Source organism: Doryrhamphus excisus, chromosome 11 (genome assembly GCF_030265055.1).
Source record: "Doryrhamphus excisus isolate RoL2022-K1 chromosome 11, RoL_Dexc_1.0, whole genome shotgun sequence".
NCBI lineage: Eukaryota > Metazoa > Chordata > Actinopteri > Syngnathiformes > Syngnathidae > Doryrhamphus > Doryrhamphus excisus.
This window is the reverse complement of record NC_080476.1, coordinates 4402869-4536979: the sequence shown is the minus strand read 5'-3', so window position 1 is coordinate 4536979 and position 134111 is coordinate 4402869. Positions and strand designations below refer to the sequence as shown.

The 134111-nt window shown below is 45.1% G+C and overlaps 10 protein-coding genes, 1 long non-coding RNA gene and 3 other non-coding genes across 27 annotated transcripts; 8 read left to right on the top strand and 6 right to left on the bottom strand.

The window, feature by feature from the left end:
• The first annotated feature begins 20953 nt into the window (after window positions 1–20953).
• Window positions 20954–45706, top strand: LOC131138209 (calcium-binding protein 8-like). Of its 2 annotated transcripts, XM_058086937.1 has the most exons (7): window positions 20954–21133; window positions 21218–21408; window positions 27924–28048; window positions 33055–33198; window positions 37069–37181; window positions 41765–41918; window positions 43422–45706. In XM_058086937.1, exons 3-7 carry the CDS (start codon window positions 27931–27933, stop codon window positions 43547–43549), a joined length of 657 nt encoding a protein of 218 aa, XP_057942920.1. In that variant the 5' UTR covers window positions 20954–21133; window positions 21218–21408; window positions 27924–27930; the 3' UTR covers window positions 43550–45706. The 2 variants fall into 2 exon arrangements, with proteins under 2 accessions (XP_057942920.1, XP_057942921.1); XM_058086938.1 differs by having other exon boundaries at window positions 20954–21408; window positions 42307–45706.
• Window positions 45707–45769: 63 nt separating this feature from the next.
• Window positions 45770–47931, bottom strand: sdf2 (stromal cell-derived factor 2). The gene is made up of 3 exons (XM_058086936.1): window positions 47279–47931; window positions 46608–46804; window positions 45770–46528 (listed from the first exon to the last, which is right to left on the bottom strand). The coding sequence occupies exons 1-3, from the start codon at window positions 47460–47462 to the stop codon at window positions 46232–46234; spliced, it is 678 nt and encodes a 225-aa protein (XP_057942919.1). The 5' UTR covers window positions 47463–47931; the 3' UTR covers window positions 45770–46231.
• supt6h (SPT6 homolog, histone chaperone and transcription elongation factor) lies at window positions 47680–58817 on the top strand. Of its 4 annotated transcripts, none has more exons than XM_058086931.1 (37): window positions 47680–47803; window positions 48645–48755; window positions 48835–49005; window positions 49075–49148; window positions 49225–49405; window positions 49484–49565; window positions 49636–49891; window positions 50540–50641; window positions 50717–50830; window positions 50915–51004; window positions 51178–51320; window positions 51405–51550; window positions 51624–51731; window positions 51811–52091; window positions 52175–52329; window positions 52418–52613; window positions 52929–53068; window positions 53332–53449; window positions 53521–53597; window positions 53729–53864; window positions 53952–54089; window positions 54348–54515; window positions 54592–54719; window positions 54808–55015; window positions 55086–55233; window positions 55312–55454; window positions 55530–55670; window positions 55736–55931; window positions 56007–56152; window positions 56232–56324; window positions 56394–56507; window positions 56590–56714; window positions 56898–57010; window positions 57240–57323; window positions 57409–57587; window positions 57676–57926; window positions 58016–58817. In XM_058086931.1, exons 2-37 carry the CDS (start codon window positions 48656–48658, stop codon window positions 58209–58211), a joined length of 5241 nt encoding a protein of 1746 aa, XP_057942914.1. In that variant the 5' UTR covers window positions 47680–47803; window positions 48645–48655; the 3' UTR covers window positions 58212–58817. The 4 variants fall into 4 exon arrangements, with proteins under 4 accessions (XP_057942914.1, XP_057942912.1, XP_057942913.1 ...); XM_058086929.1 differs by having other exon boundaries at window positions 47730–47884; XM_058086930.1 differs by having other exon boundaries at window positions 47734–47875.
• On the bottom strand, window positions 58667–66178 carry rab34b (RAB34, member RAS oncogene family b). Of its 3 annotated transcripts, none has more exons than XM_058086934.1 (13): window positions 66111–66178; window positions 65600–65688; window positions 65298–65409; window positions 65140–65231; window positions 63957–64022; window positions 61624–61725; window positions 61421–61485; window positions 61293–61344; window positions 60430–60511; window positions 59655–59745; window positions 59472–59579; window positions 59109–59232; window positions 58667–59036 (listed from the first exon to the last, which is right to left on the bottom strand). In XM_058086934.1, the coding sequence occupies exons 3-12, from the start codon at window positions 65343–65345 to the stop codon at window positions 59171–59173; spliced, it is 768 nt and encodes a 255-aa protein (XP_057942917.1). In that variant the 5' UTR covers window positions 65346–65409; window positions 65600–65688; window positions 66111–66178; the 3' UTR covers window positions 58667–59036; window positions 59109–59170. The 3 variants fall into 3 exon arrangements, with proteins under 3 accessions (XP_057942917.1, XP_057942918.1, XP_057942916.1); XM_058086935.1 differs by lacking the exon at window positions 66111–66178 and adding an exon at window positions 66077–66098; XM_058086933.1 differs by having other exon boundaries at window positions 65600–66142.
• A 53-nt stretch (window positions 66179–66231) lies between these two features.
• On the top strand, window positions 66232–67183 carry LOC131138926 (uncharacterized). The gene is made up of 4 exons (XR_009132168.1): window positions 66232–66470; window positions 66609–66650; window positions 66833–66895; window positions 67072–67183. It is a non-coding gene; the product is annotated as an uncharacterized LOC131138926 (long non-coding RNA).
• Window positions 66685–66759, top strand: LOC131138947 (small nucleolar RNA SNORD49). The gene has a single exon (XR_009132178.1). It is a non-coding gene; the product is annotated as a small nucleolar RNA SNORD49 (small nucleolar RNA).
• Window positions 66932–67005, top strand: LOC131138950 (small nucleolar RNA SNORD65). Its single transcript, XR_009132181.1, has one exon. It is a non-coding gene; the product is annotated as a small nucleolar RNA SNORD65 (small nucleolar RNA).
• A 31-nt stretch (window positions 67184–67214) lies between the features above and the next one.
• Window positions 67215–67288, top strand: LOC131138949 (small nucleolar RNA SNORD65). Its single transcript, XR_009132180.1, has one exon. It is a non-coding gene; the product is annotated as a small nucleolar RNA SNORD65 (small nucleolar RNA).
• Window positions 67289–68226: 938 nt separating this feature from the next.
• Window positions 68227–72003, bottom strand: nsrp1 (nuclear speckle splicing regulatory protein 1). Of its 2 annotated transcripts, none has more exons than XM_058088313.1 (7): window positions 70976–72003; window positions 70425–70515; window positions 70282–70338; window positions 70057–70185; window positions 69777–69984; window positions 69555–69657; window positions 68227–69485 (listed from the first exon to the last, which is right to left on the bottom strand). In XM_058088313.1, exons 1-7 carry the CDS (start codon window positions 70993–70995, stop codon window positions 68759–68761), a joined length of 1335 nt encoding a protein of 444 aa, XP_057944296.1. In that variant the 5' UTR covers window positions 70996–72003; the 3' UTR covers window positions 68227–68758. The 2 variants fall into 2 exon arrangements, with proteins under 2 accessions (XP_057944296.1, XP_057944297.1); XM_058088314.1 differs by lacking the exon at window positions 70976–72003 and adding an exon at window positions 70616–70940.
• ssh2b (slingshot protein phosphatase 2b) lies at window positions 70572–82621 on the top strand. 2 transcript variants are annotated; one of them, XM_058088303.1, is made up of 16 exons: window positions 70572–70916; window positions 71636–71949; window positions 74046–74089; window positions 77244–77359; window positions 77578–77642; window positions 77710–77831; window positions 77907–77972; window positions 78040–78105; window positions 78187–78381; window positions 78467–78560; window positions 78645–78773; window positions 79075–79121; window positions 79204–79350; window positions 79425–79625; window positions 79708–80566; window positions 80810–82621. In XM_058088303.1, exons 2-16 carry the CDS (start codon window positions 71887–71889, stop codon window positions 81953–81955), a joined length of 3360 nt encoding a protein of 1119 aa, XP_057944286.1. In that variant the 5' UTR covers window positions 70572–70916; window positions 71636–71886; the 3' UTR covers window positions 81956–82621. The 2 variants fall into 2 exon arrangements, with proteins under 2 accessions (XP_057944286.1, XP_057944287.1); XM_058088304.1 differs by lacking the exon at window positions 70572–70916 and having other exon boundaries at window positions 70973–71949.
• A 546-nt stretch (window positions 82622–83167) lies between these two features.
• Window positions 83168–92082, top strand: coro6 (coronin 6). 2 transcript variants are annotated; one of them, XM_058088312.1, is made up of 12 exons: window positions 83197–83214; window positions 83753–83864; window positions 85002–85248; window positions 85770–85892; window positions 87229–87358; window positions 87427–87605; window positions 87688–87807; window positions 87883–87987; window positions 88062–88207; window positions 89240–89297; window positions 89377–89604; window positions 89794–92082. In XM_058088312.1, the coding sequence occupies exons 3-12, from the start codon at window positions 85051–85053 to the stop codon at window positions 89914–89916; spliced, it is 1410 nt and encodes a 469-aa protein (XP_057944295.1). In that variant the 5' UTR covers window positions 83197–83214; window positions 83753–83864; window positions 85002–85050; the 3' UTR covers window positions 89917–92082. The 2 variants fall into 2 exon arrangements, with proteins under 2 accessions (XP_057944294.1, XP_057944295.1); XM_058088311.1 differs by having other exon boundaries at window positions 83168–83864.
• On the bottom strand, window positions 90311–102750 carry LOC131138923 (von Willebrand factor A domain-containing protein 7-like). 3 transcript variants are annotated; one of them, XM_058088308.1, is made up of 18 exons: window positions 102655–102750; window positions 101171–101236; window positions 98327–98593; window positions 98065–98259; window positions 97703–97975; window positions 97521–97614; window positions 97292–97423; window positions 96963–97149; window positions 96703–96878; window positions 96525–96637; window positions 96330–96446; window positions 96049–96249; window positions 95848–95974; window positions 95566–95703; window positions 95420–95509; window positions 91365–91636; window positions 90997–91293; window positions 90311–90935 (listed from the first exon to the last, which is right to left on the bottom strand). In XM_058088308.1, the coding sequence occupies exons 4-18, from the start codon at window positions 98242–98244 to the stop codon at window positions 90555–90557; spliced, it is 2778 nt and encodes a 925-aa protein (XP_057944291.1). In that variant the 5' UTR covers window positions 98245–98259; window positions 98327–98593; window positions 101171–101236; window positions 102655–102750; the 3' UTR covers window positions 90311–90554. The 3 variants fall into 3 exon arrangements, with proteins under 3 accessions (XP_057944291.1, XP_057944292.1, XP_057944293.1); XM_058088309.1 differs by lacking the exon at window positions 102655–102750 and adding an exon at window positions 102423–102583; XM_058088310.1 differs by lacking the exon at window positions 102655–102750 and adding an exon at window positions 100415–100478 and having other exon boundaries at window positions 101171–101202.
• A 195-nt stretch (window positions 102751–102945) lies between these two features.
• Window positions 102946–116644, bottom strand: LOC131138922 (serine/threonine-protein kinase TAO1-like). Of its 3 annotated transcripts, XM_058088307.1 has the most exons (21): window positions 116019–116643; window positions 111639–111897; window positions 111468–111539; window positions 111290–111391; window positions 110409–110454; window positions 110236–110332; window positions 110040–110153; window positions 109880–109971; window positions 109715–109808; window positions 109380–109461; window positions 109102–109269; window positions 108697–108903; window positions 108383–108517; window positions 107578–107814; window positions 107357–107485; window positions 106029–106112; window positions 105674–105793; window positions 105210–105449; window positions 104933–105145; window positions 104670–104852; window positions 102946–104591 (listed from the first exon to the last, which is right to left on the bottom strand). In XM_058088307.1, the coding sequence occupies exons 2-21, from the start codon at window positions 111768–111770 to the stop codon at window positions 104097–104099; spliced, it is 3042 nt and encodes a 1013-aa protein (XP_057944290.1). In that variant the 5' UTR covers window positions 111771–111897; window positions 116019–116643; the 3' UTR covers window positions 102946–104096. The 3 variants fall into 3 exon arrangements, with proteins under 3 accessions (XP_057944290.1, XP_057944288.1, XP_057944289.1); XM_058088305.1 differs by having other exon boundaries at window positions 108697–109269; window positions 116019–116644; XM_058088306.1 differs by lacking the exon at window positions 116019–116643 and adding an exon at window positions 115590–115780 and having other exon boundaries at window positions 108697–109269.
• Window positions 116645–117748: 1104 nt separating this feature from the next.
• smg6 (SMG6 nonsense mediated mRNA decay factor) lies at window positions 117749–128094 on the bottom strand. The gene is made up of 18 exons (XM_058088302.1): window positions 127945–128094; window positions 125172–127440; window positions 124902–125094; window positions 124709–124819; window positions 124525–124631; window positions 124049–124127; window positions 123641–123970; window positions 122268–122329; window positions 122053–122198; window positions 121870–121983; window positions 121628–121802; window positions 121327–121546; window positions 121080–121256; window positions 120803–120970; window positions 120585–120729; window positions 120241–120494; window positions 119042–119123; window positions 117749–118954 (listed from the first exon to the last, which is right to left on the bottom strand). Exons 1-18 carry the CDS (start codon window positions 128036–128038, stop codon window positions 118824–118826), a joined length of 4857 nt encoding a protein of 1618 aa, XP_057944285.1. The 5' UTR covers window positions 128039–128094; the 3' UTR covers window positions 117749–118823.
• Between the last annotated feature and the right edge of the window lie 6017 nt (window positions 128095–134111).

Below are 134111 nucleotides of genomic sequence, written 5' to 3'. Positions count from 1 at the left end.
TCCACGAGAGGCAGCTGAAGCAAATTGCACTTTTTTCAACTGCCTTATTTTCAACACATCCACCAGAAGGCAGTGGTTTTTAGTACCCAGCTTTTGGGGAGAGCTTTGGAAGTAGGCCTTGATGGCTGCAGGTCAGTGAACACAGCGCCCCCAGCATGTGCTGGAGTTCAAACAGAAATGCAGAGAAACAGGTGGACCTTCTTGGAGAAGATAGAGGCCTGGCATATCTGAATCAATGCAAGTACTATACCTAAAAAAAAGTGTGTATTGGAGCGTAATTGCAGGACATCCTTGGAGAGTGGACGGATAAAGCTGGAGAGTAATGCATCACCTGCACAAAGACGTCACAGGTAATTGGAATTGTCATGTAGGCTTTTAAGAAAGATATGATGGTATCTAATCCGGCTGTGACGTCAGCAGACGGTGAAATCACACTTTGAGCTCCGGGTCTTTGTTGGCAGCGGGCCGATCAGGAGCTCTCAGGTACAATGGGAACGTTCACGGCCAGAATGTCGATCATTTGTGGGGCCTTCTGAATGAATAAATGAATGAATGGACGAGGCTGAGCCGCTGCCACCGCCTTTTTCCTACAACAATCACACTACGCTTGGAGGAATAATGGCACACTCATCCTCATTCGTCCTCATTCAGATGAGGATAATTGGATGAGGCTGTGTTATTGAAGCAGTCCATCCTTGCAGACATGGAACTTGATGCTTTGTTATAACATTATATTCGCTTCTTGCCCTCAAAGAAGACCACAAAAGTCTGAATAATTCATTCCATTTTCCAAATGCTGTCATTCCGTTGATTTGATCTACTGAATGAAAGATATCAATATATTGCATTTTAGCTCTGTGAATGATATTTCAATGAGATGAGAAGTGCCAGAATGTTTTGACTGCGTCCATTCAAGTCTTGCCTTTTGGTCATATGGTCAGAAACACAACACACTGGTTTCATTGTAGCCTTGCATCTGTCTGATAAAATCATGCTTTTACTAATGTTTCATGAATCAGCTGACATGTATCAATAGAGTTAGCATAAGGCAGATCTAGATTTGACAGCAGAGGGACACTCATGAATAGATTTTAGCATAACTTCATTTGAGAGTGATTTATTATTAATTGTAGTGTGTCAGGGTTTCAACATAGTATGTGATATAATGGTGTTTCGTAGAAGTGTTAAAGGGGATCTATTATTTTTCCACTTTTCTGACCTATAAATATAGAGTGTTTGTATTCTCATGTTGCCAAAGTTACAGATAAGGACGTTTGTGCATTTGGAAGTGAGCCCGTGCTAACGTTTTTTTTGCTCGTTTCAGGCGACTGCGTGTCCATAAAGTGAAGAGGCTGCAGCGTGCTTAGAAGGTAACAGTAATGTTTGTTCTCGCCAGGTCAGTTCGTGAGTCAATCAAGTAGCATTACGTGCACCGGCACCAATATCGTAAAGACATCAGACAGGAAGAATACATAGTGACAGCGAACTTTATTCTCAGAATAACACATTTGTGACTAAATAACGCTAACTTGCAAGCAAACAATAATCCTAAACGTGTACAAACACATGACTGTAGCAAGCGTTACACGCCTACTGTTACACAATGAATGAATGAATGTTGCACAGCCACCTAGTGGCTTTCCGCCCCCTCTTGGCCCCAATGCAAGTGGACTAAATAGAAAATAATCTGCACCTTTTTTTGGATCTGCACCAAAATGTGTTGATGTCCTCCAGAATGTAAATGATCCTGATCGTTAGTGGAAATAACCCAATGAAGCATACCCGTCCTTTCATGTCACTCATGCTTATCTCTGCTGGACGCCTCTGACCTGCTGAAGGTGGTGTCAGATTCCATATTGATTGCGTGGGTGGATGTGTGCATGAGCTCTCATGCACTTGCTTCTGCAGACCTATGATCAATGTATTTGTGGTCGTCCTGTTTGGACGCCTGCGCGTCTCATATGTGATGAGCACATTGTTTATTGTCTTATTCCAATAGAAAGTTAATTTCTATGTATGTAAAACATGAAGTGTCAACGCCCCGTATGTGCACCCATCCATTCATTTTGTAAGCCACTAGTCCTCACTAGGGTTGCAGGCCCCTGTATGTCATAATCATTTACTCAATTCAATAATAATAATAATTCTGTATTAAATATAAATTCTCCCCGTGCATGCGTGGGTTTTCTCCGGGTACTCCGGTTTCCTCCCAGATTCCAAAAACATGCTAGGTTAATTGGCGACTCCAAATTGTCCATAGGTATGAATGTGAGTGTGAATGGTTGTTTGTCTATATGTGCCCTGTGATTGGCTGATTGACCAGTCCAGGGTGTACCCCACCTGTCGCCCGAAGACAGCTGGGATAGGCTCCAGCACCCCCGTGACCCTTAATAAGCGGTAGAAAATGAATGAATGAATGAACTGAGTTTATTTAAATAGAACCAGATTAACATTATTTCTAACGCATATTTAAAATGTCAGTGCTTGAATAGAAATAATTCTTTGTTCTTTTGTCCCCTGAGGACACAAATGCTGTCTATGAGAAACATCCACTCATGAAATTTTATGGTTTCAGGGCATTTCATACTGCACAATCGCTAGTTGTTCTCATGTTTGGTTGCACCGCCATAGCATGTCAACAGACGTGTGCGTTTATGTCAACACCTCATCAACTTGACAAAAATCTATTTATTGTTATCAGCGTCATATAACGACATGGCCGATGAGGTTAAGGTGCTTATAAATTGTGTTTTATGACAGACTGATATGCCACGTTTAATGAACTTTAATTAGCTCCCCACATTGAGGCGTGACAAGATGTTAATGTCATCATTAGGATGACAGTATAGCACAGACGTGTCCAGACTTTACAAAGACTTCCAGTGGTGGCAGCAAGGACAGAAAAATGTCCTCCTATAGCCTCTTTATGTCCTTCTTTAACCCTCCCCCCCCCCAAATATAAACTCGATGCAGCAGGTATGACTGCAGTGAGTTGAAGTAACTATTTTGTACTCGTAGTGAGGTTATAGCTGTGCAGGATTTACTGTATGTCATAAATAATGCAGTACAGGGGTGCAAGTCTGGCCTGGGGGCCATTTGCAGCCCAAAGCACATTTTTGTTGGCTCGGTGTGTTTAAAAAAAATGAATGAATAAAATTAAGCACGGCCTGCATCAGAATATTTTAGGGGCATACTTAAAAAAAAGAAAAAGCTGTGAGGAAAAAACGTGTTGCTATGTAAAAAAAATAGTATTAAAAACAGTATTGGTATTGGTAAATTAGTATTGGCGTCAGTTTGGATATTTCAAAATAATTCAATTACAATTATACAACTTTTACAACATAGGCTAGTAGTCTGCCATCTACAATTATCATTTAAAAACCATCACTTTGGCCAGGAATTGTTTGTGAATTAAAAAAACTAGGGCTGTCAAAAATAACACGTTAACGGCGGTGAGTAATTTATTTCATTAATTACAGTGCATCCGGAAAGTATTCACAGCGCTTCACTTTTTCTACATTTTGTCATGTTACAGCCTCATTCCAAACTGTATTAAATTAATCTCTTACCTCAAAATTCTACACAAAATACTCCATTATGACAATGTGAAAAACGGTTTTTTTTTACATGTTTTGAATTTATTAAAAATAGAAAACAAAAAAATCACATTTACATAAGTATTCACAGCCTTTGCTTAATACTTTGTTGATCCACCTTTGGCAGCAATTACAGCCTCAAGTCTTTTTGAATATGATCCCACAAGTTTAGCACACCTATCTTTAGGCAGTTTTGCCTATTCTTCTTTGCAATAAGTCTCAAGCTCCATCAGGTTGGATGGGAGACGTTTGTGCACAGCCATTTTCAGATCTCTCCAGAGATGTTCGATCGGATTCAAGTCTGGACTCTGGCTGGGCCACTCCAGGACATTCACGGAGTGGTTCTGAAGCCAATCTTTTGAGATCTTGGCTGTGTGCTTCGGGTCGTTGACCTCAGGCTGGGGCGAAGGTTCATTTTTCAGCAGGACAAGAGCGCTCTGGAGCAGGTTTTCATCCAGGATTTCTCTATATATTGCTGCATTCATGTTTCCTTCTATCCTGACTAGTCTGCCAGTTCCTGCTGCTGAAAAACATCCCCACAGCATGATGCTGCCACCACCATGCTTCACTGTAGGGATGGTATTGGCCTGGTTTCCTCCAAACATGGCGCCTGGCATTCACACCAAAGAGTTCAATCTTTGTCTCATCAGACCAGAGAATTTTGTTTCTCATGGTCTGAGAGTCATTCAGGTGCTTTTTGGCAAATTCCAGACGGGCTGCCATGTTCCTTTTACTAAGGAGTGGCTTTCGTCTGGCCACTCTACCATACAGGCCTGATTGGTGGATTGCTGCAGAGATGGTTGTCCTTCTGGAAGGCTCTCCTCTCTCCACAGAGGAACGCTGGAGCTCTGACAGAGTGACCATCGGGGCCTTGGTCACCTCCCTGACTAAGGCCCTTCTACCCCGATCGCTCAGTTTAGAAGGCCGGCCAGCTCTAGGAAGAGTCCTGGTGGTTCCAAACGTCTTCCATTTACGAATAATGGAGACCACTGTGCTCATTGGGACCTTCAAAGCAGCAGAAATTTTTCTGTATCCTTCCCCAGATTTGTTCCTCAAGACAATCCTGTCTTGCAGGTCTACAGACAGTTCTTTTGACTTCATGCTTGGTTTGTGCTCTGACATACACAGTCAACTGTGGGACCTTATATAGACAGGTGTGTGCCTTTCCAAATCATGTCCAATCAACTGAATTTACTGCAGGTGGACTCCAATTAAGCTGTAGAAAGATCTCAAGGATGATCAGTGGAAAAAAGATGCACCTGAGCTCAATTTTGAGCTTCATGGCAAAGGCTGTGAATACTTATGTAAATGTGATGTCTTAGTTTTCTATTTTTAATAAATTCAAAAAAAGTAAAAAAAAAAAACTTTTTCACATTGTCATAATGGAGTATTTTGTGTAGAATTTTGAGGTAAGAGATTAAATTAATACAGTTTGGAATGAGGCTGTAACATGACAAAATGTGGAAAAAGTGAAGCGCTGTGAATACTTTCCGGATGCACTGTACGTTACGGTTTTTTGCGTAATTAAGGCATGCGCATCATGGCAAACCAGAGTCACACAGAGTATCTTGCCTCTTTATAACGTTATTCTGAACTCATCAACAGCAGTGCAATTCAAACACCATTAATGTATCTCAACTCAACAAATACGTGTCTCGGCCGTTCGTCATCGCAACACTTCCTCACTAGACGGATCGCCAGATGCCTTCACTGACACCCCGAACATCACAACAACCTACGAGCTGCATCTCATTTTTTTTCGTTGTTGTTCTTGTTTAAATCACAATTACATGTAAACTGGAAAGGACAATATATGTTAAAATACTTTAAACATTCCTACAAAAGACTAGTTTACTTTAAAAGATTAGTTTACTAGTGTCCATTCTCTTTTGCTGCTTTAAGTGAACATGATAAAATGCAACTCCCATTTACGACACTTAATGGGCATCTGAATGCACCAGGGCAGCCGCGCAGGTTTCAGAGTTGTCGTAACATTTGATGTTCAACGAACAGTGTGGGTTTATAAACGTGAGTACCCAGGTTATTTCTCATTCCTTCAATGCGAGACGCTGTTTGCACCGTCATATTGGAGTGTGTTGGGATTCAGCCGCTAGCTGGTCGCTAACTGCTGAGCTAAGTTAGCCATTGCGACTAATGGATATTGTTAGCATGCCAGCATCAGTGTCCTAGCTGTTTTTATTTTGTGCAAGTCATGGAGCAAAAGTGCTTGTCTGTGAGTGTGTATAGGGAGCAGGGTGGCTAATAGTCATTTCCCACCACAATCAGTGGGTCTACCCAGGTTTTTTAAACACTGGTAGTATCGCAAAAAACGTGTAATAACCACATTACATGATAACCAATGCTAAAGCTACTTACCATTGAGAGATATCTTGAAGTAACCTAATTTCTTGAGAAACGTTGGACTGTCCGGTCTCTTCCAGATCGGATTCCGGATCAGCACATTCGTGATCAGCACATATGGCTGTATGTTAAAAGTGGACAACTCCTATACCATTTATCAACTCCTATAAAGTTGAGTTCAGGAACTATCGGCACAACACCAGACGTCCTTCTGGGCACTTGGGAGTGTGGCAACCAAAACAGACTTGAAATCCAAAGAATTACAGCTGGAATAAGTGCAGATTCTGGAAGATCTAGAAAGCTTTCTTTGCTGGTTATTGTGTGTAGCTGCTCTATAGGAGTCCACAACTCAATACAAAGGAGGCCAGGGCACAGACAACTAATGGGGGAGGGCGGTTGAGAGGCTTTCATCGTATTCAACATGATATTTGACTCCTGAATATGCTTGAATGCTCTCCATTTTGTTGCATTTTCCTGGTTTCGGTTTCAAGTTCAGTGTTTATACTACAGATAAATACTAATGAATCTCTAGGATTTCCAGAGTAAATGTTCTGTCCATTTGGGGGGGGCATGACCGAAATGCCATATATGAATATGAATATCAACATATCGGTTATCTGCAGAATTGGACATTCCTGCTTAATATTGTATTGTAGTTCATTTTAAAACTTTCATTCATTCATTTTCTACCGCTTTTTCCTCACGAGGGTCGTGGGGGGTGCTGGAGCCTATCCCAGCTGTCTTCGGGCGAGAGGCGGGGTACACCCTGGACTGGTCGCCAGCCAATCACAGGGCACATATAGACAAACAACCATTCACACTCACATTCATACCCATGGACAATTTGGAGTCACCAATTAACCTAGCATGTTTTTGGAATGTGGAAGGAAACCGGAGTACCCGGAGAAAACCCACGCATGCACGGGGAGACTCCACACATGCAAACTCCACACAGAGATGGCTGAGGGTGGAATCGAACCCTGGTCTCGTAGCTGTGAGGTCTGCGCGCTAACCACTCGTCCGCCGTGCCGCCATTTTAAAACTTGAAAATGGTCATTTTTAAAGAAAGACTAATTAAAATGTACTTAAATATGCACATATTTTAAACTAATAGACCTTATTCAACCATGAAACAGCATCATGAATTTATTAATTCACATATTTTTTAAAAGCCAAAACAGAGTGAAGTGGCAATATTTGAACCGCGATGTGGCGAGGGACAAGTGTTTTGACCTCTATCTTGTATGTAGGCAACTATATTTAACTGATGATATCCATTCTGGGTTGGTTTTTGTGTGTTTAATAAAGAAAAGTGGCCCCCACCTTCATTAATTGTTCTGTTTGCAGCCCTTCGGTAGGTTTAAGACCCCTGCACTACAGCTACTAATACCACTATATACAATAATGTGGTCATAAATGTGTGTACTACTCCAGTACAATAACACATTTCTTGTTGATCATGTGATAAATAGGAACAGTGAATGGACAGCTGACCTTTTTGTCCTTCAAGAGAGTAGTGTAGTGCTAAATCACATTAGACACACACACACACACACACACACACACACACACACATTCAGCATGACTTCATTTCATCTCCTAATGGAGAGAAATTCAACAAGCAGAGCAACATTTAATGGCATTGCTCCTCTTCCTCATACACTCTATTAGCCGCCCGTGTCTCTTCTTCATCGCTTCATCCTCATCTTAATTGTCATGAGCATGAGAAGGTTAGGAAGAGGAGGCTAGAATCTTCATTGTTCTGTGAGAATCCTTCCGCCCACTTCTGTGATCCCCAACAATCGATACGCTGGCAACACGCTCATGAATACACACAAACATGCATGAGCAGGAAATTGATTGAAGCCATTTCCTGTTCCTACGAGTTCTTCTGGACTTTTAAACACGTGTGTTCTTTAGGTGTGTGTTGGTGACGTGACACATCATGAGATCACATTTCATCTTATTTCTCTCCCCAGCTCAGTAGGACGGCTGCGGGTCTTTTTATAGAGCCACCATGGACCGTGGACGTGCTGGCCTTCTGATTGGCTGTATAGCCTCAAGGTGAGAACGTGCCTCTACGCCCCCCCCTCCCCCCAATTTATCAGTCGCCCCTTGCCACCACAGCTGCAGGACATGAACTTAGAGCTTTTTGAATGTCTTCATATCTCATATAGACTTCATATAGACTCTTTAATGTCCTCAATGAAGGACACATGCTTGTCTGCGTCTGCATCAGCATGCGTGTGTGTGTGTTTGTGATCCTCATTAGCATGTGTGCATGTTAGCATATAGCGTGTGGCCAGATGGAGACGTGCAGCTGGTGTCAGAGTTGAATGTTACACTGTAATAATATTTGCAGAGTGTGTTATTGCTGTTGTGGACATGTCACACAAGCAGTAACAGATGGACACCGCTGCCTGCTGGCCCACTTCACACAAGACAAATATTACATTAGTACACTCTTGTTTGTGCTAGCAGCCTGCTCCTTTTATTCCCCTCTTTGTGTGTGTGTGTGTGTTCATGTTCTGTTCATTCATGGGCACAAATGAGTGGCAGTCTTGCATCTCTTTCATCATCTCCTTGAAGTCTTTTTTAGTCATGCTGATGTTAGCGAGCACAATGACACACAACAGGAAATACACGTGGGCTACAGACAAGAAATCACAGACATGAATGGTGGCCGCTGAATGAGAGACGATGTTGTCTCAGGTGTCTTTTCATTTCTTATTTGAAAACATGTCATACTTAAGGCTAAAAAGCCCACACGGAACAAAGCAAAATTTGTTCTGGACTAAAAATCACTCCATACTCTTTACTCTTTTCTTGTGTTGCCGTATCTAAGTTATTGTTTTTTTTCTTTTCATAAAAAAAAAATCAGTTCTCAAATTGTCCGGTTAGCGCACAGGCCTCACACCTAGGAGACCCTAGCTGTGAGACCCTCAGCCATCTCTGTGGAGTTTGCATATTCTCCCTGTTTGTGCATGGGTTTTCTCCGGGTACTCCGGCTTCCTCCCGCATTCCAAAAACATGCTAGGTTAATTGGCGACTCCAAATTGTCCATAGGTATGAATGTGAGTGTGAATGGTTGTTTGTGTAAAAGTTCCCTGTGATTGGCTGGCGACTTGTCCAGGGTGTACCCCGCCTCGCTCCCGAAGTCATAGGCTCCAGCATGCCTGCGACCCTCGTGAGGATAAGCGGTATAGAAAATGAATGGATGGGTAACAATAAAGCTTTACAGTATATAGTATTTAAAATTTTTAATTTTATAAATGGATGTAATGTGAAAACTGCATTTTGGGGGGGAGTCTTGGCCATCAGCCACAATCCTTGAACATGAACACATATTTCTTTCCCTTTTCTGTACATTATAATGAGAGAAAACAAGTTAATATGAACTAGCTAACAATGCACATTATTGGGAACTACCTATTTCGATTTACAAAGCTCTTCTTCCACTGCTTGTCCGAGGTCGGGTTGCAATGGCAGCAGGCAAAGGAATGGGGTGTAGGCTAACACAACATGCTAACACTATGCTAACTCATTTCATTGCGGACAAAGAGCTAGCAGGTACATTTCCATGACACACAGACAGACAGTCTTTTCTCTTTCCTTTTTTCAGTCCCAGACATTATTTTACTAGGCACTGATGACATAGTTTCACTCTGCTCTTCTTTCGGCTCTGGGTTTCTCTTTTGGCTTTTCCCTTCAGCGGTCGCCACAGCAAATCAATCTCCTCCATCCAACCCTGTCTTCTGCATCTGTCTCTCTCACACCAACTACCCTCATGTCCTCCTTGACTGCATCTATAAACCTCCTCCCAACCATCTCAGTCTGGCCTCTCTGACTTTATCTCCAGGGCCTCTAAACATGTAATGTCCCTCTGATGTACTTGTTCTTGATCGTATCCATCCTGGTCACTCCCAAAGAGAACCTCAGCATCCTCATCTCTGCTACCTCCAGTTCTGCTTCCTGTCATTTCCTCAGTGGCACTGTCTCTAGACCAAACAACATGGCTGGTCTCACCACAGTTTTGTATACCTTTCCTTTCATTTTAGCTGAAACTCTTCTATCACACCTGACACTTTTCTCCACTTGTGGACTTAAAATTCTCCACCTTGTCTCAATGTCATCTGCAAACATCATAGTTTCACTCTGCTCAGCCGCAAAAAATGTTTTACCAGTCATGGGCCCTTGGAATTGTGGGAACCTTCCCCCCTTTACGGCGCCTCTGGGTATGATGGACTTTTCTACAACCGGTAACCTGCCCATGCCAGCACACAATGACTTCAAATTGTCGGTGGCTTTCTTTAGAGAGCGCTTTTGTGTATGAGCACGCTTCATGGATATGTATGTGTATGTATACCAGATGGCAGTGTGTGTGAAAGCCGTGCAGCTACATTTTTACAAAATGTAACTTTGGATTGTGATTATTTGTTCAATGGAGCCTAAGAGGGATAGCACCTATAACATGTTTATTATCTTTACATTTGGCTTCGCGAAGCCAGGTTACAATTACAACAGGGACGTGCACCACCCCCCAAGCATCCATTGCAGACGCTGGCTGCTGCGGTAATGAAAAGTGAACCTGCGCTGTGACGAGGCTGACCTCCTTTCTGACGTCTCGGGGGGGATGCAGGTGAGGAGATCCGGGGGAAATTGGGTTGGTGATGGGGAGGGAGGGGGCGAGATGAAGATGGCGGCAGATGAAGAAGAGGAGAAGGAGTCAGCAAAGAGGCTAAATGTAGGTATGACTTGACAGCTGACCCTGGTGGAGGTGCGCCCCCACTGTCACTCTGAACTTTGACCTTGTCCTTCTTCCAGATAACTTTTATTCCGCTTTCTCTGACACTAGCTCCACATCTGATCATGTTGGAAGTGAACGCTCTGATCCAATCTGCTGCAATGACTCAGAAAGCTAATATGTCACCATGGCAACTCTTCCCGTGGCAGCTCACATTAATATTCCTGTCACTTAGCTGGGAGGAGCTGGACCAAGTGTTTGGAGGAAGAGGTGAGCCAAGGTGAGTTTGGGACACACACACACTCACATGCTCGGCCTTTCTCGATACAACCTTCGTAAATCAACATCAAACTTTCCCTCTGTGCGGTCGTTGTGTTCCCGCGTGATGCTTCATTTACTTTCATCTTATTTCAGGACTTGTCATGGCTCTGCAGGGATTCAGCTATGTGCGTGTTGGTGTGTTTGTGCATATGTGTGTGTACATCCGTGCCCTACAGCGCTGCAGAGCTGTTTGATTTTGCTGCCTAGACTTAAAGAAACTTACTAGCAAGATGCCAAGACACTCTTCACCTATTTTAAGAGACGAGAGATGGGAAGTGGGAGCTTACTTGGGAGGCAGGAGGAACATTGGGAGATGACAGGGACACTTCAGAGCAGTGGTTCTCAACAGGTGCGTATTGGGGACCTCTCCATCCTTGTACTATACAGACAAAGTTTTTTTTTCTCACAGCATTAAGCAAAATTGAATATATTTTTTTGCTTTAATGGTCACATCTTTGTGATGAAAAGCATCACTCTCAGCTGCATCGTCCATGGCTGTCTACAGCAGGGGTGGGCAAACTACGGCCCGGGGGCCACATGCGGCCCACCAATGGCTTGAATCCGGCCCCCAGGTTTTCAACTTTTCAAGAATTTCAACTTTTAACATACAAACTGGCAACATGACTTGCATGTTGGATGTCTTATTTAGTAAAAAAAAAAACAACAAAAAAACAACAAAACTGTAAAATTAAATGACATAGTTTGATGTGGTCTGATGAGAAAAGGGACATGACAACATACAGCTGATAGTATAACTTTTACAGATAAAATTTGACAAATAATTAATAAATAAGCATAAAATAGTGTGTGTGTGTTAAATATATGTTCTGGCCCCCCGGACAATTTTGTTAACTCAATGCGGCCCATGAGTCAAAATATTTGCCCACCCCTGGTCTACAGTGTCTGGCTCTTGCTGTCATCATGTGTTTACGTTTCTTGTGAAGGGGACCCATTATGCTTTTTCCACTTTTCTGACCATTCTAACTAATGTAGTTAGAATGTTGTATTCTCGTGTTAAACAATGCCAAAGTTTCAGATAATAAGGTTAACGCCTTTGGAAGTGAGGCCTGGAAGAAGTTTGGGATGGCTCAAAACACTCAGTTTCAAAAGGCGTGGTAAAAACTGTGAAATATTCTCTTCTTTTTCTTGTTATCCTCTTAATGAGCCACCTGTATTAACACACACACATACACTGCTCCCTATGATTACCATAATGAACTGCATATCATTGGAAATCACAGAGAAACCATGAAAATTATTTCCATAGTTCTTACATAGACATACAGTAATTTAAAAATCATAAAAACATATTATCGGCTGTAACTTTGACCTTAAAGATTTAAAATGATAATTTGGAAACCTCAGATGCGTCAAATTGAAAGCCTAACAGGCTATGCATAGCCCATGGCCGGTAGTTCGCCCACGTCTGCACCAAGTATACCAAAAGGATGACAACTCCTTTCATCTATTTTCTATGCCGCTTATCCTCACCAGGGTCGCGGGTATGCTGGAGCCTAGCCCAGCTGTCTTCGGAGGCGGGACACCCTGGACTGGTCGCCAGCCAAACACAGGGTGACATACCACCTCAAAAATATGGAATTTAATTTAATTTTTGAATTTAATTTATGTTTTTACTGAATAATATTCATTCATTCATTTTCTACCGCTTTTCCTCACGAGGGTCGCGGGGGTGCTGGAGCCTATCCCAGCTTTCTTCGGGCGTAAGGCGGGGTACACCCTAGACTGGTGGCCAGCCAATCACAGGGCACATATAGACAAACAACCATTCACACTCACATTCATACCTATGGACAATTTGGAGTGGCCAATTAACCTAGCATGTTTTTGGAATGTGGGAGGAAACCGGAGTACCCGGAGAAAACCCACGCATGCACGGGGAGAACATGCAAACTCCACACAGAGATGCCCGAGGGTGGGATTGAACCCTGGTCTCCTAGCTGTGAGGTCTGCGCGCTAACCCCTAGACCACCGTGCCGCCACTGAATAATATAATTAATTTAATTAATCGATAAAAAACACTAAAAGTGAAGCCACTAAATTCGAACTGCAATGTGAAGGATAAAGTCGTTTCGCCGTGGTTTGATTGCAAACATGCCGAGCACGTTGATACACAGTCATGTCAAGGTAGCCTCTCCGTATATCACACAGGCCTCGGTGACATTCAAACCCCCACTCTGCTTTGTAGCAAAGTCTCTTCTTCTCGGAGTTGGTGTGCTGCAGCCCCTATGATTATCGTAATTATTTTGATTACGCAAATGGCTCAAGACGAATGGTAGTTTAAAAATAGCATTGCAAATGCAAATAACATTGAGGTAGGACCCAAGATGGGAAGGAGGTGGGAATGAGCCGTGGAAGGATGATGTTGTTCATATAGCTAAGAAAAAGTGATGAGAAATAAATAAGTGATAGTCGTAGGTGACCCGGAGGTGCTAAATAAAGATGGACATATTGTGATTGGCAGCATCCATTATTAAAAAGAGAGCTGATCATCTTCTCGTCCTATCATCTCCAGTCTTTTCCTTGTTGCCATGGAGACCTGAGCATATAGCTTATGAAGCTGTGGCCCGATCCTGAAGGGTCCGACATTGGGTCAAATGTTACTTCAGTGGATGATGAAATCAGACGTACACAAGCAAATATTACTACAATGAAATAATAATCACAGTCGCCAGAGGGAGAAAGAAAAGTAGTGCACAGAAACTCTTGAATATTAATGAAGCTGCTTGATTCTGTTCTCACAATTGTTTACTTTGTGAACTTTTAAACTCAGATTTAGAAGCAATAATCCTGTTAGTTTTATCCCTCACTGATTGCCAGTGATAAGGCAATCAGTGTCTTATCACTGGCAAAAAAAAAAGGTCTGATCATCAACTTTTAATTAAACCTCATTGGCTCGCTGCCTATGTGTGTTGCTAAAACAGCCCTTTTATCTCAGATCATTTAGATTCAATTACTTTATTGTGGGTTTTTTTTTTAGCTTCTCTATTGTGTCTACTATACGTTCTTCAGATCAGATGAACATAAGGCAAAGTAATGATGTTGTAGTGTGCATGCCAGGCCACAAGTTGGTGCACATCGAGCTCTATTTGTTCATTAACTGTGTTAGGAACACAATAACTGATTTATTTTATGTGGCTGCATTATTTATGAGCAATTGCAGTCAAAATTTTAGTGTCCAAAAAATCCCTTTCACACAGTATCGCTCTAAAGAACATGTTCCTGCATATCCCTCTTCAATTCGTTGTGGATGTTCATTATTTCATTCATTCATTCATTCATTATCTACCGCTTATCCTCACGAGGGTCGTGGGGGTGCTGGAACCAGGTACACCCTGGACTGGTGGCCAGCCAATCACAGGACAATACCTATGGACAATTTGGAGTTGGCAATTAACCTAGCATGTTTTTGGAATGTGGGGAGAACATGCAAACTCCACACAGAGGGTGGAATATAACTCGGGTCTCCTAGCTGTGTGGCCTGCGTGCTATCCACTCTGGCGCCGTGCAGCCGGATGTTCATCTCACTCAATTTATTTGGGTCTTGAACCTGTGACCTGTTGCGATGCCAAGTCATTCCGGACAAAGTTATGCTTTGGCCGCCAATAAAAAAAAAAAAAGTTTAGTGTCCTCTACCAAGCTTGCATTGTTTGTGTAGTTTCTTTTTTTTGTTGGCACGTTACACAAAAACTTGTGCACTTATGCATTATTGGTGAAGTCTGTGTTGGGCAGAGGGGGGCAAAGTTTGTCAACAGATCTGTTTAGGAGAGAAAGAAATGACATAGATTTTTAAATATTGACCTTGGTGGATGTCTGTCTCGCCGAGAGCAGACAACAGCTGGAGGAGGATGAAGATGATGTGAGGAACTACATAAGCGTGTGCGTGTGTTAGTAAGACGCAAAAAAAATCAAAGCTTGTAGGTTCGATCACGTTCATGCACGCTCATGTTTCTTTCATGCGGCAGCAGCGGTGCGACAGCAAGTCATTTGCTCAAAGTTGGCCCCAAGTCCATAAAAAATGCAAAAGTAGTGCCACGGAATGCTGAGGATTAAATGGAGCTTTTTAAATGTGCCAAAATATCCTTCAATAATGAAGCAGCCATCTCCAATTTAGGGGGAACCTGGCTAATGGATGTCATTCTTCTTTTCCAAGAATGTCAAGCGTGTGTGTGTGTTGTGTGTGTAAGACTTTTCCAGTTGCTAACATACTAAAACAACTTGCTTAGCACTCTTCCTGAAAATGACACACGTTTTCCATTTATTTCAAAACAATACATACGTATACCACCCGGTCAAATACTTCAATGCTTATATGTTAGCACTTAAATCAGGAAGTAAGAACAATGAAAAGACCACAGGGGAGCTCTTTTGGCCATAGCATCGGAAGGTATATGCCTAGTATATTACTGTGCGTGAGTGTGTGTGTACCCACACCATGTCCATCATGGACGGGTGTCTCCAATAAGTCATTAGCACTTCCTTCCTTTTCCTGGGGTTTCCGTGGGGACGTTGCAGTAATTCCTCATTTTCTGCCGTTTGGACGCCGGCGGGGACAAAATGTGTCCAAGTTAGCGTGGCTAACGTCATTACAGGCTGTCACACACACTTTACATCAGCTCACTCTTTAAAGACGGTCTCTGTACGAGGTGCTCGCTGGAAAATGTGAAGAGATGGAACGCTCTTTGAAGTTGATTTGACCAAAACGTCTTAACTTTATGCTTGGGTGGGATGCTGAAGAGAGAAAAGACGGATCTGTATTTTTACTCTCCGTTAAACTCCTTGACATGGCAGTGTCCGTATTGCTGCCATAAAGGATGTGGCAGCCATTTTGATATCTTTTATGTTGTAAAGAAGCGAAACCAACCAGGTAGATATGCAAAGATGTTATATAAATGCGATAAAAAATCACTTGTTTATCGTGGTTAATTGGGTCCCGACCAGACCATGCTCAGTAAATAGAATAGAATAGAAGTTAGAGCATAGAAAAACAGCTTATAAATACATTTTTAACGTGATTAGAGCCTCTGGACATGAAATAACACCCCCATAGTCACCTTTACACTCATCTTTTTATTTTGACAACACAGTCAGGAGATCTGGAAGAGCTGGGTTATCCGTTTGTGTGGAGTTTGCATGTTCTCCCTGTGCATGCACGAATTTTCTCTGGGGACTCCGGGTTCCTCCCACATTCCAAAAACATGCTAGGTTAATTGGTGACTCCAAATTGTCCATAGGTATGAATGTGAGTGTGAATGGTTGTTTGTCTATATGTGTCCTGTGATTGGCTGGCCACCAGTCCAGGGGGTACCCCGCCTCTCGCCCAAAGTCAACTGGCATAGGCTCCAGCATACCCGCGTGACCCTAACAGAGAACAAGCAGCATAGAAAGTGTTTCATTGTATTTTTAGAATATGCCACAGCCCAACAAAAAACGAGCTCCGGGCTGAACATGGCCCCTGGACTGGACGTCGGACACACCTTGAACTAACACGTTGATATCGAACAATGTGGATTGTCATGGCCCAACTATAAACGCTACATTTGGGTTATTGGGTAGCCAGCACTGTCCAGTGTTCTACACTGCCACCTACAGGACCGCAGTGAACATCATCTATTATGATGCAAATGACAGAAGTTTGGCCTTTGTTTGGCCTTGGTGGAGGTCTCCTCTGTCTCCTTTACTGGCGGTGCTTACACATGCACCAGCAGCTGGCCGCACACACACACACACACACACACAAAGACACACACACTTTCCTTCCCAAAATGTGGAAATGAATCTAGTGGCTGTTGCATTATTCATGTGGTGCTGCAGACACAAACCTCTGAGGACAACTGCAACTTTTACCTCCATCTTGGCAGCATGCTGGATGTTTTACAAGGCAATTCTTTATTTGCATGCCACTGTATGTGTGTGGGTGTGTGTGTATTTGTTATACATTATACAATATTATAGCAACCACTACATTAGGTACACCATCTATGGCCGGTATCAGAGTGTTTGTGGAGAGTATGGCTGTACGATACTGCACTCCATCATCCTGACAACTGATCCTAATATTTTGACCCTCATATCTCTGTAATAAAGTAGTCAATATGTAGTCAACTCTCGGCTGACGCTGCTGACGCTGCAGTTGACAGAATGCGAATGGTGGCAACATAGCTTGGTTGAGTGATGATGTTGCGTATTGTGAGAATTTTGTTTTAATTGTCTGAAATTAACTTTTATCTTCTCAAATGTGACCTCCTTTCAAGATTGTTCTTTCCGTCATTTTACAAGTTCAACAATGTAGTTTTTTTACTAGTGTCTCATGTATTGTGGCAGAACAAATAACAGATGTCAGCGTTATGTTGTGGTAGAAAATGCTACCCAGCTAGAGAAAAATTACAGAAAAATTAAATGTGTACAGCACTTTGTACATTAAAAATCCATCCATTTTTTATGACGCTTATCCTCACGAGGGTCAAAGGTATGCTGGAGCCTATCCCACCTGTCTTCAGGTGAGAGCTGGGGTACACCCTGGACTGGTTGCCAGCCAATCACAGGGCACATATAGACAAACAACCATTCACACTCACATTCATACCTATGGACAATTTGGAGTCGGCAATTAACCTAGCATGTTTTTGGAATGTGGGAGGAAACCGGAGAACAAACACCACACAGTCTTCCTGATCTCCTGACTGTGTGGCCAACATGCTAACCGCTGGCCCGTAATTAAAGATGCTATGCCAAAAGCAACACAATGCATATTTTTACAAAAGGCGAGGGCCAATACAAAACTAACATTCAAGCCACTAATGTCCCTTGGCCCACACTTTGAACATCCCTGTACCACGCAGTGCTTTTTTGCTTACAGACCTTTTCCTTTCATTGATTGATTGATTGATTATAACAGCGTGTTGATGTCAGTGGCTGTGACACATCCTCCTTTTCATCAGCATCTTCATTTTTGTCAGTTTTGACTTTCCAATCAGTTAGCATGTAGGCCACACACTGCTTGGGCATCTCTGTGTGGAGTTTGCATGTTCTCCCCGTGCATGCGTGGGTTTTCTCTGGGTACTCCGTTTTCCTCCCACATTCCAAAAACATGCTAGGTTAATTGGCCACTCCAAATTGTCCATAGGTATGAATGTGAGTGTGAATGGTTGTTTGTCTATATGTGCCCTGTGATTGGCTGGCCACCAGTCCAGGGTGTACCCCGCCTCTCACCTGAAGACAGCTGGGATAGGCTCCAGCATACCCATGTGACCTTAGTGAGGATAAGCGGCATAGAAGATGGATGGATGACAAGAACCAAAGCACTTTTTCCCCATAGTGAGTAATGTAAATCCAATAGGTCAGTTCCAGTCACCCAAACATATTACCAAAAAAATAGATTTTATAGAGGATAATTATATTTTTTCATGCAGAAAAAGTTAAATGAAATGATAAGGTACTTTGCCATGAGTTCTTTCTTGATTTCTTTCTTGAATTCAATTGTGTATCTCACCTCCTTTATGAAACTGCTGGCACTTGCAATTTTATTTGGCCCCAAGGCAGGTTATTTAGCAGTCACACTCAATAAAGAATGCATGGACAGTGAGTCACCGAGACATAAGGTGCTTTGTTTGGGGACTTCATTCAACAGAATGATACTTTACAGAGAAAAATTACTTTTTATGCACACTGGTGCTGTATGTTAACTGAGAATATTTTAGGCAAAAACCGAATCATACAAAATCTGTGGCGTTCAAATACCTAGGTTCCTATATATCATATCTTTTGTAGCCTTTGTCATTATTAAGGGTGCCGTCCAGTGTCGCTGTGCAGAAGTACGTTGGTAAACCTCACTCTCAGACATCTTGAAGGGCACCTTTTATGCTCATGACCCTTTGAATTGAGTCGTCGTCCCTATAGAGTAGATAAACACAATAACCAGCACAGAAAATGTTTTAGATTTTCCAGAATCTGCACCTATTAAAGCTCTATTTCCTTTGAATTGTGCTTCCTGCCAAAATGGTATGTTTTAACTAATTCCACCCACAGCCCGGCTCCAGGCATGCCCACGCCACTGTGATTGGTGACATGCCCAAAGTCCTTAGAATGAACCATATAAGGAAGTCCGCCCCTCTGTGACATCACAAAGGGGCAGTTTTACCACGTCTTTTGAAAGCGACCGTTTTGAGCCATCCCAAACTTCTTTTCAAACGTGCAACCCTCATTATCTGAAACTTTGGCATCATTTAACACGACAATACAACATTTTAACTACATTTATAGGTCAGAAAAGTGGTCTTTTAGCTAGATGGCTAGCGCTCTCCACTATAATTCTGTGTAACTCTTCTGGTTGGACCAGGTGGGTTACATCAGTATTAACTAGGGTTGGGGGATATTTTGCATCATTTTACGCATATTTTACGCATTTGTAGGCTGCATGATGTCATCATGCTGCGCGAAGGCTATCCGAATTAGAAAGTCGGTCAAGGCTCCTTCAAATGTGGCCGACAAATGTGTCCTCCGATGTGTCTGCATTCAAAACAACCTTTGTGGCCCCTCATATCCCAACATTCTTTGCACGCTTCAATCCAGCCCTTAAAAAAAAAATCAACATTACGATGCAAAGCTCACAGAATTAAGCGTGAGTATTGATTAATTAATAAGTATTGATTTGTTTGTGTAAGCAGAGGTTGGTGTGCGCAGCTTTTGAATGTAAAGTCATACATTTTTCTACAATGTGGAAAGACTTGACTTTGATGTTACTACCGTTATGTAAAGAAATAACACTTCACATTATGAACATAAATAGAACAAGATAGTCATTACTTGTGTACAACCAAATTCTGTATGTTAATTTTTATGAATGTGCTTGTGTTCATGTGATCTTGTGTTTACATTTCTCTTGCTGTCACTGTCCTGTGAACTGGTGCATGTCTCCACTGTCATCATCATCCATCCAGTGGGTGTGCAAGGATGATCTCCACTGCCACGTCACTAACCCTTTTCAAAGAACATACTCTTTCCCAATTATTCCAACACAAAAAGTGTTTTAAAGAACACAAATATTATAGTTTTAATATACTAAAGCTAAACGTGACCGGGATGGAGCTGCAGGACTGCCACTCGTACATATGTGGTACCACCGTGAAACATCACTGATGGCTTCCAAACCTTCTCCTCCTTTGGCTTCTAGCACCTCATTATTATTTCACGTGCCCTCCAGCCTCACATCATACTATATGGCATCAAATAATACAAACATATACATATATTTAGCTGTGAGCTGGAGATGAATCTGCAAATTGAGAGCCTTTCTTCTCTCTCTTGTAAAACCTACATTGAAAAAAATAATAACTGGATGCAGCTGGACTACCCAGAATGCCATGGGGCATTTGAAAATAACTGTTTTAAGTTACGTGTTACGTTTACTTCACCCATGAAGTAGTAGTGGTTGATTTATGGGATGCGTTAACCTGCTGTGGATTTGTTGGGGTTTTTAACCCAGTGTGGCACCCAAGTCAAAAAGTTTGGCCACCCCTGTTCTATACTAAAAGTGCGTGAACATACGCTATGTGCATACATGTTATATGTAGTACATGCACGCATGCATTATGTATGAACACACATACATGATGTATGTACATGCATCCATACATGATGTATGAACACATGTATGTGATGTATGAGATGTCACAATGAACCTGGGGCCAATTAAAGACACAATAAGTAATGTTTGTAATTGCCATGAGGAAACACTTTCAAGTGGTCCATATATCATAATCAGTGCGTGCGTGGAGGAGTGTGTGTGGGGGTTGCATCAAACAGTTATATATGATACCCTCCACTTCCATCCACCCACGCGCGCGCACACACACAGCAGATGTCATGTAGTGAAGTGACAGCATCAATCTCGCTCTCTCTTTCTCACATACACACATAACTATTTCTCACCTCCAGATCCCACTTTCCTCCTCGCAGGACAGGAGACATATAAATGGGTTAAGTGTAAGGGCGGGAAAGACCTCCCTCTCTCTCGCTTTTCTCTCTCTCTCTTTGCTGGTTCTCCGTAGCAGCCTGGACTCGAACCAACGGCGCGTGTGGATGTGTCCACACGGTACGGAACATTTCAAGATTCAAAGATTTAACGCTGCCATGAGTGACACGTGAACCACTTGATTGATTGCTGTCACGTGGTCAGGTGACAGGCGGGTGAGTCCCGCGGACAGGGCGAGTGGAACCGAACTCAACCGGAGCGGACCGATGCAGACGGACTGAAAGCACCTCCATCATCCGCGACGCGCCCTCAAGCCTTCCCGCCAGCCGGCGCAGAGCACACCGAGCCGGGGGCGACTCTCTCGGACGGGGGGGGCCCGGTGACTCCACACGCAGGTAGGGTGCGACACCCCCGGAATTATGACCTCCCCCAGCCCACGCTGCATGTGGATGCACCTGTTGTCATCAAAATACATTTTGGGGGCGTGAGTGTGCGCGAGTTAGCGCATTTTAACAGTAATTGATTATGATATTAAAATAATAATAATAACACATTTGTAATGGTAATAGTAGGCTATCAATTGATGGTGATAATAATTGATGATCATGTAAACTGTGAATGTAGGCCCAGAGATGAATGACAGCATTATGTCGTCATGCACCCTGCATGTGTGGGCTTGATTGCTGTCATAGGACACGTGCACACTGGCGGTAATTATTCTTATACTTAATTATACTACTTCATTGTATCCTCATTCATCTCCTTGTGCATACTCCCATTGACACGTATGATGCTCACTGCTGTCACATCATCATGTCCTGCTGTTGCGTCCTTCCTCGTTAAAGGCCAAGGTCAAGAATGTCTCGCCCTCGGGTCACGTGTTGAAGTATGATGCGGTGACCCCACTTGACCCAAGACTGCAGAACACCTTGTCCAGTCTTGAATGACACTCACACCAAAGTGGAGCAGTTTGGATCCAGTTGTTGTTTGGCACAGAGTTGAATAGAAAGAATCTGTTCCGGGGTCAAACTGTGGCGTTATTCAGTACAGTACTGGTAATGTTTTAAGTTTTTAACATTTGTGTTAGGGCTGGGCGATATCAAAAACAAGCAAATCATTCATATCGTTATAGAGTAGATTTGATGCGGCGCATGTTTCAAGATGGCGCCACTTGGGTGCAAGCTAGTTATGGCAGCTCTGTGTTTTCTGTGGCGTTTTTTTTGTATGTGTGTGTTTAATAGTGCTTTATTTCGTGAATTTATTTATTCACTATTGTTTTTTGGTGCCGTACAGACCCCTTAAGCAGCTATGGATGTTCATTTTGTTATGTTCGTAACCTGCCGCTTGCTTCATTGTTTACACACAGAAGCAGCTGTTAGCTTTGAGCACCCCTTTGCTACGCCGAGATCCCCTCTGAGATATGAAGGAGGAGAGGCTGCGCAGCGGGAGTGAACAGCCCAAAATACGGTATAAAGGTTGCTGTATGAAGACGGTATCAACCATGTTTAGCGTCTGTTGTCATGGGGAACATGAGATGGAAGCGCTAACGGTGCTAACCCAGCTGCCGAGACTACTGTGACTGCAGCATGATTGCACTGAAGGTTGAATTCTATTGAAGTGAATATAACATTTTACTTCAGCTGCTATTTTTCTGTAAGATTCTTTACATTTTAATAAAACTTTGCGATATGAGTTTTGGTTCATATCGCCCAGCCCTAATTTGTGCCATAGAAGTCTAAAAAGGAGTAAACCATCGTTAGTGGTATAGCATGTTAACATTGCTAACAAGTTAGCATCAGGTGACGCTGGCATCGTACTGCTTTAAATGAGTCAACTTACTTCACTCAACTTCCTCCTCTTCTCTTAACCCCTTCTTTTGGAACAAGCGGTGCCAAAGAAAAAGTGAATTCTTGTTGAGGGTCGCTTGCATCGTGCATGATGATGGTATGAACTCTGACGTCCTTTAGAGATTTAGTGGTTTGCGCGCAGACCTCACAGCTAGGAGACTCAAGTTCAATTCCACCCTCGGCCATCTCTGTGTGGAGTTTGCATGTTCTCCCCGTGCATGCGTGGGTTTTCTCCGGGTACTCCGGTTTCCTCCCACATTCCAAAAACATGCTAGGTTAATTGGCGACTCCAAATTGTCCATGGGTATGAATGTGAGTGTGAATGGTTGTTTGTCTATATGTGCCCTGTGATTGGCTGGCCACCAGTCCAGAGTGTACCCCGCCTCTCACCCGAAGACAGCTGGGATAGGCTCCAGCACCCCCGCAACTCTCGTGAGGAAAAGCGGTAGAAAATTAATGAATGAATGGTTAGCGCGCAGGCCTCACAGCTAGGAGACCCGAGTTCAATTCCACCCTCGGCCATCTCTGTGTGGAGTTTGCATGTTCTCCCCGTGCATGCGTGGGTTTTCTCCGGGGTACTCCGGTTTCCTCCCACATTCCAAAAACATGCTAGGTTAATTGGCGACTCCAAATTGTCCATAGGTATGAATGTGAGTGTGAATGGTTGTTTGTCTATATGTGCCCTGTGATTGGCTGGCCACCAGTCCAGGGTGTACCCCGCCTCTCACCCGAAGACAGCTGGGATAGGCTCCAGCACCCCTGCGACCCTCGTGAGGATAAGCGGTAGAAAATGAATGAATGATGATTTGGCCACATGGTGTGTCTCTGAACAAGCGACAGTCCAGCTGTGGGTAAAAAAGAGGTTTGTTGCTCAAAAAGAGTATGAAGCGGTGGAATGGTGGGCGAAGGTGACCTGAGCGGGAATCAAACAGTGACCTTGGAGCACAGATGGCTGAGGTAATTGGATGATTTTTGTAATTGGTTTACTCAGAAATGCAATAAAAAGCCTTTGTAGGGAATGTTTGCTGCATCAGCTCAGGACCGATGGAAGCCTTTATCTAAGACATATTTCATGTTGATCTGCAATTGTCTCCGATGCTGTCTTGTCATGAGGCTCAGTGCCTGGAATGGGAGTGAGGAGGTTGTTGCTGTAGTCACCCCACAGCAGCTTTTTCTCCCCATGGGGAGGTTCAGCCAAGTCAGGAAGAAACACCATTTTCCACTTTTGGCTCAATCTGTGCCACTCTGTCATCACTCCCCCGCCCCCCACCTACCCAGCTGCCCACCCACCTCCCATGCAACTACACCCAGCACTCCCCCCTTCACTTCTCAGTCTCCCGCATCTTTCCTCTTTCAAGCACTCCCGACCCCCACATCCCCCTCATGTGCACCTTTCATCCCTTGCGCCCCCCCAATACACTCCCATGCTTTAAATGTCACAGAACCCACGCTGTAAGATGTCTGATGTGCTGTTTCAGCATGGATGTGTGTGCTGCGAGGGATTAGGAGCTACATGATATGTTTAATTAATTTCTGCACTCGTTAAAGAAGTGTGTTTACTTGAGAGGCAGCCTACTGCATCTTATGAGCATAACTTTAATGTTCTTTATGGCCCGCTCTCAATGGATACTTCATTAGGCATCACTTCTAACCACAGCCAATACTTTTGATTGACTTGTGGTGGCGATGAGGAAGGTCGGACACAGTCCTCAGGTCACGTGTGGAGAACCAGACCAGATGGGAAGCGCTCGCAAGGTGGAGGCAGGGTCAAAGAGGGCGGAGAAAAACATATGAAAGAGTTTGCATCTTAGCAGGGACTCGTGTTGCCATGGTGACCTGCATGGGAATCTTTAATGTCCAGGTGGGACGATGGGAGCCGAACCAGGAACAGATGGACTAAAGAATACATTTACACACACAACACTCAGCCGTGCACAGACTTTGTTGGCCAGACGGTCTTGTTCACACCTGGCCACATGACCAAAGAAGAACAATCCCGAGGTGCTCGACCTTTGTGCCGTTTTTGTCTCTCTCCTCCTTGTCCTGCTTCCAGCATTCCTCCACTGGATCTATGTCCAACATGATAGAAGCAGACAGGAAGAGGATGGAAGGACGAGGAGAAAGAAAAAGATGTAAAGAATGGGGGAGAAACAGATTGATACAATGAATTTCTATGTACCGGGAAAAGCTCAGTGCAGACTGACATCTTAGTAAAAGTACACTTGTCAAGTTGAACATGCCTTGACATCACTTTGTTTGATGATCTGAAGCACAGTGACAAAAAATAAGAAATCAGGGAGGGGAGAATACATTTTCACACCATGTATATGTTTACCCATGCCACAAATAAGTACTGTTTCCAAGTCAGAATCCTCATACTTTTATGTGAAAACAAAATTCAAGCCAATTGTTAAAGATTGTTTTGGGATTTTTCCCACCATTCAAAATCCTTATGTGAAACATGAACACATTTCTTTCCCGTTTCTGTGCTTTCTAGCACGAGAAAACAAGTTACCATTATGGGAAAATAAATATTTCCATTATGGGAAATATGCATTTTGACAGCAAAGCCCACACAAGAAAAACCCAACAGTGTTCCATTTACATAATGGACTTCTAGTATATCACCCAAGCTACAGTGATATTGTTATTGTTGCAGCTAACACGCCGCTTCGCTAGCCGTTCATGTCAGCATCACCCGCAGACAGAGGGGTGGATACATAGCTCTCAATTTAGCTACAAAGACTCAACAAGATGCTCATTTGCATTTCTTACCTGAGGTCTGGAGCGCACATCTCGTGCTGGAAGACACAGCCATCACAAGGAGAGCGAACATCATAAGCATTGTCGCTGTATCTATACTTTTGTTATTGACGGAAGGGCGTTTTGGTAATGTTTTAAATCATCAAAATACGACAAGATACTGCAACTATTGCATCTTATCATCAGTGTACTTGTTCTGCATGATCACAGTATGTACATAAACCGATAAAATGTTTTTCTTTTGAGGAAATCATGGTCAAAATAGGTGTGTCCCAATGACGTGCATTGTAAGCTAGCTCATATTAACTTGTTTTCTGGCGTTATAATGCATAGAAAAAGGAAATAAATATATGTTAATGTTTCACATAAGGATTGTGAATGACGTGCAAAATTCCCCCCTTTAAGCCTCAGCTTAATGATTGATTAGATAGATACTATAGATAAAGAGATGCTTGAATGTTTCACAAAAACCCAACAATCATGATTGTGATTAATCACGATTATCATAATTATAATCACAGAGTAGACATGTAATTAACTTGATTACATGTTTTAATCGATTGGCAGCACTAAAAAGAATGTAAAGAAGAAGAAAAGAGAAAGAGGGTGTAAGGGAGTACAGGAAGAGGAGGGAGAAGACGTAAAGAAATTGAAGTAAAGCCGGGAGAAAAGGGTGTAAAGAAAAGGAGAAAACGTCACTTTTTGATCCTTTCATGTAGGCTCTTCCTATCATTGTGAAGCAGAATTCACCCAGCCTTGGATGGTTCAGCCACTAATAGGGAACGTGAGACTGGCTCGTTTCACCCTACTGATGATGTGCTGTTGCAATAGCCATAAGTCAAGAGGAGAGAAGAAGAGAGAGAAAACATGTAAACAAGGAGAGGAAGAAGGGGGACTAAAGGGATATGAAGAAGCGAGGAAAAGAGAAGGTGAAAGAAGAAGAGGAGAAAAACACAGATCTTGGCCTCAAAGGTCCCATGGGAGTGACTTAAAACCACCAAGAGGTCCAAGTCCAGAGGAAGGTATGGTAGTGTGCGTCTTTCCTTCTCCCACTCAGGAAGTAGCCACTATCCAGTGAGCTCATTGCATAGTGCCCAGCGCTACCTCTTTACTCATACCTTTGCCATGCAGCATTTAGGGCGTCACAAGGTCATTCGTGCCGTGCTGGACTTGAGTATGATTCCCCTATCCCTTTCCTGGTCCCCACTGGTCTACACTAACTCATACCTTGGCCCGTTTGCTTGTTCCATCACTTTTTTTCTGCTGTTTTACTGCAATTTCCCTGATTTTGTGGATTAATTTAATTCTTTTTTGAGCAAGTCGTTCTGATTATTTTGTGCAAGGTGGCGGCTGTCATTAATTACTCACGAGAATTAAATCACACCTTTTTATTACGTTCACAAATGTAGTCTCGGAAGAACAAATATGCTGTGGATTTGGCTTTTGGATCATTTTGAGTCCTATTTTATTTCTATGATGAAATGTGTCAGCTGCACGGTGTTCGAGTGGTTAGCATGCAGGCCACACAATCAGGAGATTGGTTTCCTCCCAAATTCCAAAAACGTGCATGTTAGGTTGATTGGTGACTCTAAATTATCCATAGGTATGAATGTGGGGTCTTTTGTGACCTTTTGGATGAATGAATGAGTGAGTGTGAATGGTTGTTTGTGCCCTGTGATTGGCTGGCGACCAGTCCAGGGTGTACGCCGCCTCTCACACAAAGACAGCTGGGATAGGCTCTGTGACCCTACCATAAAAATGGATGGATGAATTGATGAAATGTGTCATATCATTTACAACCTGCAATCAGGCCGGGCCCTGTCCCACCAGAAGAGGGGGAGCGTGTTGTGCCTGGGTACGGGTCAGTATGCTCAAGGGCACTTCCATTAGAATTCGTTGAATTTGACCTTCACTTTTTTGTCCACTCATGATGGCTACGGTCCCATCTTAATTGAATCCCAAATTGAAGTGTAACAATCATGATAAAGTAGTATCCCAAGTAGAAAAATACACTGTGGTGATTGATATATTGGAACCAATATAAATGAAATCTTCAAGATGAAATATTTATCGTCTTTCTCGTCTGAGCGGTGGAGCTTAGACTGCAGCATGTAGGACTTGGGTGCAGTGTTTGCCACAGCATCTTTTTGGGTCTCCACTGAATTCTGATGTGCTTATTTGTCATTAGCATGTCAGCACTAATGGCTTCATGAGTTGGCAAGGAACAATGTTGTCCTCTGTTGTCATGGTCTGCTCTCTAACATCAGTGTGTGTGTGTGTGTGTGTGTGTGTGTGTGCAGGAGGAAGATGCCATTCCATCATGTGCGTGCGGGTCTTCTCTATCCAGACAACTACCTGACCAGCTCGTTAACAGAAGGTTCTGAAGCCTTCCAGCTCACCAGCATCTCCACGGAGGAGCTCGGAGGTCGGTTCTTCTTGTTTCACGCCTCCTTTCCATTCATCCTATTTAGCTCAGTGCCTGACTTGTGGTCACCAGTAAACGTTATTGATGGTATTGATTGTGGCATCACCAAGTCAGCCATTCTGCCTGCTGGGAAATGTACCAAAGCGTAATGAGTCCACTGATGACGGCGAGATTGTCACCACGCTGACAAATGAAGCATGCACTTCAAACAGGAACGACATCATGTCGTTAGCTGTCAGCACAGGCGATTAACTCCATTACTTTCACTTTCATCTCTGAGATAGAAATGTCAGTGTCTGAATACTGACAGATGATGTCACCGAACAAAGACTATTGCTGTGACTTAATTGGCGCACTTCTTTAAAGAGGAACCTATTGTGTTTTTTCACTTTTCTGACCTATAAATGTAGTTAGAATGTTGTATTCTCGTGTTAAACCATGCCAAAGTTTCAGATAATGACGTTTGGGCATTTGGAAGTGAGCCCTGAAAGAAGTTTGGGATGGCTCAAATCACTCAGTTTCAAAAGGCGTGGTAAAACTGCCCCTTTGTGATGTCACAGAGGGACAGACTTCCTTATATGGTTCATAGTTAGGAAGCACTTTGGGTCTGTGACCAATCACAATGAAGGGGGTGGAATAAATTAAAACAGACCGTTTTGGAAGGAAGCACAAATCAAAGGAAATACAGCCGGAATAGGTGCAGATTCTGGAAAATCTAAAAGATCTAAAAATTCGAATTGGGTGCGTTCACACTGAGATATATGACAAAACCTGGTTCACTGTCAGTACCTGAATGTTGCACTCAATTCAAAATGGTGAGTGCACTGTGCTGGACACTGGCTATTAATATTAACGACACTAAATGAATGGAACAGAGTATAGTACGGCATGGAGCAGAAAGTCCGCCATGATGGTAAGCAAGAGAGCAAGGCGGACAACAGCATACAATGCATCAGCTAAACATGGATATTATAAAATAAAGTTATATGATGTGTGTAGAGACTTCATGGTGGACGAGTGGTTAGTGTGCAGACCATACAGCTAGTGTTCGATTCCTGTGTGTAGTGTGTGTGGGTTGTACAGGTATACACTGTATTCAAATGTGCAAAAATCCATTGTACTCTAGAAATATGACCTACATGGACACTATCGGTCAAAAGTTTTCGAACACTGCAATGTCTCCGGAGGAATAACCTACATTTTGAAAAGTTAAGATGGTCCGTCTCTCTTCCATTGTTAATATCACTTTGTCTTTCCATTTTTGTAACAACAAATGACTTTCTCTTGTACTGTATAATGCTGCTCAGCTGATGTTCACAAGGCTATAGTACCAAAGTGTTTTCCAAATGCTGTTTTTATGCAGATAGAGGAAGGAGATAGTAAGTACTCCAAAATTTGGAAATGTGGCCTGCCAACCTCAATTTCTGGACTGCTTTAAACTGCTTTAAATTGTGGACCCATTTCGTAGTACCTGAAACAGTCCTTTGGTATAATTCTAAGATACACATACACAACCTCTGGCAAAAACAAGAGCAGCAGTATGACAGAAATGTTTTTTTTTTAATTTGACTTTTTTCTTCTTTACAGTGTTTCTTACCAAAACGTACCAATTAAGATGTATGGCGTGAATTATCATCACCAATTTGACACAAATTCACACAGAGAAACAAAGTAGCTTAAAGGTAAATTGTGTGAGTCTTGTCCAATGTCCTGTTTATTTACAACAACCAGTGTTATAAAGCTATAAAGAATATATATATATATATATAATATATATATATATAAAGAATATTTTTATGACACGTACCTATCTTTGTTTATGAGGAACTTGGAAAATGACAAATCTAATCTGAGCATTGTGCCCTGGACATGTTTACAATGCAATGTTTCTGGATTCTGCTCACCATCATGGCGGCCAACTACTATGGCATACTATGGAAGTGGATGCAGTCCTCTTCATTTCTAGTGTCCTTGCTTGCCATCCTCAATAGTCGCCATATTGGCTACGTAGCAGAAGGGTAGGGATTAACTGGGACAAAATATTGGCAATAATGTGACGTGTGAATACAATTAAAAAAGAACAAAAGAAAGAGGGAAATACAAAGAAGAAATAAGGAAGAAGAATGTCAATATTTTCGGATATTTTATTGGTCGATTCAAATGTCGGTGATGACGCTCCATCGAATGGTTGCAGTTTAGAGAAGAAAAAGAACCAGGTAAATATTGTGATCATCATTTCCAGTAATGGATTTGGGACAGCACACTCAGGACCTAAGTACACAGTATACAGTGTACTTATTAAGTGCACTGGTGGAAATATCATATATCATAGCATACCAAGAAATGTACCCCTTATTGCTGTGAGCAGTGCAGTGATGCAGTCACAACACATCAGACGCTGGATCTTATGCTGATGTCCATTATTTTTTTGCAAAACAATATTATACCACCAATTAGGTTTGCGGTTGTGATTAAAAAACAATAAGGTATATATATAATATATATATAATATACACAATAGTGCGTGTCTCTCAGCATTCACACTAGTAAGCGTTGGTCGCTGCAGCATGACAGCAAACGTCATTATCTTTCTTACATAAGCTTCCTTTTCTCCACACAGACAAACAAAGCCTATTCCCGCTACAGGAAGCACACGTGTCTCCAGTATGAAGCAGCTAATCCGGCGTTTGTTTGTCTTTACACTTGTGACCAAGCCACTGTTATCAAGCATCACTTTGTCGTTTAATCCTCCTCCCTAGCGCACGTTGCAACTTTTCACACCGGTGTGGGTCAAGGTCGACGTGAAGGGCTTTGTAGTGTATCGTCAGACAGACCGAAGCAATGCGCGGCCACACGGTGATGGGGGAGATTTAAACTGTCAGCGTGTGAACCCTCCAAATCCCACTTCACTGAGGTTGTGAAGGTTCTTCAAGGATCATCTCAACTTCTTAATCATTCCATGTACGAGCGCCGCTCTCCTCTTTAAGGCATTTCATCAATCACAGCGTGTGCGTTCCCTCATAACACACACACACACACACAGAGTTACTTTAGGGAGCGTTCAACGTGCACTCCTCACTCACTGCTGCATACAAATAAATCTTACTTTGTTTGGAGAGACCGCACACTCACCCGCCTTCCACATCCTCACTTTATCGTACAAGAAACGGACAAAGGATTAGAGGGAAGGAGGAGGTAGGAGCCATTCAAGGATCTTTTTTAGGGAGGCTCATCTGTCAGTCAACAATGTACCTTGCAGTTAGTACATCAATTAAACAACAATAACTAGTGAAACACTTTTATTCACCACAAAATGTTTGTAATGTGCTAATTTGATGAATGGAGGTTCACTTTGCAATGTTGATAGAATTATTATTAAACAGCATGAAGCCAGTCAGTCAAAGTGTCTGTGAGCATTACTCAATGTAACATACATAACGCAGTCTGGGCATGTAATGGTTTGGAAAAGCTTTGGGACTCCAGCCAACCACAGTGAGAGTCATTATCCACAAACGACGAAAACGTGGAACAGTGGTGAACCTTCCCAGGTGTGGACAGCCATCCAAAATGATCCCAAGAGCACAGCGACCACTCATCCAAGAGGTCACAAAAGACCCCGCAACAGCATCCAAAGAATTGCTTCAGTTAAGGTCAGTGTTCATGACTCCACCATAAGAAAGACACTGGACAAAAACGGCGTGCATGGCAGACTTCCAAGACCAAAACACATTAAGGCTCATCTTAATTTTGCCAGTTAACAGCTGGATGATCCCCAAGACCTTTGGGAAAATACTTTGCGTTCTGACGACACAAAAGTTGAACTTTTTGGAAGGTGTGTGTCCAATTGGTGTAAAAGTAACACTGCATTTCAGAAAAAGAAGATCATATCAAGAGTAAAATATGGTGGCGGTAGTGTGATGGTTTGGGGTTGTTTTGCACCCAGTTGGTGACCTGAAGCTGAAACCAACTTGGGTTCTGCAGCAGGACACTGATCCAAAACACACCAGCAAGTCCACCTCTGAATGGCTGAAGGAAAAACCAAATGAAGACTTTGGAGTGGCCTAGTCAAAGTCCTGACCTGAATCCTATTGAGATGCTGTGGCATGACCTTAAAAAGGTGCTTCAATGTGGCTGAATGACAACAATTCTGCAAAGATGAGTGGGACAAAATTCCTCCACAGCGCTGGAAGAGACTCATTGCAAGTTATCGCAAACGCTTGATTGCAGTTGTTGCTGCTAAGGGTGGCCCAACCAGTTATTTTGTCATTTGAAGCCTTTACTGTTTTTTATATATACATGTAAATGTTGAATAATAAATGATTTTTGCCTGTGTCCAGACTTCCTGACATCTTTGGTATTTTTATGTGTGCTTGCTGTAAGAATATGAATGGACTGAGGGATGGAGGTGGGCCGTGAGAGCCCAGGCGATGTCAGGAGCGCAGAGGCACGTCACCTCTCAGGCAGCTGACAGGGCAAAGACGCTCCTCAGGGAATGAACTTTTCCTCATAGAAAGGAGCAGCCAGTCGGGATGAGAATGTTAATCACATCCAACCTGTGAGAGATCAACATGAATTTTATGGAAAATGCATTGTTCCATTTCGGGCAAGGATTTGGCTCAGGGAAACGAACTGTTGCTCCTCCATGGAAGGAGTGCTGGAATTATTCCTTCTCTCCTTACTGCAGGGGTGTCCAAAGTGCAGGTTTGGGACTATTTCCTGCTGTTTTGTTTATTGGCCTTAATTACATTTGATCAAAGTGGATGCCCCACGTCCCTCAATTTTTCTTTCTGATGGCCCTTGGAAAAAGTTTGGACACCCCTACCTTACTGTGAGCATCAATTCTATCTCCTTTCTGTCTCAGAGCAGAGTGATTGACAGGTATTCAGTGTGGAAAATGACAGCTATTTCTGGAGAGATTGGGCGCATCATAATTGGTGTTTTTTTTGGGGGGGGGGGGGGTACCTGTGTGTTTGTGACATTATTGTGTGTCTGTGTGTGTCTGGCAGAGATCCGTGAGGCGTTCCGTGTTTTGGACCGTGACGGGAATGGCTTCATCTCTAAGCAGGAGCTAGGAATGGCCATGCGCTCGCTGGGTTACATGCCCAGTGAGGTGGAGTTGGCCATCATCATGCAGAGGCTGGACATGGATGGTGAGGCTGCACCTACACACACAAACACACACACACACACAGACAAAAATTGACAGTCTGTGAATGACGCACAAACACATTTGTTTGTGGCCAGCCTGCTTTAAGAGCTAACCATGGCTGTGTCGCAAATGTAATACTTCCGATAAGTGTACTGAGTACACTCAGAGGTGACACAGGCGTGCCCCGTCTTTTAGGGCGGCCCCTTATAGGCCGGATGCCCCAAGTGCTAATGGATGTACTGTGCAGAAAAAACAACAATGGGCATTTACAATGTAATTATGAAACAACAATGTAGCAAACCCCCTTGGGGGGGCGCCCCCGCACGGCCCTATCTGCCTTCAGCGCTGTCCACGTCAATCAGCGCCAGCCGCAATGTTTGTTTGTTTGTCGGCCACGGGGGGCCTCATGAATTTTTTGCTTTGAGCCCCCAAGGACCTTTGCCCCGCCACTCAGTACACTGTGTACTTGGTACATGTGTGCACACATTTTCACAGCGTAGTTCTCTCCCAAATGTATACCTTGTGATGTAATGGGACACGCTTCACTGCAAAAACTACATTTCAAAAAAGTAAAGAAAAAAACTCATTTTAAGCAATAGTTATAAATATCACTTGAAAAAATAATATTATATCAAGGAAGTATACTTAACCAATTCCTATTAGATATATAAGATATTTTTGGCATGAAATTCTTATTTTTTTGTAATAAAAATGTAACTTTGATTATTCTAAGAGTAGAATTGGTTACATAACTCACGTTCAGGAAGTATGTCCAAAGATTTGTTGATTTCAGACCAATGTGAAGGCTAATTTCCAAGAGCGTACTAAGATTAATCCCAAAAAATACATGCCAATCAAGCCCCAAATAGATACTATTTTAGATAAAATCAAGTTTTTTTTTAAATAAGAAAAGTCCCGTCCCTTTGATTTTAATTCCCTGTTGAGCAGCTCAGAAGTTCAAAACTGGTGAACTAAGCAGAATGTGAGCATGTGTCCATTCTGTATATGGTAACACGCCCAAAACAAAGACTTCTCAGTTGCATGGTGGTTGAGTGGTTAGCATGTTGGCCTTACAATCAGGTAAGGTGTGTTCAAAGCTCTTCTGGAACATCAGTGCGTGGAGTTTGTATGTACACCATATTCAGGGTACACTAGTGGGTTCATTGGAAATGACAACTGCTTATAGGTATGAGAGGTTGTTTGTCAATAGGAAAACCTCCATTTTTCACAATAAAATTCCTAATTGTAGAAAATGTCAAAATATTTTGCCTAAATTTAGCAAATTTGGCTTATCAACAATTTGGCTCAGGCTGCTTGGTAGGCTAGTAGTTAGCATGTTCGCCACATCGTCGGGAGAGCTGGAATGTCTGGGTTTGAATTTTCGGTGTGTGGCTTTTCTCCGGGTACTCCGGTTTCCTCCCACATTCCAAAAACATGCTAGGTTAATTGGCGACTCCAAATTGTCCATAGGTATGAATGTGAGTGTGAATGGTTGTTTGTCTATATGTGCCCTGTGATTGGCTGGCCACCAGTCCAGGGTGTACCCCGCCTCTCACCCGAAGTCAGCTGGGATAGGCTCCAGCACCCCCGCCACCCTCGTGAGGATAAGCGGTAGAAAATGAATGAATGACAAAAGTTGCCTCTTTTCACGATCATTTGGACTTGATTCAAGACTGTTTTTGCAGTGTTTTGCCTCTCATGGCAGAGGGCATGGGTTCAATTCCCGGCCAGGTTTGCGTCATCTGTCTCAAAACGAAGTCAAAACCATTCATGCAATTGACTCGCTGTGGCAACCCCTGACAGGGAAAAGCTGAAAGTGCGAGAAAAAATTACAAAGTGCTGTCCTAAATCCATTACTGTTATTATGCACATACGGGAAATGAACGTCGGAATCTTAACCCGATGCTTTACACACAACAGAGATTAAAAATACATTTCTTATGACTTGTTCTCATTTGCATGTACCCCCTGCTTCAAATGGTGGGGAGATGACTCCATTACTTTTTCTTTGATAGTCCCTCCCCTTCTGCTGTGTTGCCAAGCTGGCGACTATTGAGGGTGGATGTGCCCAGTGCTGCACTCAGTAATTCAGCACAGAATCAAAACATCTTAATAATAATAACAATAATACATTTTATTTGTATAGCGCTTTTCAAGATACTCAAAGACACTTTACAAAAGAATGAAGTTGAATAGAGCAAGTAAACAGAATAAAAGACACACCAAAATACAACATTGATTGGTTAATACACAGTTAAAACATGAGTAAAAGCGGGGCAGGGCACAGCAGTCAGATATAAAAGGTTAGACATTAAAAACAGATTTAAAATCTTGCATTTGACTTGTTGCTCTTTGGCTGTCAAAAAGAACACTTTTTTTTCTATGGAAGGACGGCAGTGACAAGCACCTTCCAGCTCACACATAACCCCACTTCTTTAGGATGAAGCGAGGATAGCTTTGTTTTTTATTGTTCAATTTACAAGAATAATGATGTCACTCTTACATTACACAGGATGTCGGAAGTCATAGTGTATAATAAAGGTTTTTGCAACATATTATTGTTGACATGCTGACAAACAGAAACTGGCAGGATCCAATTCAGCGTACTAACTGAGGGCTTGCACACAAAGAAGAGAAGAGACGCTCATCTTAGATTTCCACCTTGTATTTGATCAGGAAATGTGCAAAACTCTGCTATTTTTACTTAAGAAAATATTGGCAATCATACAGAAAATACATTTATTTAAATACAGTTCAATGGACAGATATTAATATTATGTATCATTATTCATTTATTTAATTGACCGCACGTCACTATAGCACATAAAAAAAAGATTACACATCACGTCACAAGGTTTTAGTACGTGCGTTGCCCCGCCCACACTTACATTTAAAGCTGATGTTAAACCTTGACATCTCAAAGTGTCGGCTGTGCACTTAACTTCATCTATTCATGAATGGAACGCGAGCCTCTGTTTATGCCAGACTGCATTTTGCAAATGTCACAGTCAAGATAAAGCGTTGCCTTTTAAGAGTGGAGAGTACTAACATTAGCATACAATCCAACAACAACCTCCTGATTCCTTCATGCTTGCTGCCGTACGATGACATATTGTGCGTCTGTGGTTTCAACTGAACTTTAGAGATGTATTTTTAACAAAAATGATGTTGGGGTTCAAAATTGTTTGACCTGATGAGCGTCCAATTATAATGACTTTTCTCTTCACAGGATGATAGCAGCTAGTGACCACATTTGACTACATTAAGTTATGTGCACTTTAATAAGTATACGGACTACATGAGTTCATATTGCTGTCATGTGGACATTATTTCAAGTTAGTTCCTCCACTTTGTGGCCAAGAGGGTGATATTCGTGGGGGTATGCTGGAGCCTATCACAGCTGTCTTCGGGCGAGAGGCGGGGTACGCCCTGGACTGGTCGCCAGCCAATCACAGGGCACATATAGACAAACAACCATTCACACTCACATTCATACCTATGGATAATTTGGAGTTGTCAATTAAGCGGCATGTTTTTGGAATGTGGGAGGAAACCGGAGAAAACCCACGCATGCACAGGGAGAATGTGCAAACTCCACACAGAATGGAACCCAGGTCTTCCCACTGTCCTGAGTGTGGCCAACAGTCAAAAATTAGTGCAAGTATGGAAATGTGCCAGTTGAGACACAGACACTGTGTTTCTTTCACGCTAATTGTTGCTTCAATGTTAAGACATGGGCGTCACCTTATGGTTTGTCACAGATGAGAGAACCTCCATCTGTTGATCTTTCTGCAGGGCACCTTCTCACTTTCTGTGAAAGGAAAATCTTAGTAGCTGATGTTTTGCTCTGTGTGTGTGTGTGTGTGTGTAGGGGATGGTCAGGTGGACTTTGAGGAGTTTATGACGATACTGGGGCCCAAGCTGCTGTCATCCGACAACAGAGAAGGTTTCCTTGGCAACACCATCGACAACATCTTCTGGCAGGTGATGATAATGTCGCTGGTGCCGTCTCCATGTTGATCATCCCGCTCACGCTCCCCTCTGCCTCGCCCGCCCGTTGTGCATGTTGCAATCAGAGCAAATCTTTAAACGCAGCCTAGTTTCAGCAGTGCACACATACGTACTCACACACACACACACACAGGCACACTACCTGCTTCCTGTGCTCCCTGATAAGAACAAAGACTTCTTCCTCTCCATGGAAAACAAGTCTGCTGAGTTTTAAGTCAGTTCCCTTGTGGGAGTGTGTGTGTGTGTGTTTTGGTGCACGTGTGACGTCCTCCCTCCACCTGAGCTGTTTATGCGTCTCAGGCTCTCTCCTCATCTACATGCTGGCCAACACGCCGTCTTCGTCCTTCAACATCGTGGCATCCCTCTCTCAAGTCCCAATGGCGGAGAACAGGGGTAGACGAGGACATCTCGTGTCAGCTTGCAAACACGAAAACACGTCCACATTGATGTCCCTCATCTTGATGTTGACGTCGAACCATCGTCCGGTCGCGGCTTTGAAGGCGTGTGTGGAGATAAGTGAGGATGAGGCGGGTGGGGTGGCCCACATAGAGAACGTGAACGTGAGAATGTGAACTAAGACTCCATGGGGGAAGACAGTGAGGGAAAAGCTACAAGAGGCTGTTGAAGGTCACAAGCACCTTCTTTTGCTGTGAGCTGTTCCACAGCTGGAGGAGGAAGGTTAATTAATTACAGTTAATTGCCTCTGGACCGCGATAAATGAATTTCTAGGATTCAATATTAATAAACGGAATATTTTCATAGTTAGAGCATAGAAAACTTTTGAAATATGTATTTTTGTCATGATTAGAGCCCTGTAAACATGAACTAACACCCCCTTAGTCAACTTTACACTTTCACCATGTAATGGCCACAGAAGTCCATCAGCAGAGGTAGTGGGCTCCGTAAGCGGGTCACTATATTACAAGACTCAGCTGTAAGAAAACTGCTGTCATGGTCTAAGTACAGGGGAACATTTACAGGAGTTGTACAACATGCCATGTATACGTCATCATTGTCGCCATTCATCCTCAGCATCAGCAAAGGGCTACTGTGGTGAGAAGGCACGCCTGCAGAGGGCGTGTATTTAAGAAGACTCATGCGGCGCGCCGGAGTGATTGGTGGGGAAAAAATGTAGTGACGTCACACGCCGACGGGATGCTAAGAGCCGGCGTTTGAGCCATGAGGACCAAACTCTCAAGCGACCATCTGATGGGATTTCCTTTTCCCTTCTCTCGTGCTTGAGCTTTTGGACTTTGCGCAAGGTTCCAGACCCAGGGATTAACACCCCGTGGATTGACAGGTGGATGCGCGTCCGTGAGTGGAACTGCGACTATGTTCCTGTGACTAACTTTGACTCTTAGGGGAACTTTGGGACACTTTCGGGGTGGGGGGTAAAGTTCGGGATTAAGTCTTTGTTGGCGGGTGGGAAGTTCAGTTAGTTAGTTAGGTTGGGAGGGGATGATATGCGGGTGAGTTTGGAGTCATTAAACTGCCCTTATGGAGGCAAACGAGCATTTTCGTTGTAGCCTCGTTACCTCTATAGGAAGGCGCAATTGTTACAACCATTATTCACCACATTGCATAACACAGATGGGCTGGCTACGGGATCACTGCAGAAAATGTTTCAAACGGACCGGGGAAGAAGTAAAAAAGACAAGAATGTACCACTTCCACACGGACTGGGAGGATACCAATCACGAAACTGCAATGATCATTAATTAATACATTTTTGAAAAAACGCAACAGAGCGAGGGAGCCATGTTCAAACTCCTGGGAAGGTTCACCACTGTTCTGTGTTTATGCCATTTGTGGATTATGTCTCTCGCTGTAGTTTGCTGGAGTCCCAAAGCTTTTTCACACCACTGTATACTATACAGTATGTGTCTATTACATGCCCAGACTTTCGGGATACAGTATACACAAAAAGATTAAAGTTTTGTCTGGTCAGACCACAGAGTATTTTCCCAAAGGTTTTGGGGATCATCAAGATGTTTTCTGGCACAATTGAGACAAGCCTTAATGTTCTTTTTGTTCCCCTGTCCACCAGAGGCAGCTGAATGAGGCAGCTGAATGAATCATTGCAGCACCCTGGCAGCCATGCCAGTGAAAAGCTTTGCTGCATGGGAAGAAATGCATCATGGAAACTGTTAAAGGGGACTTTGACACCTCGGATGCTTTTCCCACTTTTCTGACCTATAAATGTAGATACAATGTTGTATTCTCGTGTTAAACGATGCCAACGTTTCAGATCATGAGTATTTAAACAATTTGTAGTCATTCTGAAGTAAAGGAGATGCCACTAAATTAGAACATGACCATGAATTAGCCACACCACTTTTTTTTATACACTGGAAATTATGATACTTTTTCAAGAGTACTTTTTGGTGGGTTCCACGTAAGAAAGCAGCCAGCAAACCCTGTGTCTTCCTCAAAAATCCCCATACCCTGTCAAGTGTTCTTCAAATTTGACCGTGCTATCCCTGCAAGACATTTGTCTTGGTATGTTTTACACGGTGCAAAATTTAGTATATCATTCATTCATTCATTTTCTACCGTTTTTTCCTCACTCTCATAAATTTTAGGTAAGTTCCACGTGGCAGACATGATTGTTTTGGGTTTGGCAGGCCGGCACAGTGTGAAGGAAAGGAAAGTGAGACACATCACACCCGTGTGTGACTGTTGACACTTTAGTGGCGTAGTAAAAAGTGCACTTTGAAGTGTCAGAAAGACAACACACTCCATCAACACTGTATTTGAGTGACTGTGTCTCAGGAGGGGCTGCACGGTTAGCGCGCGGGCCACACAGCTAGGAGACCCAATTTCGATTCCACCCTCGGCCATCCCTGTGTGGAGTTTGCATGTTCTCCCCGTGCATGCATGGGTTTTCTCCGGGTACTCCGGTTTCCTCCCAAAACATGCTAGGTTCATTGGTGACTCCAAATTGTCCATAGGTATGAATGTGAGTGTGAATGGTTGTTTGTCTATATGTGCCCTGTGATTGGCGACCAGTCCAGGGTGTACCCCGCCTCTCACCCGACAACAGCTGGGATAGGCTCCAGCATACCCGCGACCCTTGCGAGTGAATGAATGAAATGTCTCACGGGGTAGAGCTCATCGTCCAGAAACCGGAAGGTTGGGGGTTTGATCCTTGCGCCCTCCACCCACTCACTGTTGTGTCCCTGGGTAAGCACTCCACCCACCTTGCCCCCGGTGCTGTCCAAAAGCGCTATAGATATAGTTTTTGGAAGTTGTATTTCTTCGGATTTTTAAAGGATGGAGTTGACATCCACTTCAAGTTTTTTGTGTCGTTCCCAGAAACTTGATGCTGTTGCTCTCAGATTGGATTCGACTTGACTCGTGAATCTTTGACTCTGTGTGTGTGTGTGTGTGTGGTGAGATAAGCACGAAACTTTTCACTGGTTCTATTTGTTTTCCCCTCTGGGCCCCTTGAGGAGATCCAGACATGAGCTTTGAAGAATTCCTGACTCAAGTTGTCTCATTCTGCTGACAGTCTGACAATCTGATGAGAAAAACAAGTGATCCCGGCTGCCAATGAAGCCTGCATACATCCTGGTATCCATACGATTGGCTTTGCACACCTAACGTCTACGTGCAAACATCCATGAATGAATCAATGAGACATTTGGGGCGTTTTGATCCATGAGTTTTCTAGGCGCTAGAAACGGTAACCGTGGCGACGGATGCAGGAAGCAGAATGGAGCATCCAGTGACAGGCTGGTCTCAGTGGTCTTCATCTGCTCAGACAAGCGATGGTGTCCAAGTACTACCGTCATAAATATGGTGCCTCTGTCAGAGACATTTGGTGGACGCCTCGTCTAAAAGGCAGCAGCATACGAGCACGTTCTGAGCGCGCTCAGTGGAACAGCTTGATGTCCTTCAGGATGGTAGTGATGGCTCCTCTTGGTCCATCTCTTCCATCTGTCTTTTATAATACCTCCACCAAGGCTGATGTCATGTGTGATGAAATAGTCCGTGCCTGGACCTGGTGTAGTGATGGGGACATCCTTGGAAAAATACTTTTATTAAGACAAACAAACACATAAATCCTGCTAACGGGAACATAATCTCCTTGGCTGAGATCATAAATTTCAAGTGTAAATCACCTGGGTGGCTTTTTTGGAACAAACTATGTGCTTCTATTGTCCACACTGAGTACCTGCTGCGTGAGTACCTGCTGCTTCTACTGAGTCCTCACACACACACACACACACACACACACACACACTGCAGCTTACTCAGTGAAAAGTGACAAGCAAAGTCACCCCGTGTGCATGAATGTGTGTGTGTGTGTGTGTGCACCTTAAACACACTTCCTGATTGTGTTTGCTGTCAAGCTGTCTTGGAGGTTACTGATGGGGGACAGCGTCACAGTCATCCTGCTTACACTTGCTGGCCACTTCATTAGGGACACCACCTAATCAATAATTCCGCCTTGACCTCATTGCATCTTCAGCTTACAGATACGGTGTGTGTGTGTTGTACGTGCACTGACCTGCGTGCACCGTGTGCCCCCCCCCCCCCCCCCCCCCCCGCAGTTTGACATGCAGCAGCTGTCCCTGGACGAGCTGAAGCAGGTGCTCTTTCACGCCTTCCGCGACCACCTGACAATGAAGGACATTGAGAACATCATCATCACGGAGGAGGAGAGCCTCAATGAGACCTCAGGGAACTGTCCCGAGTACGAGGGAGGTGAGGGGGCCTTCATTTCTCACAATATAACTTACTACTAATACACTCCTTTATGCTCCTATTCCATGTACACATCATAGAGAGATGTTAATATACTTTTGTGAGGTACTTTACTGTATAATTAGATATTACACTAACACAGCTAAGAAGTGTGATTGGGTGTTTTGTTCAGACAAATAGTTTAGCATATATTCACTCATATTGGACTGGTTTTACCATCGTTATTGCACGAATTGTATTACAATACGCCAAATATGGCCCACCAGGGGCAAAACAGTGGTTAGCTTAGCATGACACCTTGCCACGCTGACATTGTTTATATATTCCCTTAAAAGTGAATTATAAATGTTCAGACAAATGTTAAGTCGGATGACGGGTCTTTGTTCAGGAAATGAAGTGGAAAAGTGTCACAGCCCGTTACCCACAATCCTTTGAACGTCAGACAAGAAGCCGCTCATGACGATCTTGGTCCTGATGGTGTTCCCGACATGTCAGGACAGCGTGAATCTTGCATGTGTTTAAAATGTACTCTCTGCTTATTTCTACCGCTCAGTCAAATGTGAGCCGTTGTTGCTTCCAACTTGTCTCTTCTGAAATATTCATTTCGTCAACGTGACAAAGATTCATGAAGGGGCGGAGGAGCTTGAGGACATACTCAAGGAAATACATGAGGACACACACAGGGAGACACGTGAGGTCACACACAGGTAGACATGTGAGGACACACACACAGGGAGACATATAAGGAGACTCATACAAAGAGAAGGCTGAAGACACACACAAGGAAACCCACACATGGAGACACATGAGGACGTACATGAGGACTCATACAAAGAGACATCCATCCATCCATCCATTTTCTCTATCGTTTATCCTCACGAGGGTCGCGGGCATGCTGGAGCCTATCCCAGCTGTCTTTGGGTGAGAGGCGGGGTACACCCTGGACTGGTCGCCAGCCAATCACAGGGCACATATAGACAAACAACTCACACTCACATTCATACCTATGGACAATTTGGAGTCACCAATTAACCTAGCATGTTTTTGGAATGTGGGAGGAAACCGGAGTACCTGGAGAAAACCCACACATGCACGGGGTGAACATGCAAACCCCACACAGAGATGCCAAGCGGGGAATCGAACCCGGGACACATGAGAACACACACAAGAAAATACCCAAGGAGACATATGAGGACACACACAAGGAGACACATGAGGGATGATGGACCTCTTGTTTGGTTCTGGTCTAGATTCTGGTCCTGTGATGTTTTTAGTAAAAAAAAAGTCAGCCTCCTTCCTTGATGCTTGCTTCCATTCCGTGGCGGTCCACTGCCGCTGATCCCATTAGATCCAGAACTCGGAACCAGCTTGACTTATCGATGCCACTCAGGTTGTAGAGAAGAGACACCTCTGTCTTGTCACGGTCACACCTTGTGTTCATATTGCATCATCTTTCATTAAGTCAGGTATGTCTTATGTCCTTGTGTGCCGGTTGTCCCTCAGTGCATCCCATGAAGAAGAACCGTCAGACGTGCGTCAGGAAAAGTCTCATCTGCGCCTTCGCCATAGCGTTCATCATCAGCGTCATGCTGATTGCAGCCAATCAGATGCTGCGCAATGGCATGGAGTAAACACTTGTGAGCACTGTGAGCACCGGGACACATGGACCACATGGACCACATGGACCACATGGACACTAATGAATCAGGACGGAGGCTGTTGGACCACAATGGACCAGGATGGACCTAGATGGAGCAGAGCATGTCATTCTTTGTTTTGATTTGAATGAGGAGAGATGTTCATTTGAGGATGTCACCTTTTCAACTGACTGGACTCACTGAGAACTGGAAAAGAATTCAATTTTTCTAAACTAAAAAGAATGGATTTTATTTTGCTGACTACCCTTTAAATTACTTTTCTATTTATTGACAACACTGATCAGGTGCTTGGAGCCATTCCTCATCTTCTTGTCAGTGAACACTCATTATGGATCCTCTCCTGTCCTACATGGAGCACAACTTGTCCCCAAGTCTGGTAGAAGAAGAAGAAGGAGGAGGAAGAGGAGAGGAGTGTGTGATGGTGAAAGGAGGACAGAGGCGAGGACTGACGCTGGGAAAACATCTCATTGTCATTCCACCAGTGTGCTAAATGTAGGTCACACAGTAGCATGCTAACACACTAAACACCCCTCACTATTGTACTGTATATAAGATATTTATGGATGATATTTATATATATCATACGAATGTATTATGTAACCGCATAATAACAACAGAATGTATGAAGGCCATTGTTAGATTAGGGATGTGTGGAGGAGGCTGCCCCCTAGTGGCCCCTATGAAAACTGCAGCCATGTTTGAACAGGTGCTGAGAGGTGACGGATAAAAGACGTCAGACAAAAGTGATCATTTTGGCAAACAGGGTCATGACCTCATACAGTGGAACCTCCCAAGTTCGACACAACACTGCTTGATTCCCAGGTTGATCCCATTTTAATACATTTTTCCCACTGAAAATAATGTGAATAAAAAACATGTTCTAGTTTGAGGTGTTATAACACGTTCATGAAATGTACAGGCAATGTTTTAACATTCTTAAGTGTCATACAAGAAGTTAACCTGGCACTCTCCTTCTCTGGGACAACTTCAAAAAACCCAAAGAAAAAAGCTAAAGTTCATATTCTTGCATGAGGCAACATTCGAGGCATTTTTACACCTCCCACAATAAGTGAAGCTAATTAGGGCTCTATGGCTAATCTCGTTTAATTTTTGGCATCACTGAATGTAAAAACGAGGGTTAATTAGTCGTCCTTGTGTGTGAAGGTCATTTTGGTTGAACTCTGAAATTGTACCACTTTAGGGGCGTTCCACTGTAATAATAACAACTAGTTCAATAACACCGAGTTCATAGGCGAATGAATGAGTCCATATTGATGTACTATAGTTAGTGTAAATGCATGATGTCATCCTTTTTGTGACGCGACAGTGGGCGAGAGGGCATTTTGCTGAATATGCAAGGTCACGTGATCACGGCTTTTGATGCTTCTTCAACCCCCCCACACCCCTGGAGCCGCCGTCATCGTCACTTGCTTGGCGACTCGTGCACGCGCGCCTCACGGGACGATATGTAGATTTCATCACATGACCACACAAGCGCGGCATGCTGCTTTGAAGAAGAGAAGGAAAAGAGCAATAGTTGTATAGTTATCCAATCATTTATTTCGCATACTATATATATATCTATCTATATACACACATATGTTTATGCAATAAAGCCTTGTTTTTATAAGAAGTATCTGCTTGCTTGCTTGTTTTCACGTTTGGACGGTCAGTGGCCACTTCATTATGGTACACACTAAATAGCGATAAAGCTAGGGGCGGGCGGATCGATATAGCATCGATACCAAGAGTATTGATATATGATCGATACTAGCATGGTGAGATCGTTATTTTTCAGTTCTCGTCTCGTCTGTTTCACCAATGTTTATTGTTTTGTTGTTAATACTGTTGATATTGTTCTATTTAGTTACATTTATTTACGGTTATGTATTTACATTTTGTTGTATTGTTTACAAACTCAGGGAATAAGTTCTTAGTCACAGTAGGGCTTTGGGGCAAAAAGCCAAAGGATTTAAATGAGAGCCAATTGTAGTTTTTACTTTTCTTTATTTTGCATTATGGATGTTATTTTTCTCAAAGTCTATGTAATAAAAGGGAATAATTATTTTCTTGATATTGTATTAAATATTGTTAAAATTGTTCACAAATAAGTTGATAAAGAACATTTGTTTTGCCTAAAATCATTGTCCTGTGTTTTTCTTTAAATCAGGCATATTAGAAACCAGTCCAATGTTCTCTGTTTTCGAATTTGAGGTATTTATTGTCGGTTTTGTTCCACGTGTGGCATTTTTATTTTGTACAGCATGGCTGGGCAACACTGAACAACAAATAGCATCGGGTCCTGTAATGCTATGTCAAAATTGTGTGTGTGTGTGTGTGTGTGTCTGTGTGTGCGTGTGCGTACGTCTGCAGAGATAATTTAGTCCATGGTAAAAAATAAAGAGTTGCTTGTTGTTGTTGCTGTTGTTCCATAAATATGTGTTTACTACAAAGAGCAGAACAAGGCACACGTTCCCCTCAGCAGGAAGTAGTTGTGATGATGTCACAGCACGTTTGCTCTGGTCTCCAAGACAGAAAGTCCAGAAACAGGAAGTGAGTGACTGAGCTTCCTCAGTAGAAGAAGCTGGGAGAAGAAAGGGAGGGTTGAGGAAGAGAAGAATAGCATCTGCAACATGTCGCCATTACTGACAAAGTTCAGAGCTCCGTGTGCATGTAGTGGTGGTTCTGGCCTGGCATGGCCTCGGTGGGCTTGATGAAGATGCCCTCCATGGCCTTCCACAAGCTGTGCTGAGTGCTGCTGGACATGGCGTGGACCTCTTTCTGACCATGGATGGGTCGGCCGTACTGCTCCCCCGTCACCGACAACAGCGCTTCAGTGGCCTTGTGGCGAAAGCGGACCGCTTCCTGGCGCTTCCATACTGACCCGCCACACTCCACGCTCCACTCGTCCAGGTGGTCTCCTTCGCCCTCCTCGCCGAACGCGCTCACCTCCTATGGAGGAAGAATAATGATGATGAGAACATAATCCAAAATGAGTGGTCAAACATTACAAAGAAGCGGAGAAGTGCACCTGGTTGGAGGAGAGTGGCGAGGTGAAGTAATGGCTGTGCAGGTTTCTCCCCGTGTTGACGTGCGTCAGTCTGATGGTCTGACCGCACTTGATTGCGTTGCCTCGTTGGCAGACCGCGTCACGAGTCCCGCGCACGCTCCAGTAGCTGTTGCTGTCCTCCATGCTGATGACGCCTGTCACTGACTGCTGTCCACTTCCTGTACCCCCCAAACCCCCAAACACAACACTTAGTAAGTGCTGACCCCACTCGTTTCTACATAATTATTATCATCTATCGATACGATTTTCTAGCCGCTTGTCCTCACTAGGCGAGCGAACAAATGCTGGAGCCTATCCCAGCAGACTTTGGGCGAGAGGCGGGGTACACCCTGGACTGGTCGCCAGCCAATCACAAGGCACATATAGACAAACAACCATTCACACTCACATTCATACATGCATTTTACTAAACAAACAAAATATTTATCCTCTTGTCAAATAGAAGAAGGGCAACTTGAAATCAGAGAATCTGTAGACACATTTGATTATTTCATGTCGTTATGCAGACAATGAAGAGGCTGTTCTCTGTTAGCAACGCATTATTACACGACTTATTTCCTTACAAACGATGCTATTTGCCTGGGAATTTAAGCAAATGTCAATAAATAGTAATAAATGACAGCCAAACTCACCGGAGCCGTAGCGTACGTCATGAGAATGCAGCCTCACGTTGTGTTTTACGTTTAAAAGTTTGATGACAGAGCCGCATGTCACGAAACTCAGCTCCGTGCCGAGACAGGTCCGCGATAAAAACGCTAAAGACAATAAAATACACAGTAAAGTGTGCGAAAGAAGAGCAACATTAAACGCATCCATTACCACTGCTGTGCTGACGTCACACTATGCGACGTCATCGTAGCGCGCTGAGGTTGCAGTGGCCTCACAGCGCCCCTCTTGGCGCGGAGGGGATCCTGCACTGGGTACGTTGGTATATGCTGTCTGTTATTAAAATGGTCCCTAAAGTAAAATTACTGTATTTTCTATTTTGATATGATAAGAATTGTAAACAAAGGGACTACAATATCGATCCCTATACATTTTTAGTTAGTTTGTTCAGCGCAAAGTAAACAGCAGGGGGCAGAGTCGTGCTGCTAAAGTGTCTGGAAGTGTTACTGCATCCCGGAATTGTCATCACGCCGCTCGGCCATCTTTTCCAAGTACAACAGCCCGACTCTAAACACTGCACAACCACCAAATTACTGTACATATTGACGGAGCATTACCTCGCGGTGAGACGTGTAAGTCCGATCGCGATGCTCGCCCGCGGTCGTGTTATTATTAACAAAACAATCTTAGCGTTTTAAGTCAGATGGCTGTTGTTGTCGTTTGAGTTTACGCTAAGCTAACGCACTGTGCTACGCTTTTGTATCAACAGTGCTAGCGGGAGGATCAAGCTCCGAGGCCCTTGGTTCCACTACCGTGTATTTTGTTGTTCATGTTCGTTAAAATAACATCCAGAGAGATAAATAATCATCTAAATGTTAGCTACCTTAACACGGCAAAGGGTACAGGCTAACTTAGGGCTGCTAGCGTGCTACCTAGCCAAACATGCATTGGTAAATAAGGTAGTTGTCTCATTGTTATTTTGCTTTAAATGGGTTAGCGGTAGCCACCCGAAGAGCTATTTTGCGTAAAGTCATTTTAGCACATTAATTACCAAAAGCAAGCATTTATTGTGCTCGAATAACATGGTTGTTTATAGTGTGTGCGCATTGCGTCATTGCGCGCTACTGATTTTTTTCTATGGTTTATCAGTTCATTCCATCCATTCACATTTGTAAAGCTTATTGTTTGGTTGTTATTTAGAATACAGGATTTGAGTCTCAGTTGGTAAGATAAACATTTCCGGCATATTGAATAATGTATAGTATCGGGCAATATTTGTTACACACTTTTTAAATAACATGAGCAAGTATGTCTAAACGTTTGAATGGTGCTGTGTACACTGGTGATGACAATGTGCTCAGTGCTCAACTGCGATTGTGCACATCTCCACAGGAGCAGCAGTCATGTCGGACTTCATCGACAGCGAGGCGGAGGAGTCTGAGGAGGAGTTTGAAGAGAAGGACCTGAAGCCCAAGAAGACCCAGAGGTTCATGGAGGATGACGGTGAGGCCTGACATGATGTCCCATGGCTGGGTGGACATATGCGTGGAGTGTGGAATGCTCATCTGTTATTTGTCTGCAGATGAGGAGGAAGAGGAGAACATGGAGGATCAGGACGAGCAGGGCAATTTACGCGGCCTCATCGATGACGGAGACGAGGAGCCGGAGGAAGAAGAGGAGGATGGGAAAAAGAGTGCAAGTGGAGGAGGGAGTGACTCAGAGGAGGAAGTGAGGCATCGGCGTAAGAAGCGAAGTAAGTAACTTACATGCTTACAAAGTTTTTCATGTGCTACACTCCTTCCAACTTTTTTCCTTCTTGAAGATTACGACGACTACCTGGATGATGACGATCTCGACCTCATTGAGGAGAACTTGGGCGTGAAAGTGAAGAGGAGGGTATGGATCTTTTTTGTCTTTTTTCCGTGTCTTTTAGCACATTTTTAGTGGTCATGTGATGGTGTTGTTCCCGCAGAAGAAAAAATATGACCGCGTGAAGACACTGGACGATGATGAGGAAGATGACGATGAGAAGGACCTGATCGCAGATGAGATCTTTCATGGGGACGGGGATGGCGAGCTGGAGGAGGGCGAGGCTGTCCACGAGCCCCTCCATCAAGCAGAGGACGACGAGGAAGGAGAGGATGAGGAGTCGGGTATGAACAGTCAAATGTTATCTGCAGCCATATTGAATATGTGGAAGCAATGCGGCACAATGTTCTTGTATTCCACAGACATAGATGACTTTATTGTGGATGATGATGGACAACCCATCACCAAGAAAAGGGGCAAGAAATTCTCTGGATACACAGACGCGTGAGTCCTCCGTCCTTGCGTTCTGTCACCACCTGGTGCAGCTTCACCTGAGTCTTGTGTCTTCCCGCAGAGCCCTGCAGGAGGCGCAGGAGATCTTTGGCGGCGACTTTGACTTTGCCGACTTTGACGCCGACACCTACGACCAGGGCGAGGAGGAGGAGGAGGACCAGGATGAAGAGGGCTGGGACCGGCCCAAAAAGCAGACCAAGAGGAGGCAGGGCCGAAAGAGCATCTTCGAGATCTACGAGCCCAGCGAGCTGGAGAGTAGTCACATGACTGACCAGGACAACGAGATCCGCACCACGGACATGCCTGAGAGGTTCCAGGTAAACGCTTTTTTTTTTACTATTTTGTGTCTTTGATTTACTGGTGTCTTCCTGTAATTTAGTCTTACGTTATTGACATTGTGTTAGAATACCAAAAGCTACACAAGAAAGAAGGGCTGCACAAGAATTTTGATCCACATTAACGTGATCGCAGTTCTACGTGCTGACCATTTTTCAAAATTTTACTGAACGAGCTGCCATTTTATTCAAGGGCTCATGCTGCTGTCGTTTGTTTGGTGGCCAACACTTCCTCCTCACTCTGCCCGACATCCCCCTTGCTGGCCAGGGCGAGCTGTCATTGCATGAATAATTGCATGAATTACTTGATTTATTATGTGCATTAATGTTGAGGACTGAGCGAGTGTGCCAAGTTTTTTTTTTTTTCAACCTTGAAGTGTTACTTTCAGTCTGCTATTGACTTCTGTTAAGAAAATCCCCCACTGACTGTCACAGACCATTGGTCTTCAAAGCTGAAGTCTAATAATAATGATGATAACTTTAAAAACGTATTTCTTTAACATGCAATGCATTGTGTGTATGTGTGTGTGAATGGAAATAGATAATTCCATACGATCGTGATTGTGATTCATATTTCTTCCAGCATCGTGCAGTCCTGGTGTACACTGACATTCTGTTTTTGTTTCTCAGCTGCGATCTATCCCAGTCAAACCAGCAGAGGATGACGAGCTGGAAGAGGAGGCAGAGTGGATCTTCAGACACGGCTTCTCCACTCTCACCATCTCCATTCAGGTTGCGACTTTTTCCCTCCTGGACAGGTAGCTTTGTGCAGAATGGCGTCCGCTAACTGCCTTCTCTGGGAATCAGGAGAGCACAGATTACTTGGACAGAGGGACAACGGCCAACTTCAGCAGGAAAGGCCCCAGCACCATCGCCAAAATCAAAGAGGCGCTGAACTTTATGAGGAATCAACAGTTTGAGGTTTGTTTGCAGGCTTTTTCTGTATCAGTGGAAGACTGCCAACCAGGTATGATCACTGAGCTTATTTGATGTGTTTTTGTTCAGGTTCCCTTCATAGCTTTTTACAGAAAAGAATATGTGGAGCCAGAACTGAACATTAACGACCTGTGGAAGGTGTGGCAATGGGATGAAAAGGTATCCTAGTTTTCAAAAGTTCTCGAATGTCCTTAATCCAGTGTTTCCCCTAGGACGAGGGTGCCTACATTTTATAATTACTTATCACGTGGTCTCTGAAGAAAGTTTAAATTAACTTAAAAGAACACTTCAAATCAAGCCACTGTTGTTCATGCCTACTTTCCCTCCACTAGTGGACTCAGTTGAAGACCCGGAAGCAGAACCTGACCCGCCTCTTTCAGAAGATGCAATCCTACCAGTTTGAGCAGATTTCTGCCGATCCGGACAAACCTTTGGCTGACGGAATCCGCCCGCTGGACACGGCGGACATGGAGAGGTACGTCCAGCTAGTGCTGCGCTTACATTTCAGTGTGCTAATATGTGAAGCCCAACAGTCACTTTCATGAATTATTTGATGTAGGCTGAAAGACGTTCAGACTCTGGAGGAGCTCGGTGACGTGTACAACCACTTCCTGCTCTACTATGGCAGAGACATTCCCAAGATGCAGAACGCTGCCAAGACCAGCAAGAAGAGGCTCCGAAAGATCAAGGAAGTCACCGAAGACGGTGATTGGAGCTCATAAACTGCTGTCATGCTGCAATGTGTATAGAATACGTCATGTGGATATTGTCCTTCAAGGTGAGGAGGAGGAGTTGGAGGTGGAAGAGGAAGAGGAGCAGAAAGGTCCAGACCTCAAGTTGGCATCCCGCAGAGACATGTACAGCATCTGTCAGAGTGTAGGACTCGGTAAGTTTAGCATTTTTTCCAAGGTTAACTTTAAAGTCCTCGACAGCACCTTCATCATTATTATCTCTCCTCATGGCAGATGGTCTGGCCAAAAAATTTGGCTTGACCCCTGAGCAGTTTGGAGAGAACCTGCGAGACAGCTATCAGCGCCACGAGACCGAGCAGTTTCCAGCCGAGCCCGTGGAGCTGGCCAAGGACTATGTGTGCAGCCAGTTCTCCAGCCCGGAGACAGTTCTGGAGGGCACCCGATACATGGTGGCCATGCAGATCGCTCGGGAACCCCTAGTCAGACACGTGCTGCGGCAGACCTTCCAGGAGAGGGCAAAGATCAACATCAAGCCCACCAAGAAGGGCAAAAAGGTCTTGTTTTGTCTCACTAGCGACATATTGAATCTCTGACGAGCAGGACTTAAAACTACGGGTTGTCTGTTGGACTCCTGCAGGAAATAGACGAGGCCCACTTTGCCTACTCCTTCAAGTACTTGAAGAACAAGGCTGTGAAAGAGCTGAATGGAGATCAGTTCTTGAAGATGTGTCTGGCTGAGGACGAGGGACTGCTGTCCATCGACATCTGCATTGACCTCATTGGAGTCAAAGGGTGAGACAAGGATGCTCACAAGTCCTTTTCTAGAAAGATCCTCAAAGATACAAGCGTAGTTCCACTCCCTCCCTCCACCCTCTCTCAGGTACGCGGGTGATCAGACATACTTCGACGAGATCAAGCAGTTCTACTATCGTGACGAGTTCAGTCACCAGGTGCAGGAGTGGAACAGGCAGCGCACGTTGGCCATCGAGAGAGCTCTCAACCAGTTCCTCTACCCTCAGATGGCCAAGGAGCTCAAGAGCAAACTCCTCACTGAAGCCAAAGAGAGCATCATACGGGTGGGTACATTAAATATGCATGGGAACACTCTATGGCAGGTTCTCAAACTTAATTTACCAGGGGGCTGCTGGAGGTAGGGTCTGGGTGACATCCAGTTGTGGGAGTAGGGCTGGTAATGTCGGTGTACCTTAAAATACATGGCTTCATATAACGACAGCATTTTGATACTGTGATAGACATGAAAAAAGACAAGACAAAAAAGACTCTGCTCTTGGATCATTTGTGCAGTAATTTATAGGCTAGCTGTATTTAATAAATATGTTAGAATTTAATGTTGTGTACTAATACACACTGGTGGGTTTTTTTTTTTTCAGTCGTGCTGTCGTCGACTGTACAACTGGTTGAAGGTGGCTCCTTACAGACCAGACCAGCAGCTTGAGGAAGATGACGACCTGATGGATGAGAGTCAGGGGAAAGGCATTCGGGTGCTCGGGGTGGCGTATGCACCAAGCAGGTAACTGCACCTCTGCATCCAAAAAGCAAAAAGTCAACTACAACTGTAATTGCCTTCAATTGACTCTAAATTATACTGTAGCTGTAGATTGCAATACAATCGTCCACGTTGCTTGCTTGCCCGTGTCCCCATGTTTGACTGACCTAAGACGCTGTGCACATGCTTGTGTGCACCTTAAATGTAACAGTAGAAGAGCGATTATATCAGAGCTGGCTGCTCCACCACCCACAGCTATAAACGCGTACATGTTTTCCCCTTGACAGAGACACGCCCGTCTTCTGTGCTCTGATTAACGGCGAGGGCGAGGTGGTGGACTTCCTGCGCTTGCCGTACTTCATGAAGAGGAGGAACGCCTTCAGGGAGGACGAGCGTGAGAAGAAGGTATGAGAATGAGCAAGTGGGACAGCATCAGTGGGACAGAGGAATCACCCACTCATTTGTGTCATCCACAGGCCAACGACATTGAAAATCTCAAGAAGTTTTTATCAAACAAGAAGCCTCATGTGGTTGCTGTGGCAGGGGAGAGCAGGTGAGACACGACCGTCTACCACATGTCCTCTCACGACCGTCTGCATTTTAGCCCTTTATCCATGTTACTTGAACACCTCAACACCATTGTTTTGTCCTCTACTTGAGTCTGTCATGTGACTGTGTGTGCAGGGATGGCCAAATGATCATGGAGGACATCAAGAGGACAATTGGCGAGCTGGAGCAGGAATCCTCGCTACCCGCCGTTGGCGTGGAGCTGGTGGACAATGAGCTGGCCACACTTTACATGAACAGCAAGAAGTCTGAGGTACTTACCTGACTCCACATCACACAACCTTTCTTAGTCCACCGGTCACTCGCATCCTCCCTGACAAACTGCTCTCGCTCTGCGCAGACTGATTATAGAGATTACCCCCCCTTGCTGCGCCAGGCGGTGTCCATCGCCAGGAAGATCCAAGACCCTCTGATTGAGTACGCTCAGGTCTGCAGTTCAGACGAGGACATCATCTGTCTCAAGCTGCACCCCCTGCAGGTGAGGCATACCGGGAGACCTGTAGAGCGCTGCTTTCATGTCAGTCGCCAGAAAGACCGGTAAATGTCGCTAGATTTGTCGCTTATCTTTGACAGACTAGGTGAACGTGTAGCGTGTTAAGAGGCAGCGTTACAATGCCTACTGCACTTAGTGTAAAGAGTTGTAACGACGAGCTACATTGACAGAAGGTCCCATTATAATGTGTCTATTATAATGTCCAACATGACCCAAACAGCAGAGTGTCTGCTTTCCTCTTAGGAACACGTGGTGAAGGAGGATCTGCTCTCAGCTCTTTACTGTGAATTCATCAATCGGGTCAACGAGGTGGGCGTGGATGTGAACCGGGCCATCGCCCACCCTCACACTCAGAGTCTGGTCCAGTATGTATGTGGTCTGGGACCAAGGAAAGGCTCGCACTTGCTCAAGGTTTGTGTTTGTGTGGGCGTGACATCACGTGTTCTTCACAAACCTAACAGTCTCTCTTTGGTTTTCTTCTCTGCAGATTCTGAAGCAGAACAACACCCGCCTGGAGAACAGAACCCAGTTGGTCACAATGTGTCACATGGGTCCAAAAGTGTTCATCAACTGTGCTGGTTTCATCAAGATTGACACGGCGTCGCTTGGAGACAGGTCTGCATCTCCTCTTGGCTCTTTGAGATGTTTGCATCCCTCAGCCTGTTCTCACTTTGGCTCGTCTTTGTTTATGGTTTTACTCCAGCACCGACTCCTACATTGAGGTTCTGGATGGCTCTCGTGTTCACCCTGAGACGTACGACTGGGCTCGAAAGATGGCGGTGGACGCCCTGGAGTACGACGAGTCTGCTGAGGACGCCAACCCCTCTGGCGCGCTGGAAGAGATCTTGGAGAACCCGGAGCGTCTCAAAGACCTGGACCTGGACGCCTTTGCTGAGGAGCTGGAGAGACAGGTCTGTGGGATGTTCCCGCCCCATCCCAATGGCGTTGTGGGTCAGATCCTCATGAGTGTCTTGTCTGTAGGGCTACGGCAACAAGGGCATCACGCTGTATGACATTAGAGCTGAGCTGAGCTGCAGGTACAAAGACCTGAGAGTCCCATACAGGGTCCCCAACACCGAGGAAGTCTTCAACCTGCTCACCAAGGAGACTCCCGAGACCTTCTATATCGGTAAGATGCCTCACAATCACATAAAAATATGTGGAAAAATGTCAAATATGTGAATATAGTACACGTGATGTCATGCAGGCAAGCTGATCACTAGCGTGGTGACCGGCATCGCTCACCGGCGCCCCCAAGGGGAGAGCTACGACCAGGCCATCCGCAACGACAGCACGGGCCTGTGGCAGTGTCCCTTCTGTCAGCAGGACAACTTTCCAGAGCTCAGCGAGGTACCAGGATCTTGACCTTCTGTCCTCATGACGTAATCTTCTGTATGACATCACATCCTGTCTTTCTTTCTGCAGGTGTGGAACCACTTTGATAGCGGCTCCTGTCCTGGCCAGGCCATCGGGGTGCGAAGTAGGTTGGACAATGGCGTTCAGGGTTTTATTCCAACCAAGTTCCTGAGTGACAAAGTGGTAAAACACCCAGAGGAGAGGGTGAAGGTGAGATCTCGAGGTCTCGCTTGGTTTGCCGCTCTTGCATGTTTTCAACATATCTCCTCCCTCAGGTGGGCATGACGGTTCACTGTCGCATCATGAAGATCGACATTGAGAAGTTCAGCGTGGACCTCACATGTCGCACCTCGGACCTGTTGGACAAGGCCAACGAGTGGAAGCTGCCCAAAGATAGCTACTACGACTTTGACGCTGAGGCTGAAGACCACAAGCAGGAGGAGGAGCTGAAGAAGAAACAGCAGCGGACACGTCAGTCCCACGAAGACGCCCACTTGCGTCTTTAGCGGTTCTTTGCTGACGCTGATGTGTGCCTTCTCTCTACAGCGTACATCAAGCGTGTCATTGCCCACCCCAACTTCCACAACATCAGCTTCAACCAGGCTGAGAAGATGATGGAGACCCTGGACCAGGGAGACCTGATCATCAGACCCAGCAGCAAGGGAGAGAATCACCTCACTGTTACCTGGAAGGTAAGAAGAACACCCGAAGCGGAACATCAAGATATCGGTCACAAAGCTTTGACACTTGACATCATTTGTGCTCTCTCAGGTGGCTGATGGCATCTACCAGCACGTGGACGTGAGAGAAGAAGGCAAAGAGAACGCGTTTAGCTTAGGACACACGCTGTGGATCAACAATGAGGTACGATGCTCCCCTCCGTAAATCTGATGAGATGTTAGCATGTTATGGATGGCTACCTCCACTCTGCAGGAGTTTGAAGACCTGGATGAAATCACAGCTCGCTTCATTCAACCGATGGCCGCCTTTGCTCGGGACCTGCTGGGCCACAAGTACTTTCAAGACTGCAACGGAGGAGCGAAAGAGGCAATAATAATGTTGCTTATCTCTCTGAAGCAGGGAAGAGTACCAAGAAGATGATCCTATCCGTTTATTGTTTTGCCGACAGAAAATGGAGGAGCTGCTGATCAAGACCAAGAGGGAGAAGCCAACCTTCATTCCTTACTTTGTGTCTGCCTGTAAAGCCCTGCCTGGAAAGTTTCTACTGGGCTACCAGCCGCGGGGGAAACCACGGTGAACTTCTTTGTGTTTCCATGGAGGGGGGAGTGTATCCATGGAGGGGGGAGTGTATCCATGGAGGGGGGAGTGTATCCGTGGAGGGGGAGCATCTAGGCTCCCCAGTACTGTAAATGACTGTTGTCCGTACATATCCCTCACAGTTTGATTGATGTCTTTTTTTTCTCCATTCATCGTCAGGGTGGAGTATGTGACCATCACCCCTGATGGCTTCAGGTACCGTTCACAGATCTTCCCCACAGTCAATGGGTTGTTCCGCTGGTTTAAGGACCACTACCAAGAGCCTGTGCCTGGTAGGACCACCCTCCCCTTCATCATGTATCATTATGTTCACTATCATTATGGTGAAGAATTGACTGTAGAAATGACTTTGGAGCCATAAGCTCCTTATGTCCATGTTGAAGTCATGATATGGCCAGCAGAGGGCGTAGTTCGTTACTGAATGATGAGTTTGCTGCTTATGAAAGACTTCATTCATGAGACCAGCTCCAATGTCGTCATACTCCTTTCTGCTGTCCACAGGCATCACGCCCACTAACAGCAACAGCAGCCGCACACGCACGCCCGCATCTTTGAACGCGACGCCCGCCAACATCAACATCGCAGGTCAGTCCCGCCATCGTCTTCTTTCCTTCGCCTTTTTTTTGTTTTGCAACTGTCTGGTCTGATCAGCTGCCTTCCCTCCCCTCAGACCTGACACGAGCCGTCAACGCTCTCCCCCGCAACATGACCTCTCAGATGTTCAATGCCATTGCGGCGGTCACGGGCCAGGGTCAGAACCCGAACGCCACGCCAGCACAGTGGGGCTCCAGCCAGTACGGCTACAGCGGAGGCAGCACGGGAGGCGGCGGGAGCTCCTCGGCCTATCACGTGAGTGCATGTGAATGTGGTTAGCTTAGTCACATAGTGACACGTAGCACTGCCGTCTCCACTGCCGTCTCCACTTCCTCCCGTGCAGGTGTTCGCGACGCCCCAGCAACCCATGGCCACGCCCATGATGACACCGAGCTACTCGTACACGACACCCAGCCAGCAGGCCCTCGGCACACCGCAGTACCCGGGTTCCACCCCACAGTCAACGCACGCTCACGGCAGCCATACGTCGCACCACAACCACCGCGCCCACAGCAGCCAGCACGGACACGCCTCCAGCACGCCGTCGTCCTCCGTGTCCTCCCGAGGGCGGACGCCGCAGCAGATGCAGCCAAAGTGCGTGGGGCAGCCACCAGCAAGTCAATCACATGACCTCCTCCATCCACCAGTAGGCACTAACACCCTCCTCCCTGTCCCCCGTTCAGGCCCAGCAGCAGCAGCAGCTCCACGGCAGTGGATTGGGGCAAGATGGCGGCGCAGTGGCTGAAAGAGAAAGAAGCCGAGGGGCGTAAGAAAGCTCAGAGGATGACGCCGCGTCCGTCACCAAGCCCCATGATCGAGAGCACACCCATGTCCATCGCTGGAGACGCCACGCCCCTCCTGGACGAGATGGATCGATAGGACATCGAGGGGGGCATCCACATCCCCCCCTCCAGCCCCCACAGCTCGCGTTCTTGTACCTTAACTCCTCATGACTCTTTCATCAGTCTGCCATTATGACACATTTCATCATCTGGTCGCTGCAGTATTCTCAAACAGGAAGTGGCGTCTAAATATGGACCTGCATGTCAGGCCAGCTGTCAATCACTTTTAGTTTGCTCTGTGAGGGACGGGGCCACTCCTGGACTCTTTATGGAACCAGTCAAAGACATGTTTGTATTTTGTTTAACCGTAAAGCGTCTGCCGTGCACATCTCTGCCACACGTGCATGTGCACGCACCATAGCGAGGACGACAAAGAGCATATCCACGTTGGATGACATCATCTCACGCGCTGCAGTGCACTGTGGCTGTCATGCATGACTTCCTGTCTAACATCCAATCACAAGCTATCATCGATGTCATGTGACAGACGCCGTTTATGAAGTGTATATTACCGTCGCTGTAGCAACACAAGCAGTGACGTGCCTCTGGAGCATCACGTGCATATACGTGCGGGAAGGACAAGGTTATGACCTTTTCTTCCTATAGGTCCTTTAATAAAAGTGTTCAAATTGTGAAAGTTAAGTGTTTATGTTCATTATTTTAGCTGAGGAAAGACAGACAAAAGACATTCTGTCTGACGCTGGAAAGAAAGTTCAGGCATCCTCAAACAATCCCTCCTTTTTTTTTTGTCGCCACATGATAGGACGCGTGATGTCAGCGCCGAGCAACGCACTCATGCTGGTCATGAGATTAGCCGCACTGTGACACATGACACGCCAGCAGCAGCAGGAAGTTAACAATCCTGTCAAGAAAAGCAGAAAAGGTTTTCATGATTGTTTTAAATCAATTTTCATTTATTATCATATTTACACACGAGGGTAGCTGCTACGCGTCCATTTCCAAGTCCACGTTTGCCATGATACTCCACTCCTCTCATCAGCAGCAGTCGGACTTCCTCTTTGCAAGCTTGCGCCCGTCGTCTTTGCCGCTTGTGATCTCTGACAGGACAAACACGCCTGTCAGTCTCATACAGTAAGACACTCGTACCATTAGGCTCATCTGTGACATTTGGAGCTCAGTTATTTCTAGTGATGCTCGATATCGACTTTCTAAGCAATATCCAATATTGTCGAGTACTTCATTACCGATTCGGGTATCATCCGATACATAGAAAGGCAGAAGCTCTTCCTGGTTATAAACTGGTTATTCCCAGCAGCACATTAGTGTGAAGACTCACTGATGATGTCACCAGCGCTCCTTGAGCCGCCTTTCTCCAGCTCAGACAGGACGTTGGCCTCAAAGGTCAAAGCAGCCACACGCAGGAAAAAATCTCTGACGCCATGACCTGAGGTAACCAACACAAAAGTCCATTTAGACATTTCTTTTTTAAACCATATGATTTACTGTGAGTGTGCCACACCGGACTTGGCAGAAACGGCCCAGTACTCTGCCCTGATTTCCTCGGAGAGTCTAATGGCTTCCTGCTCCACGTCAGCCAGCTCCTCGGAGGACTGAGGAGGACAAAACACAAGACGTTCTGCCCCAGTCCAGCTCTACATTATGTGCATTTTCAATAAAAGTGCTGCAGCTAACCTTATGGCCAGGGAATCCCTCGCTTATTGCAGTTGTTTAGTTCCAGACCTAACTGCGATTTCTTCTTCATAATTGAAATTATTTTCGGAGTTACAGCATAGAAACGTGTTTATTGCCTTCTAAATACTATTGGAGCCCACATGAAATAACACCCCTATAGTCACCTTTACACTCATTTTACCCAATGTAGTAGACAAAATAGATATGAATAAGACATAAATAAAAGTCATGCTCGTGTTTGTTGCTACATACAGTATGTGTTCCTTGCGGGAACTGAGTGGCAGGGTTAGAATTGCGTTTTAGCTTGACATGTTTTTCTGCAGCTACATAGCATTTGTATTTATTTGGGATTTTTATTAGGGATTATTGGGCCAAAATGAAATCAAGTCTAGTGTTTGTGTGTCTCATCAAACGTTACATTACAATGTTACAACAGTAACATTACTGACTAAATACACATACATATACATACGTATATCGTACTGCATATCATTCACAGCGTATTTGAGTGAGGCTGCTGAATGCCTTATACAGGTACACAGCATGTATTTTAGTTCATGTAGCCATTTTAATGCATATGGTTTAGCATCATTTTCACCCACACTGAGGTCCTTCTTGGTGCCCACGAGGAAGAGTAGGACGCTGGAGGGGTCGTTCTCCCTCATTGCGTCCTCCAGCCACTGCCTACAAACGCAATATAATCACGTGCTCATTAACATTGTATTATTTGCAATCATTTTCAATCAATCAACCGGGGGTGTCCAAAGCCCACATAAACCCACATCAGAACATTAATAGAGAATAAATAATCAATAAAGGAGTCCAGTCGTCCTCGTTTATTTGTCCTCGTTTCCAGACACAAAAGCAATGAAATAATTATTATTAATAAATAGAATATTTGTGTTGTTACAGCATAGAAAACCCATTTATGACTTTATTTTACCATTATTAGACATGAAATAACACCCTTATAGTCCCCTCTACTTATTCTTTGTTGACACCACATTGCTAATACGCATGCTACAAGATCGGCAACTGTTTTAAGCGGGCTGACTAGTTAGCCTTCAATTTGTTTATTCTAAACTTACAAAAGGGCTTCAAACAGATTGGGGAGGAAGCCAAAAACTTACCACTTCCACAAGGAACGAGAGGAGTAATGTTATATTATGTCTTTGTTGAGATATTACATTACATTTTGTGTTATTTCTGATGCCTAATGGCCAGAATACTAGATATGACTTGTCTCTCAATATATTTTTTACTAATAATGGAATATAGTCAACCACAAAACAGCCATCATTTATTAATTAACAGCAATAGAGGGAGTGAGCAATGATCAAATATAGCGTGGGATGATTATACAACAAATGACATAATACCTATGGTCCTTATTCCCAGCACAGCTCAAATAAAATATAGTTTGCAGTTTGGACACCCCCAAAAAGACTTGAGGTGTTTGTCTTACCTGGCGTGCACTAAGGAGCTGGCTCTGCTCAGGTCAAACACCACAATGATGGCTGGAGGACACACACAGAAGAGACAGTTTGTCTTGGTGTGCTTGACGCTTATGTGCTTTTACATTGGAGACCTGACCTTGAGCTCCTCTGTAGTATGTGGACGCAATGCACTTGAAGCGCTCCTGACCTGCCGTGTCCCACCTGGAACAGTTTCAAAATTTGAGTGGATGTCAGTCGGTGATGCTCTGAGGCGTCCCTCAAGGCTCTGTGCTCAGCTACCGCCCTCTTCATCGCTAGACGACGATGATGACGACGACCAGCGTCCTCCATCATACTCACAGCTGCAGACTGAAGGGGACGCCCAGCACCTCGAAACGCTCCATCTGAAAGTCCACGCCGATGGTGGCTTTGTAGTTCCTATCGAAGGCGCCCCTGCAGAACCTGCCAGGAACATGTATGACTCATATCATCACACCAGCCGCTGCTTTGTTGACTTTGTCCATCTTGTATGTGTAAACTGTACACAAAGAAAACTTGTGTTCTATGTTCAAAATTGGTGGCACGTATAATTTCCGTGAACTTGTCGTACCGCAACCCAAGCCTAAACCAGGGGTCGGCAACCTGCAGCCAAAAATAACAATTTGCGATTTAAACCTTTAAAAATTCATAAGCTGTGTCATGTTTTGCTGATCCATTCTGGAAGATGAGGCTCTTTTGATGGTAAAGGTTGCCGACCCCTGTTGTAAACAATGTGTACCAAAGCGTGTCTCATTCATATGAATTGATTAATTTTTCCACAGCTTCTTAGGGGGGAGGGGGGTCTTCCTTGTGAATTTCTGTTACCAGAATTCAGAATTCATGGGCTTCTTCTCTGGAGTTCAATGTCTCAATATAACGTGTTGCTAAAAAGTCAGGGTGCTCATTTTGGGCCCTTTGTATTAAGTTGTGGACTACACAACAGAGCAGATACACACAATAACCACTACTGCCACACCCCACTTGGTAATTTGGTCGGAATAGGAGTTGATCATAAATGAATATAGCCTTTGAAGAGTTACTTGAAAAGTGGCTAGGAAGCTATTGGTAGTTCATGAGCTACTGGCTGGAGAACCCTGACTTACTGTGGATCAACTCAAAGAGCGACCAATGTTGTAGAAAACCTACAACATCGATAGTAGCAGAACTACACGTGTTTACAAATGGAATGGCTATTAGCAACTCCAGACATCTGTGAGCTTGTACTCTGCACCCCGTTCCCTGTATGCACACTCAGACAACTTACGAAACGAAAATACATTTCTGGGGATCACAATAGATGAAAATATGAGCTGGAAACCTCATATTACAAATATACAACATAAGGTGGCTAGAAATATTTCAGTATTGAACAAAGCAAAACTTGTTCTCAATCAGAAATCACTCCACACTCTTTATTGCTCTCTGGTTCTACCATATCTTACTTATTGTGTGGAAATATGGGCTAATAACTATAAAAGCAATCTTCACTCGCTAAATGTACTGTAAAAAAGGTCAGTAAGGATAACTCATAATGCCGCCTACAGAGAACATACTAACTCCTTATTTCTAAAATCACAAATACTTCAACTTGCTGATATAGTTCATCTTCAAACAGCTAAAATAATGCATAAGGCTAAAAAATAAGCAATTAGCTAAAAATGTCATCCAATACTTCTCTACAAGAGAGGAGAAATATGATCTCAGGGAAGAAGTACATTTGAAACACTTCTATGCTAGGACTACGTTATGCTAGCCATAGCATTTCAGTATGTGGAATCAAACTATGGAATTGATTGAGTAAGGAAATCAAACAATGCACAACGATGAGCCAATTCAAGAAACAATACAAGCAGTTGATGTTTGCTAAATACAAGGATGAAGAGTCTTGAACCAGTCATGATGTGCTATATATATCACTATATTGACACTTACTATGGTACCCATTATGTCATTGGATGCTCATATCACCTCCTACTTCGGTACGTGGTGCATTATTGAAAAAAAAACAAACAAAAAAAAAACCTAAACTATATTAGGAAAGCAGGAAGTGAACAAATATAGCAGTTAGTGATTGTAAAAGTACCAGATGGAGGGGTAGGATTTAATAAGCTTTGCTTCTTCCTACTCCTTTTGGACATATGTAACTGTGAACTGATTATGGGATGCACTCAATTGTAATCTGATGCATGTTCAAATGAAATAAAACCATTACCATTACCATTACCATTACCATTACACTAAATAAACACAGATAGGACACTTACCGTAGAAACTGTTACTTACAGTTTGTGCTTCTGACTCTTGACATGGTTTAACATGAGAATACAACATTCTAACTATATTTAGAGGTCAGAAAAGTGGAAAAAGCATAATAGGTCCCTTAAATGAACTAGGGGTGGTGCCTGCTGTTGACAATGCAGAGGTCAAATGTAAACAGTGTAAACACTGCTTTACACCAAGTACTAAGGTTTTACCTCCAGTGTTGTATAGTACTTACTGTATGACAACTTTTGTTGGGTTTGTACCCCATCCCTTAGCACCTCATTATCAGTTTGTTATGTCACTCTTGAAATAAACAGTTGAAAACAAGAAACTTTCACTATTCCTGGCAGATAGATTTACTTTCCCACAAGTATGGCTTTACTGCATCTTACCTGCTGACTAGGCATGTTTTCCCAACGGAGACGTCGCCCACCACGATGACTTTGGCCACATTAAAGCTGAAAAATGTAATGTAAATGTAAAAATGTAATCAGGGGGTCAAGACAGAGATGCTTTAAATACCAAAGATGTATTTATATGTATTTAAATATTGGGTTTCTTTCATGGATGTCATGTTTAGAGCGGTTTTAAGCTATTAAAAATGTTTTGCATGTAAAAACACACTTGACACACTCCTGTGTGACTCCTCCCGACTAAAACACACCCTGTTTTAGTCGGGAACCAATATTTTCTACTAGATCGTCTAGAACAGGGGTGGGCAAACTTTTTGACTCGCGGGCCGCATTGATTTAATAAAATTGAGGGGGGGGGGGATATATAATATTTTACACGTGACAGTCCATTTGTACACATACATTTTTACACATGTTTTACACATAAATGTGTCATGCAGTCTGCTATACGTGCACTTTGAGATCATTTATTTGATGTAAAGTGCATTATAAAATTATTATTATTATTATTATTATTATTATTATTATTATTATTATTATTATTGTTGTTGTTGTTATTATTATTATTATTATTATTATTATTATTATGACGACCAGTCCAGGTGTACCCCGCCTCTCGCCCCAAGAAGCTGGGGTAGGCTCAGCACCCCCGCAACCCTCGGAGGATAAATGGTAGAAAATGAATTATTATTATTATTATTATTATTATTATTATTATTATTATTATTATTATTACGACCAGTCCAGGGTGTACCCCGCCTCTCGCCCCAAGACAGCTGGGATAGGCTCCAGCACCCCCGCGACCCTCGTGAGGGTAAGCGGTAGAAAATGAATGTATTATTATTATTATTATTATTATTATTATTATTACGAAATTGATAAAACAGCTACTTCAACCATCAAAAGGTTGGCTCAAGCCATGATGCCAGGTTGTATGTTGAGTTTAAATGAAATATTTTGGAAAGAACAGGCGGGCCATATTCAAATACTTGGCGGGCCGGATGTGGCCCCCGGGCCGTAGTTTGCCCACCCCTGGTCTAGAACATACATATCACTATATTGACAGTTACTATGGTACCCATTATGTCATTATATGGTCATATCACCTCGTTACAGTCATGCAAGCTTCTGACACCCCAAGGCCTTCGACCCTTAACCTCACCTGACGGCATCCTCCCTGTGGTCACGGCACGCGGCCTTCACGTCGGGATGGAAGACGTCTTCGGTGTGCAGCGCCGCTCGGGGACTGAAGCACTGCAGTCAGCGTGGAGAAGAACATTCAGCAACATTCAGCAGCAGAGCGGTTGCTGTGTGCCTCACCTTGGGGAGGTGACTGATGATTCTGTCATTCTTCGCCGGAGGCAACATGGAGGCACCCGTGCACGCACGCACACGCACGCGTGTCAAGATGGAGCTGGACTACAGTTTTTTTCTTCAAAACAAAATGTAAATGTCACATTGTTGCTGATTCACTCTTCGCAGTCTTTCCCTCATTAAATTTACTAAATTTCAGAACTTTTATACACTCGGACATGAGTGTATAAGGTATAAAAGAGCATCTTCAGTAGCAACGTTAATATATCAACAGAACTTGCAATAAATAAACATGTGAATAAGCTTACGTGAAGATGCAGGCTGTTTTAAAAGATGTAGTTATTCCAGAAGGAGATTAGATGTTTCAGTGGGTGTCGACAAAACAAACGCCGAGCAACTGAGAGAAAAAAATTAAGTCAGCAGACTTCTTTTCTCGTAATTAACTTCAACTAAGTTGTAGCAGGCAGCAAGCCAATAGCGCCTTTATGTGGCTGCTACGAGTACAGCAGCACAATGGATATGCTCGTGTAATTCTCTGCACGGAAGCCCCATAAAGATTATTTTTAAGAAATACTATTAGATTGTTACGAGTTTATTAAATTATTATGATTGCTGTCTGTTCAGATTATTATTCAAGTGTCTCAAACACGATTGTTACACTATTAGCTATTAGCATTGTCCATCAAGTTCAAAAAACGAAATACACAGAAATAGATCTTTACTTATCTACCTACATCTATCTACAATAACATGTCGTGATACATATTTACAAAATGATTTCGTACAAAAATTAACGTCACAGTGTAAACGGTAAATGACCTCTACTTCTTCTACACAATAGGACAGTAGGGGACGACAGAACGCCAATGGACGACTTTCTCTGTGACGTCATGTTTATGCGACTCAAGCTATATAAAGACCTCATTCGACAAGATTCGTCCTTTCAACGCTGGTGCAGCTTGCCGCTTGCAAGGGACAGATCTTTCAAGCAGACCGAAGGCAGCCTCATTATTTAATGTTTCCGTCTAGTATTCTTAAACGAGATGTTAGTTCAACGTTACAGTGTAATTTTAGAATTAAATCGTCAAGTTTGGTCACAAAAGTTCAACATTATTGCTGCAATGGAATCCTTGGCGCGAGGAGCCACGTGGAGTCAAAGATGGGTCACATGATTACACTGTAAGTGTACTACTTATGTATTATACTACACGTAGTGTAGTTAACTGAAGCAGAATTACGTGTATATGTTAGACTTTCAACAGTATTTTATTTACTGAGCCATTGAGTCAATGTGATCAAGTAAATGTTTTTTTACAGATGAATGCCACAAGTCAAACTGGTTGACGTCCTTCTACTCCTGTGAGTGTTTTTATGACTCTACAGTATAAAAGATGTCTGTGATGAAAACTAAATAGGAAGTGCCGTCTGATGCGACAACTGACGATGTTTCTTAATCACATTTCTGAGACTCCATGGCATCACTCTTAACTGTCCTCTTGTCCAATCTTCTTTCTGAAATGTGCCTCTTTTATTCCCAACAGGTCTCACATGTGACTTAGGAGCCCTCTATGGTTCAGACCTAGATGGACGCCACTCCGTCTGAGGTAGGCCTAACACTAAACGTTTTCAAAGTCTTTGTGTGGTGATGAAACCTAAACTGAAACAGCTGGAATTACCGTCAGATTGTTCAGTGGTGATCATTGGTTTTCTGAACATTGAACAAGTAAATGTTAAAACATTTCAAGCCTACGTGGAGTGCTAACATTTCCTCTTTTTAAAGGGTTCCTGACAATCTGGCTTTCCCAACTGGGACTGTTCCTGTGACCAGACGAGGGGGAAGAAGCTGAATGGTTGGCTTCAGATCAGGCGTGCCCACCGAGCATTCACCAGGCGAGTGTCAGCAGAGATGGATGAAACTTTTAGTTGTGATGAAATCTAAACTGAAACAGCTGGAATTACCGTCAGATTGTTCAGTGGTGATCATTGGTTTTCTGAACACTAACTCGTTAGGTTAGATAATGGTCACTGACTTATTGGCAGCCTTTCATGCCGGATGTTTTCAACAGGATGTGGATCTGGCGGACTCTTTTCATTGAAGAAAATGTTGAGCCAAGAGGAGCGGTCTCCAATGCATATAAATGTTATATTTTTCAATAAAATGTATGAAAACGAAATGCTGCGCTCGCATTTGTCTCATGGTCTTATTCTCAGTGAAATGTGTCATCTGGGGGAACATTGCATGAGCCTGAGTAATGACGATCAAGCATTCAGCATCAACTGTTGCACACCTGCTTTCACTTTGACACTAGATGTAGTTTAAGTCTTAAGCGATGGACACCTAAAACCAGTCAAGTACTGCGGAGGAGAAAGTCTGCCATGAGGGGGGGTATGCTGAGTTGGATGACTCAGCATGTCAAATTTTGAATTATGAAACTTTACCATTCAAATTTTTAAACCATGTAGTCTGTTCATTGTGGTTGTAGTGGACTGTTTGAACCCTAATTTTTGGTGTTTAGGTTTTTATTGCATACAACTCAAAACCATAAAATCTGACCTGGGCTTTGGATAATTGGGACGGTTGGCCGGCGGTCAAAGGACAAGCTGCCTGAGGTCCAGTGTGAGTTTTCCTCAGGGATTCAGGGTGCCATGTTGGTCCACTCTGTTTTGTCAATGCAGCTGTCTTACCAGATCCTGCAGCACTTCATGCTTTCTATGGATGCAGACTTCCTATTCTCCCATGACCTGGCACCTGCCCACAGTGCTGAAACCACTAGGAACTAGTTTAGTGTGCTGGACTGGCCTGCAAATTCACCTGCCCTTAACCCGGACAAAAACTACGCGCGCATGGGGAGAACATGCAAAATCCACACAGCGGAGAATCGAACCCAGGTCTTCCCCACCGCCGGACTGGAGCTACATGCTAACCACTCGTTCACAGCTTGTCCAATGCCCTGTTTATTTACAACCAGTGTTATCAATCTACATTTTTATTACACAAAACTGTCTTTGTTTCTGGGGAACTTAAATGACACATCCGGTCTTTTGGAGCTTCCATTAGAACAATGAATGGCTGAGCAATGTGCAGAGGACATGTTTGCAATGTTTCTGGATTCTGATCCCCATCAGTCAGCACTCCCGTTCCATCGACTCCTTGGTCCTCACCTTCCAGTGAGGATCGCATACAGAAAATGCAAAACACAATCTAGTGTAGACATGCTCTGATATCTGAACAAACCCTTAACTTAGAGGAGACAAAGTTAACTAGCACATCTACAATATGCAGAGGAGCAATGAAAGCTGTTTGGACACCCCTAATTAATCCATTTCAAAAGACTTGATCAGTGGTATAAGACTTATAATGGTATAAGTCTTTATTTTAGCTGGTATTTACATGATTTTGTCATTTTCCCCCCACATGAACACAGACTTGGAAAGCAAGCCTTTGCTTAGAGTGAGGATGGAGGTGGTCAGTCTTCCTCACGCTCTATGTAGCTCTTTGTGACGGAGCGAGCCATCTGTCGAGCGAGGTATCGATCTCTGGCCGAGGTCATCGTCTGTTCAGTAGAACGTTTAGCAAATTTGTTCACCTTCTCCTCACCTTCATTCTTCACTTCGTTATTCTTGTCTGCAACCTCCTCGTCCTCCATCTTTCTCTCTTCTTTAGACCGCCTCCTTTTCTCCTCCCCATCATCTTTTTCTTTATTCTTGTCTGCATCCTCCTCATCCTCCATCTTTCTCTCTTCTTTATCCCTCATCCTTTTCTCCTCGCCATCATCTTTGTCTTTCCTCTCATGTTTCTCAGAATCCCTGCTCCTTCTCCTCTCCTTTTCCCTCGCTCCGTCTTTACTGCTCCTCTCCTTGCGTCGGTCTTGCCGCTCTGCATCTCGCTCTGCATCCCGCCTGCTTCTGTGGCTCCGGCTGTCTCGGTCTTCGTCTCTTTTCTGGCTGCGTCGCTTGTCCGTCTCTCGTTCTCTCTTCTTACGTCGTTCCCGCTCCCTCTCATCATCGCCACTGCCTGATGAAGGCGACCTCTGTCTGTAATGGCGTTTGGACTGTGTTGAGGTGGCGGGGGCTGACTTGCTGAATCCGGGTTTCTCCTCACGGTCGTCCTCACCGTCACTTCCTGGACTCAACGTGTTGTTGCTACTTGTTTGTGATGCTTCTGGGATTTTCTGATCCTCTGAACTTTGACTTCTGTTCGACGACACAGACAAAGCATCAGTAACATTTGGTGCACTCTTGTCGTTTTGCGACAACACGAACTTGCTAGCGGAGCGATCCGGGATGGCCTCCTCTCCTATAGTCTGATTCAGAAGGTGCCGGTAGAAGCCGCTCAGGTCTCTTTGTTTCCTCACGTCCAAAGCAGCTGAGAAAAACAAAAATGTATTAGTTGTAATAAACATGACAGTAGCACATAGACATCACAAATGTCCATACTGATGCCTGACCACATGCATTTTTCGTGTACTTGTCATATTTTCTGACCTTCGATGGCAGCCTCTCTCCTCTCACGCTCCTCCTCCTCCTTCTGCTCCTGCAGCTTCAGCTTGTAAGCCGATGTCACATACGCTTCCTTGTCGGCAAACTGCTCCCCTTCTGCCTCCCGCTCCTTCTGGATCTTCCTCTCCTCCCTGCGCTCCTGCTCCTTTTTGCGGTTTTCTACCGCCTTCATTAGCTGGTGGATGTACTTTGGCTGCTCGGACACCAAAACAGAGTAGAAAGAGCAGCGTGCAGGCTGACAGACCTCTTTCAGCAAAGACATTACCTTTTTTTCTGCTTCAGATAGAACTTTCCTGCTATTGTCCAACCTCTGCTGTTGGATGTCATCGTACACTGCGTCGTAGTCGTACACTGTGCTGTCTTGCTCCAAGGCCTTCTTCATTTCCAACTGAGTCTGCAAACACACATTGGGCATCCCATGGATGTCAGGCACAAACACATCACAAGACATTTAACAAAAGCAGACACATTAAGTACATTTTCCTCTCACCTGCCTCATCGTCTTCTTCTTGGCTGCTTCTTTTTGCAGGCTCTCACCAACAGAAGTCTGATTAAATACATGCATTTATGCGTTACTTACAAAATAGTAGCCACACATGCATGCACGGGTTTACTGAAGTGTGCTTGATCCACCTCATCTTCAGAGTCATCTCCAAACACACAATGCTTCTTCAGGCCCGTTGTTTTTATCAGTCCTTTTTTCTGAGGCAAGATCAGCCCGTACCTGAGGAAAAGAAGCTCCTTAGAAACCATTACACGCGTCCACGTGCAAGTACTAAGCTGACAAGCGATACGCCACTACAACGTCTTCAATGGATTGTTACTTGTTTTGATGACGACTCAACAAACACGATCCTCGCTTTCAAGTTGAGGCAGTTAACCGTTTAAAATATAACCACACGTTTGTGAAAAGGAACTTGAAGTTCACGTGGAACAAGCCTTTAACGAACAGAAATAGACAACTCTTCTCAGTTTACATTCGGTACATCGTTAGCTGGTTAGCTAACTAGCTTTCTTGAGCAGCAGCAACCGACAATCCGCGCAGTTTACGAATATGTGTTCCAATATGTCACATAGCCGCTGTTTAAGTAACATCATGACGAACAGCAACACGAATCGAGTCAGGTATTCCAATCTTTTAAAAACACAAACTATCTACGAAACCTAGCATGTTAGCCACTTACTGTTTACCAGGGACCGCCATCTTTGTCTGTCAGTGGTACCGGTGGTGAGGGCTCGTAGCAGATTCGTCACAGTATTGGATTCCGTCATTAAGTTAAATTCATGACTTAATGAGGATATTAATGCAACACATACAACAAAAATCATTATAAACAGTATTTCATCATATTTGTAGTTGTTATTCTGACACGTTTTTTTCAAATGTTGCGAAAGTGCGATTGGCTATCCACGCGAAAAAACCTTAAAATATAAAGACATATTAATTGACAATAGTGTTGTTTATAACATATGCAACTACCTCCTAATTCCTTAATTATCACGTGCAAATATTAACGACGGTATCAGAATAAAAAAGCAACAATAAACGAGGTGTGTCATTAGACCAGTGGACACCTGTAAGTGACTTTTAATCCTAACCTCATTATCTGTGTCACAATCTCCTTCTCATCCTGGCTTCAACAAACACCGTTACTCTTTCTCCCTAGAGCTTAATGACATTATTCCCCTTTTTCCATTGCATTACATTGATACATAATGCTGCTAAAGGGGTTAAATACTACATTATGTAGTTGTACTTAATAAAGGGGTCACAGAGGTAATTGTAATAATTTATAACAGCTATTATTTATTTGCGGGTTGATTATTTTTTCTCTGTTGTCCAGCACTTAAACAGTTAATCCGGTTTTGGCGAACACGCCCGTGTGCGCATGCGCGGCCAGAGGACGAGGAGCGAGAGGAAGGGGGAGTCGGTAGTGAATCGGTGAAGCAGTAGTGAAGCAGTATTCCACCATGGAGAGGCTGAGAGGGCGATGAAAGAGCACAGACTGGTCCCTCGCTCCACACCGCCATCCTCCGCTCCAGCACTATGCTCGTCTCGCCGCCTCCACTCAGGTGATCGAGTCCCGGTCGCTGAATGGCGCTGGTTACCGTGCAACGTTCACCGACCCCCAGCACCACCTCCAGCCCCTGCGTGTCGGTAAGAGCCGCTTCCATCTGGACTCCTTCCTCCACCACATTCCTACCGCATGTCTTACGTTAAATGTCGGCGTCGCTTCGGTCTTGCTCATTTCCGCTCTTTTTTGTGTGACGGCGCTGTCATAAATTGGCTCGCCTTTGTGCCCATGCGCATGCGCCGACCGACTAGCTCATCATTTCTTGTTTTATTTGCACCGCAAGCAGTATTTAGTGTTTCTGTTGCATCTTTGGTAGGAAAAACACAACTCCACCTGCGTGTTTTAACAGTACTGCTCTTGTCGATGTTTTGAGAGGGACTTTCACGCACTTCCGGCCGGTGTAACCGCCTGGGTTGAGCCAAAAAGCGCCTCGACGACGCGTACTATGTCTTATCATGCGAGCAAATAAGTTTCGCTTCGTGAAGGATTTGCCTCGCTTGTTCGTAAACTTCTTAAGTTTGCATGTCAGACACTTCCTGTTTCCAGACAGCTCGTGCGTGTGTGCGAGAGCGCGAGCATGCAAAGTGGGGGGCAGGTGTTTGCTGGAGTTTGCTCATTCCCGCAAAACGGCAAATAACTAAACACTTCCATATAATACTTCTAATAATAACCATCATACATCTGCAGTAGCATCAACGTTTGTTGGCTCACTGGAGCTAATTATGGAAATACATATTTAGACTTAGTGATGAAGACATGTTTAACGTCATTGGCACCTTTTTATTTGTGCAGATTTGGACACAGATGTTGCTTCTTCCTACTCGTTTTCAGACATGCGCAATCGTGTCACTGTAAAGATGATGTCCTTCAATGAAATATTGTATGCATGTTTCAAACTAACTAAACCACTACCGTTGTGGTGGACTAGTGTCAGCATCTGTAAAAAAAAAAACATGTAGCCAAAGTGCAACTCAAATCTGTTCTCCCTCTGCCTATGCTGACAACGAAATGAATTAATTTTTAATAAGATGTATTCTTAGATATTACACAAAATGCATGAAAGCAACCCTGCCCCCATCCTTAGATCTGATGTAAAGGACATGATAAAAATTAGTGTTGCTGTCTAAGTCGAGGCTTGAGGCCATTTTCCACCCAGACGTGTCAAAACGAAGGCATCTTCTACCTACGTGGGCACCAAACAGGTTCTGTGAGCTGAGGCGTCACAGTAACATCTGCTCTGAGTGATGGTGGTGATGACAAGAAAAGGAGTAGATTGTGTACAAAAATTGTGTTTGTCCTGTCCGACATGTTCTCAAGTTACACATTGTGTGTGTGTATTCACATACAGCCTTAATGCATCACACACACTCATTTCCTGCATCATGTGATGTGTGTGTGTGTGCGTGCGTGCGCTTGTGTGAGTCTCCAGAGATATCTGCAGGCTCCTTTTTTCCCCACCAATGTCTTTACTTTAACTCACAGTGAACCCGCCCTACCCTTGTTGCTCTTTCTACTTCATTTTGTGGTTATTTGGAGACAAAACACGCACACACACACAAGTCTCAGCCTGTGTCTCACATTTTCATAAACTGTGTCAAAGTCTGCTGACATTTCCCTGCATGCAAAACCACCTTGCTATAAGATACGCTAAGCCAAACTAAGACTGTGATTGTTTCACAGTGGTGAGCTGGAGACATCCTGCACTCCCAAGCCTGCAGTAGTAAACATTACATCACAAGGTGTTCCTATTCTCTGACTGGCTGTGATATGTGTGTGGATGTGTGTGTGTGTCCGGAGAAAACCCACACAACTCTGGTCTTCTCAACTGTGTGGCCAACATGTTAGCCAGTAGGACACCGTGCGGCCCGTCCAATCATGTTCTCACAGGTGACATAAAAATAAAGGCAGCCTGCGGCCATTTTGATACAACATCCCATTTGGTGGACGACATAGCATGTTATTATTAGTACTAGTAGTATTAATGTTTAAATTTTTTCGCAATACATTATACTCTTTTCTTTTCTTTCCAATTGTTGCTGTTTTTTTTGTTTAAATCTTACAAATGTGCCACAGTCCAATGGAAAAACGAGCTACAGGCTGCATTTTGCCTTTTTATTATAAAATAATGAAGTGCAATGAGAGTCATTGTTCAAGTGAAGTCATTGCTTTCCTTCTACAGGAGTCTGGCAGTGGGGAGGATGATCGACGTTCTCAACCTCGCAGGTGAGACTTACATGTAATATGTAATGTCATGTAATCATTCAGTATAAGTCCTGGCCTTTGGCCCTCTGAAACAAACACGGCAGCTGCCAAGTTGGACCGGGCAGGCCTGATGGTCACGTGTCCCTGGCAGATCTCCCTGCACCCCTCTTGTACCTTTTGACAAAAAAAAAGACAAAAGCGTCCCTGTGCTTGTGTGTCCCACTCGTGCACGCTGTCCCTCTCTGCCTCAGGCACTCCAGCCCAGTTTGGAATCCTGCTCATCCTGTTACACTCCACACGCATTCACAGCTGTTTGCTGTCCACAAATCCTCTCCCACCGCTCTCTCGCTCTCCCGCATACACACACAATCACAGACACACGCACACCTAAGCTGCACTGACATTCTTTTGCTTTTTGTGAGCAGTTCAGTGAGCGCTGTCAATGTAATTCTCTGTGTGTCCATTGGAGGGCAGTCGGGCTGTGTGAGCCTCCCTGCTGGGAATGTGGGTCAGGTTTGTTGTCGCCCCTCCCAAAGTGTGTGTGTGTGTGGTGGGTGTGTGGTGGTGGTGGGGGGGGGGTGGTTCAGTGGAAATGAGAGGTGGTCTGTATTTGTGCAGCTGGGAGTGAAATCTATACACTCAGCGCGTGTACACGCTGAGGTGTTTGCATGTAATTGAAGCTTTGGACATGTTATCTGTGCATACTTCATGCCCTTAGGTTTATAGCAGACTGTACATCTTAATTATACCTTTACATCTGGCGGCGGAAAGTAATTCAGCTGTGGAGGAATAGATAATGCGTGTATTAATGTATTGGTGTCCTAATTGAAGGAGGACTTGGTGACTTTAGAGATATCATTAATATACGATGTATAGGTTGAACAGTTTTGGTCCCAGTATTGATCCCTGGGGTACGCCGCACAATAGATTTAAACATGCGGAGGTGTATTTGTCTCCTTTTAACCCAGCGCTTTTGTTAGGAATCTTGTTTTCAATGAAGGTAAAAGTAACCTAAATCTTCATTTATCCCTTTGAAACGGTAAAACTGTTACAATGTTGGCCTTCCGGAACAGCTTAATTGTATTTACCTGAGTTCCTATGAGAAAAATGTATTTGGTTAGAGTCAGACCTTCTGGGGTGGATTATTGACACTAACCAAGGTTCCACTGTATTTGTATTACAAAACCTGCATTAACTGTAATTAAATTCAGGTGTAAGGAATAAAAAAAATCACACAAAGAGAAAAAGAGGCAAAATAAAATTTTGTGTAATTCGGATAGCACTACCAACTATTTAGATTTCATAGACTTGGCAATCATAAGTACCACATCTATTTTGCAATGCAGGCCCATAAGCCTTCCTCTATCATGTACTATATATTTGTTCGAGCCTAAATATACTGTAAAATGTATTTAATTCAGTTGTACTGCTTGCATGTAGCTTTAATGTGGTTGGAATTATTGAAGTTTATTTTTCAATATTTTTAATTGAATGCCATAGAAGTGTATAAATACCTTGGGAGGTGTGTGTTTTAGTCTAATATGGGTGCCAAAAGGTGGTGAGAACACAGTAACACAGTGAAAATGTATTTTTTGAAGCTAAAGATTTTAAAAAAGTGTGGATTCCAGAAAAATATTTTGTTAGATGATAGTCATTTTCCAACATACACTTAATAAATCAGAATTCTTATATGTTTTTCATATGTAGATTTTGAGGTTTGGGGGTACACAATGTTTCATCGTGGAATCTATGCATGGTACAAATGTATTTGTGGCGGGCCACCACATAAATGTATGGGAAGAAAATATATATACGCCCGTTCCATATGAAAGGTAGTGTGAATTGCTTCTCTTTTGATAAGGTATTAAAAATAATATTAACATCAAGTTAACTTGACCTGTGTGTGGGGGTGGGGAGCGAACTGGTGGGGGGCATGTAATACAATGATAGCGGAAACACAGTAATTATTAGAAGTGTCATGGTGTGAGCCAGCACAAGCTAACCCTAATGACACAAAGATCACATGCATGTGGACCTAGTTACCAAGCAGGAAAACATCAGTTGTTTACCTGTGACGACACATGTAACCTCCATCCCATAATATGAAACCAGCAGGGATCAACAAGCAGAGCGGCCAAGCGTGGGGTCAACTTCCTCACGCTGTTGCCACTGTGATTTCCCAACATTTACTCACACTGTGTTGTTGTCGTCTTGTGAGGAAGTGTCGGTCGCCAGGTGTCAGGTGTCGTTCCAGGCATCACTGTCGCTTACTTAATGTGGCCGCCATGTGACCTCGTTGTCATGGAAACATTGACAAATGGGGTATTTTGAGACATATTTGATGAAGCATACACGGTATACCGGATACAGGATACACCGAACCTTCCCTCACCAATCACCCCTCAGACGACTCAACTCACGGGTGCATGTGCCCGCCCCTCTCGGCTGCACCTTTTTAGCTGAGCGTGCTGCAGAACAACTCAAACACACCCTGAGCGGTGCCACTTGACACTGATCTGTGCGACGAAAGACGTCCATTGACTGATTTTTCCCAGCCGGACTGAGAGCCTCCTGGTGTAGCGGTCATGCCGCCGAGCTTGTGCGTGTGCACGTGCCGCGGACCACGGCCTCATTTCACACACGACTCTATGCTGTCTGAGGGGGACATCCAGCACATGTAAGTGTGTGTGTGTGTGTGGCACGGTCATACATGGACAACAGCATGGAAAGTCCTCCATTGTGATGCTAGGTTGGACGCATAACTTGTGTGTGCCTCTTTTGGACCAGCATGTTCCTTTCATAAGAAAGTGAAGAACCCCTCATCCTGTAACTTTGCAGCCTTCGGCGGTAACATTAGGACGCCCCTGCTGGAGTTTAAAGCTCTTTGCTTAACTCTGCCGTTCAATAACAAGGGGACGGAGTCTCTGAGATTAGCAGCCATTAAAGTTGTCATTTCCTGTTGAGTGCAAAGGTTTCCACAGCCAGGACAGTTAAGTCTGGATTTTATTGGATCCTGGTCTCTTAATAAGAACCTCTGTCCAGGATTACTTTTTTTAATGTTTAAAACAACTCACCACAAATTCTCCATAATGCAATTGGCGCCTAGGTAGTCAACTTTGTTTCATATTCCCATCAAAAGGCTAAATGAATGTCACCGTCATTATTTTCTTTGCAGCATCAGTGAAAGTTTCCTGACAGTTAAAGGAGCGGCGCTCTTCTTACCGCGAGGAAATGGCTCCTCCACTTCCTCCTCCGCTTCTCGCTTCTCTCAGCTGCGGAGCAAACATGCAGGTGAGGACAGGATGAGGATGCGTGTGTTCTTTTATATTTTCTGATGTTGTCAAGTGTCCATCTTGCTGCTAGTCCACAACATTTGATTCCCATTTCCCTCCATTCACCATTGTTGCTTTCTTGCCTTTTCCGGAAATGACTTTCTTCAAGCTTCCGATTGGCCTGACAACCTTTTAATGTGTTTTCATGAAATGAGGATGTTGCTTTCTTTCTCCTAGGAGACATTCAGCAGCATCTGCAGACCATGTTCACTGTCCTCAGACCAGAGGACAACATCAAACTGGTGGGCACACACACACACAATTGAGGGTTGTGGGTCAGACATCACAGTTGTGTTACTCTCACTCCAGGCTGTCCGGTTGGAGAGCGCCCACGTTCAGGTGACGCGCTACATGGTGGTGGTGTCCACCAACGGGCGGCAAGACACGGAGGAGAGCGTCGTCCTCGGAGTGGACTTCAGTCCAGTGGACAGGTGAGTGTCGGCGTGCACGTGCATAGACACAATGTTGGAAGTTGTACTGATGCACCAGGTACGCTCCCCCCTCAGCTCGTGTTCCGTGGGGTTGGTTCTTCCTCTGTGGAGCGATACGATGATACATCTGGATGGAGACGGGTAAGTGTCCATCGCTGATCGACAGCAGCCTCCTCTTCCTAACAGCCTTCCCTTCCCCAACTCTCAGGGGCTTCAGCGTGTCCACAGACAGCAGAGTGCACGTGTTCAAGCCCGTCTCCGTGCAAGCCATGTGGTTAGTCATTGCTTTCCCCAAACACGTCACCCCAAGTGTCCCTTCTTCTCCAATGTGGCTCTTCTTCTTCTTGGCCGGCAGGTCGGCACTCCAGTCGCTGCACAAAGCCTGCGAGGTGGCGCGCTGTCACAACTACTTCCCGGGAAGCTTGTTCCTCACCTGGGTCAGCTACTACCAGAGCCGTGTCTCCTCGGACCAGGCCCGGATCAACGAGTGGAACGCCATGCAGGACCTGCAGTCGCACCGCGCTGACTCCCCAGTCCTCTTCTCTGACGCGTGAGTGTGCACATGCTCGATGATGATGCTGCATCACTGAGTATTGATCACAGGACCTAATATGTGTGTGTGTGTGTGTACGCAGGCCCACAGAGCGAGAGCTGACCGAGCGTGAGATCAAAAGCAGTTTGAAGGAAATCATGATGCAGAAAGATCTGGAAAACGTCACCTGTAAGGAGGTCAGTCTGCGCGAACCTCCATCCATTACTTACCTTGTGCCTTTTCCCAGGGGGTCGGGTATAATAAATATATGTACCTGACAGATCCGCACAGAGCTGGAGATGCACATGACCTGCAACCTGAGGGAGTTTAAAGAGTTCATCGACAACGAAATGATCGTTATCCTGGGCCAGATGGACAGTCCCACTCAGATCTTTGATCATGTATTCTTGGTAGGTAGAGGACAAAGACTTTTTGTGTGATTTTTTTGTTTGGGGGGGGCTCATCCCTCCTTCACCTGTATGTGGAAATAATATAATCAAAGCATGTCCTTTGTTCTTTCTGAACTTTCTGTTGAATACAGGTAGTGGCTACAAGCTAAGCTAACACTTATTGTAGTCGTGTACTGTGCTGTGTCTAATATTTTGTGCACTGATGGAGTTACTACACATTTTGTTGTTGGTTTACGCGTGTCAATGTCCGAACGTCTTTGATGAAATCTTCTGATCCATAGATTGCTTTTGTTTTCTTTAGGGATCTGAGTGGAATGCATCCAATTTGGAGGAGTTGCAGAATAGCGGGTGAGGAGCTACACACAAAAAGGTTTTGTGAGAATATGAATGATGAAGGTGTGTTTTATCTGTCCTCCGTTGTCACACACAGAGTCCAGTACATCCTGAATGTGACGCGGGAGATTGACAACTTCTTCCCGGGTCTGTTTGAGTACCACAACATCAGAGTGTACGACGAGGAAGCCACCGACCTGCTGGCCTACTGGAACGACACCTACAAGTTCATATCCAGAGCCAAGTGAGTGATCACCAGTGTGCGTTAGCCCGTGATCCAGCGGCTCATGTGACCGCTCGCGTTCCTCTCCGACACAGGAAAGCCGGCTCCAAGTGTCTGGTGCACTGTAAGATGGGAATCAGTCGCTCGGCGGCCACGGTCATTGCCTACGCCATGAAGGAGTATGGCTGGGATCTGAGGAAGGCCTTCGACTATGTGAAGGAACGCCGAGCGGTGACCAAACCTAACCCCTCCTTCATGAGACAGCTGGAGGAGTACCAGGGCATCCTGCTGGCCAGGTGAGCTCATACCTACTGAGTCCACTGTGTGGACTGTGACACTATTTAAGTTGTTGACTTTGCCTCCTACTTCCTCCTGCAGCAAACAGAGGCACAATAAACTTTGGCGGTCTCACTCTGATAGCGACCTCTCTGAACACCACCAGCCTCTGTCCAAACCTTACCCCCAACCACACAGCCTGGGACGCTCAGACCCCTGCAACCAGGCCGCTGGCCCGCTCGGTCCCTCCATGAAGGAGCTGTTGGAGCCACTGGGACCAGGCACAGTGGCACAAGCCACCAAGAAACCGGACATCCCGTCTCGTCCATTCAGCTCGCCGCCATGTGACCGAGTAACAGCTTTATCATGCAATACTCCTCCGGTCAGTTGGCTGGACCCGCCCCCTCATGTGTCGCCGTTATCGCCGCCGCTCTTTAACGGCTTGATGGAGCCAGAGGAGCAGCCGCCTTCGTCGGCACCTCCTCTCTTGCTGCCGACAGCCGCCACCGTGGTGCCGGAGCCTCAGCGCATGGACACCGTGACGGTGGCGCAGAGTGTCGCATTAGGCCAGCCCCACCCACCGCCTGCCCTGCACCATCTCCCCCCCTCTCCTGCTCCATCGCCCCCTCCAGCCTGCCTGGACAAAGTCATCAAGTCGCAGGCGGCGTCCCGCTCTCCGCCTGGGATCAGACAATCGCACGTGCCTCAGCCCGCCACGCAGCCGCCTGCGCCAGTGCCTGTCAACAAATCATACTGCCCGACTCTGGATGGTTCCGCAGCTCCCTGTGCCAACTCCCAAGAGCTCTTTGGCCACAGCACCGATCACATCAACTTCTTCAGCGCCAGAGAAAAGTTCAAAGGGATGGCCCAGGATGCTGCCGTGCAGCAACATTCCCCGCCCAAGCACGCGACACCTCCTGAAGTCCTGACTGCTGACGGCAAGGAGGAGCAGAAAAGAAAGGTGAGGAGGTCTACACACAAAATTCCTTTAAATGTAAATACTACAGTTTAGTAAGTCTCGTTCAAGCTTAAAGGGTGCCACCTAGTGGCTGAAAGGTGCATCACACCACTCATATGGACACCTTTGGACTGGAAGGAGGGTTACTCAATCAGTGGAAGTTTGGATGAGAGCCCTTAGTCGTCCCTAAATCTTCATTTTTTTCACGTACCACACTCCTCACGGGTATTTTTCTTGTGTCCTCAGGAGCAGGTGGTCGTTCCTGTGCAGGTCACAGGATTGAAGCCGACCATACACTCTGATTGGTCCAAGCTCTGCCAACCAGAGCATGCAGACCAGGAAGCCAGGAAGTCCAAGCAGGAAGTGGAGGGTGGAGATGTTTTTTGTCAGAGTGCCAAGCAGGACGTGAAGAACAAAGAAGAAGAAGAGGCGGGCGCCACTCTCTGCAGTGATTGGACAAGAGGTTCTGTGCGGCGTGTTACCCGACAGCTGGAGCGCAGGATAAAACATGACGCCCCGTCACCTCCGTCATCTGCTCCCTCCTACTCAGGAAGCTCCCCCCTCTCTCGGCGGCGCCCCCACAGCACGGGTGCCGAAGCAATGTCAGCACCCCCCCTTGACGTCCTCACTGTGCAGCAAGCGATGGCAGCTAGCGACATCGAGAATAAAGACATCGAACAGCGTGACAGTGCATCGTCTACCTCCGCTGCATCCCCCCTCAGCTCCGTCAACTTCCTGTGTCTGGAAGGCGTGACAGAACACGAGTCGGCCACGGACTGGGACGGCCCCCCCGGGGGTCCCTTCACTGACGTGATCATGAAGGAGACGTGGGAGACGCTGTGCGAGCTGGGCGCCTTCCTGCAGCAGGTGAGCGTGGGTGGAGCCTGCAGGACCAGCTGTGTTGACCAAGTCGTGGGGTCGAGCACTGCAGCCATTCAGAAGCGATCTGGCGGCGTGCAGAGAAACGTCCGAGAGGTGGAAGCCAGGCTTCGGCAGGCGGGTCTGACCCCTCCCTCTCTGATGAAGCGCTCGGCCTCGCTGGCCAAGCTGGGCTGTTTAGAGCTGCTCGCCAACGACCTCACTGACTGGGAACTCAGCTGGGGCTCAGCGACGCCGGCCTCCATGGAGCTTCCGGTCCACGCGGGCGGAGACGATCCCAAAAAGCAGCGTGTCCACGACACCCCCTCTTCAGCCAACCAGCAGCCTGCATTGGCCGTGGAGAGCCTCCGCAATCTGGAGGACACCACGTCAGGAGACGGCCTTCTGAGCCCACTGAGCCTGATGTGTCCACCTGCACTACCGCTCTTGATCACTAGGCAGCAGTATGGAAGAAGTCATCCTGTGAGGCGCCTCAAGAAAACTACTGTCAGCACCCTCTACCACACCATGTAAACACGTGTGTTAGTGTTTGTGTGTGCACGCACAAAGCATTGCCTATTGCCTTAAACCACTTTTGACCTGTGACTTCAGAGGATGTATGACCGTTAGATCGGTCCAACTACAAATCGACACACATTCCCTCCCCTTCTTCCCGCTTTTTGGGCTTTTAAAGCTTGTGGTTTGCTGGAATGCTTTAATTGTAACATTCCAAAATGGTTCATCCAGAATGTTCTTCCACTTGGTGATGCACAGCCAGCCAATCAGTCAGGTCACATGGTCAGTGGCAGGCCAATCACAGGTCACATGCTTGTACAGTTTTTTTTTTTAAGTAGTTATTTGATGACGCGATACCTCGGAAGCACATGTGACCTGCACATCTGGAATGTTCCACCTCCATCAGCGACACATCGCCTCCAAGTGCTGATGCCACTCACACTGGATGTGTGTGTGTGTGTGTTTGTGTTTACATTAAGTCTGACTGCGATGTCAAATGTGACTTTTTTAGGAAATTTTTTTTGTTTGTTTTTCAAGTTGCTGTTAGAAGCACAACTTAAAAAAAAAACTTTGCGTGTGTGTGTGTGTGAGTGGCAAGTGAAGCTTTTGTGTTCTGTCACACATGCACTTTACTTACTTTCCATTTTTTTATTTTGACTGTTTTTATGAGGTTGCTACTTGCAGGCGGGGGGGGGGGGGGGTCATGTTGTGATGTTAGAAAGCTTTTTACGTGTGTGAGTTATATTCTTTTTAATTTAAAGCTATCAGTAAATGTTCTTTTATATAATGTCCTTCTACTGTGACCATTAAACTGATGGAGATAACCTTTGCTTTCATGTCCACTTTAATATTCTAATATTAAGAAGGATTCTTCATTTACAATATATGTACAGTATAATGTGTTGGTTCTGTCCAGCTGCAGCAGTATTGCCAATTTGGTAATTCAATCTGGCGACATAGCAACTAACGACAAATCTGGCTACTTCTGGCATCTTGGAAGGTTTTCTGGTGTTTGGGGCCTTAAAGTCATAGAACATATCTGATGCGATGATAAAATAGTTTAATTATTTTATATTTATGACGTCATAGACAATTTTACATTAATAAGTTTATTTGTAGTCTTAAACAAGGTTTTTAGTCGTTTTTTGTCTATATGCAAATTAGGAATGACGTAATCTAGCTACTTTTAGGACATCCAATAGCTACTTTTCTTACTGAGGAGTTCGTAACAGTGAGCAGGATTCAACATCTTCTAGCATGTGGACACGTTAGCTGAAGTACGTATTGTAAGTCACTGTGCTCGGTGGTTGTATTTTAACGAAGGTAGTCACTTAATTTCACAGAAATGTTGATATTTTGTCCGAATATTGACAAATTCTGACACAATTTGACATCTTTGTAGTTGGACCTTCAAGTGAGTGAGACCAGAAATTGCTTTTTTCGCCATACGAGAAGACGAAGACGTTTGAATTGGGACAGACGTTGTGACGTATTCAGCCAATTAGAATTAGCAAACTGCTGATGGTTATTTATTAAATATGTGAAGACAATCCGCCTCAGAGATCTAGAACGATCTAGAACGTTCCATTCCAATCAGCAACGAGCAGTCCAGCTAGGTCTTCCGCCATGCTGGGCCCCCAGAGACAGGACCCCCCCCCCCCCTCACACACACCCCGGCCCTTGGACAGTGGCGCGTCACGTTTCCACGAACACAAGAAGCTCGTTTTAAAATAGACGATGACCCAGTCCACCCCCTCATCGGACCCCCACCACCCTCCTGCGTGCCCGGCTCTGCCCGCTGGTTCTGTCTTTCAGTGTGTAGGTGAGAGTACAGTCGCCCGAGCAGGTTCGCGCAGGGAAGCTCAAGAAGAACCAGAACCGACACCTCGGGACTCGCCAGGGAAGAGGGGTCTCCCCAAAACCTGAGGTCAGCTTTCTTTGTGTTTGTATGTGTGTGTGTTGGCTCACAAACTGTGCGTCACTCTTGAGAATGGCGCCTTTTTGCCGCCATGTCAATTAAAGATCCTTTCTGTTGTAACATGTAATTATGTTCGAAGTACACTAATGATATGCTGAGCACTCACATTAATGGTGAACTCAAACGCACCGCACTGCACTGGGTAGCTCCTGCGACTATTTAGGAGTGGTGGGGGGCGGGGTCGCCGTTGGAGGCGTGGCTGTGCGCGGGCATGTCTAAATTAGGAAGGTGGTTCGCGCTCACAGGAGGAGGGGGCGGAGCAACCTAATTAACCTGAAATACAACGAAAACATTATTAGTGTTGCCTCATGTGTGTATGTGTCTCATGTTAATTTGTACTCTTGTCAATATGTCAAAGCCACAAAATCGTCTTTAAATGTTCCATCCAGTTGAGTTGACTTAATTAGAGTGACTCCTCCTACATAGGAGATGATGTGGCGCCATCTTTGTGTACACTCAGACACAATGACATACATAATTGGTAATTATGTGGAATTGTCTTAAGTTCCATGCTGACAAAAGCTGTGGTCTCTGCAATTGTCCTCAAATAGGACAGACATGGGAACAGACCATCTCTTTAGGACATGGTCCACATTGGATTGTGTCATTTATATTGTGCGCGTGTGTTGACGTGGCGGTCTGAGCTAGGACAATTGTCTAATAATATCTCAGCTGATGACAGGCGCCGATATAGAATATCTGCTGTCTTTGGGGACGGTCCCTCACTGTCCTGGTGCAGGACAGAGGGAGTAAATACAGGACATACAGTAGGCAAAAGGATGCATGATTCACTGTATAGATGGGGAAATGCAGGGAGGATGTCGGACACACAAAGGACACAGACAGGGCAGCTGAGACAACTGCAGGACATGTGTGGGCCAGTTGGACAACAGACATAGGACAGAAGTAAACATGGCTGGCAGGACAGAAATGGGACAAACAAGGACATACAGTCGAGTGGACATAGCTTATAAAGACATTGCTGAAGAGCTTCCTCTGCCAGCTTGTCCAAATCCATCCTATTAATAAAACAGATTGTCTCCTCTGATATTTCTCACATGTTGCATTTCATCACTTCCTCCTCAGTCTCCGCCCCCCTCCTCAGTCTCCGCCTCCCCCACCACCCCAAGCAGCCATGAGTCGCAGCATCGTGCGGCAGAGCAAGTTCCGCCACGTCTTCGGCCAGGCGGTCAAGACCGAGCAGGGCTACGACGACATCCGCGTGTCCAAGGTGACGTGGGACAGCTCCTTCTGCGCGGTCAACCCAAAGTTCCTAGCCGTCATTGTGGAGTCCAGCGGGGGCGGAGCCTTCCTGGTCCTACCACTCGCCAAGGTCGGTGTGCTCACTCTTATCACACTTTGAGACAACAACGAAACCCTGAAATGGGCGGAGTCAACATGTTTGACAGTGTGACATCACCGGGGTCAAGCAAGAAGACACACACACACTGCACACTAAGATACACATAAAGGCTGGACGTGACTAAATGCTGGAGTCTTTTCAAGCTATTAATACACACCCCCAAGCCCCTCCTACTGCAGTCTCATGGGCCACCAGAAAAACTCCCCTTTCATCGCCTCGTCCCTCACCTATAAATACACCCCTATCTGTGTGTGTGTGTGTGTGTGTGTGATGCTGACACACATGCATACACAAAGGAGGATGTAACAACACATTTGATTGGTTATAGCAAATGAAGTCATCATATGACTCATTAGGAACAATAGAAAGGTGAAAAGGGCTATGAGAGGTCATGCTCCATGCAGGGGGCACTCTCCCGGTCCGGTCTTGCTAGAAGACGTGGGATGATGGAATGATGTTCTAAGGAGGTTCTGTTGTTCTGTGTGTTACAGACAGGGCGTGTGGACAAGAACTACCCTCTGGTCATAGGACACTCTGGGCCTGTCCTCGACATTGACTGGTGTCCTCATGATGACAACATTCTGGCCAGCGGCTCAGAGGACTGCACCGCTATGGTATCTACACACACACACACACACTCACACTAGGGATCGACCGATATGTTTTTTGGGGGCCGATGCCAATACCGATTTTTTCTCATCACCCTTAGCCGATGGCCGATTTTGCTTGGGCCGATATTTGTGGCTCATACTGCTTTTGATCCCTCAATTTACATGAAAAAATGACCATGATAACAAATATTCCAGGTCTCATGTTTAAACAAATATTTATTGAAATGTAAACACTGAACACAGTAGGATTCAGCTTTCTTAAACACACATTTAAACGGCATTATCAACTTAAAGGAATAAATATTCAACCATGTGCAAAACATTTCTGTCGTAGTTTAAATTTATCTAGCATCCATGTGATGACTGCTCCTCCGCAGCGCGTCACGCGCCTCTACACACACAAAGACATCACACTGACACAATTTAGTACCATATATAAAACATTTCTCTCATCATTAAAGTTTGTGTTGTGCACGATAAAGACCTCTCATAAGCAGACACGGCTGCTCCAATTTCTTCTGTGTGTGTGTGTGCGTGCTCGGAGAGAGTGCGCACACATAACACGACACGCATTTAAAGTTGTATAGTTGTTCATTCTTGTTCTGCTCAACTAGTGAGAGTGCTTTTATTGGCCTGTTGCGTTGGTATGTGATGTTTTTGGGCTTTGTTGTTGTCACACCGTGACTTAAACTGTTATGCCTAGCGATCACCCAGTCAAATGTGATGGGCTTAGTAAAGTGTTAAAAGCAAGCTAACTCTATTACTTGTGAAAACGCGCTCTTGATGTGATTCAACACTGGGGACGGGGTACCGCGACTACGTGTGTTGCGGGGTCGTCTGCCGCCTGCCTGACTGTAAATCATGCGGTGGAAAAATACATCGGCGAACCCACACGCGTATCGGCCGATACCGATACAAGGAAAAAACGCAAATATCAGCCCGATGCATCGATCGATCCTTAACTCACACCATGGCCACTTCATTAGGTACGCAATCTATTGCGCTCCGATATCTAATTTTGTGGTTCTGGTCACTATGGCAACATGTGTGGACTTGTTACACATGATCAATGTGCTTACCAGAAAAGCACATTGCAGGGACTGAATGTGAATGTATCTTGTGTGTGTGTGTGTGTGTGTTGCAGCTGTCCACACTTGGCAGCTACAGAAAGAACACATGTCATATCACGTTGCTTAATTTGCTGCTGCCGATCATTGTGTGCCTCATTCCAGTGTGTTGTTTGTGTCACACATACATAAGTATCGGGACAGATACATGAAGTCAAACACATCTTGGGTTGTCCCGCCTCCATGTTAAAATGGGACACCTTCTTCTGCAGGTGTGGCAGATTCCTGATCACTCGCTGATCCGCCCCATCACAGAACCTGTGGTGGTCTTGGAGGGCCACTCCAAACGTGTCGGCATCGTCAGCTGGCACCCGACCACACGCAACATCCTACTCACCGCAGGTACACACACGCGCAACGAAGGAGGTTCGTGTCGAGTTGACTTTTTATGCTCCATCACCAACCACCAGCCAGCGACAACCTGGTCATTATCTGGAACGTGGGGACGGGCGAGCCCCTCATGTCCATGGACGACCACCCTGACCTCATCTACAGCATCAGCTGGAATCGCAACGGAAGCTTCTTCTGCACCACCTGCAAAGACCGCCGCCTGCGCGTTTGCGACCCCCGCAAGGCCGAAGTAGTGGCGGTGAGTGGTGACACGGTTGGTCAGGTCGGGGTGGTGGGTCTCGTGTCACAAAGGTTACTCACGTGCGCTTGGTGACAATCAGGAACGCTTGGCGCCTCACGAGGGCATCCGACCAATGAGAGCCATCTTCACCCGAGACGGGAACATCTTCACCACCGGATTCACCAGGATGAGCCAAAGAGAACTCGGACTCTGGGACCCGGTCAGCTCCTGTGCACCCTCTCACACACACTCACACGTTTAGTCCCACTAAGACACCTTTTTATGTCCACCATAGACCAATTTTGAGGAACCCATCGCCCTGTTGGAGCTGGACACAAGTAACGGCGTCTTATTACCGTATTACGACCCAGATGCCAACATGGTCTACCTGTGTGGAAAGGTGACGTCTCTTTTGTGGACAACATGTAACATGATTACATGTGTGTTTATTCATTGGTGTGTGTGTGTGTGTAGGGAGACAGCAGCATCCGTTATTTTGAGATCACGGAGGAGCCGCCCTACGTGCACTACCTCAACACCTTCAGCAGCAAGGAGCCACAGAGGGGGATGGGCTTCATGCCCAAAAGAGGCGTGGACGTCAGCAAGTGTGAGATTGCCAGGTGAGCTCTGAAATGCCGCCAACACCCCAGTGAATACAGGATACAGGCGGTCTGGACACATACACAAAAATACATATATCATGCGATTCTGTCACATTTAGGGCTGTACACCATTTAACACAGAGGTAGGGAACCTATGGCTCGGGAGCCAGGTAGGGCTCTTTTGATGACTGTATCTGGCTCTCAAGCGTTTCTTACCACAATAAAAATGTATTTTTGCTAACATTTTAAAGTAAACATCACAGAAATCACTGTTAAAAATAATCAACAACTTTCTTATGCATTTTAATCCGTCCATCTCTTTTCTACTGCAATACGGCTGACCATATCTATCTTTCCTGATGATATTTTCCAGGTCAAACACCAAAACTCGATTATTACTGGATAATGCGGTAGTCTACCTCGGCCATTAAGATGTCAACATGTAAATGCAAACTTTCCTCCTTTAGTCAAATAGTCACCTAGCTAAAGCTGCAGAACCAAGCCTTCTGACGAAGATGGCCAAAAGAATGAAATATGTGTGCGGAGTATGGTGCAAAACCATGCAGCAGCAGAAGTTGCATTAATGGCAGCAAGTATTTGATTTATTATTGGACACTGCGCTGCTCACGAAAGTGTGCTGGCCACACCCCTTTGGCGTGGGGTAGTGTGACTGGTCTACGTAATTAGAGCCCATTATATCTAAAACTGTTGGTCTTACATAAAAATGCACACATTTTATTGCAGTCAATGTTTAAAAAATGTATATGGCTCTCACAGATACACATTTTAAAATATCTGGCCTTCATGGCTCTCTTAGCCAAAAAGGTTCCCGACCCCTGCTTTAACACTTAGCCCTTACACCTTCATCTAAAGAAAACTGGGACACTACTTGATCCACACACACAAGCACTTGTGGACCATAGCTTAAACTGCGGAGGAGCGATTGCATTCAATGTGAGAGCAGCAGCAAGACAAAATGGGATGTTGTATGTTGCCATCCGATGATGATGATGATGATGATGATGACCGCCGTGTCTCCTGTGTATGAAGGTTGTACAAGCTGCACGACAAGAAATGTGAGCCCATCACCATGACCGTGCCCAGAAAAGTAAGTTCCACCTTGACCTTTGTCCTCCGAGAACTCCCGTTAAGACACACGGTTCCACTAATCACGCTCGTTCCCGCAGTCGGACCTTTTCCAGGACGACCTGTACCCAGACACGGCGGGGCCTGAACCCGCCATGGAGCCCGAAGAGTGGCTGGACGGCCGCGATGAAGACCCCATTCTGATGTCCATGAAGGAGGGCTACGTGCCACCAAAGAGCAGAGAGCTCAAAGTGGCCAGGAAGAACGTGCTAGATTCCAGACCCGCCCCCCGACGCAGCATGTCCACATGTGACGCCGCCAGCCTGCCGGTCAGTCAAACCTTGATCTACACTAATGACAATTGGTGCTGGGGCCCCACAGATGACATGATGTCACAGTAGAAGTTGTCTGCCTCCACGTTTTCTTTATGCTCCGTCAGCACCTTGACTTCTTCTCTTACACCCCCCCCCCACCTCTGTCCTGTCTCTTGGTGTCCTTGTGTCCTCTTTGCTGTGCAGCCTCAACTCCTTGAAAGGCTGGTGGAGGAGATCCAGAACCTAAAGGCCACAGTTTTGTCTCAGGAGAAGAGAATCTGTGACTTGGAGAACAAACTCTCACAGTACACCAACGGCACAGCCTGAGCTCCCCCCCTCCCCTCCCCTGCAGAACCTCTACTTGTGGACTGTTCTGAAGTGCTAAGCAAAACTGCAGTGGCACGGCGGTCCAGTGCTGGAACATAATCCACATTGCAGTGTGAACATAACGGACCTGAAACTCTTTTTAGTGTTTTTATTTGAAGGAGCAACAAGGGCTGAAGGTTTGAGGGACGCACCGAGCCGACTAAGTCAACATAAAGGACTTCCTGCCCGGAAAATCCAACGTCTCGTGAAAGTAAGTAAGAAGCCTTTTGTTTTTGCTGCTTTTCGTCGGCTCGTCTCACAACATGACGACAAGGTGTAAATAGACAAGGACAAAGAAGAGAAAGCGTTTTCAACTTGTAGCAAAATGGAACAAATGTCAAGAATTAGACATGACTAAAATAAAAGTGTTTTTTATTAAATATTAACCTTTCATTTGTGTAAAACATTTGCTGTCAACGTGTTCTTTAGAGAGTTTGGCTTCAGTGATCAGACAAAGACAAATCTATTTTTCCCATAAAAAATCATGTCAATCCAAGCAAGATGATTTCAAGCTGCAGCACCGATGTTGGCCTCTAGGGGCAGACAAACCCCAAAGACGATTAAGCATTGGTTGCCACAGCGACGATTCCTTGAGCTCACTACAGGCTCTGTAGGAGGCCGAGCGCCAGGCTGAGCACACATGCGAGGTGCACCTTATTGAACAAAGAGGCCACGCCCGCTGTGGTCTGGAAGGCGTTGACGGTGCACGTGTCCGTGTTGCCCACGCGGTCCACCACCAGCAGCGCCAGGTCGGGGGCATTGCAGGTCGCGTTGTAGGTCACCAGCGTGATGTTCTCATTGCTGTCCGACGGACCCATGTCCAGTGTTCCGTTGCCTTGTGTGAGCGTGACCTGATCCACGCCCGTGCCGTCCGTGCCGTCACTCACACGCAGGGACACCTCCCATGTGATGTTGCTGCAGTTGTGAATGCAGTTGACGATGGAAAGGACTTCACACACGGGAGGGCTAAAGTCCATCACCTGAAGGAGAAGAGAAGTGGTAAGAGGACGTTTGTGATGTAGAAAATACAGCGGTGCCTACAGTGTTGAAGACGGTGATCCTCAGGACAATGTAGTTGGTTTCCTGACTTCCGGTACCCTCGATCTCAATGGTGAGGGTGATGGTAGTACCCGAAGGCGTGTTGAGCGGGGCAGAGACGATGACGGTGTCGTTGGTTGTTTCTCCTTGTTGCAGCAGTATAGTGCTGGGAGCGCTGGTGGTAAAGCGCTGGTCGTTGGTTGTGACCCTGACGGAGAAATTACCTCCGGCTCCCGTTGTGGTGGCGGAAAAATTCACGGCGAGGTTGGTCCCGGGCACCAGGTTTCTGTCAACCTCGGCCTAAACACACAGCCATGACGCTCAGTAAACTTCATGTCATGGGATGGAAGATGGCGATGTTGGACTCTCACCTCGATGGTCACACTGGACGCTTGAAAGTTGGTTGGCAACTGCCTTCGGAAGTTGAAGGTTGTCCCAGTGGTAGCGTTGACATCGCTTCCGGTAATGCGCACAACAAATGGCACGGATGGAAATTCGTCGACATGAACGAGGAACTGACCGCTCCCCTGCGGTACCACAGTGCCTTCGACCACTCCCGTACCCCCCACCTCCACCAGCATGACCTCAGTGACGCTGGCGGTGTCGCTACCCGTTAGCGTCACCAGCAGGCTACCATTGGTGCCTTCAAACAAAAGAAACCATTTACAAGTCTGACTGGAAGGGACAGTTGGAATTTTTTCCACATGAAGTTGTAGGACATCCCAGCAGCAGTGTAGTACATCAAGTGTGACTTACTCCGCACTTGGTCCCATGAGTTCCGGAAAGTAGTTCCGGCTCGTTGGTGGGGTCACATGAGTAAAGCGTTTGCAATACATTTGCATCACAAAACCACTGTCCACAAAAAAAGTCAGACCTCAAAATCCATCTGCATTATTTTCTCTCCACAGTTCATAGTTCTCCGGAACTAGTTCAGAGTTCACGTCACACAGTATGAAGATGAATAGTTCACGTTCATAATTCATCATTTCAATTTCAACTTGTTCACTGTTTACAATGATGTATGGGAGAACAATATCGACAATAAATTGGTTTTCTTTATATACTGTATGCTTTATAGCCTATGCATGTTTATTTATTCACACACAAACAAGAACCACAATAAATATAATAAATAAATACATTTACAGCCATACTAGTCACGTTTACTTGGAGTTTTTCTCTTTCCGAATGACCTTTCAGAAAGCAATGGTATACATGGAAAGGAATATTCCAATCGCGTGTCTACATGCGCCGCCATAATCAACCAGAATAGTCAATGGGGCATGCCCAGTAAAGCGTAAACACCAACATCATGTGATACCGACTTCTGTTGGAATAACTCCGTATTGCCAGATTTTCCTTCGTCCAGTCTTGAAATTTAGTTTGAATCAAAAACAAACTTTCTGCAGCAGTCCAGTGCCGATTGCTCGCCTCCATTTTTTTTTTAATTGAAGAACGTCTCGAGCTGCGTGTTGCGTCATATCTCAGCATTCGCTGAAAGAACGCACCCAGGAACAGGAAAAGTTCAATCTTGCTAATATTATATAAATAAGCTCGGCACATATTTTATATAGATTATTTTCTTTTTTAATAAAACTGGACTTGTGAATGGCGTATAGAAGCATTTAGAGTCTGTTCCACAGATGGTGCTAATGCACACCAAAGCTGCTTGCCAACCGCCAATAAACAACAGAAGAAGAAAAACACCACGAAGAAGAACGCAATCTGACAACTTTCCGTTTGAGCGGGTACAAGATACCTCAATCGGATTGGGGAAAGGAATATTCCACCCCTGTGACTCCGATTATATATTCATTTGGATTGGCACTTTTCTTTCGGAATGAGGTGTATACAAAGGTTAGATTCTTTCCGTTTGAGCAAATAACCCGAATGGAATTGGAATATTTGGGTCCATGTATACGTGGCTACTGCATGTGTTGGTTCCCAAATCCAATCCGGAAGTGGAGACTGTACAGGCCGACATTTCTCAAGAAAAGAGGTTACCATTGAGAGACGTCTTGAAGTAAGTAGCAGTCGCATTTTAGCATCAGTAACCTGTTTTGCGGGACTACCGGTGTGTTAAAAAAATAAAAAAAACCTGTTAGCGACCCCGCTTCCTGTATGCAATAATGACGAGCGCTTTTGCTCCATGACAGACAAAATAAACAGTTAGGACACTGATACAGTAAACTTACTGCTTTGCCCTTCTGACTCTTCCACATGACCAATAACGTTGGAAATGTGGAAGGCTTTAACAAGTTTGTCGCCCATGTTCACAAAACAGTCCAATGTGAAATGCTGTTGACAAATTAAAATGCATTTCTTTTGCTGGAAGGGAATCAGGAACTCCAACCACTTGTGCCTGATGGTGGCGTCTTTGGGAATTGTAAACAAATGTGGCTTTCCCGTATGAGCCACTGCTGGAAAAGTAAACAGAGGAGCAGAGCTTTGGGGGAGGGCAGAGCGTTTATCTGGCCTACAGCCATGCCCATATAAGGAAGTCCGGCCCTCTGTGACATCACAAAGGGGCAGGTTTACCACGCCTTTTGAAACAGAGCCTTTTCAGCCATCCCAAACTTCTTTCAGGGCTCACTTCCAAATGCGCAAACCTCATCATCTGAAACGTTGGCATGGTTTAACACGAGAATACAACATTCTAACTACATTTATAGGTCAGAAAGGTGGAAAAAGCACAATATGTTATCTTATTGCATATGGGACAAATGTGTGGACAATGGACACAATTTTTTGTTTTATTTTCTTCATCAGTTTCCAAAATACTGTTCCTCTAGGACAGAGGTAGGGAACCTATGGCTCGGGAGCCAGGTAGGGCTCTTTTGATGACACTATTTGGCTCTCAAGCATTTCTTACCACAATAAAAATGTATTTTTGCTAACATTTTAAAGTAAACCATCACAGAAATGAAATAATATTCAAAATCAACAACTTTCTTATGCATTTTAATTCGTCCATCTATATTCTGCTGCAATACGGCCAACCATATCTATCTTTCCTGATGATATTTTCCAGGTCAAACACCAAAACTTGATTATTACTGGGTAATGCGGTAGTCTACCTCGGTCATTGAGATGTCAAAAAAACATGTAAATGTAAACTTTCCTCCTTTAGTCAAATAGTCACCTAGCTAAAGCTGCAGAACCAAGCCTTCTGGTGAAGATGGCCAAAAGAATGAAATATGTGTACTGAATACGGTTCAAAACTATGCAGCAGCAAAAGTTGCATTAATGGCAGCAAGTATTTGATTTATTATTGGCGTGGGGTAATGTGCCTGGTCTACATAATTAGAGCCCATTATATCTAAAACTGTTGGTACATAAAAATGCACACATTTTATTGCATTCAAAATGTATATGGCTCTCACAGATACACATTTTAAAATATCTGGCCTTCATGGCTCTCTTAGCCAAAAAGGTTCCCGACCCCTGCTCTAGAAAATATTCAATGAATAGGTTCAAAGGGTACGGATTTTTCCACTTCCCTGACCTATAATTATTGTTACAATGTTTTCATCATATGAGTTTAGCACATTTGGAAGTGAGCTCTGAAAGAAATTTTGGGTGGCTCTGCACGCTCAGAGTTTTTTCTACTGATGTCAATGCAATCCAGACTTCCTTACACGAGCTGCAGATTGCCTGCATGTGAACCTAAATATTCGGAAGTCCTCGGGAGCGCTTGGGAGTGTAACCAATCCCAGCAGAGTGCGTATACCTAAAGGAGGGCCAGGGGTGGAGTAAATTAAAGACCGTTTGCATCAAACAGGAAGTTCATGGAAACACTGCAGAAATAGGTGCACAATCTGGAAGATCTAGAAAGCTTTCTGTGCAGGTTATTGTGTGTAGATACTCTAGTAGTTCATAACTCAAAACAATTCATCAAGAATCTGCGAGTACTGCGTGCAGCAAATATATTACCAGAGAAGATGCTGCATAATGTTATGAGGATGCATCCGGTCACAATACATATATGTTAGGTGTATGTAGCTTTATTAAAAAAACACCATAGATGTCCAGTGTCATTCGGAAATCAGTCACAATAACAAAGTCTATATACTAAGTATACTCTACTCCAAATTGGGCATTAGTGTTTTCCCTTTGGGTTTATGCTAAAATGAATGTCGCCATCACTTGTTTCGTAGTCAGACTTTCACGATTCCAGCATTAAACACAAACAGCTGGTGGCAAATACTGCAGGCTGACTTTTTAGTGGACAACGGTTTTGTGGCAATATATATTGTTTTGCTAAAGTGACCAAAAAAAACTAACTGCAAGAACCAAAAACCAACCAAAACCAGGCTCATGGGACAAAGTCGCTGTTGATGCACTGCACTGCTGATGGTAATGTTGTAGGACTTCATGTTCAAAAATCCCATTGATGACATCAGCAAGAAAGAGAAAGTTCTCTTACCAATTGTGGGACGGGTGTCAAGAACATCAGATGCGTTCAGTAGGGGCAAAAACTCCACAAAGTCAACCAGGAAGTCAATGGGACTCTGACCTTCTCCTTTGAGAGTTGCTCCTTTGAAATTCTGTTTGTCTTCAATGAGGTCTCACCTGTGACCCTCAGCGAGTACCGCTCTAACGAGCTTAGGTCCACTGTCCATTCTCCCACTAGGTTCTTCAGCTCGAAAATCTGCAAGTTTCCCACCGTTGTCGATGTGAAAAGCGGGTTCATGTCGGTGTTTGTCGAACCTATGACGGAAGGAATTGAAATTCATCGCCAAAGCAGTCTTAGAAATAGTCTAAGAAAGTGAATTTGGTCCAGTTCAGCAAGCTAGGGGACTGGTGCTAACAAGTAGATAGCGTTATGGTGTTAAAAAAGGTACCGTTTCTCACCGTCAGGGGCTCTGAACGAAACAGAATCTGCTGTGATGTAAACTATGACGTTCGTTGTGGTTTCGTCAACCAGAAAGGAGAATGTGACCGTCATTCCTGGGTCCCTGGTAGCCTGCAGGAGCGTCACCTAAGAGAACCAATCACACGCGTTGAACGAATAGCTTAGCGACAAGCAGTCAGTGGAGTTCAAGTTGGCAGTACCACAGAGGAGTTGGCAATCTGCCTGATGATGGTAGTGGCGGCTAAGAGCTCGTCGCTCTCCACTTCCACAAACACACCCCCCGCGGCCTGGGCCAGGTCTTGGTACACTTGCGCGTCTGATTGAGCGATCCTGTTGTGGTGCTGCCGGTTGATACTGCGCCGCCTGTTCACCGTCGTCGTTCCTGTGATCAGGAAGTTGACCTGGAACGGAGAGATGTCTTTTTTTTTTTTTTTAGTTCTTTCTGAGAAGCGCCAAGCAGCACAAACATGCGAACGCTCACCACACTTTGTGTACGCTCGATGAGAGCGATGACTGTGTTCTTCAGCTCCACGTCTTTTGCGGGTGCATCCGTGAAGAGGAAGATGTCCGAGCTCCGAGGAGCACCCATCAATGCCAGCTTCACACGGAAACACAAGAAGGAGATGACGTGGAAAAGGAAGACTACAGGTCTGTGAGACGACAACAGTTTTACTACCTGAAGGCCGGAGAGACTCAGCTCTGCTTCATCGCCTCCACCGCTGGCTGACAGATCATCAATGTAACCCTGGAAGACTTGTGGGTCAGATGTCCTCATCAGCGGCCCAAACTCTGAACACAAGATGGCAACAGTCAGAGAAAAGAAACAAGGATCTTCTCCCCATCCGAGCTCCTACCGGGATCGTTGAAGGTGACCAGAATGAAAGACAAAGGTTGATCGTCTGTTCCCACCACAGAGTTGATGAGAGAAGAGGTGGCATTCTGCACAGCTGCGATGTCGTCAGTCATACTCTGCGTGGTGTCGATCACAAAGCAAAGAGCTTTCCCGGATCCTCTGGAGATTCCTAACGTTCTGATGGATAAGAAAGATAGATACAAAGATGAAAGATATGGCTGAAAAGGTGACCGAGTGGTTTTAGGGTCTTGGCCGTCGTACTGGAGGAATAGGATGTCCCCCACCGCCTGACGAATGTTCTCCAGGATCTCGCTGGTCGCCATCGTTGCCAGAGTTGCAGCATCCTCATGGAGAAACCCGTGTTCCGAGCCAAGCGTGTCTTTGTTGATCCCACCGGTGGGGTCGATCCTGCTGGTCACGTCCAAAGCTCCGCCGTGGCTGCACTTTCCTTTGTAACAAATAACTCACACATTCAGTGGACTTGAGCAGAACCAGTCAACTTAAGGCTAAGGAAGTCAAACCTTGGAGGTTTCAGACCAAAATAATCCCTGCAGACCAAAATAATCCAAATCCAGTCTGCAGTCCCTTACCACTGGGTTTGGTTGACCCTGGAAGGACTGCAAAGTATCCCGAAGTCAGTATATTGCCCTCCATGATGTCTTCTAGGATGTTGTTGCTGCAGTCATCTCCATCACAACTGCGACAGGTGGCCTGGCTTTGAGCTGCCCAAACGGGAATGTCAGATTAGATCAGACGAAACCATGATGCTTTCTTGACCATGGCGTTGGTGTCGCCTTCATATCTCCTCATCATGCCTACCAGCAATGTTGCCAATGCTGGTGTCGGATCTGATTAGGTTGGAATTTGGAAACCTGTTGTTGTTCTCAACCCAGTTGCTGTGGCTGTAGAAGTCCTTGAGGGCAAAGAAGAACAACATCTAATTTCTTCGAGATTTTTTTTTCCTTTCAGCAATGCTGCTGGGAGGAGAACAAGAGGAGAACCTGCAAAGGATGAAGAATCGTGCCCAAGTTCTCGGTGGCCACCTCAAAGTCCTCCTGCTGGATGTTGAACTTCACTATTGCTAAGCCCGTGAGGATGATGTTCCGACCTCCATTGAACGACTCATCATCAAAGTGGAAGCTGGCATTGAACGCTTGGCGGATGTCCACACGCACGTTGCGGAATATGATGGACAAGATAGATAGCTGGAAGCTCCTGATGGAGTTTCCAGCCCTACAAGCTGTGGCCACACCTGTGACTGTAAATGGCTGGCTCTGTACACACACACACACACACACACACACACACATTAATGTCATGTTCATCATTTTACTAGTACAACTCCCCCGAATGAGAACCTCACCGGGAATGTGAAGTCGTTGCCCTCGTTCTCAGCCAGAACGCGGCACACCTGCACGGTGGCATTTAAAATGGCAGCCTCTGTGATATCCAGGTGATTCTGTGAATCTCCCGGCAGAATTCCAAATCCCTGAGCTCCAGTTAGAATCAACAGGAAGCCCAAAACATCCAAAGCGGGCAGCATCTCTACCTGAACCGTCTCGTGGAAAGAAAAGACACAGTATTTAGCCTCAGTGCCTGGAATCAGCTGATCCACTGTCCCTTACCTCGCTCGTCCTCTTGCCAAGTCAGTGCTGAGTCAGTGGGATTCAGGACAGATCTCTCATCAAGAGGATGGAAGTTTGGAGCTTTTCTTGTCACAAAGTTGCACACTTGACAACAAGCCGGTTCCTAGAAGCCGAATGAAGCTGAATTATGGTGGCTTCTGAGCGCAGACAATTGCTATGGCAACATAGCTGGTGAAATGGGATGGCTTTGCAAAGACGGGGCCTCGCAGAACCTGTTCAACCTGTTGCCTTTGCTGTGACTCGGACCTATGGAAATGGCAGCAAAAACACACACTCAGCCCAAGTGTCCACATCCAGTTAGTTTGCATGCCGCTTGTTGGACCATCCTTCCAATGACAAGAGGGCACAAGAATGTTTGGCCAAAAGTTGAAAACCATTGAGATGAAGTCAAAATTACAGCGTATAGAGTCAACAAAGAACATATTTGTTCTAATATGAATGATCAAATGATGACCAAACAATTTGGGGTTTGTCTTAGTTCAAAGGTTATGTCACACTCGTGTAAACATGCTCATTATTTTTTTCATGCTCATTATTATTCATGCTCATATGTTTGTTTTATATCTATTTATCTTAAATAAATAGATACGGAATATTAATTCTATCTCCTTATAAAAGAAGACAAATTTGTTTTTCCAGGATGTAGCTGGTAAGAAGCAAGCCTAAAAAAACCCTTCCTTTCTCACGGTATGTTTTGTGTTTACACAACCCGTACAGCCCACCTTCACCAACGCCTTCTCCCACAGCTTCAGATCAACATTTTCAATGATGAGTCCCAGTTCTGCTCATACAGGAAGTGAACCGTCTAAATACTACGTACATGTGTCATCGTTTTGGTAACTATGTTCAAATGCAAGAAATTCCACAAAGTAATCATGACAAGGCACACCTATGACGTGAAAACTATTTCAAGTAACTACCTCATTGAGAGAACACTAAGGTTTGCAGCACTATTATATATATATATATATATTCATATACGTATATATACACACACAGACAAGACATACAGTATATCGATTTATTCATTCATTCATTTTCTACTGCTTATCCTCACAAGGGTTGCGGGGGTGCTGGAGCCTATCCCAGCTGGTCGCCAGCCAATCACAGGGCACATATAGACAAACAACCATTCACACTCACATTCATACCTATGGACAATTTGGAGTCACCAATTAACCTAGCATGTTTTCGGAATGTGGGAGGAAACCGGAGTACCCGGAGAAAACCCACGCATGCACGGGGAGAACATGCAAACTCCACACAGAGATGGCCAAGGGTGGAATTGAACTCAGGTCTCCAAGCTGTGAGGCCTGCGCGCTAACCACTTGTGCATTGTGCAGCTATATACAAATTTATTTCATACTCTTTTGTTGTGTATATAATTCCCTGTGTTCATTCATAGTTTTGAGAATGTACAATGGCAATAGTGATGAAAAATTCATGAAAAATCCAATTGAATGAGGTGTGTCCAATTTGGCCCGTCCATCGGCCACAGACGTACGTAAGTGTACTGTACATGGCACAGTGCTGCTGCTACTACTACTGCTGCTGCTACTGTGTTTTTCTATTCCTGCACACCTTGTAGTTGTTTGAGAAAAAAAAAACTGTCAACATGCACTTTAAAGTTCATGTTGACCGTTTTTATTTAGTTAACGTTCGCTCTGTTGAACATACGTCAACAGACTACTGAGGCGCTTTAAGGTTGTCGACAGTTTTTTTCCAAGTTTACCAACAACGTTCAAGTTGTCATGTGTGCAGGCTACCGTTTCGCAAAAATTTAAAAAGATATATAAATATCTAAGATTCCGAGAATAATGAAAATTCACAAGAAAGAAAGTAAGTAAACGAACAAGCTATTGGAAACTTTGCAAGGCCAGCTACCGAATAGATGTGTATCTAGTGTTGATGCGTATCAAGAGTGTGTTGATGAGAGAGGCTTTCTCTTTGTGAGCCGAGTTAATGCCCGTTTGTAACTCAATAACACGCAACACTCAACGACTATAGAACTAGTAAGGATTAATCAACAATATTTTACTTTTTACAACAAAGCACTTTGTATATTACCTTTGACCTCTGAAGGCCGCACAGCTTTGGGAAGTTTATTTTTTTAGGTTGGTTTCGTTGGAAGCTGTTATGAAGACAGAAAAATTAAGTATATAAAAATAAAATTCTATCAATTTCACATACATTTATAGAACGGAATAATGCGAGAACAGACTGTTGTGGAAAACTGACAAGGTAAATACAATATAAATATCTATGAACTTAACAGACAAGAAGTGGCAGTTCTTTGTGAGAAAATGAGGAAAGGCGGTGTTCGGAAAACAACATTTGTTTTCAACAACAAAATTACCGTCAAATTACCGTCTACTACATTTAAAAAGGGGAACTGCACTTTTTGGGGGGGAATGTTGCCCATCATTCATAATCATTATGTAAAAAACATGAACACATTTCTTTCCCATTTCTGTGCATTCTCACACCAGAAAAGGAGTTAATATGAGCTGGCTAACAATACACGTCATTGGGACACACCCATTGACTATTAGGATGACCTCTTAAAAAAAACTTGTAATAATGTTGCATGGTTTGATATACATGCTGTGATCATGCATTAATACGGAACCTGCTGATATTAGAAATACACTGATTTACTTAGCATTGTTGCCGCTGTGTACTTAACCATTTATGCCACAATAACACAGACATTCATTCTTATTGTGTTAAAACTCAATTGATGTTTTGTTTATGAAAGAAATCAAGGACTTTTTAGATCAAATCCTTCAATTACTGTACTTCTACTGTCACCTCTCTCATTACCTGTGCTTCCTTGGTCATTTCCTTCCCTTTGGTCACCTCTTCACCAATCGCATTATTGAACCTGATCTAAAAAAAAAAAAAGCTTAGTTAATGTTGACATGGTAACAGCTATTAATTAAAAGTGTCAAAATGAAGGAAATACATTCAGGTATTCCCCAAAGACAAGATTCACAACGTGAAGTCGCTTCTCTGTCAGTCGCCCTGCTGCGGCGGGACTGGTACGTCATGTGACTTGAAGGAGCGGCTGTCATCACCATGGTTACCACCCTGACCGCAACAGAAACTTGATAAACGCTGAATATAAAATGTAGAAATGCCTGGAGAAATGTAGCTTGTGTGTATGCTATGGTGCCATTTGATCAGTAAGCTGTAGTTGTCGACCAACAGTGAAGAAATGTGCCTTTTAGTGCTCTTTTCATGTTTCCGAGGTTCAGCTGTCTCCTACCTCTTCAGTTTGTTTCAGTATATACGCTCGTTTATATGTAGTTTGCTCGCTCTTACTTTTGATAGTAAACTGACGCCATAGTCTCCATCCAAGCAAAACATACAGCAAACATTAGAGCCAGAAAGCGGGTTGGGTAATACCAAGTACTCAGCGGGGGGGCGGGGGTTACATTAACGGGTGATTAAACGGGTGCTAGTATTTTGCTTGCAAATGATATAAAGAAAACCAACAATACATTAATACAAAAACATGTCTATATTTTATTAAATCGGAATCGTGTGATTTTATTCGGGGCATCTGAATATTGCAGGGGTCATGACCCCTCTACCCGCTCAAATTACGACCTGGCGCTCCAGCACAAGACGGGCTCCAGTCTTCAGGTAAAAAAAAAATGCAGACGAGTATATTGAGTCTCTGTAGCAAAATTGAGAGCTAGGTATCCACTTGGTTGATATACAAGTCAGGTATGTAAATGGCGTTTTTTTAAGTTTTGAGGCCTTTAGCGTAGGTAATAGGTATTTCCCATGACGACTGTTGCTAGCTAGCTAACTCGTTTTCTCGAGCTAGAATGCACAGAAAAGGGAAAGAAATATGGATTGACGTTTCACGTAACTATTAGTAACTATTAAGGGATTAGAATCCCAAAAAGAACATTCAGAAAACTAATTTCTACGCCCCATCGCAAAGGGAACAAACATTTTCAACAATAGTAAAACTACACACATGAGGTTTAGATAGTATGGCGGAAGAACATCCGGGCTCTTTGCAATTCCATCGTAAACAGGTAAGCACCATACTGGTACTTACGGGCAAAACATGGCTTCTTGTGGCGTTGATTTATTCGCCGTCCACGTTAATACTCCCAATTAACAATAACTAATGGATCCACTGCTCATCTATCGTAACCCCCAATTTTTTTCTGCTGGGAAAAAAACAAACTTCAGATTTTGACTCCACTCCCACATAAAAACAAAGTTGACACTTTTTTTATGTTTTAATCTGTCTTATCTATCATTTTTGATGGAAAATGAATACTCACGCTTACAGCTTTCAATCCACTGCACCATGATCTTCTTGCAGGCTTCCATGCAATCAAGTAACAGATGTGAAACGTCACATGGTTGTGATTGGTTCATTAGGAGCCAATCATGAATTACAAGTGCTGACATCGTCCAAATCCTGCGTTTTTGGTGGAAGGACCGTATAGTAGTCGGACAGTAGTAGTATTTCCATTGGTCACCGGAGTTCACTGCAGTGTAGTCCAAAATGAAAAAAATGAAAATTGTAAAGTATCAAATGAGTGTGTAGAACCACTGATCAAAGACGCAACAAATAATAAAATTACTTTATTACAGATGATTCATAATCCAGTAGCCCTCTTCCAACAAAAAATAATTACAAACGAAATATTACATTTATGTCCCTAGACATGTTTTTTCTTATGTTGTCATGTTTGTCATCGAGTCCTTTTGTGAGGAATAACTTCTCTCTTAGGCAACGTGACATTCAGCTTTTCCACCTGAAGACTCAGACAGCAAATTCCACCAAGGACAGCAAAGAATACTGAAACTGTACATGCTTAACCGTGCCCCTTGCACTGAGTGGGCGGGGCCACAGTAGATCTGCTTTATCTCTGTGCAATCAGTGCAAACGATCTCACGTGAACTTGCCTCAGAGGAATCTAGCACGTCTCTTAAGGCGTCAGGGCATGAGCTTTATTTGGCTAAGCCCCCATTGCGCGTTGACTGGAACGCTGCCGCTCTCAAAGCACATCTCTGTTCTTTTATGTGTAAATTAAAACATTTTCTTTCTAATTTCATTTACAATATTAACACATTTACTGTACATTCCACCTGTGACTGTTTAAGATGCGCCTCCTATATAGAATCATACATATATTGACGTACATACATATATACACTTCACCTGTTCATCTCATTTCCTCCATTCTTGTCACATTGGAAGTGGGCAGGGTTTAGACTCAGCGGGGCGGGGTTGCGAGGGTGAGACAGAGTGGGGTGTCACCCTGGGGAAGGTTTGCAGGGGCACAGCGGTGAAGATCACAGCATCAACCCCCATCCTCCATGACAATTAGATGTCACTTCCTGTCCAGCACGGACTTAGACGATGCTTGGCTAACTATCTTAGCACGCGTTTTTTTTGTTCACTTGACACGACACTCACCTTCTTCGCTTGTTGCATCCAGTGTATGCATGTTGAGGCAGGCTGCGGCAAGATGCTAACATGGCACTAGCATGCCGCTAACATGACACTAGCATAACGACGACATGGCGCTAACATGGCAGACATGATACTAGCTTGACATTGGCATGGCACTAAAATGAGGCTATTTGACACTAGCATGGCAGACATGACGCTAACATGACAGTAGCCTGTTGCTAACTTTGACGCAGGTAAAAATGTAATGACTTTGGATTGTGTTCCAGCACTTCCTGACGGTAAAGTGTGTGTGTGTGTGTTTTAAGTGTAGGACAGGTGTGATGAATTGGAGATCTGGGAGGTGATGCTGGTGCTCCTGCTCATGCCCTGTTCACTCCTCCCCCCCGCTGACGTCCTCCTCAAAGCCTGCGGGCTGTTTCTCACCCCTCCCGCACCTGCCCCGCTCCCCCTCTGACCTCCCGCTGCGGGGTGATGGAGGCTCCAAGGGGGCGGGCCCCCGGCCATCATGGGTGGACCCCAGGGCTGCTGGGAGCTGGACCCCCCCTGCTGCTGGTGACTTTGGTGGCCTCCTCCTCCTCCGGGCCAGTGTCCACCCCCTGGAGCGCCGTGGCCTCCGCCGGCCCCTCCTCCCCAACCCCCTTGCGAGTCAGGGCCCAGGTTGGTGAGGACCATGTTGCTGAATCCTAGCCTCATGGACTCTGAGTCAAAGGCCTCGATCTCTCGAGCCTGACGCTCCAGCAGAGAGCGGATCCTCTCCAAACGTTCGTTCTGCAGAGCCAGCATCTCCTCCTCAATCTGTGGAGGGTGGGGAGACATGTTGAGGCTGATGGTTTTTTTTAAAAAACATGCTGAGCAATTTTAGGGGCCTCTTACTTTCTGCTCCAACAGCGCCCTCCGCAGACTGACCCTCTGCTCCAGGTCTCGCCTCTCCTTGTCGTGCTGGGCATCCGTCTGCATCTTTATCTTGCTTTGGTAGGCGTTGAGGAGCTCCAACTCCTGCTGGAGCTGCATCCTCAGCACCTGACACTCGCCCTCCTGGGCCTCGTCCAGACGCAGCTGAGCATCAACACACACTTGGCATCATTAGCATGCTTAGCAAACAGGAAGCCATGGCGTCTATGGTGTGGCTCACTCACGGCCTGCGTGGAGAGCATGTCGTTGATGGAGTGGTCGTACTGTTCGGCCAGGATGGCCAGCTTCCTAGTCTGCTCCTCCTTGAGCCGCTTCAGCACCGCCTTGTGATCACACTTGGGTGTGGTCTCCAACAGGTGGTTGCGGAGGGCCTTGTATTGCCTCGTCTGTGTCTTACATGTCTCCTGGAATTGCTTCTTTATCTGAAGCTCCTTGGACTGACAGGACAGGTGTTAGAGGTTGTTGGAAGGACTATGTGTGTGTGTGTGTGTGTGTGTCCACCTTGAGGCTCTTAGGCTGCTGTCGGACCTCCATGAAGTGTTTGCGCCTGAGCTCACGCTCCCTCCTCTTGTTGTACTCCAGCTGGTTGGTGAGTTCTGTCTGGTGTTGGGTGCGGATCAGCTCGGCCCGGGCCTTCTGGATGGTGGCCAGGTGGCGGAACTCCAGCTCCTGCATCGACTCGTGATGCCTGAGTAGCATGGCGTGCTCCAGGTCCTTCTGTGTCTGACGCTTGTTCAGCTCCTGGAGAGCAACCATGATGGCATCACAACTTAAAAGCCCTGCATGTATGCATGTGCAAGCATGCATGTATAGTACAGTCTCAGGCGCCATGTTGCCAAGTTAGGCAATTCTGACATGAAGCACAAATTTGACAAATTTAATTAATTCCCCACATGCAAGCTACCATAGCCACATATAGATTGCAGTCCTGTGGGAAATAGTGCAGTGTGTGTGTGTATGTGCACCTCTCGGGCGAGGTCCTGCTCCACATTGTGTCTGGCGATGAGGATTCTGCGCTTGAAGCGTCGACATTCCAGCTCCAGGTACTGCCTCTGTCTCCTCAGCAGGTTGGCCTCCTCCTCAGCCTGCAAGCACACACCTTGAGCATCAGTGGCTGGACACCACTGGCATCAGTAGCCAACATCTTTAGTATCAGTGGCTGACATCTTCAGCGCCAGGAGATAACATCCTTAACACTCCAGTAGCTAACATCTTTAACATCAGTTCTTGACAGCTTTTAGCATGAGTAGCTATCACTGTGAGTGCATGTGACATAAGCACCATTATAATGTGAGTGAAGTGCACGTGACGATCTTTAACCTGGAAGTGCTGGATGTTCTCCTTCTGCTTCGACAACCACTCCTGCTTCTCCTTCTTGGGTGTGGACTGGTTTTCACTCAGCTCCTGACACAACACAAGATGACTGTCATTGTCATTGGCAATCATCAGCAGCAATCATATGTTGTTTCAAGTCAAGCAGTGTTAAAGGCTGACTTGAGTGCCCTCTACTGCCTGAATCATGTAACAACAGCTATGATAACTAGATAACTAGACTGCCATCTGCTGCTAGTAGGTGAAACGCTGCACATTGCAAACGTAGACAGTAGATCTCAGCCTATTGGCTGATTTATTTCCTCTGCTTTAAAAATTGTAAATATTACGTTTATTAAATGCATCTTCAATATAAATTAATTTGATTGCACTGTCGGCAGCTATAAATTCATATTTTCCAGCAAGAAGATGCTTGGACAAGATGTGATGTGGTGTAACTGCACACATCATAAGTTTCATAAGTACAATTCCGTATACAGTAATCCCATGTTTATAGTCATTAGTTGGTTCCAGACATGACCGTGATAAACGATCTTCTATGAAGTAGGATTCCTTAAAGGGGACCTATTATGCTTTTCCCACTTTTCTGTACAGTCTTTGCTTTGGATTCGGAATCCAACACATGGCTGTATATTAAAAGCTGACATTTTAAAATGATACATGGCCGCTTATTACCAACTGCTATACTGTTTGCAGCGAGCAGCACAAACCAGAAGTCCTTTTAAGCACTCACGGCTGTGACCAACCACAGCGGAGTGGGCGTGCTTGGAGGTGGACCGTGGGTGGAATATATTAAAACAGGCTTGATCAAGTGACAACAATAGTCAGCAGCACTAGGTATGGATGTAAATGGATCCATTTACGACTTTATGTATGAGGGGTATAGTTTTATACACAATGTAATGGTGGATAGGCTAATGTAGAAAGGCTCGAGGAAGCGTTTAAACCCAACATTACTTACCAGGAGCTGACAGGGGATAAGCTCTTTTCTGCTATAGCTAATGGCTTTTCGCTGTCCAGTTGGGACGCTTTGCAAATGTTTCAGACAGCATGTCCATGTCTATGTCTATGGGAGCCAGAGGTATGGTTCTTCACCAATGTTTAGACGGAGGCCAATAATATATACTTTTTTTGGGCTACTCCTTGACTGATATCCAATATCAGATCAGGACACCCCAGGCTTACAATATAAAAACTGGCTTGTTTATTTATTTTAATGGGTGCATCCGTGCACGTTTTTCACCTTTCCTGTACAATCCTAAATGTTCAGAGAGCTCAGAATAAATATGTTCATGCTGTAGCGTTGCCATGGATACCTCTTTGAGCTGCTCCTTGCGTAGTTTGTACTCTCGTTTCTGAGACTCCAGGAAGCTGCTGAGCTCTTTCTTCTGCTGCACTTGAATGTGCTGCTGGAACTTCTTCTCATCGTTAGTAAACGTCTTCAGCTGATGAGACACCCGCTTGTTAGAATTAGCATGCTGTCCAGCAGAAGGATGTGTGTCTGTGCGTGTGTGTTTGAGAGAGAGAGAAAGCTCACATCCTTGTCCAGGGAGGCCTGGTGCTTCTTAAGTAATTTATCCATCTCCTGAGTGAAGTTGTTCCTCTGGCTCTCCAGTTCCTTGTCCAGCCTCAGTCTGTGCTCATCCATTTCACCCTTCAGCTTGTTCTCCAGTGCCATCAGGTGCTTCTGGTGCTGCCGCCGCATGCGCTTGTATCCTGACATCTGCTCTCGAAGCTCTGAGTCCTGCTCGTGCTCCTGCATCTCACGTGTCACCTGTGGAGAACACGCTGGTGTTTCATTGTGCACAGTCCATCATACAACGCACCCTTGCAAGCGCAACATTCTTTTATTATCCATTTTACATTTCCATTATGTCTTTTGTTGTCATATTTAACATGAAGAAAATAATATTTGTGCACGGAGTATAGGAGTGCATAGGAGTAGATCTGCTTACATACAGTACAATAAACATTCTACTATACTTTATACAGCAAGGACATGGCAAATAATGCAGAATCATCAAATGTGCTCGGGAGATTTGGGCCACACATGAGAAAAAAACAAGTCATCATAGCTTAGCATCCAGACAATGGTGTATAATTACGTATCCAGCATTTACTTATGCGTTATCCAATATTTTGTTTTTTTTAAATAGTTTTTTGTGTTGTTTTGTGTTCATTTGTCTTTAATCTATTAATTGAATTTTTTTATTCAAGTATAGTATATAGTAAATGGTATTCATTTGTAGTTTTTAAAAATGAATTCTCATTTTACTCACACACACATATATATATATATATATATATATATATACATATAAAGCATGTGTACGTGTTCTCACCAGTGAAGCAGTGCGGATGGTAGCAAAGTGCTCTCTGTTTCGATGGTGCTTCCTGGGAGGCTGAGCGGAAGTTGCCTGAGGCTCTGATGACCGATCGCCAGTCGCTTGATCACCGGTGAAAGCCTCCTCTTCCTCCTGCAACATCAACGTATGCTCAACCCAGCTGTACAAACCCATTTAGGCAATCTTCTGACAATGTAGCAAGCTCTTTTCAAGCTTTCTCAGCACATTATACATAATACACTTACCTTGGTTATTGCACTTTTTTAGAACATATTTGTATAAGTATTGATGTAATAGCCGTGTGTGCCCACCGGTTTGAGATGTATGACAGAGCTGTTAGACATGACGGTGTGGTCTCCCTCCATCAGGTCCAGCTCGCTGCGGCTGTCCTGTGCAGCTTCATTGAGACTGTTGACAGAGCTGCTCTGAGAGCTGGCGCTGATGGACATGCTGGGAATGGACTGGTTGCTTCCCACGCTGTTCACCGTTCCCGTGCGCCCACCGCCCGGCTCCAGCTCCTTGAGGTGCACCCGGTAAAGACACACAGGGAGGGCGGGAGGAGGCGGATCCAGAGGGACAGACAGACAGGACGAAGATGGACATAGATGCAAGCATAGTGATGCACACCAGCTTATTACAAGGCACCGAGATCTAACATAATAGCATCGTCGCTTTAGCTTCAACACACACACACATACAGTCACATGGACACACACCTCATCTGGATCAGGAGCGTCTGGTGCAGGCCCATTATGAGCCTCCTGAAGGAGAATCTTCTTCATCTTGCGGTACTGCAGGTTGTCCAGCTCACGCACAGCATCCTTAGTCCTCTGAATGAGGTCCATCAGAACTGAATCTGGACGCTCCCTCTGCAGAAATGCATGCTGGGGGACGACACAGACTGTGTATCTCACTTTGGTCCAAAATGTACTAAAGTAAGTATGTACTATGTGCTTGTTGACTGTGCTTAACGCAGAACTGTGTGTGTGCTTACACCCAGCATGTCATCAGAGTGGGGTCGGTCCTGTGGGATTTTCTGAAGGCAAGAATCAATAAAGTTCCGGAAATAATCGGTCCTGTGGAAGGATGAAATGAAACACACAGAAATTTAAAATAATCACTTTTAACTTAAAAAGAAGTGACAATCAGTAAAGATGTCTGCCACGGTTACACAGTGCTCAGTATGTGTTGTACTCCAGTCCTGTAGATGGCAGTTGTGTGCAGTACAACATGCCACAAGCAAGCCTTTCATGTCATTTTGCATAATCCTTCTAACAAAAACAATCTGTGCTTAGCGGAGGTCAAAGGAGAGTGTGTGTGTGTGTTTACCATTCACTAGACTGCAACGTGGGGCTCTCATTCTGCGCTATGTGGTATAAGGCACTCATTGCGTTCATGTTAAACAATGGAGGCTTCCGCTCGGCTGCAATGACAGTGACAGTTAGTAAACAGTAATCAACAACGTGAATATGTGTCTGAATAAAGACTGGTTACCCAGCTCTATACACGTGATGCCTAAAGACCAGACGTCCACCTTTCCATCGTACTGGCCCTCGTCCATGGCCAGGATCACCTCCGGCGCCATCCTAACAAGCACACTCGTGTTACTTTAGAGCCAACCAACGTAAGACACGTCGGACTCCAGACCACTGACCAGTATGGTGTCCCCACAAAAGAGTTGGCAGGCGAGGCGATGGAGGCGGAGCCAAAGTCTGCCAGTTTGACCTGCCCGGGCTCTGTCAACAAGATGTTTCCCGCCTTCACGTCCCTGTCAGACCATCACATGAGCAACATGTCAAGCTCATGCCAAAAGGTGTTCAGAAGGTGACGTGCACACAATGTAAGGGCACCTGTGGATCATGTTGTGTGAATGCAGGTAAGCCAGCCCCTGCAGTGCACCGTGGGTAATGGCAGCGATCTCCACCTCCTGCAGAGGCTTCTTATGGACTGAAGGACACAAATGCACTTACAGACTTAGATGGCGACACACACACACCAGACTCATGGCAGGTCACTTGCTCACCTTCCAGGAGGTCAGAGGCCGAGCCTAGGCAGTACTCCATAACGAGCTGCCAATCAAACACAAGTTACACACATAGCTGGTTATCTTGTCATTTTAGTCTGCTTCAGTTCAACTTTAAGCTATCACAGTCCACTTGCATAAGAATGATACGGCACAAATCCAGTCTATATTGATATTAGGGCTGGGCAATATATCGATTTTTTTTAAATATCGCTATCAAAACCAACAAAATCGTTGATATCGATATAGACTGAATGTGAGCTGTGTCTCCCTCATGTCTGCATGAAGGAGGGGTGGAGACAAGCCCGGAGGTTCATTGAGGCTAACAGTCTACCGTGTCTGCGTTGGAAGAAGTCGTCAATGAACAAGCAGGAACTCAGTAATTTGGAGGTACTTCGAATCCAGAGCAAAAAAAAAAACTTGGCACAAACTCCACTATGAGGAATGTGTGCAATGTCTTCCTCATTGCTGTTGCGTTCCTCATGAAAGGAAAATCGATTTCATCACATTACTAATATATGGCCTCCGATTCAACAGTTGGATTTACTTTGGTGAGAGTCCACTTTAGTTTGAGTTGGACCTTCTGGAACGGATGAATGACGTTAACCAAGGCACCACTGTAACTGTTATAGCGGGGGTTGGTACATTTTGTACATTAAAGATGCTAAAACTAATCCATTGTAGATCAATATATGATAAGCAATCTGAACAAAAAATTCACATCTTAACTTTGCATGGTAGCTGACAAAGTAATCTTATAGTATATCTCATTGGTAATTATTTGCTGTTTCAGAATATGCAGAGGGCTAATAAAAAAACGGAAAACACCCCCAAGCTGCTCATGTTTGCTTCATGTGTACAGTGAATTTTTCTTGACGCACCCAAGCAGTGTGCTCACGCAGGTAACATCCTTTGTACTCGATGCTGTTGGGATGCCTAATCCTCTGGAGGAACTTGACCTCCTTGATGATGTCCTGCCATTTCTGGTGAGAACACACACATTTAGAACCCAGCAGGGTTTTGTTGCACTGACATGAGTTGTTCACATTGTCAACAGACCTCGTTGGACTGCTTCCCACTGTACGACATCTTTTTAATGGCCACCACCTCATTGGTGCGCACATCATGCGCCTGGAAGAGCAAAAAGAAAAAAAGCCTTTATTCGCTTCATCCGGATGTGAACACTCAAACCTCCTTCAACGATAATCTAAAAGTCATAAGTAGACGTACAAAGTAGACAGCGCCAAAGCTGCCATGACCAATCTCCCGCAGGTCGGAGAAAAGCTTTTCCGGGTCTTCCTTGAAGAAAAGCTCGGCCACCTCCGGATCCTTCAGGCTCCCCGCCCGGACAGAGGACGGCATCCTGGTTAGAGGGGTCCCGTGTCGCCCACGCAGACGGGACGAGACAGTGTGGGTGCTGAGCTACACCGAAGCAGCCGAAGATTCATCTGCGGAAGTACGAGGGCCTGAGGGACGAGCGCAGGGACACCTGCAGGGGAAGGAGAGGAAGTGGCGACAAATGTTGGAAGTTGCATTTACATGTTGAAGAGCCAACAAGTAGCGTGCCACACAAAAAATGCAAGCATGACGTTAAACAACAACAATGTAGGAGGTAAAGAGGTCAAAGTCATGTTAAGCAATGTGTGCTGCTGTGACAACAGCTGCAGCATTGATTTTCATGTCGACTCCAGCAAAGCAATCTGACATGATGAAGCTGGATTCACACTTGCTTTAATGTGCATGTGAACATGGGGGGTGGGGGTGGGAGGGCACTGATACATTTTGTGCATAAAAGATGCTAAAAAACAATCCAATGGAGGTCAATATGCTAATCTATCTGAGCAAAACATCTGATCACATCTTATGGGTGCTTTGTTATAAGTGACAAAGCAAATGAATAATAAATAAGTTGGAATATCTAATAATATCTCATAATAATGATTTCATTTTATTTTTAAAATATGCCAAGAGCCAATAAAAAAACAAGCTGTTGTCCAAATATGGTCCCCAGGCGACACTTTGGACAAAGATGATGTAGAGTATTTGACACGAGTGCAGTTTTTTTTGTGTTGTCAGTAGACCGTGCTCAACAAACTGCACTTTTTTCCTCACAAAGTATCCGACTACTTAACAAGTTGTTATGGAATTATGGCCTCATGTCAAAAATGCCCACATAAGCCTGATATTCCTCATAAATCCCTCCTATTTTGCAATCTGCTGAAAACATAAAATACATCAAAAGCAATGACCATTACTAGTGTTATTAAAAAACACGATGCTAAATGCTAACAGTGCTAAATCAGTGGCCAGCAAAACAAACATTAACTTGTATAACATGTAAGGAATCATTTCCTGCCACATTACTGTTATAGTCCAGAGTGCGCCTAGCTTCTTGCCCAAAGACAGCTGGGATAGGCTCCAGCATACCCCCACGACCCTAGTGAGGATAAGCGGTATAGAAAATAAGATTCCTGTTCTATGGTTGTCATCCCTCTTTGTCTTTGACATCACTAGTACCCTTGTGTGGCAGGAGGCAGGAAAAACACACACACACACAGTGTTATGTATGATGTACATGTGTGGCCCACTGCCTCCAAGAAGAGGGGGCGAGGGAGGAAGCTGGCGGCCACCTGATGACATGATGGCGGTGTCCTATTGGCTGAGCTGCTGTAGAGGATGAAGGCTAAGAGGATTGAAGCACTAGTTTTCTCAGTGACAACAACCTCAGCTTCACAACAATGAAAGTGCAACACAGTCTGTCAAGGTTCAAAGAGGTGCACTACTTGGCTGCAACCAGCAGAGGCACTCCGTCTCAGCGGGTTTGCTGTCTAAAGAAGTGGAAAATATGCCTTAAATGTCCCAAGATTCTGGACATTCAATTATCATTACATGAGCGTACTAAGCTTGCACAATGGGAGGAAGGAGGATGAGGAGAAGAAGCCATAAAAGAAGTCTTGCTAACTGCTAAGCTAGCTTGAATGTAAAGTCGCAAATCAACAGCAGTGCTTAGTACAGAAGTCTACCTGGAACGGCGTTACATCAGAGAGTAACCAGCTATGAACTGGAAATTAGCAAGTAGATTTGTAAGATTCTACAGGAAGAATAATACAACACGCAGAAATGACGCAATACGTTATCTTACACAACAGCAGCTAAAAGAGGAGCCTAAGCTGTAACCTCTTTTGAAATTATATGATAAAGAATATATTGTATATAAAGCAATATGGGTTTTAGGCCTTATTACCCATTCCTAGATTATATACAGTCATTCCTCGCTACATCGACATTGGCACACCGCGCTTTCACTGTATCTCGGTTTATCATTCATTTTCTACTGCTTATCCTCACGAGGGTCACGGCTGGTGCTGGAGCCTATCCCAGCTGTCTTTGGGTGAGAGTACCCGGAGAAAACCCACGCATGCACGGGGAGAACATACAAACTCCACACAGAGATGGCCGAGGGTGGGATTGAACTCGGGTCTCCATGCTGCTGAGGTCTGCGCGCTAACCACTCGACCGTCGTGCAGCCTCGGTTTATCATAAAATAAATAATAAATTATGGCTGTTTTGTGGTTGAATGCGGCCATCAAAAATATTCATATTTAAGCAACGTGTACTTATTCTTGGCCTATATCAAGCTCAAAAATCGGTAAATAAACTAAATGAACTAAAATACACATAAGGCAGACACTTTGGACACAAGGTGTCGTTTGTTGAGACAAGGAGTGGACGTGATCACCAGAAAGGCATTTATTACAGCTTTAAATTATCTCACACCAGACACAGTAATAACATAATAATAATAATAATAATAATAATAATAGTGAGATGGGCTTCTGTAACCCATGACAAGCTAGAACTCTGAACCTCAGACATCACTTGCTTCTTGCCTTGCCTTCTACACATCTGTCCGCCGACCACTAACTACCCAAAGATGCTTAATGGATGCAAGCATCTTTTTGCTCACAACAACAGTGTTTGCTATCTTGCTAACAAAACAGCAAAGAGCAAGTAGAAGTGGCCAGCAATGTGTCAATAGAAACACGTTGCAGCTGAATGCAAAACGATGCATTCATCGTTATGCACGAGTTTCCCGTGGTGTATCGCGCATATGAAGCGACATCATGTGGGAAACTCCCACGGGGCAAAAAGACGTATTTTGCTATAAAAGCAAGGATGACCAGCCCCTGTTGATAAGTAATTTTGGGTTTAAAAGCTTCATTGAGTACATCGAACTTTGCTATATGACGCCTAGCTGCCACTACATTGTGGATAAAACTATACCCCACATGCATAAAGAAGTAAATGGGTGTGTTTCCCCTCATACTTACTGTAATATCACTTGATCAAGCCTTTTCCAACATTCCACATCATATCAATCAGATCAATACTGATTTCGGACGATATTCAAAGTTGCCATTACAGTAATATATCGGAAGTGTTTAAATTGTATCGGGACACCCCTGTTGAAGTGTGACTTACAACATTAAAAGATTTTATGATGTCCACAGTTTGACCCTGGAACAGAATATTTCAATCTACATGACTTCCCTTGGAGGAAATGTTTCTAAATCTGAACAGTTGGAGCTCAGAGGTGCTAGTGTGAATGTGCAAAGAGAGGATTTGAACAATAGTTGAGCAACACAAACATTCCAACACATGCAGACGTGCCTCTCTAATCCACAAAGACCTCCAAGCCAAGCGGCCTGCACATATTTAACAATCATCATCTTTTCTCTCCATCAATTTCATGACATCCACAAACACACCTTGTCATGTGCGCACGGAACAAATGGAACGTCAGCATTAATGTGTGTATGCTATGACCACAATAACAACAACACAAACAGGTGGACTGCAGACAAAGGGAGCCTGCATGTGAGCGTGTGTGTTGCACGCAAACATCACAACATGCGTGGGTGCACCAACACACTGACACGGTGGGATTTTATCCTATTTATACCAACTATGACCATGCATTATTATGGGTGTATTATTATGATATTGATGAAGCTAGGAGAGCAGCTTACTGACTGACAGTCGCTGTTACGCAATAACAACACACACACGCACTGACAACAAACACACAAAGCAGCAGTGCACGGCCGAGGGATGCTAGCGGTGACCGCCGATGATGAGCGACTCCCCCCCACCTGCTGTGAAGGCACCAATGACACCTACCGTGACACAGCTAGCTGGCACACTGACACCTCTCTCAAACACACAAACTCAACAAACATGACCCCCTTGGAAGCAGAGTGCTGTTGTCCTGCAGGCACAGCTGAGGGAGTGGCTCTCTCTCCAGGCAGGCGAGTCGCATAAAGCGGATTAGCAAGCTAACGTAGCCGCTAGCACAACAATCATAATCACGTCGTTTTAACTACAAGCCTCACACAATCACTTTGTTTGTTATAGTGACATACTATCTACCACCTAAGCAAACAAAGCCTACAATGGCAGTAGCCTTGCATATCATATTTAAAGCTGTCACTGCGACACACTGCCCAACATTGACAGCAACTTTCCCTAGCTAGCTCGCTTCGCTGCGTTCCAACATAGAACTTCACTACATGATGTAGCATCCGCCTAAACAGTTAGCCACCGACTCACCTGGGAAAGGCGAATCCACGCAGTTTGAGGAGTGGCAGTGGGGCCGCAGGATGGTCCAGTCGCTCCGAACAGGGAGTCAGAGGAACGGGGCTGAGGCTGAGCAAGGCAAGCCAGTGCAGTTAAAAAAAATCAAAGCTTTGGGCTCGTCGGCTTGCGCGTTAGCCGACGCTAACACGACATCCTTCTAGCCGATAAAACGCTCTTCACTCAGGCTTCAATTGAGTTTAAAGCTCCCTCTCTGTCCTTCTTAAACCGACGCTAGCTGGACGTGACAAGCGGTGTCATGTCGGGGCGAGCTGGTCCGACTTCGGGCGTTCATGGCGAGTTGTCAGTCGACTTCCTCGCTAACCTTACTAGCTAACGACAGCTAACCAGCTAGCTACCAAAGTTTCTGCTTCCACTGACTGTCGAGCAAAAATGGCGGCCTGGCTCCCACTTTGACCAGCGAAGAGTGATTGAATCACAAAGTAGAGGCGGCGAGATGTGACTCAAAGTGGGGGTAGAGAGAAAAAGAGGGGCGATCATGGAGGCTGCGTGGCTTCGTACCAAAGGAGGAAGCAAACTTGTCTCCTTCCTAAAAGTGACAACGCGCGCGCGTGTGTGTGTGTGTGTGTGTGTGTGTGTGTGTGTGTGTCAACATGGTGGAGGGTCCAGTATTTTCCCACACCCTCCTCTTTACCACCTGATTAATGTGACCTCTGCTATAAATAGACAATCGTTAATGTGCGCGCTTTAATTAATGTCTTCTACTGCTTGCAACCAAAGCATAAATTGATCTTTCATGACAAGGTAAACAGTAACATAATGACATGTGACGTCACATTATCCACTTTACACAATAACAAAGAAAAAAGCTAAATAAATGATACATAAAGTGGGTCGTTCTGTTAGTGCTCCGGGTGTAGCAAAGTGAACACGTTAGAATGTCACAGATGTTGTAAAGTGTGTTGTCATGAGTTAGAATGTTCCAGATGTTCTTTCTAATCTGCATGAATGAAGCTTAAAACGCGAGACATTCCTCCACAGTGCTGCAGACCGGTCGACCAATCAGGTCGCGGCACGGCGCCCAGAGTGCTACGATTGGCTCCCCGCGCGCCCTGTTGTCATGATGCTGCCGGCAGTCGGCCAGTGGATGCGCTTGCGCTGTATCCAAGCCCGTGAGCATCACAGAGGAACGTCGTGTCCCTCTGAGGTGCGCGCGCATATACAGACGTACACAGGTTCTCATAATACAGTATAGAGATAGACGAGGCTACATTTATATTGCATTACATAGCTTATATATGACAATATATAATATCAATGTCGGTAACAGCGTAGATACAGAATGTTAAAGATGGAAGAAATGTTAAAAACACAATAAACTGCAAAATAAGAAAACAAAAACATTAACAAAAAATTCACTACCAAATGTCATTACCTTGTATAAGAATGACATTTTAGCAAAGTGCACCCAGTTGACTATGCACACGCAAATAAAACAAACTTGCTGACATATTTAGTATTGCATTGTAAAATTCTATTTGTATACAAAAGTTACATGCCAATTATTAATCTTTTGTTATGTACAATATAGTATCATGTGTGCATCCTTAAAACTAAGGTGAAAGATTTATCACTACATTTGTGTTCTCATGGCATCAAAGAAACGTGGCTTTAATTATCTGTGCAAAAGGTAACTTTTCCACTGTGACAAATGCCGCAACATATTAACGACATCACCAAGTCAGTTTGAGCTCACTGTGTTTAATTTGCTCTGCCACTAAAACACAATAGCGCCATCTCATGATGCAGTGAACTACAAGCAAAAAAACACACCAGTTGCACACAATAAAGAAACAACTATAAGCCATGCTAAAGCTGTGAACATGTGACTAGCGGAAACTGCAGGCAGAGAAAAAACTACATGCAGTTGGCCTTTAAATCAACATGAGTGAATGACACTTAACAAGGTTCAAATGTTTGTTTGACCCCAAAGCATCACAAGCTGTGTGGTTTGCAGGATGACCGTATGAAAAGAATGCAAAACCACACAATAAAAAGTTAATTCCCAACAAAGTCACTATGAAAGAAAACGATTCATTTTGTTTGATTGTAACAAACGGGTAATTCCTGGAATGTAACGTTAGCTTTAGTGGACACAAAGTAAACAGAAAAACAGTTCATTTGCCGGACAGGCCTAAAATAACAAACAAAAGCTTCTTTTTTTTTTTTTTTTTTTTTTAAAGCGTTCAACTACCAAACCTGACGGTGACGTTACCAAGCTGGTTTTTCACACTTCTTGTTAGCAGGAAACACCTGCTGCCACTTTGCTGGCGGGTGCCATAGTGGCATGCCTGGACCGAGGGCAGTACCACCTTGTGGTGTGATCTCATGGGAAGCCGATGAGAAGTGTGGAGGTGCCAGTGGTGGCGCTCATGAGCTGACAAGAGCATTAACTCCCTTTCCCAGGCTCACTACAGCTCACAGAGGACAGTCACACATCATTCCATGTCAAATCAGCACACCTTCACTGCCTTCTTCCCGCACTTGCTCACAGCCCTCACTGTCAAGTCTCATGGCTCCTGCTGGGTAAAGCACGCACACACATACGCACGCACACACACACACTCTCTCTCTTCATCATGAGGAAGAGGGAGGGAACAAGCATGCTCTCTCACTAATTTGCTGCTGTTCTCATCATTTTCTGTGCCCTCTTTTTCTATCCTCCGCTGAAGCGTCTCCCCTCTCCCCTCTCCTGGTCGAGTGGCAAGCGGGCTTTAGCAGTTGCAGTTGTTCCACTGGGATCCAGCAGTCCAGCATGGTTCAGCCCACTTTGGCCCAGCTGAGGAAAGCGGGGATGTCCCTGACAGGAACGTTGCGGGTCAAAGCTTTGACGCGTAGGTTGCGGTCGTCTGTGAGAAGAACCACCTCCCTCTGGAGCCTCACTGTACCATCTGTGGTTTACAGGGAGGGGGCACACAGCGGGTTGGTTTACAGTGGAGTACACATACAGCAAACAAAAGTCAGCACATGTTATATACTTCTCTGGTCAGGCATGAAGTCCTTGGCCTTGTCTTTGCAGTAATGGAGACAGCAGGACAAGATGACATCATCATTGTTGCCCTGGTGACAAGAAACACTTTTAGCGAGTCTGGATGAGCATGATCTACTGTAGACCAAAGTACCACTGCCTAAACCAGCCTGAATACGGTTAAAGGGGACCTATTATACTTTGTCCACTTTTCTGACCTATAAATGTAGTTAGAATGTTGTATTCTTGTGTTAAAAGACACCAAAGTTTCAGATAATAAGGTTTGCATATTTGGAAGTCAGGCCTAAAAGAAGTTTGGGATGGCTCAAAATTTTGGTTTGAAAAGGCGTGGTAAATAAACTATTTTGTGAACATTGGCCAGCATGCAGCTGGACTAGCCAACAAACTGCTGCTGAAGCCTGGCTCCTTTCCAATGTTATGTGGTCGTGTGGACCAAGTAACAATTTATCAGTGTTATATTGTGTAAGTCATGGAGCATACAGGGAGCGGGGTTGCTAATAGCCGTTTCCCCACCACAAACGCTAAAATGCTAAAGCTACTTACCATTGAGAGACGTCTTAAAGTCACCTAATTTCTTGAGAAATTTCCGACTGTGCAGTCTTTACTTTTGAATCAGATTTGGAATCCAACACATGTGGCTGAAAAATGGCCATTTATTATCAACTCCTATACCGTTAGCCAGCGGCACAAACGGGAACTCCTTTTTAGAACTCGCTAGTGTGACCAACCACAGCGGTTTTTGCAGGAACCACAAAATCCATAGAAATACAGTTGTAGCTGAAATTCAATATTCCCTTTAAAAACTTAAATTAAATGAAATTAAATGACAATAAGCGCACTATATTGTACGCTAACCGGAGAATGCACACAAACCTAGGCAAAATTAGGGAGTCAATTTTCCACATTAACCCCCCCCCCCCCCCCCCCCCAAAAAAAAACATGCTCACCAGGGTTCAAACACAACCCAACAGTTGTTATTTTTTGAAAATCAGATTGGAGGAAAAGTGATAATATTGTAGGAATAAAGTAAAAACATTACGAGAAGTAAATTTAAAGCACAAAGTAAATTTAAAGCAGTGAACACTTAGTTCACTTCTCATGTGGCCCTTTCTGAGCTATTGATTTGTGGTAGTCAAAATTTGTGAAAATGAAAAAAAAAAAACAGGAAGCCATGTTAAATGCTCTCACCTGCTGGCCTGAAGTGTCTTCACTACGGAAGGCGATGGACTCCAGCTGGTTCCCTCTGCTGGTGAGCGCTCTGAGACGTGGCTCCCGTGCTTCAAAGCCATGCTCCAAGAATGCCACCGCCAAATGCGCCTTCTCCTGCACGGCACGCATGTGAGCTGCGCTGACGTTGGAATTGCCACGATAGCCCGCGCCATGTCCCAGTCCTCCACCAAAAGTGTCCTGTCCTTTAGCCAGGCCATCCAGCTCTGTGATCACTGGAAGAGCATCCATCAGTGTACATGTTAACAGTGTGTCCAGTGGGGGCGTTTGTGAAGCACCAATTTGACTGAATACAGTACTCTTACCAATGAGTGGCACCACTATGATGTACGTTCCACACTGGAGGAGTTTCTTGAGTGCAGCCAAATGATCGATGAAGCCGTTGGTATCTGGCACCAAAAAGAGAGGTCTGACCTCCAACTGCAGCTGTCCACTCGTCTGCAGCACCGCCTACAACACACAGGAGATGCAACCACATCAAATGAAGAAATGCAGTTAAGCAGGTTGGTTTTACTCATGTCACCTGTATTTTATCCCTGCGTTTTTGCTCCTGCGCCAGTTTGTTGGCAAGGGCATGGCGTCGAGCCTTCAGCTGCTTGATGTCACTCTCACTGTCTCCTGCCTCCTCTTCATCTTCCTCGCCTTCTGACGCAGACAGAGACGACTCTGCCTCCACGATGACGTCGTCGGCCTGTCGCTCAAAAGGAGCTCATTTTTATTTTGTTGATTCTTTGTGTGTCTAACTAGTTTTAATGTGGACTATAGTAGCATGAAAACACCAGACAGCAGAAGACAGTCACCTCTTTCTCTGACAGAGAGTCCTGTCTGGTCTTCATGTCCACAGAGGTGTTGGATGGAGGAGGAGCTATGGAGATGTATTTGCCTCCTTTGAAGGCCAGCAGAGGCTCTTCCTGTCCACACAAAGCCTCCAGGAAGTATTTAAGCACCGTCACTCTCTTACAGTCTGATGCTATGGCCTGAGGGGAAACAGCATGTGAAATTTACAGGACGTGAACATATGGTTACAATCGTATTCCTGAGTTGTACCGTGTCAGTGTGCTGGTCGATGTAGCACGGCTCCTGAGGAGCCGCCAACAGGGGGACAAAGCCAGCCAGCAGCCTGTCCTCCTTCAGCTGCAGCACAGTCAGCTCCTCGTCTCCCTCAACTTCATCTGTGTCCACCTTGTAGAGTGGCACCTCGCCGTGGTCTACACGGGCCAACACATTACACAGGCTGGCCAAGCACTGCCACACGTCAGGACTGCAGCTGAACGCGGACGAAAGAGGGGTCAGAAATGAAGGTCAGGATGGAGGGAAGGCATCAGGAGGAACGGTGAGTCGAACTTACTCTACACCACAGGGTGGTGGGTTCCACTGGTCCGGGTGGCCCAGCATCCAGTCAGACCACACCTTGATGCTGGGCAGGAGTTCTCGAAGGTCCGGTGAGAAATCAGAGACCCTCACCAGACCCTCCAGCTCGCCCCCTTTTTCCTCTTGCTCTTCTTGCAACATGACTGTGGTGGCTAAAAGACACCCACCTTGTAGAAGGTCTGTAGTAAGAAAGCAACATGTGTAATAATAGTAGAGTACCTGAGGGAATCTCTCGCAGCAGCTCCGTGCAGCGTTGCACCATCAGTGCAAACATGGCAAGGCCCAGTGCAGTGCTCTGCTCCTGAAGGAGCGAGCGGGTTTCTCCTTCTTCCCCTGAAGGATGGACACATCATGTTCATTTGAACAGAACATGTTGAGCACCATGTGTGCATGTGTGCTAACCTCTACTGAGCGCGTTGTGTATGGTGAACATGTTGATAGTGATGATCTGCAGCATGTGTGTGCTGCCCAGCAGGGAGGGGCCATGCTGGAGCAGTGCCGTGAACTCCTGCAGCACCCTCTTGGCCACCCTGGGGAAGGATTCCATGCTGTGCAAGGAGGACATGTGGTATGTTCATCAGATTGCATCAAGTGTTTAAATGTTCTTTTTAACTCACCCCACTTTGGTGAAGAGCTTTCCGTGTGCGTGCAGGAAGCTGAGAATGAATCTCTTGTTGAGCTGAAGAGAAAGAAGGTCGGCGTGTAATGGTACGTGTATTCATAATCACATTGTTCAGCAGGGAACTTTGGGTTCAGTACAAAAGGCGTACCCATTACACACAAGGTACACATTTCATGGAGGACAGGAACCGTGCCTCGCATCACGCGTCTATTTGATAAAAAAATGGCTATTGGGGACAGTGGATAGCGATAATGCCAGGGAGAAGCCAGAGCTTGAAAACTGTCTTCTGTTGATAAGACCTGGTCTTTGGCAACCAAATCTGGTTCCAACTAGATATAGTCGGACTCACTTCGACCCACAGTTTGAGTTCTGGGACCAAACCCCTCGAGAGGGCCTGGGCCTTGTTCCACTCTGGAACTGCTGCAGGGGGGAACAAAAGGGTCATTTTCCTACACATTCGCATTGGGGAAAGGGTCCTGACCGTCATTTGTGTGTATGCGCTAAACGGCAGGTCAGACGGTCTTCTTGGAGTCTATTAGAGGGATGGACCGTGATATTGAATCCGAATGGTCCATATTCCGTACCTCCACTGCTGAGGCAGCCGATTAGACCTGCGACCATAAAGTAGTTTTTGCCAGTCATGGCAGCAGGCTCCGAACCCGATGGTGGAAACCAGAGATGTTGTGCTGAGGGCTGCTGTCAAGCTGAAAAAGGTTTCCTATCGTTGGCCTTCGCCAAGGCTGCCCTTTGTCACCAATTCTATTCATAATTTTCAGGGCCAGAATTTCTAGGCCCAGCCAAGGCGGCGAGGGAGTCAGGTTCGGAGCCTTGGGATCTCGTTTCTGCTACTTGCGGAAGGTGTGGTTCTGATGGCATCTTCAGGATGTGACATTCAGCATTTATTGGGACGGTTTGAGCGTGAAGCTTCTGGGATGAGACTAAGACTAAGCACCTCCAAATCAGAGGCCAAGAAACATTTCTTGAGGGAGTCCAACTGGTGTGAATGAAGCAGGCAAACAAAGATTAAGTTTAATTGAAATAGTATATTATATATTTTTTTGGAATAGGGTGGAACAAAATCTAAGAAAGCCAGTACTGTACCCCAAATCAACCAAACCGTGACCTTAAACTGAGGTACGCATGGAATCCTACTTATTTTCAAGAGTTTTTCATTATTGTATCAGGCTGCCTTCACCATGCATTAAGCAACACAGAGGATTTCAAGGTGTTGTCACGTTTAAATGTTGATGTTTTGAAAGGATGAAGGTCTTTCAAGTAGTTCAAACATGCCATGGAGGAGAGGTTCCTATTTGGGCGCATCACAGTGAATTGCTACAAAGACAGGAAAACATAAGAGATGGTTCTTACATCACTGGCGCTGAGGCTGCTGAGCTCTCCATCCTGCTCTGAATCCCTACTGGACTCACTTCCTCCTCTCTGGGAAGACGCCTTCGCTCCGTGTCCGCTTGGGCGAACCCAAATCTCAGAACGTGCTCCGTCCTCTCCTCTCGCTCTCCCTCTCACTGCAGGACCTCTAGAGCCTCCTCCTTGCTCCTCCTGCCTCCTCCGACGCTCCAGCTGCTCTGTCTTGCGCTTTGCTTCCTCAAAGAGGCTCATGAGGCTTTCCTTGGCCGTCAGGATGGGGTTGGATGCCGCCAGGCTGCGCATGTAGTAATACACTGCGTCTAACTTCCGCTTCTGTCAAATACAGTTAGTCGATCATCACTCTCAGGTTTACGGGATGTTTCGATACCAACTCCACATTTCACCACTCACAGTGTAGACTGCCAGCAGGGCCAGCTGGTTGTATGGCCGGCCATTTTTGGGGGCGATCTGCTGGGCTTTCAGGTACCAACTAAAAAAAAATCATATAAAATGTTAGGTGACCCTCATGAGGATAAGTGGTAGAAAATGAATGAATGAATGCTAATACAGTGTTTGCCCAAAGTTTCCAGCTTGAGGTGTGGGCACACAAACTAATGTGATTACTCCTCTGCAGTTACATTTGGATTCCACACACGCCCAATGCCCAGTGTGTGAATGGTAATTTGTATGTACTGTATTGCAATTGCTCCTCCACAGTGACATTAAACTTTCATAATAGAAAGCAATAGGAAATACTCCAGGTTTGTCCACAAAGTCAAACCAAAGACATGTCAATAAATTAATGCGATCACTCCTCTGCATGCAATTATTTTCTCTTGCTAAGCAGTTTTAGGTCTGGGTCTCACGTTTAAGACATCACACAGTACCTGCGTGCTTTTCCATAGTTGGCAGAGTCACTGGCTTGTTCTCTGTAACGAGCGATGTCTCCTTGGCAGATCATACATCTCTGAGCACTGATGAGTGCATACTTTACCTGCAAGACAACACAGAGACGTTAGGATTTTGTTTGTAAAACAAGCACCTGAAATAAAATTGTGTTCCCAAACCCACAGATTTGCGTAGGGGCCGTGCCCTGATGGCAATGCCGTCCATGTAGTCATCCAGTTTGAACTGGTAGACCGTCTGAAGCTTCTGCAGTAGAGTGTCAAAGAACTGTGCTCCCTGGAAAACAGAGTGACATGACAAATGTGGCAACATTCCTTGAAGATACTTGAGTGACATGCTGATGTTTATTTTGCTCCACCTCATCAAGCAGCGTGAGCAGCATGTTCCTGATGTGTAGCGTGTTGTCAGAGGCGGGATCTTTGAGGAGCTGACGAAAGTGTTCAATGACTTGGTAGAAAACATTCTTCCACAGAGCCTGGTCCACATTCTGAGATTCTGCAAGTTCGATGTCTGTCAGAACCACACGCTCGTACAGTCCCAGCAGGTCCACTCTGGAAGTGAAGAACATTACAGGAAGAATAAAACAAGGCAGGCACACGTACCTTCATTTACATTTTTCATTCCTCACCTGAGCTGGGCCATGCGTTCCAGTCCGTCAGCACTGAGTCTGTCCCGGGACAGAAGGTTACTGAGCTGGAGCTCCTGGGAATCTGCAGCCCTCAGCAGCCGGCCAAGCTCGCCTCTAGCTTGTTGCTCTGCCTCTTCCAATGTCAAAGCACTTCCTGGCTGGGAGTAACTTCTGTAAGTGGCACAGAACTGACCTGGGTAAACCCCATTGGCCATCTGGTAGGGGGCCATGTAGGGGTAGGGGTAGCGCTGCCCCGCGATCGGATTAGCAGGGTTGCTGGCAGGCACAGGATAGCAATAGGGGTTGTCTGAGTTTTGAAACTTGTAGTAGGCCATGGCGGCTTGCTGCTGGGAGCGTAAGTTGTCCCGCTGGTGGACCGGAGGACTTCCCGAGACTTCGTCATCTGTGTCCAGAAAGTGAAGTTGTCCATATCCAGTCCCAGTCTGGAGGTAGACTGGCTGCTGGAGGGACTGATGCTGGGAGGACTGACTGGGAGTGAGTGCAGGTTTCTGATCAGGATTGTTTGGGTCCCAGAGTCGCCTTGCTCCTCCTCCACGACCCCCGCGACCCCTTGATGCAGGTCCTCCCCTACTCCCACCAAAAAGTAGCCTTTGACCAACCTCAGGTGTATTGGAGATGTCCGTGCGGGACGGCAGAACCAGTATGCCACCACCTCGACCCCGAGGAGCAGAGACTTGTTTTGGACGTTCCCCACCATGCAATGAGGAACCAGCCTGTTTTTCCAAGGACACTCTCATGGCTCCTCGCCCTCTGCCTTTGTTCCCCTTAGGCCTGTTTCGCTCTTCTCTCCTGCCTTCAGCACTCAGGCCATCTTTCCTGTATGTCCTGCTCTTGTCGTCCACTGTGTCGCTCGTCTCACTTCCTTCCCTCGAGTCCGTGGACGAGTCCCCGTTGGTTGTCCAACTCTTTAAATGGGATCTGCGTCCCTCCTCACTAGTTGTCCCTCTGTTGTTGGGCTTGGATTGTGAGTAAGGGCGCTTGGTTCTGTCCACGCTCAATGCCAGGGCAGAAGCATCCAGGCTGGTGACGCTGCTGGCTGAGCTGCTGCTGTAAGTGCGATTGCGAGGGCGTCTGATATCTGATTTGGAATAACGCTTAGAGGTCAAAGTGGTGACGTTTGATTTATTTTCTTTCTTCTCCACATATTTTTGTGCTCCAGTGTCCTTGTCAGGCTGCTCTCTGAACCTGCTGCTGCTGTTGTTGTTGTCACCTCTTCTTCTGTGGTTCTCTCTTCCTTTGTTTTGGAACACGTCTGCATCCTTTCCTGACTTATTAGCCCTGTCGGATTCGGTTCTCTCGTGCTCTTTTCCCCTCTCCGCGCGAGCACCACCATCATCTCCTCTTCCGGACTCTTTATTCCTCTCCTTGTCGCCTCCTCTCCTCCTGCGGTTTCCCTTCTCCCGCTTCTTCTCTCCCTCCTCTTCTTCTTTGGTTATGCCCCCCTGCTCTCTTCTTTCCTTCTCAGCTGTATTCCCTCTCCTGCCACCTGCTTCACAGTCACCTTGGCCTTCTCGGGACAGTTTAGCTTTTCCTTTAACGCTGAGTTTGTCCACTTTGCTAGCAAGTCTCTCCACTAGAGCATCAGAGGGAGCTTTTTCCACATCTTTGCTTTTCTCATTGGGTTTAGGCAACCTGACATTGTCCCCTGAACCTTTGACTTCTTTTTCATTCCCTACCTGTTTGGGGAAAGATGTTTTACGCTTCTCCTCCCGTTCCTCTGTACTACGCTGGGGTCCTGGTTTGTCTTTGGGATCCTGTTTCCCAGGGGGAGGCTTATCCTGCTCTCGTGCTACTCCACAGTCTTTTCCATGCACATTTCTGCGACTTCCAGGTTGGTAAAATTCCCGGTCAGGCTTGCGAGCTTTCTTTGGCTTAGCCGCTCCTGCAGGTTCCTGACCTTCTCTGTCATTTTCAGTCAAGTCGCTGTCCTGGGGAGCCTCTGTTTTAACCTGGAAGTGGGTGGCTCCTTTGCAGTTCTCACCATTACTGCTGTCACTTCTCATTGTGCTGTCACATGCACTCATTCCTGCATCGGCACACTCCCGTCTCCATGAAGTAGGGAGGCTCTTTTTAGTGTTCTTTGGCTTCACTGGTGGGTCTTGTGAATCAGAGGTCTGGAATCGACACTCCTCACTTGGACCAATTTCTGCTTCCTCACTGTCATGGCGATGGCACCCCTGTCCAGGTACTCGCTGATATCGCTGCAAGTCGGGGCGCCGCCAAGGCTTCTTGCTCATGTGACAGTCCTCTGCTCGAATAAATACATGCATAGTTAAAGACGACTGAAATGTGTAGTCTTAAAAGTCACAAGAATCATTATTGACGTCTATTGATGTGACTGTATGACGTCATCTAATTCCAATCAAACTCTCCTTGTACGAGGTCAGCATTAAGTTTAGCTTTGTTCCGTATTTGTCCATAGAGGGTTGCTTTAATGGAGTCTCCAAACTTCCCTTTTGTCTCCCTCTGAAGCAGTTGACCTACACATTTACTTTGGTAGTTTTATGTAAACTTTAAACATTAAGGACTGATAGAATACTGGCTGCGATAATAAAGTTAGCTAATTTATGTTCGTTGTCGTAGCAAAATGTTGGCGTGGTGATCGTGACCGACGTTTAAAAGGGACCGCGAGGGACCAGAGAGCTAGCTAGCTAACATAAATTAGCATCACCGTGAAGCTAAATAGCTACAAATAAATATAAGTTGTAAAGTTTATCTCGATCGGTTTCCTTTCTTAACCACATCCTCTCACCTTTGCGAGAGTCACCAGAGTCTAGTGGATTGTTAGACGCTTCAGCTCGAAGTTCCGCGGCTGAGATTCTCACCCTGTCCAGTTGGTCGGCCATCTTTGGACTACAACAAACATAACAAGGACGGTGGCCGCGCTGGGTCAAACATGTCAGCTGGTGACGTCAGCCCAGCTAGGACGTACCATTCTGCCTTCATTGTCAAGCACAAGTATGCACAACTTCAACAGGCTCGTTTTGTGAACGCGGTGGGGTTGAATTAATTTTATTATTAAGTATACAGACGGACGTCATCGTGTAGCGTAGTTCAGTTCAATTTACGAGCCACTAGATGTCAGAATTGATCTCCTATATTAGCTCAAATGTCCTTGCAAGGGAAATGTTAGGATTGGCCCAGATATGGAAATGTACTCCAATGCGTTCTACCGTGCAACTCATTTTTACAACACTTTCCGTGTCTTCACTGTGAAGTGCAGATGATGTGTGCAGCGGGTATGTGCATTCTCCTGCAAGTCAGTGTATTTATGCCCATGAAAGCCCTACGAATACAATGGCCTGGATGAAGGGGAATGCTCACAGGCACATGTCCATGAAGTGGAAGACATGGGAGAGTTCATACACATTCCAGAAAACATCTTCATTTGCCTAGCAACAGCAAATTAAAGGGCCAGCCACTCTTTCCACATATCTCCCACACATGACTTTTCCCTCCAAAGCTTCTTCTTCTATACTTGCTCCTTTATCACGTCGCTGAATTATTCATCTGCAGTGTTTGGCTTCCTTCTTTGGCATAATAATCAGGACGATTCCCGGTGTGATGACTTCCTACAGTTAGTCATTTCCACTTCATGTAGTTTCTTTAGTCACGTTTGTGTTCATCAGAACTGATTGTAATGTACTTTTTCCATTATAATATTTGATTGCCTGTGTGAGGCACATCTAAGAGGTCAAGTGTTGATGATGACAGTGAATTTAATTTATGATGGCCCCTCTATGGTACTGCTGCAGTAGTTTGAACATTAGTGTTTGTCTCCTGGCACACTGCGATGTAGATGTTTTGTGTCTGCAGTGTATGGGAGGTGTGTGCGTGCGTGTGTGTGGGGGGTGGGGGACGCCGGAAGTGGTGGGTGTGTGTCTCCCCCCTTCTCTGTGTGTGTGTATCAGTGCTGCAGCACATTGCAGGTGGAGCAATGCAGGATGAGAAGAGACACACAAGGACAGAGTCGGGGAGGGAAGGAGGGAGGTGAGGAGGCAGCAGGAGAGGTTGTGAATACAGATGAGAGAAGCGGGGGGAAGTTGGGACTTTTTGCAGGTGAATCTCTAACACCAGCAGGAGGGGTTTCACCAGCCCTATCACGCCTCTCTGTTTCTGGCTATCTCCCAACACACCCTCACCTCACTCCCTCACACTGGGACGTGACGAGGGGGGAGAACGTGACTGGAGCAGCGAGCTAACAGGCAGTCAGCCAATGTGGCAGTGGGATGATGTGATGTCAATGCAGCTTTATGACATTTGTGAGGTACCCGGTAGAAGACATGAAGGGATAGAACAGAAGTCGTGTGTATGAGAGACAGTGGCTGGTGTGACGCACATGTGCTGGCACTACGTTGCTGAGGGTGTTTGTGTTTTAATGTATAATTCAGCAAAGCAGAGCATAATGGGAGGAACGAGCTGTGAGTCAAGTTTCTACACAAACTTTGAACAAGTTGAGACCACAGTTTATCACGACAGTAAATTAAAAAGAAACAACACTTTTCCTCGTGGGGCATTTAACCACGTCATTAGGTACACAATCTAATGAGATGTCTGTTGGTAGATGACCAAAATGTATCGAACTGGGCACCTTCCAGCTGTTTATTCAATTCATTTATATAGCGCCAGTTACGTCATGGCACTTTGCACATGAAGGTCACATTCATAGATAAAAACAGAGAAGCAACTGAAACACCACATGAACAAGCACTTGGTGACAGAGGCAAGGAAAAACTCCCTCTGGGGAAGAAACCTTGAAGAGAACCTATGCTGTGGGGGCAGCCCTTGGTCTTGACCGGTTGGATTAAGATATAAAAATACAGTAGAGGGATTGAGGGTGGATCAAACCAGAAGTCTTAGAGTCTTAGCGTTGTTTAACATTAGCACCTTTTGTAACATTGTTATTGTTGTATGGGCAACAGGTGGTTGTTTTTGTAAATATCACCTACTTTGGGCTGCATGTGTGTGTGTGTGTGTGTGTTTGCGTCCCTGAATGCAGTGGCAACTTGTGTCCCAGGAGTTACGTGATGTACCTGAATGTACCATTTTAGAAAATGCTTGAGCAGCACTGACAGCAGTTTTCTAGTTTCACGTACCCCACATTGGGAGCCACTGATCTATATTACTACTATGGTTGCTGCCATTCATGCAGTTCTGTACTTAACACTTCAGTAAGTAGACTATACTATGTATACTGTACACTTAGTTCTTGAGTGTGCAAATTTTGACAGCGTAGTGGTGTCTCAGGTTGATCACTGTCTTTGTACACTTACCTGAAATGACGACTGGCTTATTTATCCGTTTCCTTCTCAGTGTGAGAACACCTTATTACTTCCTGTCAGAGAATGACACATATACAAGTGTGTCCAACAGGTGAAGAGGTCTCACTCTGACGTATTAATGCAAACACGCTCGTTGTGATGATGCATTCAAAGTCAGCAATATTCTACTTGGAGGTTACATGGCTTCCTCCCTCTCCTCCTCCAAGCCCTGCTAGTGTGATGATGATGTTCTCCTCCGCTTTTGGATCAACATTTACAATAAGAGTGACAGTTGAAATTGAAATCACAGTGTCCGAATCATAAATATTTTTCACTTTTCACAGTAGTTTTTGTGAATGCAGTCCAAAGACAAAATGTGAGAATAGAAGGTTCAGACTTGGTGGAATGATTGGTGTTGGAAAACATAGCAACAAGTTAAAAGACATCTTCATGAAGAAACGTGGAATGAGCTGACATGTTTGCTGATCCCGCTCAAAGTGGACGAGTGTGAGTTATATGAGATCATGTGACTTCACACGACCCGGCCAACATGTACACATGGTGCAGCATATGACTGGAGTGAACATGTGTGTGTATGTGTATATGAGTCACAGTTGGATGACTTTGCAAAAAATTGTGTGTGTGTGTGTGAGAGAGAGAGAGAATTAGCATCATGGGAAATGTGGTCACTTTATGACGTGCACGCCTCCTACTTGTGCAAGTCGTGTGTGTGTGTGTGTGTGTAGGCCTGGCTGCGTGAGTGCGTGGGTTTGATGCCTCCTCCCTCACTGTGTGGGGGCGAGACGAGCAAGGGACACAGCAAGGAGAGAACGACGCGGGGGCGGAGAGGGATTCACCGGCAAACACCCGCCTGCTTCCTCCTCCTCCTGACACACACTCCTCGTCTTTGACACACAACTCTTTAAGGAACATTTAGACTGGTTCCCTCCGTGGCTTCTCTTCCTCTTCATCCCTCCATCTCCTTCTCCTCTACTCCTCCTTGTTCAACTTTCTTTCTCCTCCATAAATTACTTCTTCCTCCTCCACTTCTCTTCCTTATCACCCTTCCCATTTTCTCCTTCTCTTCCTCCTCTATCCTCTCATTCTCTCCTCTGTGCCTCCATGTTCATCCTCCCTTCTTCACTTCTCTTCTTTCTCATCCCTCCATCTCCTTTTTTTCCACCTCATCTTCCCATCTTTATTCTGTATGCCTCCTTGTCCATCCTCCCTTACCTATCTCTATACCTCTCAGTTCCAACCTTTTTCCTCCTCCATCTCCTCCTTCCCTCATGTGATCCCCTTCTCCCTCCATCCTGTGGTACAACTCACCATCTTTCTGTTTTCTTCTTTAACCCTATAGTCTTTCCTTCTTTTCCTGTCTTTATACAGCTGTCCATCTCCTCATCTTCATTCCTCCATTTTATCCGGGTCCTCCATCTCCTCCTCCTCCTCCTCCATCCCTCTCTCCTGTCTTCCATTGTTAGTTGTGTGTGGCTGCATTGGACCAAGCCTGGCAATCAAAGGCAGAGAAAACACAAATGAGAGTGTGTGTGTAAGTGTGTGTGTATGGGGGGTGTCTCACAGGGATTTTAGTATGAGTCAGAACAGGAAAAAGGGGAGGTGGGCGGCACAAGAAGAAGAAGGGAGTATAGGAGGGAAATCACAAGTGGAATCATTTCTTTCTTCTCTCTTCAATGTTTGGAATACAGATGAGGAGCACACGAGAGGTTTAGAACACAATAAGGTCACTTCCTGTCAAAGCAGGAAGTCAAAGGTCAACAATCACAACTTGTTGATGACTAAAAGAGACACGCGTGCGTCTGTGTACTTTGGGGGCAGCAGTGAAAGTGAAGCCCTCCTATTACAGTCTTGATTCATATGACATCACGTGCATGCACCCACACTAAAAGGTGTGAGGGTGTGTGTGGGCGGCTTATAGAGTCTTATTTAGTAAAGTGAGAAGATTTATATCCCATTGGAGGCTAAGGGGAAGGAAGACAGAAGCAGGTCAGAACATCTTCCTCATGCGTCACAGCTCATCATAGAACCAAAACAGACGGACACGTTTATGTGCGCACACAACCCAAAGTGCACTTCTTGACGTACACCATCTAACGTAGTCCAATACAACCATCGTGACTTAATAAACATAATATTGTGCACTTATTAATTAATTGTGTTTACCTTGTTTAGCCACATGAGAGCAGTGGCAGAGCTACTCCTGGTCACTCACATTGACCATCTTAAGGGATTGAGTTAACAAAAACTATTGAGTTAACAAAACTGTCCGAGGGGCCAGAACATATATTTATCACACACACACACACACACACACTATTTTATGCTTATAATTTTTCTTGAATTATTTGTCTCATTTTATCAGCTCTATGTTCTCATGTCAGGATGTCTCATGTTTTTTTCAGGAGTACTTTAAACATCAGACCACATAAAACTCATTCATTCATTTTCTACCGCTTATCCTCACGAGGGTCGCGGGAGTGCTGGAGCCTATCCCAGCTGACTTTGGGTGTGATGCGGGGTACACCCTGGGCTGGACGCCATGCAGCCAATCACAGGGCACATATAGACAAACAACCATTCACACTCACATTCATACCTATGGACAATTTGGAGTCGCCAATTAACTTTTGGAATGTGGGAGGAAACTGGAGTACCCTGAGAAAACCCACACATGCAACATGCAAACTTCACACAGAGATGGCCGAGGGTGGGATTGAACTTGGGTCTCCTAGCTGTGAGGTCTGCGCATTAACCACTCTATCACCGTGCAGCCTACCACATCAAACTATGTAATTTCATTTTACAGTTTTGTTGTTGTTATAAATAAGACATCCGACTTGCAAGTCATGTTGCTAGTTTATGTTAAAAGTTGAAATACTTAGAAAGCAACTGGGACTCAAACACTTGGACCCGGGCCATAGTTTGATATAGACATTTCAGGTATCAACTTATTGCCAGCCCTTGTTTACCTTGTTTAGCAACATGAGAGCAGTGGCGGAGTTACGGGGCAGCCAGTGGGGGCCGTGGCCATCCCTGGTCGCTCTCCGACCACCCAACTGACCATCTAGACATTTCAGGTATGAGTAATGGTCTCACCTTGGCCATCCCAAAAATGTCATATGGTAACATTGGTTTAGCATATGGTGTTAAAAAAGTGAGCATTATAATCTTTGATGAACATTTCAGTGTTTGACCTTCAGACGAATGAAAGTGAAAAGCGATCAAGTGTGTCGTGACGATGAGGATTAAGTTCATATAGTTTTTTTTTTAAACACAGCATTAGTCAATGCGAAGGAAGCTTTGTGGCGACTTGAAGCGCGCGCACCGCAACGAGCACAAGCCCCTCGCGCACGCACACACATCTGACACACTTCTTTACGCACGAGGATCTCCCTCTAAATCTCCCCGAGGTGCTGCTCTGCTACCGGGATGGATGTCTGATCTCAGCGAAAGGGGGGGCCGGGGGAGGGGTCGTTCTCACTGCAGTAACCAGTCATGATCCACTCAGACCCTCGAGCACGTGCGGAGCTGGACCGACACAATAATGGTCGAGGATTAAACAGAGAGTAACCGAAACATAGCACAATAGGAAGTAAAATAAATATCAATCATCGTGATCTCTCCTGCACGCGATCTG

Excerpts from the sequence above, each read along its gene's own strand:
- LOC131138209 (XM_058086937.1), top strand. The coding sequence starts at position 27,931 with ATGCCATTCCATCATGTGCGTGCGGGTCTTCTCTATCCAGACAACTAC. Across the intron at positions 28,049-33,054 it reads CTCCACGGAGGAGCTCGGAG|AGATCCGTGAGGCGTTCCGT; the intron begins GTCGGTTCTTCT and ends TGTGTCTGGCAG. Across the intron at positions 41,919-43,421 it reads CTGTCCCGAGTACGAGGGAG|TGCATCCCATGAAGAAGAAC; the intron begins GTGAGGGGGCCT and ends GTTGTCCCTCAG.
- sdf2 (XM_058086936.1), bottom strand. The coding sequence starts at position 47,462 with ATGGATGCGTTTAATGTTGCTCTTCTTTCGCACACTTTACTGTGTATT. Across the intron at positions 46,805-47,278 it reads TGACGTACGCTACGGCTCCG|GAAGTGGACAGCAGTCAGTG; the intron begins GTGAGTTTGGCT and ends TGGGGGGTACAG. Across the intron at positions 46,529-46,607 it reads CGCCACTCTCCTCCAACCAG|GAGGTGAGCGCGTTCGGCGA; the intron begins GTGCACTTCTCC and ends CTTCCTCCATAG.
- supt6h (XM_058086931.1), top strand. The coding sequence starts at position 48,656 with ATGTCGGACTTCATCGACAGCGAGGCGGAGGAGTCTGAGGAGGAGTTT. Across the intron at positions 49,149-49,224 it reads GCGTGAAAGTGAAGAGGAGG|AAGAAAAAATATGACCGCGT; the intron begins GTATGGATCTTT and ends TTGTTCCCGCAG. Across the intron at positions 52,092-52,174 it reads CCACCAAGAAGGGCAAAAAG|GAAATAGACGAGGCCCACTT; the intron begins GTCTTGTTTTGT and ends GGACTCCTGCAG.
- rab34b (XM_058086934.1), bottom strand. The coding sequence starts at position 65,345 with ATGTTGCCTCCGGCGAAGAATGACAGAATCATCAGTCACCTCCCCAAG. Across the intron at positions 61,345-61,420 it reads ATACTACAGAGGAGCTCAAG|CCATCATTGTGGTGTTTGAC; the intron begins GTCAGGTCTCCA and ends TGTGTCCTCCAG. Across the intron at positions 59,746-60,429 it reads GCACCAAGAAGGACCTCAGT|TCCTCCGAGGAGCTGGCTGA; the intron begins GTGGGTGAAAAT and ends TGTCCTCCTCAG.
- nsrp1 (XM_058088313.1), bottom strand. The coding sequence starts at position 70,995 with ATGGCGGTCCCTGGTAAACA. Across the intron at positions 70,339-70,424 it reads GAGATGACTCTGAAGATGAG|ACTTCTGTTGGTGAGAGCCT; the intron begins GTGGATCAAGCA and ends GTATTTAATCAG. Across the intron at positions 69,486-69,554 it reads CCGGATCGCTCCGCTAGCAA|AAGTCAAAGTTCAGAGGATC; the intron begins GTTCGTGTTGTC and ends GTCGTCGAACAG.
- ssh2b (XM_058088303.1), top strand. The coding sequence starts at position 71,887 with ATGGCGCTGGTTACCGTGCAACGTTCACCGACCCCCAGCACCACCTCC. Across the intron at positions 78,106-78,186 it reads GTCTCCGTGCAAGCCATGTG|GTCGGCACTCCAGTCGCTGC; the intron begins GTTAGTCATTGC and ends CTTGGCCGGCAG. Across the intron at positions 79,351-79,424 it reads AAGTTCATATCCAGAGCCAA|GAAAGCCGGCTCCAAGTGTC; the intron begins GTGAGTGATCAC and ends TCTCCGACACAG.
- coro6 (XM_058088311.1), top strand. The coding sequence starts at position 85,051 with ATGAGTCGCAGCATCGTGCGGCAGAGCAAGTTCCGCCACGTCTTCGGC. Across the intron at positions 87,808-87,882 it reads AACTCGGACTCTGGGACCCG|ACCAATTTTGAGGAACCCAT; the intron begins GTCAGCTCCTGT and ends TGTCCACCATAG. Across the intron at positions 87,988-88,061 it reads TGGTCTACCTGTGTGGAAAG|GGAGACAGCAGCATCCGTTA; the intron begins GTGACGTCTCTT and ends GTGTGTGTGTAG.
- LOC131138923 (XM_058088308.1), bottom strand. The coding sequence starts at position 98,244 with ATGCTGCCCGCTTTGGATGTTTTGGGCTTCCTGTTGATTCTAACTGGA. Across the intron at positions 97,976-98,064 it reads GCAACGACTTCACATTCCCG|AGCCAGCCATTTACAGTCAC; the intron begins GTGAGGTTCTCA and ends GTGTGTGTACAG. Across the intron at positions 96,447-96,524 it reads TGAGTCTCTCCGGCCTTCAG|CTGGCATTGATGGGTGCTCC; the intron begins GTAGTAAAACTG and ends TTCCGTGTGAAG.
- LOC131138922 (XM_058088305.1), bottom strand. The coding sequence starts at position 111,770 with ATGCCGTCCTCTGTCCGGGCGGGGAGCCTGAAGGATCCGGAGGTGGCC. Across the intron at positions 108,518-108,696 it reads CTGTCATACATCTCAAACCG|GAGGAAGAGGAGGCTTTCAC; the intron begins GTGGGCACACAC and ends TTGATGTTGCAG. Across the intron at positions 105,450-105,673 it reads AGCAGGACCTCGCCCGAGAG|GAGCTGAACAAGCGTCAGAC; the intron begins GTGCACATACAC and ends GTTGCTCTCCAG.
- smg6 (XM_058088302.1), bottom strand. The coding sequence starts at position 128,038 with ATGGCCGACCAACTGGACAGGGTGAGAATCTCAGCCGCGGAACTTCGA. Across the intron at positions 125,095-125,171 it reads GAACGCATGGCCCAGCTCAG|AGTGGACCTGCTGGGACTGT; the intron begins GTGAGGAATGAA and ends CTTCACTTCCAG. Across the intron at positions 122,199-122,267 it reads AAGCTCTTCACCAAAGTGGG|CATGGAATCCTTCCCCAGGG; the intron begins GTGAGTTAAAAA and ends CTCCTTGCACAG.